General features: G+C 44.5%; 6 protein-coding genes and 1 long non-coding RNA gene across 19 annotated transcripts in view; 4 read left to right on the forward strand and 3 right to left on the reverse strand.

The window, feature by feature from the left end:
* Positions 1 to 8,234, forward strand: part of LOC147006371 (uncharacterized) — a 17,782-nt gene extending 9,548 nt beyond the window's left edge. Inside the window, exons 2-3 of the mRNA XM_085868993.1 lie at positions 2,737 to 2,885; positions 6,167 to 8,234. Coding sequence (XP_085725119.1) covers positions 2,737 to 2,885; positions 6,167 to 7,880 — 1,863 coding nt within the window. The 3' untranslated portion in view covers positions 7,881 to 8,234. The remainder of the gene's footprint in view (positions 1 to 2,736; positions 2,886 to 6,166) is intronic.
* Positions 8,235 to 17,200: 8,966 nt separating this feature from the next.
* LOC147006372 (uncharacterized) lies at positions 17,201 to 25,288 on the forward strand. Its single transcript, XM_085869002.1, has 3 exons — positions 17,201 to 17,269; positions 18,837 to 18,976; positions 22,792 to 25,288. The coding sequence occupies exons 1-3, from the start codon at positions 17,201 to 17,203 to the stop codon at positions 24,503 to 24,505; spliced, it is 1,923 nt and encodes a 640-aa protein (XP_085725128.1). The 3' UTR covers positions 24,506 to 25,288.
* A 5,849-nt stretch (positions 25,289 to 31,137) lies between these two features.
* LOC147006373 (uncharacterized) lies at positions 31,138 to 76,540 on the reverse strand. 12 transcript variants are annotated; one of them, XR_015054886.1, is made up of 5 exons: positions 76,421 to 76,539; positions 69,807 to 69,877; positions 59,798 to 69,496; positions 53,081 to 53,279; positions 52,164 to 52,519 (listed from the first exon to the last, which is right to left on the reverse strand). XR_015054886.1 is itself a non-coding variant. In XM_085868998.1 (4 exons), the coding sequence occupies exons 2-4, from the start codon at positions 55,539 to 55,541 to the stop codon at positions 52,410 to 52,412; spliced, it is 489 nt and encodes a 162-aa protein (XP_085725124.1). In that variant the 5' UTR covers positions 55,542 to 55,621; positions 59,798 to 68,668; the 3' UTR covers positions 52,164 to 52,409. The 12 variants fall into 12 exon arrangements, 4 of the variants coding, with proteins under 4 accessions (XP_085725127.1, XP_085725124.1, XP_085725123.1 ...); XR_015054889.1 differs by having other exon boundaries at positions 59,798 to 65,956; positions 76,421 to 76,525; XR_015054891.1 differs by lacking the exons at positions 52,164 to 52,519; positions 69,807 to 69,877; positions 76,421 to 76,539 and adding exons at positions 31,138 to 32,784; positions 33,142 to 33,320 and having other exon boundaries at positions 59,798 to 68,646.
* On the reverse strand, positions 40,977 to 45,904 carry LOC147006374 (uncharacterized). The gene is made up of 2 exons (XR_015054892.1): positions 44,528 to 45,904; positions 40,977 to 41,564 (listed from the first exon to the last, which is right to left on the reverse strand). It is a non-coding gene; the product is annotated as an uncharacterized LOC147006374 (long non-coding RNA).
* LOC147006375 (uncharacterized) lies at positions 41,754 to 44,219 on the forward strand. The gene is made up of 2 exons (XM_085868996.1): positions 41,754 to 43,698; positions 44,095 to 44,219. Exon 1 carries the CDS (start codon positions 41,776 to 41,778, stop codon positions 43,168 to 43,170), a length of 1,395 nt encoding a protein of 464 aa, XP_085725122.1. The 5' UTR covers positions 41,754 to 41,775; the 3' UTR covers positions 43,171 to 43,698; positions 44,095 to 44,219.
* An 11,913-nt stretch (positions 76,541 to 88,453) lies between the features above and the next one.
* LOC147006376 (uncharacterized) lies at positions 88,454 to 91,165 on the reverse strand. The gene has a single exon (XM_085868992.1). It carries the CDS (start codon positions 91,163 to 91,165, stop codon positions 88,454 to 88,456), a length of 2,712 nt encoding a protein of 903 aa, XP_085725118.1.
* A 1,986-nt stretch (positions 91,166 to 93,151) lies between these two features.
* LOC147006377 (uncharacterized) lies at positions 93,152 to 118,934 on the forward strand. 2 transcript variants are annotated; one of them, XM_085868995.1, is made up of 7 exons: positions 93,152 to 94,020; positions 96,499 to 96,604; positions 96,732 to 96,844; positions 101,740 to 101,888; positions 113,595 to 115,875; positions 116,281 to 116,346; positions 116,866 to 118,934. In XM_085868995.1, exons 2-5 carry the CDS (start codon positions 96,589 to 96,591, stop codon positions 115,309 to 115,311), a joined length of 1,995 nt encoding a protein of 664 aa, XP_085725121.1. In that variant the 5' UTR covers positions 93,152 to 94,020; positions 96,499 to 96,588; the 3' UTR covers positions 115,312 to 115,875; positions 116,281 to 116,346; positions 116,866 to 118,934. The 2 variants fall into 2 exon arrangements, with proteins under 2 accessions (XP_085725121.1, XP_085725120.1); XM_085868994.1 differs by lacking the exon at positions 93,152 to 94,020 and adding an exon at positions 95,441 to 96,331.
* The last annotated feature ends 14,012 nt before the right edge of the window (positions 118,935 to 132,946 follow it).

Genomic DNA, 132,946 nt, shown 5'->3' on the forward strand with positions numbered 1-132,946 from the left:
AATCCTCGATTTCCCAAGAAACCAACAACAGATGGATAGGGGTGAAAACTTCACCTTCGTCCACTTTCGGTGGAGGATGTGTTGAGAAAACGGGATGGTGGGGTGGGAATCCATTCAAAGCTATCAATTTATTACATACGCATGTTCACACACACACACACACACACACACACACACACACACACACACACACACACACACACACACACACACACACACACACACACACACACACTGTTCACAGGAATACCAATGAGATGGAGATGAATCAGGACGTGCACCATTACTCACTGAGTGAACTCCTTGATAACAAGATTTAACATTAAAACCATCAATGGAGTAAACACACGTCCGTTGTACAATGTCAGTATTATCAATATCCCAACTTATCAAACTGAACGTTTTTAAATCCTTTTCTCATTGGTGTAAAAATGATTGAAACACAAAACACGAGATGTTAATCAACTTTAGGTCATGTGGTTTTCACCGGAAGAGCTTGATCAGAACAAAAAATATATAAATAATAATATCGAGGTGAAAATATGAACAGAAACGAGGGAAAGGGGCGTGACCACACTGTGATGTCACAATGGTTGTTCGTGGTTACAATGAGAATTCCAACAACAGGGAGATCTCAACACAGAGCTGTATCGTTAAATTGTCAGTCTGTGGATTAGAGAACACCAGACATGTGGTTTCTCATCGCGGTGTTCGTGATCACCGTCCTCGGAAGTGGAGCGTCCCGAACTCCACAGCAGGTAAGTAGGGATTGTGAGAAATAATGTACTGAACTCGGGGAAGGTACACAGCACGGGGGGAGTTGTTTTTATTGTAGTTTGGGATATCAGTTGGGGTGTGAGGGAGGAGGTGGGGTGTGGGGGAGGAGGTGGGGTGTGGGGGACGAGGTGGGGATGTGGGGGAGGAGGTGTGGAACTTCAATAAGTTGGATCTCTGAGATAGAGCTTGATGACGCCGAAACATCATGCCCACTGTAGGATTGGATCATACACACAGCACACTGTACCACCATGTTTCATGTGAGCACCTAACACACCCAACACTCAACACACCCAACACACCCAACACTCAACACACTCAACACACCCCACACTCAACACACTCAACACACCCAACACATCCACACTCAACACACCCAACACACCCAACCCACTCAACACATTCAACACATTCAACACATTCCACATACTCAACACACCCAACACACTCAATACACCCAACACACTCAACATACTCAATACACCCAACACACCCCACACTCAATACACCCAACACATTCAACACACTCAACACACCCAACACACTCAATACACCCAACACATTCAACACACTCAACACACCCCACACTCAATACACCCAACACATTCAACACACTCAACACACCCAACACACTCAATACACCCAACACACTCAACATACTCAATACACCCAACACACCCCACACTCAACACACCCAACACACCCAACGCAGCCAACACACCCTACACCCAACACACCCCCTGAATAGGAGACGTTTTGGACTCAAACCCGGTGTTTTTAAAATGTGTGTATAAAATCAATGTTAAATGATGACAGAGTTTCTCATCATCACATCATACAGTTTCTCATTCAGGAAACTTTAAATGACCAGAAACCATCAAGAAACATTCCATATTCTCAACTTAAAGGTTCATCAAAAACTTCTACATCTGGAGAGTGGAATATTGAATAATGATCCCAGAATGTTTCCCCTCCATGTCCTTGGAATGTCCTCTCTCATCATAACCCAGTTCAATGTTCATTGAACACCTGAACCCCATATTCACCAAGGCAGGTCCATCCTTACAATGGTATCTCATCAGGTCCCACTGCTTCACCATTTTTCATTCCTCTTAAGTCGGCTGTCTTGTCTGACGACTCTTTTTTGTGGAAATCAAAGATTCCAGGAGTCGCCTTGAACAAGGAGCAGGTCAGTGAGTGTTGGGACACAGTTGAAATCCCATATTTAATCTTCCTTGTTTGTCCTTTAAAATGTTGTGATCCATCTTTACCGTGACGATGTGATGAGGAACATAAAGAGAGTTTATCTTTGGTTGGAAACTGCAGGTGAACTTTCCGCACCAAGTAAACTTGGAATTTGTCCCTTCAAGGTAAAATCTCCTTCATGTTCGTGTCGATGGAGGAATCTTCACGGTATACCTTGAGTGTATCTCGTACCACACATTGCACTCCGTGTGCAGTGGAAATTGATCCCGAGAATATCCATCTCAGGGTTGGTGGAGTTTCACAGTTTACACATTCACCTCTGACCCTGGGTTCAAATCTCGATCCCTCCATAAACTACCACCCTGGTGTTTCACATGTAATGTGTGTTCCAACCATTGGAGGAACATTAAACATGAAGGATTCATCCGCCAACACTCATTTATATTGGATGTTAAAGATCCCACGGTGTTTTTTGTAAATGGTCGGCGAGCTATCGCCAGCATTCTGAACAAATGACAAATTACTTCCCAAACCCTCTTACAAACCTGTCCTTAACAAGCGTGGTACAAAAGGTAAACTCTCGAACATTCCATAAACCATTGTGTTTGTTCTCTAAAATTGTTAAGAACATGTTATTTTGTCACGAACTTTTTGATTTTGTAAAATAACAGTATAAACATTGTTTAGTTTAATTATAAATGAAATAAACATGTTTCCTACCCCTGGCCTTGTCTATTTCCCCAACTTTTCCAGAACGATGCTGTTGAGGATGGAGGGATGTCCCTGGGTCGTGATGTCGTGTTCGTCGTGATTGCCTCCCTTTTGTTTGTCGGTGTGATTATGTTTAATCCATCTCGTTGGTTCAACAAGACGAGGTTCAGGAGAAAGCGCTGCATTCACTGGTAAAGAACACAAATAACTTTTCATCAATATTTATACCTTCATCCAAGGGGACACGATAAAGGCTGTGGATGTCGTATGAAGTCCATTTTGGTGGGAACACCCACACTTGTTACGCCAAAGAGTTTAAAAAATCCACAATTTTAATTTTGTGGAAGTTGGTGATGGTGACCATCTTGGATTTCAAAATGGCTGCCATGAAGAAGTCCACTGATGCTGTGTAAAATCAAAGTTAAATTTGGTGTAAATACCAACATTTGTACTGATTGAGGTTCAAAATATAAATGTAGATTTACTAGCAGAAAAGATTTGTAATCACTTTCGACTTCAAAATGGCTGTCATAGTTAGATCTTGTGGAACAATACTCATTTTAAAGGGAGGGGACACCTTCGGTGAGCTGTCACTTTGGTGAGCTGTTTTCAATTATACTTGTGTATTAAATAACCTGAGTATCAAAAAAAACCTGTGAAAGTTTCAGCTCAGTCTGTCTTGTAATTCATGAAAACACAGTTGAAGGCAAACACAATATGAAACAAGGACACTTGGTAGAGCGTATACCTCCAACATGATGGCATTCAACATACAGTGGTCCCCTGAGAGTTATTACATTAATATACGTTCAGATAGTCCCTTCCTTCTTGTCTCATGGGTCAAACGGGACAGTGCGTTGTGTGAATCTCATGATTCGGTCTGATAAAATCACTGAACTCATTCTGATTCTTTTTCGCCATTTCCGACGTAAATCCAAGCAAGGGGTCCTCATGGGGCCAGCGGGCACTACCCTTGGACACCCGCCTGTAGAAAACCACGGCCAAATCCTTCGCTGTGAGAATGGGTCCTCACAAAGGCCAATCAGGGAAAAACAACACACAAAATGATAACTTACAGCACGCACGTGGGGCACTCTTTTCAACCCATTTCTGAGTCTAATAATTATATATGTCCTCTTTTCAATCCAAATCTACATTAAATAATTATATCTGTCCTCTTTTCAATCCAAATCTACATTAAATAATGATATCTGTCCTCTTTTCAATCCAAATCTCCATTTAATAATTGTATATGTTCTCTTTTCAATCCAAGTCTCCATCTAATAATTATATTTGTTTTTTTTTTAAATATATTTTCAATCCAAGTCTGCATCTAATTATTATATCCAACCTTTTCCTTCGATTCATGACACAGATCAGGGCCGGCATCACGCACACCACCGCTTTTGATAAATGACCACATGCTCAATGGCGGCGGTCCCACGTGCAGTCCCGGGGTAATTTATGATCGCACACAGAGCAGGGCACGAATGGCACACATCTTGTTCGGGTCTGTGCATGTGTTTACCATAGCATCTTACCATCGGTCTTCACTGACCACCACGGCCCCAGGTGTCTCCCGCGGATGACAAACGTCCACTCGCCTCTCCGCCCGGCGAGGCTGCAGCCAGGCAGGGGCGCGCTGTACGGCTCGGGCTGCATGGCTTACAGACAGGCAGTGCATTGACCGGCGCTGACTGCGGGTCGCCGTGGACGGCCTGAGTGTCTGGTGCAGGCCATCACAGCCAGCCTCTGTGCTGTCCGGGGCCCAACCAGAGCGCCCGATTTGGGTAACGACACGTCGTTTTGGATCATCACCCTTGCCCGCACGACAACGTCTAAAACAGTACGGTTAGCGGGGCTTTCGGTCGTCGTGTTTCCTGCTCAGCGTTCCTCGTCTACTAATTCCGCCTTCAACACCAATTCACCTGCTGACTCCGCCTTCTTCACCGCCTCGTCCTTGACTACACTCACCCACCTGATCCTGTCTGCCTTTCTCCACCCACTGCTCCGGACTCTGCCTTCTTCCACCCACTGGCTTCTGTCTCCGCCGAAAGTCTTTCCTTCATGCCTGACGGTTGCGCCCCATTCTCTGGATCGATGCTTTGCTGCTCGAAGTACAACGAAGCGGGAGATGACGCGCCAGCTGTCAGGGAGGTATCACCAAGCGGAGCATCCCCCCAAAACATACTGATAGCACGGTCGGTCAATCTTGTAAGAAATTGAGAGACCGTTAGCCTCATTTCCTCTCCTCTTTCTTCTCATTAACCCTTCTTCATCTGGATGTGTGTGTGTGTGTGTGTGTGTGTGTGTGTGTGTGTTTGTGTGTGTGTGTCTGTGTGTGTCTGTGCCTGTCCTCGCTTAACCTAAGAGTGTGCAAGAATTATATCGGGATAAATCTGCGATGTGTCTGCTTTTGTAAGTTTCTTGTATTATTGGCACACCACACTTTTCTTCCTGTCCCTGCTTACACACAACAATAAAAACTACTCATCGCTTAGCGAGTGCGTGCCCCCCGGTAATTAGATCACATGATTATTTTTCCTGGGAACCGGATAAACCAGACAGAGGACCTGAGGTCACGTGGTTGAGTTATTGGTGTTCACGGTCCATTAGCGACCCGCCGCGTCACGGAATTATCGGTGTGCGACGGCCTGCAATTCGGGCGAGTCTGGTGGGAAACCGAGATAGCTTCCCCCCCCCCCGGGTGGTCTTCTCACGCAACCCCCAGTCCACAACAATATTATCATCAATCTTTCTATTTACTCTGTTACAGTTTTTCTTTGAGCTCTTTCTTTTATAATTCGATCGATGTTGAGTATTCCAAAAAGTCCACATCCCATTATCTTCATCTGTGATGTATAAATGAGGTTATTTAATTATTTGTATGCAGTTCGTGATATGAACAATGTCCCACCCACGTGACACAAGTTTAAACCTCTGATTGCAAGTTTTTATTCACACAAAGTAACAATGATGTCTTTAGGAAGATTTTAAAAGGTTTATTATTGAACACTTGTTGTGAATAAAAAGTAAAACTCACTTATATAGTGTTGATTTCCAAGGAATAAGTTGGTTGTTCTTCTGAGATGGCGGATATTTTTAAATGAAAGATGTAATGGCCGCCAAATAACATCATGAAAAAATGTAACAATGGAATTCCAGTGAAGTGAGAGATAATTTACAAAAAGTTACATGATTTCCTTCTTCATCAAAAACAAACACAAAGGTTCACAACATCCTCCACCATTACATTAAATTATTTAAATAATCAAGTGTGATTCATCGTTCCACACTGATCATTTGGACCTTGTTTAAGTTACATCTGCATTCTCGATATTCCGTATCCTGTAGCATTGTAACACTCGTGGAACATGTTTGTTTATGTTTTATAAAACCATGTATTCAACACTTTACAGGTGATGGAATACTTCATTTTACCTTGAACTGAGAATGTTTGTTTCTCTTGCAGTGTGAAATGTGGATGTAAAATCAAAAGGAGACAACTGAAAGATGAGCCACCATTGGTAAATGATGTTCAGGAAAACAAACTCCTTGAAATGCAGAAACTGGAGGGAACTGAGGTTCATGATGTGAAGGAAAAAATGGAGTTCACAGTGAAACAGAACTTCGGAAATGAAGAACAAGAGGAAGAACATTATCAAGAGGAGCAAAATAAAGTTTTACAAGCACAGAAAGAACAACTTCAGGAAAAAGAAAAGATGTTGCTCCAAAAAAAAGGAGATCTCATCCAAAGAGAGAAGTTTGTTCAGGACAGAGAACGTGAGTTCATGGAAATGGAAGCGCAAAGGAAATTGAACAAAGAATTGTGGTTAAAGGAGGAAGATGTACGGAGGAAACGAGAGGAGGAACAGCAGAAAGAGAAGAAGGAAGCAGAGCAGAAGAAAATAAATGAACAGGAGAGGAAGAAACAAGAAGAGTTAAAGATAAGGGAGCAGGAAGAATCCAGACGATCAAATTGGGAAAAGGATTTTGAGGATGAGAAATTTGAAGTTTGGATCTGGGAAAAGCGTAAAAACACAGAACGTAAGAAGAAAATGGTTGAAGTAGAAAAGAGAATGTTAGAAGTTAAAAAGTGGAAGCAAGATGTTCAGCAAAGAGAGAAAGAATTGCCGATATATCAGGAACAGGAGCTGGAACGACAGGGCGTGTTTGATGCCTTCATGAACGGGAAAGATGAAGAGCTAAAGAAACAGCAGCTCCATATCCACCAAAAGGGAGAGAAGCTTCATAATCGACAATGTAATCTGAATAAATCGGAGGGAGAGTCTCGTCTGAGAGAGAAAAAGGAACAAGAACACAGAGAGCAATGTGAAGTTGCCTGGAAAACAAGAGAGTTGATTCTCATGGAAAGAGAACAACAGATAAGAGAGAAGAAACGTCATGTGGAGTTGAGGGAGCAACAGGTCCTGGAGAGAGAAACCAAATTGCAAAAAGCAGGAAAACTTGCTGAGGAAGGAGTTGATGAAGTAGTGCTTCTCATAACTGATGATGGGCGACAGAAGCAACAACTGAAACAGCAGGATGTTGATTTGCTCCCACCTGAACCAAAGCCTCAAAGTGATGAAGGGCGGCAGCAGCGACAACAGTACAGTGTTGTTCTTCAATGCCAACCGAAGCCTCTCTGTGAAGGCAGGAAACAACAAGTGAAACAGCATGATGTTGATCAGCTGCCGGCCGAACGTAAGCCTCACCATTCGTCTCAGTCCAAGCTTGTCAATGATGAACCAGCGGAGATAGAAAGGCGTAAAAATAACCTCATGTTCCGTGGAGTGAAGGAGGGAAAAGGGGAACATGACAAGGAGGTTGTGACAAAATTAATTAAAGCCATGAACCTGAACATAGAGCCCGTACGCACTTTCCGCGTTGGACGGTACATTGAGAACACATTCAGACCTATGAAAGTTGTGTTCAGTTGTGAGTCGGATCGGAATCTTGTTCTTACCAATAACAAGAAGGTTCGCAATTTAACTGATCCCTCTCTCTGGACAAAAAACATTTTTATCACTCCGGATTACACTCAGCTCCAAAGGGAAAAACAAGAGATGCTGCTGAGTGATCTTGAAAAAAAGAGGGAAAGTGACCCAAACGGGAGATATACCATCAAAGGAGATAAAGTAGTCCTCCTGAAGAATCCCAAGGGCAAGCCTCATCTCCAGAGATAACGACCTTCCCTCCTCATCTCCCACCTCCTATAACAGACTCCTCCGTGACACACATTTAAGGGGGAAAAAAATATTAAAGGGGGAAAAAAAAACACAAAAAAAAGCTTAAAGGGAAAAAAAACACAAAAAAACAAAAAAAAAACATTTAAGGAGAATATTCCGTTGAAACAAATTCACTTTGACGCAGGGTCTCTTTCAAACACGTGAATGTACCTGAGATCATGTTGGAGCAATCACTGAAACATCTTTTGATCGGACAGTCATGGACAGGGAGTTCACTCCTGATGGACATCTTGCATTTCATGAGGACAGGAACCTGAACTTTCACAGTGAAGGAAGGAAAGATGAGGAAAACCATGGTGGGATCTTGTTGTTGGTGAAAATCAATCTATCACCATCTTACATTGTTCATTGGCTGGCTCGCGAACGGAAGCCTCACCCTGATGATGGCAGCAACAGCAGAAGCCATATTGTATGCAGGATCTTCAACAGGTAAGCACTCTTCAATACTTTGGGGCAGGTGGGTTGAACACACAATGGGTGCAAACACAGCCAACCACAAGATCAAAACATCAAGAAAAATTTGTTTTGAGACTTCGTCTTTTACAGACATTGATGTAAATACTTCCTTCCATGAAGAAGTGTCCTTAATTGTGGAGATAATTGTAATTATTTTTGTGGGAAGGTAACTTCTTGGGGTGATCATCCCCATGCAGAATAAACAACAACAACTTTAACTCCCTTCGATTGGATGAGATCACCTGATTCACCTTGTCATCTGTTGCCTGTTCCATCTAGGCCTTTCCTTTTGTTTTCTTTTTTGAACAAGTTATCAAACTGATTGAGATATCAATGTGTCTAAGCTTTCATATTTCTATTGTTTTTCCAAAGGTCCCTCAGAAGAGGTGCTCGTTCCCTCCTCCAACCCTCACCTGAAACCTTCCTTCCGGTTGGAACGTAAGTTGACAAGATTCTTCCTTTACATTACAAATTACAATTTAACACTTTGTCTAAACTACCTGTTCTTCACCTGCATCATGTCCCATTTTGTCTGTGCCTCAGAAGTGTTGAGGACAAACACATATTTTGCTGGATTCTAAAACTTACAAGCACCAAGCAAATCTTCCCGTTGGTCGAAGTCTCGCATGAGTGTTCATGTATCTGTACAAAAGTAATTCTGCACACCTGGATGATCATTGAAATTGTTTGAAAAACTTCAGTGCAAATCCAGTGGGAGTTTGTGATGATGAAAATAAAGATGTGAAATTGAAGGCAAAAAAAAGGCAAAATTGAATTGAGATGCAGAAAACAATTGAGAGGATACAGTATTTCCAGGATTGTGTTGGAAGGATTGATAATGATGGAGGTTACGATGATGTCACTCTCCAGTTGTTTTGACTTCCTTTTGTTGATGTGTGTGCAAACGAAGAAGTTGTAGTCATGGCCGCTGGAGAAGGTGTCATGTTTGGCAGTGGATCCATCATCACTCCATCGACTCAGCGCTCCAGCAAGGTAGGATGAAACATTAGACTCTTACAGATGGTCGATCCAAGATGTTTTTTTAAAGAAACGTGAGTCTCCAGAACGACAGTTACTGAAACCTTCCATACACCTAATTTAATCACTTACACCCTTTTTACGTCCATGTTTTTCAATTTGTCATTTCCTTGTTTGTCTGTCTGTGGATAATTGTGTGTGTGTGTGTGTGTGTGTGTGTGTGTGTGTGTGTGTGTGTGTGTGTGTGTGTGTGTGTGTGTGTGTGTGTGTGTGTGTCCTCAATAACTCCAAGACCATGAAACCTCACAGCCTGAAACTTTACAAGGATGTTGAGGGAACTCCAAGGGAGTGCAAGAATGAAAACCGGTTGTTTGGCTTCATTCAAACACCCCTATTGAAGATAATTAACGGCATTATTTAATTAACCTTAAAAAAAGGCTCATCCTTCATCACTTTGTTGTCCCTCGCTGTTCGTGTTTTTTTGGGGGGTATTAATTTATTTATTTATTTTTGCATTTTTTTGGCCTGCTCAACAGTGCCTTGACTTGGAATAGGCCACAACAATTTCTTAAAGATAAAGTGGTGACAAATATTTTTTCACTTTCCTCAATCTTATCATCGAATGCCTCATCTTCATTATTCATACCTTCAAATCGCTTATAAACACCTGGAGATTCCAGTGTCCATGGCTTTGTTTCATTTCTGCACATACGATAACCTCTAGAGTCTGTTATTAATGTTAACATTTCTGTGTGATCTTTCATTATCCACTCGTCACTTCCACGTAGATACATATAAAAAATAACGTTCACATCTCACATCAACAGTCTGTGTTGGCCCTGCAGTCCCTCTGGTGTTGCCTCACCCACTGATAATGTTGTGCAATTTTCTTGAAAGGCAGAAGGACAGGAAGATAGAAGTGCACAAAGATTAACAAAATACCAGAGCGGCAGGAACTCCGTGACATCAAGAAGCAAACACAGCAACAATGACTGCATTCTACCCTCCCATATCCGCATCTCCAGTTCAAGCCAATGAAACCTTTGTTGCCCCTGTGTGAAGCGGGGCCATCGCCGTAAAATACAAAACACACAGGAAATGGCACTCTGTGTTGAGGCGCGGCGGTGAAGGTCATGTTTAACCCTCGACCTGTCAAAGATCCCCGGGGGGTTAAATATCACGGAAAGGTAAGCATTGGTCTTATTTGCTCTCTCCCAACTGTCTCCCTCTCTCTCTCCCATCACCCGCCACCCCGCTTCGTATTCCTGTCAGCGAAGTGATGGATGGTACTTGCTCGTAATATAATATGAAATGTGGAACTCCATATGAAACATATACATATTATGTCTTGTTAAAGGCCCAGTCACACCTTGACGTTTTAGCCAACGTATGCCGATTTTTGAATTTTTTTTCTAAAACGCTGGCAAACGTTGAATACGTTATGGGTAAGTTTTGATAACATTAAGAGCACGCTGGCATACGTCGTAGTACGTTGCCATAAGTCGTTGTACGTTGGCTTTAAACGTTGTACTTTTCGGTTGTCCTCAAATTTTTTCATGCTTGAAATTTCACGACGTATGTCGGCGTATGACTCACACGTTCCGCTACGCTGGCCACAAGTTGTAGGCACGGTCTGCGATCGTTGACAGACGTCAACACATGCTACTTGTAAGTTAATCATAAGTTGAGACACGCCGAGGTAATGTTTAGCGTACCCGAAACTTATTTGTAACCTATGATTAACGTGTTGTTGGCACGTTACGCGATCGTTGCCACACGTCGACAGACATTACTTTTAAGTTACTCATAGGCTGAAAGACGTCGGTATAATGGATCGTCCTTGCGTCAGCGTCCACGGCCACGGCCAGGACACTTATTTGCAGCATTCTTCAAACTTTTCTTCGGCATGACGAGGATGTTCACACTTCGATGTCGAGCTTGGCTATGATTCCAATTGTCTATCGGCAGCGTCTATTTAAAATAGTCGAGTTTGAGCGTTTTAACACGTTCAGAAGAAACGCTTCAAATTTCCAAACCCCAGCGTCAAAAAAAAACAAAAAAAAAAACAAAGGCGAGTGACAGCAATTTAAATCGTTCATTGTAAACAATGAAACTAGCTGAGTGGTACCATTTCAAAGTCGTTGAGTGTAAAAAAAATCCAATTGTTGAGCGCAAGCGTCTACTTTCAATAGTGGAGATGCAGCCATTTAAATCATTGAGTGGCATCCTATGAACCTACCCGTGGACACGCGGACGCAAGGACGATCCATCATAACCCACACCCTCCCCCTCACACCCACCTACTACTGCCAACATGAACAAACTACTACGAATACTCATACTAACACTGATACTGATACTGATACTGATACTGTTACTGCTGACATGGACATCGACTCAAAAAGGAACTCGAAAACACTGTTGGGTTCCCCTTTTATGAACACCATTTTTATATACCAATTCCCAAAACCGCTGGGAACACGTCTTTATATGGCAGTTGTAAGCGAGAAAGACATTCATTTTTTTTTTGTGTCGACCGGAAGACGTCATTGGAATACGTCTACAAACGTCGATGTGTGTTGGGACGACGTAAAGAATTGGTTCAAAGCACGTCAAACATAAGTTAGAAATAAGTTTCGCGTAAAAAAGACATTACCGCGACGTCTTTCGACTTATGAGTAGCTTATAAGTAGCGTTTGTGGACGTGTGTAAGCGTCCGCATATCGTGTGTAAAACTTATCCCCATCGCATGCGGAACGTGTGTCATACGCCGAGTACGTCGTAAATTTTGAACATGTTCAAAATTTTACGACGTACTCTACTTACTACGACTTATGAAAGCGTATTTAGCGTTGTACTCACGTATACCAAACTTACCCATACCGTATTCGACGTGCCCCAACGTTTTAGACACACTTTTTGTTACGTCGGCATATGCTGGCAAGATCGCCAAGGTGTGACCGCGATTTTGACCCTTCCATTTCTACGGCAGTTATGATTCGAATCGTTGTGCGTCAGCCTTTTAATAGGCTACGTCACGACATCGTCGGCGATGCGTGCAACGCGCTATGCCTGAGTGAGACTATCGTTGGGCATCGGTTGTGTAGGCCGACAACAGGTTCAGCATTCGTTGGTATAAGTTATCTAAAACACAACGAAACGTTCTGTGTAGTTACCAATGCGTTACACATAAGACCAAGTCGCTATGAATACGTCCGAATCTTCAAAAAAAAAACATCAAAAGTTCAACGTAAGCCAGCGTTTTACATACATTTTAACACGTTGCCATCGCTGGCTAAAACGTCAAAGTGTGACCGGGCCTTAAATCTCTCTCGCCACATCACAATAGTAAAGGAGGAGTTAGGCGTTAAACACGATGATATTTATTAAACATCGGGCAAATACCCCCTGGGCGCTCACCTGTTCGCGGCTGGATAAGATAACCAGGGAATCACTAACTGATATGGATGACCCACAAAATACAGGATCATCACACCGTTTTAAAGCCTTTTTCCCTGAGCAGGGGTCAGCTTTTTGCGGGCTCCAATCATGGTCCCCTTTCTTGTGGCAGTTTTTTTTTTACGGCTGGATGCCCTTCCTGACGCCAACCCTTTTGTCGCCTTCAACACGCAGGGATAATTACCAGAATACTGATGCTCATTTCACCGACCTCGGAAGGATGACAGGCTGAGTCAACCCCCCTGACGTTAATTCAGTGGAAAGCGGGGCTCAAACTCAGGAACCCGAGGTTCCCAAGCAACCACCCTAACCACTAAGCCAACACCAGGCCACCACCCACAAAATACATCATGGAGAAGAAAGTAAATACCCATGTGTTTTTTTTTAATGTCCTGAACAAACTTTGTGACATCATGGGTGATAAAGGTTGTGTTTCAGTTTCATCGAAATTGTCTGTGAAAGGAAATTAAAGTTCTGGGGAAGGAAGGAAATGCATATGTTGTGAGCCAACCCCCCCCCCCTCATAAACTCTGTCAGACGCCGATTTGATTTTTTTTTTTGTTTTTGTTCATGCTGTGAACAAACTTTGGTACTTCCTCCGTGATGAAGGTTGTGGTGAATGTTCATTGAAATTGTGTGTGTTGTTTTAGAGAAGAAGCTGCAAAGTGTTTGTGGATGGACAGACTGACGGACTACATGCCATCCCATAAGCTCTCCGGAACTATGTTCCAAGTGAGCTAAAAATGAGGGTGTAAGGGTGGTCAATGTTTGTCCCGGTTTGACCGCCCAACCAAATAAGGTATTTCCTTTCTTCTCCAAAACGACATAAACACACAATTTGGATGAAACTTGACCACAATCTTCATCACCCATGATGCGAAAACTTTCATCACGGCCTCCTGATATTTGGAGGGAACGATGATTTGCTTCACTTTCCTCGGTCCTGTCAGTTGCGTGGATACAGTGTAAAAACCTTTCTGGACTTTGAGCCTGTACTTGCTCTTGCCCCATGCCTGATGATCTCTGTTATCCTGCACCTCCTTCCACAACCTTTGAAGGGAGACATCTTCTTTCTGAGCTTGCTCAACCTCTTGCACAGTTACCTAAGGGATGTCAGATTGTGACACTATCAATGGTTTGGTGTCATCCTTGTTGCACGTGGTCTGTGCCCTGGTCACTCCTGCTTGTGCCAGCTGTGGAATCCAGTTTGCATCTGGATCCTTGACCTCTCGTGCTCCTGGTTTTATACCAATCACAAGATCACAAATGGGTTCATCCATGCACATGACTTCCACCTCTCTCATATTGTATGGTGTGTCCACAGGAATCTTTGCAACTGGACAGAGACGCAATGTATGTACTATCAATCAGCTTGCAGGAATAGACCTCATCAGTGATCTGCCTTGTCATCACCAGGTCTTTCTTCACAGCTGCACTCGTACATCATGAGTCTCACAATACCTTCACTTTCTGTTAACTCACAATGTTAAAAAGTTGTGGACGAGTTGTGTTGGTGACAAGAACAAGGTGATTACACTTTGCTTCACATCCGGATCCAGATCCAGCCCATCGGTGAGAAACAAAATGTAACCTGCTTTACCTGGTGGAGGTGTGCGCTCCACTGAGTGTAGTGCCAGTTATTTATGAATGAAAATGTTCGAGAATAAACGTTTCGGCCATTCATGATGTATTACATCACTCCAGAGGAGTTTCAAACGGATCATTTGGTGCGCCTTTGGTGGGGCCGCCATTTTCCCCCCATTCCATCGTTACTGATGGAGGACATTGCTCGACCACCGAACTCCCTGATACTTACGAATCTTCAATTTGACAAGTAACAAACAAACAGATAGATAAGAGTGAAAACATCACCTTCGTTCACCTTCGGTGGAGAATGTATTGAGAAAACGGGATGGTGGATGGGAATCTATTGAAGGTGCGGCCTACTTATTTGTTTATACGTCCATTTTTCCACGGATATTCACACAAAGATTCAATGTTCACACCAATACCAGAGAGATATAAACGAAGAGCAAGGTGAACCATTATTCACTGTCCAAACTCCTTTATTACAAGGTTTATCATTAATTACATCATCACACTGAATTACACAATTTGGTGTCTCTCTCTCTCTGTCTCTGTGTGTTTTTTGACCGCGATACATTCGGTTGTTATATTGAGCCTGGTGTTGGCGCAGTGGTTAGGGCAGCGGCCTGGGATCCAAAAGGTCGTGAGTTCAAGCCCCGTTGAGCCACTGAATTAATACACCAGGGGGTTGACTCAGCCTGTCATCCTTCCGAGGTCGGCGAAATGAGTACCAGTGTACTGGGCTGGTGTATACCCCGGTTAAAAATAGGTGTACCAGATCCAGGTGTCGCAAGAGGCGACCAGGGTTGCGTCAGGAAGGGCATCTGGTGTAAAAAATGTGCCAAGTCAATATGCGGATCATATGGATGATCCGCTGTGGCGACCCCTAACGGGAGCAGCCGAAAGAAGAAGAAGAAGAAGACATTCGGTTGTTATATATTTATCCAATCTCAATCAAACTTGACTGGAGGACTGAGGGTCAAACGATGGAGCTTGTGGCGATTTTATTTGATCCCCTCCACCTTGGGGGCGAGGTCCGTTTTAAGGTGTATATCCGTGGGAAAATAGCTAATTGTGACGTTTTTCCAATGCCGTTTCTCACAACAATCTGAATAACAAAAGGATAATATTAATGTTATTACAAAGAAATATTAATACGAATAATACCTCCTCCCAAAGGGGTTCTTCCTTGGACAAATGTCGTGTTGACGTGTATAAATAGCTTATCGTGGCGTTTCGTGGAAAACACAGAGCAGAAATATAAATAAATATTTATATAAAACACAAACACGGATTGATTACCTTTTTCAACAGTCGGTGCTGCTGTTTAACAGGGAAATGAGAGAAATTTGGAGGAATCCCGACATCCTTTAGGCATTCCATGCTGATCGTCTCCACCACAGAATCACGGACTGGAACCGAGATCTACTGTGATCTATATTCTACACCAGGACTCGTCATAGGATCCTCACTGCCACTCTCAAGGGAGTGGGTGCACGAGTAAATGAAATAAACACACATCTGTTGCACAGCGTCAATAATCAGTGTCCCAACTTATCAAAATGAACGTTTTAAAATCCTGTTCTCAATGATGTAAAATATTTGAAAGACAAAAGATCCGTGTTATTCATCAACGTTGGGTCACGTGGTTTTCACTGGAAGAGATTAATTTGAACAATTGTATGTAAAAAAATATCTAAATATTACATGAGATTTCAATAGAAATGATGAAAAGCGGGCGTGGCCACAGTCTATTGTGACATCACAGTGGTTGTTCATGGTTACAATAACAATTCCAACAAAAGGAAAATCTTAAGACAGAGGTGTGTCGTTAAATCGTCAGTTCGTGGACAGCCGTACACCAGACATGTCGTGGTTTGTCATCGCGGTGTTCGTGTTCACCGTCCTCGGAAGTGGAGCGTCCCGTCCACCGCAGCAGGTAAGTAGGGATTGTCAGAAATGATGATGTAGTGTACTCGGGGAAGGTAGACAACACAATTGGGAAATCAGGGAAATTTAGTTTCTTTGTGGCGCAGGGGCTGGACGAAGGGGGTCTTCACTTGGTATCCCCCCCCCCCCCCGGGCCCATTCTGGCTCTCGGCGGCCCTGAGTACTCCACCACCGAACTCCACGAAACTCACGAATCCTCGATTTCCCAAGGAACCAACAACAGATGGATAGGGGAGAAAACTTCACCTTCGTCCCCTTTCGGTGGAGGATGTGTTGAGAAAACGGGATTATGGGATGGGAATCCATTCAAGGCTATCTATTTATTACGTACGCACGTTCACACACACACACACACACACAAAAATAAATGTTCACAGGAATAATAAAGGGACGAAGATGAATCAGGACGTGCACCATTACTCACTGAGTGAATTCCTTGATAACAAGATTTAACATTAAAAACATCAATGGAGTAAACACACGTCCGTTGTACAATGTCAGTTTTATCAATATCCCAACTTATCAAACTGAACGTTTTTAAATCCTTTTCTCATTGGTGAAAAAATGATTGAAACACAAAACACGAGATGTTAATCAACCTTGGGTCACGTGGTTTTCACCGGAAGAGCTTAATCAGAACAAAAAATACGTAAATAATTATATCGAGGTGAAAATATGAACGGAAACGAGAGAAAGGGGCGTGACCACACTGTGACGTCACAGTGGTTGTTCGTTGTTACAATGAGAATTCCAACAACAGGGAGATCTCAACACATAACAGAGCTGTATCGTTAAATCGTCAGTCCGTGGATCAGTGAACACCAGACATGTCGTGGTTTCTCATCGCGGTGTTCGTGATCACCGTCCTCGGAAGTGGAGCGTCCCGACCACAGCAGGTAAGTGGGGATTGTGAGAAATAACGTACTGAACTCGGGGAAGGTTCACAGCACGGGGGGAGTTGTTTTTATTACAGTTTGGGATATCAGGCCCAGCCTGGACTTCGGATTTTCGATGGTGGGAGTGTGGGGGGAGAGGTTGGGGGAGAGGAAGGGGGTGTGGGTGAGGAGGTGTGGGATGTGGGGGAGGAGGTGTGGGGTGTGGGGGAGGAGGTGTGGAGCTTCAACAAGTTGGACCTCTGAGATAGAGCTTGATGACACCGAACCATCATGCCTGCTGTAGGATTGGATCATACACCCAAAACACCCAACACACCCAAAACACCCAACACACCCAACACACCCAACACACCCCCTGAATAGGAGACGTTTAGTACTCAAACCCGGTGTTTTTAAAATGTGTGTGTAAAATCAATGTTAAATGATGACAGAGGGTCATCATACAGTTTCTCATTCAGGAAACCTTAAATGACCAGAAACCACAAAGAAACATTCCATATTCCCAACTTCAAGGTTCATCTAAAACATCTACATCTGGAGAGTGGAATATTAAATAATGATCCCAGAATGTTTCCCCTCCATGTCCTTGGAATGTCCTCTCTCATCATAACCCAGTTCAATGGTTTATTGAACACCTGAACCCCATATTCACCAAGGTAGGTCCATCCTTACAATGGTATCTCATCAGGTCCCACTGCTTCACAATTTTTCATTCCTCTTAAGTCGGCTGTCTTGTCTTACAACACTTTTTTTATGGAAATCAAAGATTCCAGGAGTAGCCTTGAACAAGGAGTAGGTCAGTGAGTGTTGGTGCACAGTTGAAATCCCATATTTACTCTTCCTTGTTTGTCCTTTAAATTGTTGTGATCCATCTTTACCGTGACGATGTGATGAGGAACATAAAGAGAGTTTATCTTTGGTTGGAAACTGCAGGTGAACTTTCCGCACCAAGTAAACTTGGAATTTGTCCCTTCAAGGTAAAATCTCCTTCATGTTCGTGTCGATGGAGGAATCTTCACGGTATACCTTGAGTGTATCTGGTACCACACATTGCACTCCGTGTGCAGTGGAAATTGATCCCCAGGAAGATCCATCTCAGGGCTGGTGGAGTTTCACAGTTTACACATTCACCTCTGAGCCTGGGTTCAAATCTCGATCCCTCCATAAACTGCCACCCTGGTGTTTCACGTGTAATGTGTGTTACAACCATTGGAGGAACATTAAACATGAAGGATTCATCCACCAACACTCATTTATATTGGATGGTAAAGATTCTACGCTGTTTTTTGAAAATGGTCGGCGAGCTATCGCCAGCATTCTGAACAAATTAAAAATTACTTCCCAAACCCTCTTACAAACCTGTCCTTAACAAGCGTGGTACAAAAGGTAAACTCTCGAACATTCCATGAACCATTGTGTTTGTTCTCTAAAATTTTCAAGAACATGCTATTTTGTCACGAACTTTTTGATTTTGTAAAGTAATTGTAAAAACATTGTTTAGTTTAATTATAAATGAAATAAACATGTTTCCTTCCCCTGGCCTTGTCTATTTCCACAACTTTTCCAGAATGATGCTGTTGAGAATGGAGGGATGTCCCTGGGTCGTGATGTCGTGATTGCCTCCCTTTTGTTTGTCGGTGTGATTATGTTTAATCCATCTCGTTGGTTCAACAAGACGAGGTTCAGGAGAAAGCGCTGCATTCACTGGTAAAGAACACAAATGACTTTTCATCAATATTTATACCTTCATCCAAGGGGACACGATAGCTCAGGCTGTGGATGTCGTATGAAGTCCATTTTGGTGGGAACACCCACACTTGTTACGCCAAAGAGTTTAAAAAACCCACAATTTTAATTTTGTGTAAGTTGGTGATGGTGACCATCTTGGATTTCAAAATGGCTGCCATGAAGAAGTCCACTGATCCTGTATAAAATCAAAGTTAAATTTGGTGTAAATACCAACATTTGTACTGATCGAGGTTCAAAAAACAAATGTAGATTTACTTGCAGTAAAGACTTGTAATTACCTTGAACTTCAAAATGGCTGTCATAGTGAGATCTTGTGGAACAATACTCATTTTAAAGGGAGAGGACACCTTTGGTGAGCTATCACTTTGGTGAGCTGTCACTTTGGTGAGCTGTTTTCAATTGTACTTGTGTATTAAATAACCTGTGTATCAAAAAAAAACCTGTGAAAGGTTCAGCTCAGTCTGTCTTGTAATTCATGAAAACACAGTTGAAGGCAAACAAGATATTAAACGAGAACTACGTTGTCGATGGCACACCATCCCATATTCCCTCGCGCACTGCTTTGTCCCATTAACGCTCGGTGAAATTTTATCTTGCAAAATGGATTGACTATTCTTTTCTATTTGATGTGCTTTATGACCAAAGTCTTACTATGTTTACTCAATCAGAAGTCATTACAAGCATGTCAACGTTTCATGAAACATTAATTTAACACTGTCCAGCAATATAGAACTGTTTTTTTTTTAATTAAAAAATCAGTTTTAAACTGATTCTCCATTTTCTTGAAGTCAGAACCACCTGAAACCAAATTATTTTCAGGGATATGTGATATTGTTGCGGATCCAGGATCCGCATCCGTCCAACATGATGGCATCCAACATACAGTGGTCCCAAGACAGTTATTTGAGTAATATACGTCAGATAGTCCCTTCCTTCTTGTCTAATGGGTCAAACGGGACAGTGCGTTGTGTGAATCTCATGGTTCGGTCCGATTAAATCTCTGAACTCATTCTTATTCTGTTTCGCTATTCCTGAGGCGAATCCAAGCAAGGTGTCCTCACGGAAGCCAGCCATGGAAAAACAACACACCAAATGAGAACAACATACTTTTCAACCATGTAGTTCACTCTTTTCAACCCATTTCTGTGTCTCGTAATTATATCTTTGTCCTCTTTTCAATCCAAATCTCCATTAAATAATTATTTCTATCCTCTTTTCAATCCAAATCTCCATTAAATAGTTATATCTTTGTCCTCTTTTCAATCCAAATCTCCATCTAATAATTGTATCTGTCCTCTTTTCAATCCAAGTCTGCATCTAATAATTATATCCAACCTTTTCCTTCGTTTCATGACACAGATCAGGGCCGGCACTGCACACACCACTGCATTTTATAAATGACCGCATGCTCAATGGCGGCGGTCACACGCGCATCCCCGGGATAATTTATAATCGCACACATAGCAGGGGACGAATGGCACACCTTGTTCGGGTCTGTGAATGTGTTTATCAGAGCATCTTACCATCGGTCTTCGCTGACCACCGCGACCCCAGGTGTCTCTCACGGATGGCGAACATCCACTCGCCTCTCCACCCGGCGAGGCTGCAGCCAGGCAGAGGCACGCTGTACTCCTTGGGCCGCATGGCTTACAGACAGGCAGCGCATTGACCGGCGCTGATCACGAGTCGCCGTGGACGGCCCGGAAGTTTGGTGCAGGCCATCACGGCTGGACCGTGTGCTGTCCAGGGCCCTAACCAGAGCACCTGATTCAGGTGATGACACGTCGTTTCGGATCGTCACCCTCGCCCGCACTACAACGTCGAGAAAAGTATGGTTCGTGGGGCTGTCGGTCATCGTCTTTCCTGCTCAGCGTTCCTCATCTGCTTATTCCAATTTCATCACCAACTCACCTGCTGAATCCGTCTTCTTCCCCGCCTCGTCCCTGACTCCACTCACCCACATGATCCTGTTTGCCTTTCTCCATCCACTGCTCCGAACTCTGCCTTCCTCCACCCACTGGCTTCTGACTCCACCAAAAGTCCTTCTTTCACGCCTGACGGTCGTGCCCTATTCTCTGGTTCGATGTTGAGCTGCTCAAAGTGCGACGAAGCAAGAGACGACGTGCTAGCTGTCAGGGAGGTATCACCAAGCGGAGCATCCCCCCAAATCATACTGGTGGTGCAATCGGTCAATCGTGCAAGATATTGAGAGACCGTTAGCCCCATCTCCTCTCCTCTTTCTCCTCATTAACCCTTCTTCATCTGGATGTGTGTGTGTGCGTGCGTGCGTGCGTGTGTGTGTGTGTGTGTGTGTGTGTGTGTGTGTGTGTGTGTGTGTGTGTGTGTGTGCGTGTGTGTCATGTGCCTGTCCTCGCTTCAGTGAAGAGTGCACAAGAATTATATCGGGATAATTGCTATGTGTCTGCTTTTGTAAGTTTCTTGTATTATTGGAACACCACACTTTTCTTCCTGTCCCTCCTTCCACACAACAATAAAAACTACTAATCGTGCCACATATTTTTCCTCGCCTGCCTGTTAATAAATTATTCGTGGAAATGTTCCCAGCTCGTTTTTGTCTTTTCTTTCATTGATCCAGCATGGTCCGTATCCGAACCTCGCCTGGACTTTATTCCTAACGATCCGTTCCTTTTAGCCGGTATGTCATTGGCAGTATCGCTCAGCTGTATCTGATCCGGTAAGGTGATCTGATTCGGACAAGGCGTACCGAGGGCGAGTCCCCCTGTAATTAGATCACGTGGTTATTTTTCTTGGTAACCGGAAAACTATACAGAGGACCCTCGGTCACGTAGTTGAGTTATTGGCGTTCACGGTCCGTTAGTGACCCACCACATCTCGGACTTATCCGTGTGTGATGGCCTGCAATTCGGGCGAGTCTGGTGGGAAACCGAGATAGCTTCACCCCCTGGTGGTCTCACCAAACCCCCGGCCCACAACAATATTATCATCAATCTTTCTATTTACTGTGTGACAGTGAGATCTTTCTTTTCTTTGAGCTCTTTCTTTTTTAATTCGATCGATGGTGAATATTCTAAAAAGTCCATATCCCATTATTTTCGTCTGTGATGTATGAGTGAAGTAATTTAATTGTTGAAACAGTTCATGATGTGAACCATGTCCAACCCACGTGACACAAGTTTAAACCTCTGATTGGAATTTTTTTTGTTCACACAAAGTAACAATGATGTCTTTAGGAAGATTTTAAAAGGTTTATTATTGAACACTTGTTGTGAATAAAAAGTAAAACTCACTTATTAAGTGTTGATTTCCAAGGAATAAGTTGGTTGTTCTTCTGAGATGGCGGATATTTTTAAATCCAAGATGGCCACCAAATGACGTCATGAAAACATGTTTCCAATGGAATTCCAGTGAAGTGAGAGATAATTTACAAAAAGTTACATGATTTCCTTCTTCATCAAAAACAAACACAAAGGTTCACAACATCCTCCACCATTACATTAAATTATTTAAATAATCAAGTGTGATTCATCGTTCCACACCGATCATTTGGACCTTGTTTAAGTTACATCTGCAAGCTCGATATTCCGTATCCTGTAGCATTGTAACACTCGTGGAACATGTTTGTTTATGTTTTACAAAACCATGTATTCAACTCTTTACAGGTGATTGAATACTTCATTTTACCTTGAACTGAGAATGTTTGTTTATGTTTTACAAAACCATGTATTCAACTCTTTACAGGTGATGGAATACTTCATTTTACCTTGAACTGAGAATGTTTGTTTCTCTTGCAGTGTGAAATGTGGATGTAAAATCAAAAGGAGACAACTGAAAGATGAGCCACCATTGGTAAATGATGTTCAGGAAAACAAACTCCTTGAAATGCAGAAACTGGAGGGAACTGAGGTTCATGATGTGAAGGAAAAAATGGAGTTCACAGTGAAACAGAACTTCGGAAATGAAGAACAAGAGGAAGAACATTATCAAGAGGAGCAAAATAAAGTTTTACAAGCACAGAAAGAACAACTTCAGGAAAAAGAAAAGATGTTGCTCCAAAAAAAAGGAGATCTCATCAAAAGAGAGAAGTTTGTTCAGGACAGAGAACGTGAGTTCATGGAAATGGAAGCGCAAAGGAAATTGAACAAAGAATTGTGGTTAAAGGAGGAAGATGAACGGAGGAAACGAGAGGAGGAACAGCAGAAAGAGAAGAAGGAAGCAGAGCAGAAGAAAATAAATGAACAGGAGAGGAAGAAACAAGATGAGTTAAAGATAAGGGAGCAGGAAGAATCTAGACGATCTAATTGGGAAAAGGATTTTGAGGATGAGAAATTTGAAGTTTGGATCTGGGAAAAGCGTAAAAACACAGAACGTAAGAAGAAAATGGTTGAAGTAGAAAAGAGAATGTTAGAAGTTAAAAAGTGGAAGCAAGATGTTCAGCAAAGAGAGAAAGAATTGCTGATATATCAGGAACAGGAGCTGGAGCGACAGGGCGTGTTTGATGCCTTCATGAACGGGAAAGATGAAGAGCGAAAGAAACAGCAGCTCCATATCCACCAAAAGGGAGAGAAGCTTCATAATCGACAATGTAATCTGAATAAATCGGAGGGAGAGTCTCGTCTGAGAGAGAAAAAGGAACAAGAACACAGAGAGCAATGTGAAGTTGCCTGGAAAACAAGAGAGTTGATTCTCATGGAAAGAGAAGAACAGATAAGAGAGAAGAAACGTCATGTGGAGTTGAGGGAGCAACAGGTCCTGGAGAGAGAAACCAAATGGCAAAAAGCAGGAAAACTTGCTGAGGAAGGAGTCGATGAAGAAGTGCTTCTCATAACTGATGATGGGCGACAGAAGCAACAACTGAAACAGCAGGATGTTGATTTGCTCCCACCTGAACCAAAGCCACAAAGTGATGAAGGGCGGCAGCAGCGACAACAGTACAGTGTTGTTCTTCAACGCCAACCGAAGCCTCTCTGTGAAGGCAGGAAACAACAAGTGAAACAGCATGATGTTGATCAGCTGCCGGCCGAACGTAAGCCTCACCACTCGTCTCAGTCCAAGCTTGTCAATGATGAACCAGCGGAGATAGAAAGGCGTAAAAATAACCTCATGTTCCGTGGAGTGAAGGAGGGAAAAGGGGAACATGACAAGGAGGTTGTGACAAAATTAATTAAAGCCATGAACCTGAACATAGAGCCCGTACGCACTTTCCGTGTTGGACGGTACATTGAGAACAGATTCAGACCAATGAAAGTTGTGTTCAGTTGTGAGTCGGATCGGAATCTTGTTCTTACCAATAACAAGAAGGTTCGCAATTTAACTGATCCCTCTCTCTGGACAAAAAACATTTTTATCACTCCGGATTACACTCAGCTCCAAAGAGAAAAACAAGAGATGCTGCTGAGTGATCTTGAAAAAAAGAGGGAAAGTGACCCAAACGGGAGATATACCATCAAAGGAGATAAAGTAGTCCTCCTGAAGAATCCCAAGGGCAAGCCTCATCTCCAGAGATAACGACCTTCCCTCCTCATCTCCCACCTCCTATAACAGACTCCTCCGTGACACATTTAAGGGGGAAAAAAATATTAAAGGGGGAAAAAAATATTAAAGGGGGAAAAAAACACAAAAAAAAGCTTAAAGGGGAAAAAAACACAAAAAAAACAAAAAAAAAAACATTAAAGGAGGAAAAAAAAAAACAAAAAAAAAAACATTTCATGAGAATATTCCGTTGAAACAAATTCACTTTGACGCAGGGTCTCTTTCAAACACGTGAATGTACCTGAGATCATATTGGAGCAATCACTGAAACATCTTTTGATCGGACAGTCATGGACAGGGAGTTCACTCCTGATGGACATCTTGCATTTCATGAGGACAGGAACCTGAACTTTCATAGTGAAGGAAGGAAAGATGAGGAAAACCATGGTGGGATCTTGTTGATGGTGAAAATCAATCTATCACCATCTTACATTGTTCATTGGCTGGCTCGCGAACGGAAGCCTCACCCTGATGATGGCAGCAACAGCAGAAGCCATATTGTATGCAGTATCTTCAACAGGTAAGCACTCTTCAATACTTTGTGCCAGGTGGGTTGAACACACAATGGGTGCAAACACAGCCAACCACAAGATCAAAACATCAAGAAAAATTTGTTTTGAGACTTCGTCTTTTACAGACATTGATGTAAATACTTCCTTCCATGAAGAAGTGTCCTTAATTGTGGAGATAATTGTAATTATTTTTGTGGGAAGGTAACTTCTTGGGGTGATCATCCCCATGCAGAATAAACAACAACTTGAACTCCCTTCGATTGGATGAGATCACCTGATTCACCTTGTCATCTGTTGCCTGTTCCATCCAGGCCTTTCCTTTTGTTTTCTTTTTTGAACAAGTTATCAAACTGATTGAGATATCAATGTGTCTAAGCTTTCATATTTCTATTGTTTTTCCAAAGGTCCCTCAGAAGAGGTGCTCGTTCCCTCCTCCAACCCTCACCTGAAACCATCCTTCCGGTTGGAACGTAAGTTGACAAGATTCTTGCTTTACATTACAAATTACAATTTAAAACTTTGTCTAAACTACCTGTTCTTCACCTGCATCATGTCCCATTTTGTCTGTGCCTCAGAAGTGTTGAGGACAAACACATATTTTGCTGGATTCTAAAACTTACAAGCACCAAGCAAATCTTCCCGTTGGTAGAAGTCTCGCATGATTGTTAATGTATCTGTATAAAAGTCATTCTGCACACCTGGATGATCATTGAAATTGTTTGAAAAACTTCAGTGCAAATCCAGTGGGAGTTTGTGATGATGAAAATAAAGGTGTGAAATTGAAGGCAAAACAAAGGCAAAATTGAATTGAGATGCAGAAAGCAATTGAGAGGATACAGTATTTCCAGGATTGTGTTGGAAGGATTGATAATGATGGAGGTTACGATGATGTCGCTGTCCAGTTGTTTTGATTTCCTTTTGTTGATGTGTGTGCAAACGAAGAAGTTGTAGTCATGGCCACTGGAGAAGGTGTCATGTTTGGCAGTGGATCCATCATCACTCCATCTCCTAAGCGCTCCAGCAAGGTAGGATGAAACATTAGACTCTTACAGATGGTCGATCCAAGATGTTTTTTTAAAGAAACGTGAGTCTCCAGAACGACAGGTACTGAAACCTTCCATACACCTAATTTAATCACTTACACCCTTTTTACGTCCATGTTTTTCAATTTGTCATTTCCTTGTTTGTCTGTCTATGGATAATTGTGTGTGTGTGTGTGTGTGTGTGTGTGTGTGTGTGTGTGTGTGTGTGTGTGTGTGTGTGTGTGTGTGTGTGTCCTCAATAACTCCAAGACCATGAAACCTCACAGCCTGAAACTTTACAAGGATGTTGAGGGAACTCCAAGGGAGTGCAAGAATGAAAACCGGTTGTTTGGCTTCATTCAAACACCCCTATTGAAGATAATTAACGGCATTATTTAATTAACCTTAAAAAAAGGCTCATCCTTCATCACTTTGCTGTCCCTCGCTGTTCGTGTTTTTTTGGGGGGTATTAATTAATTTATTTATTTTTGCATTTTTTTGGCCTGCTCAACAGTGCCTTGACTTGGAATAGGCCACAACAATTTCTTAAAGATAAAGTGGTGACAAATATTTTTTCACTTTCCTCAATCTTATCATCGAATGCCTCATCTTCATTATTCATAAATTCAAATCGCTTATAAACACCTGGAGATGCCAGTGTCCATGGCTTTGTTTCATTTCTGCACATACGATAACTTCTAGAGTCTGTTATTAATGTTAATATTTCTGTGTGATCTTTCATTATCCACTCGTCACTTCCACGTAGATACATATAAAAAATAACGTTCACATCTCACATCAACAGTCTGTGTTGGCCCTGCAGTCCCTCTGGTGTTGCCTCACCCACTGATAATGTTTTGCAATTTTCTTGAAAGGCAGAAGGACAGGAAGATAGAAGTGCACAAAGATTAACATTATACCAGAGCGGCAGGAACTCCGTGACATCAAGAAGCAAACACAGCAACAATGACTGCATTCTACCCTCCCATATCCGCATCTCCAGTTCAAGCCAATGAAACCTTTGTTGCCCCTGTGTGAAGCGGGGCCATCGCCGTAAAATACAAAACACACAGGAAATGGCACTCTGTGTTGAGGCGCGGCGGTGAAGGTCATGTTTAACCCTCGACCTGTCAAAGATCCCCGGGGGGTTAAATATCACGGAAAGGTAAGCATTGGTCTTATTTGCTCTCTCCCAACTGTCTCCCTCTCTCTCCCATCACCCGCCACCCCGCTTCGTATTCCTGTCAGCGAAGTGATGGATGGTACTTGCTCGTAATATAATATGAAATGTGGAACTCCATATGAAACATATACATATTATGTCTTGTTAAACCTCTCTCGCCACATCACAATGGTAAAGGAGGAGTTAGGCGTTAAACACGATTATATTTTTTAAACATCGGGCAAATACCCCTGGGCGCTCACCTGTTTGCGGCTGGATAAGATAACCAAGGAATCACTAACTGATATGGATGACCCACAAAATACATGATCATCACACCGTTTTAAAGCCTTTTTCCCTGAGCAGGGGTCAGCTTTTTGCGGGCTCCAATCATGGTCCTCTTTGTTGTGGCAGTTTTTTTTTTTTTACGGCTGGATGCCCTTCCTGACGCCAACCCTTTTGTCGCCTTCAACACGCAGGGATAATTACCAGAATACTGATGCTCATTTCACCGACCTCGGAAGGATGACAGGCTGAGTCAACCCCCCTGACGTTAATTCAGTGGAAAGCGGGGCTCGAACTCAGGACCCCGAGGATCCCAAGCCACCACCCTAACCACTAAGCCAACACCAGGCCACCACCCACAAAATACATCACGGAGAAGAAAGTAAATACCCATGTGTTTTTTTTAATGTCCTGAACAAACTTTGTGAGATCATGGGTGATAAAGGTTGTGTTTAAGTTTCATCGAAATTGTCTGTGAAAGGAAATTAAAGTTCTGGGGAAGGAAGGAAATGCATATGTTGTGAGCCAACCCCCCCCCCTCATAAACTCTGTCAGACGCCCATTTGATTTTTTTTTTGTTTTTGTTCATGCCGTGAACAAACTTTGGTACTTCCTCCGTGATGAAGGTTGTGGTGAATGTTCATTGAAATTGTGTGTGTTGTTTTCGAGAAGAAGCTGCAAAGTGTTTGTGGATGGACAGACTGACGGACTACATGCCATCCCATAAGCTCTCCGGAACTATGTTCCAAGTGAGCTAAAAATGAGGGTGTAAGGGTGGTCAATGTTTGTCCCGGTTTGACCGCCCAACCAAATAAGGTATTTCCTTTCTTCTCCAAAACTACATAAACACACAATTTGGATGAAACTTGACCACAATCTTCATCACCCATGATGCGAAAACTTTCATCACGGCCTCCTGATATTTGGAGGGAACGATGATTTGCTTCACTTTCCTCGGTCCTGTCAGTTGCGTGGATACAGTGTAAAAAACCTTTCTGGACTTTGAGCCTGTACTTGCTCTTGCCCCATGCCTGATGATCTCTGTTATCCTGCACCTCCTTCCACAACCTTTGAAGGGAGACATCTTCTTTCTGAGCTTGCTCAACCTCTTGCACAGTTACCTCAGGGATGTCAGATTGTGACACTATCAATGGTTTGGTGTCATCCTTGTTGCACGTGGTCTGTGCCCTGGTCACTCCTGCTTGTGCCAGCTGTGGAATCCAGTTTGCGTCTGGATCCTTGACCTCTCGTGCTCCTGGTTTTATACCAATCACAAGATCACAAATGGGTTCATCCATGCACATGACTTCCACCTCTCTCATATTGTATGGTGTGTCCACATGGATCTTTGCAACTGGACAGAGACGCAATGTATGTACTATCAATCAGCTTGCAGGAATAGACCTCGTCAGTGATCTGCCTTGTCATCACCAGGTCTTTCTTCACCGCTGCACTCGTACATCATGAGCCTCACAATACCTTCACTTTCTGTGAACTCACAATGTTAAAAAGTTGTGGACGAGTTGTGTCGGTGACATGAACAAGGTGATTACACTTTGCTTCACATCCGGATCCAGATCCAGCCCATCGGTGAGAAACAAAATGTAACCTGCTTTACCTGGCGGAGGTGTGCGCTCCACTGAGTGTAGTTCCAGTTATTTATGAATGAAAATGTTCGAGAATAAACGTTTCAGCCATTCATGACGTATTACATCACTCCAGGCGAGTTTCCAACGGATCATTTGGTGCGCCTTTGGTGGGGCCGCCATTTTTCCCCCATTCCATCGTTACTGATGGAGGACATTGCTCGACCACCGAACTCCCTGATACTTACGAATCTTCAATTTCACAAGTAACAAACAAACAGATGGATAAGAGTGAAAACATCACCTTCGTTACCCTTCAGTGGAGAATGTATTGAGAAAACGGGATGGTGGATGGGAATCTATTGAAGGTGAGGCCTACTTATTTGTTTATACGTCCATTTTTCCACGGATATTCACACAAAGATTGAATGTTCACACCAATACCATAGAGATATAAACGAAGAGCAAGGTGAACCATTATTCACTGTCCAAACTCCTTTATTACAAGGTTTATCATTAATTACATCATCACACTGAATTACACAATTTGGTGTCTCTCTCTCTCTCTGTCTCTGTGTGTTTTTTGACCGCGATACATTCGGTTGTTATATATTTATCCAATCTCAATCAAACTTGACTGGAGGACTGAGGGTCAAACGATGGAGCTTGTGGCGATTTTATTTGATCCCCTCCACCTTGGGGGCGAGGTCCGTTTTAAGGTGTATATCCGTGGGAAAATAGCTAATTGTGACGTTTTTCCAATGCCGTTTCTCACAACAATCTGAATAACAAAAGGATAATATCAATGTTATCACAAAGAAATATTAATACGAATAATACTTCCTCCCGAAGGGGTTCTTCCTTGGACAAATGTCGTGTTGACGTGTATAAATAGCTTATCGTGGCGTTTCATGGAAAACACAGAGCAGAAATAAAAATAAATATTTATATAAAACACAAACACGGATGGATTACCTTTTTCAACAGTCGGTGCTGCTGTTTAACAGGAAAATGAGAGAAATTTGGAGGAATCCCGACATCCTTTAGGCATTCCATGCTGATCGTCTCCACCACAGAATCACGGACTGGAACCGAGATCTACTGTGATCTATATTCTACACCAGGACTCGTCATAGGATCCTCACTGCCACTTCTCAAGGGAGTGGGTGCACGAGTAAATGAAATAAACACACATCTGTTGCACAGCGTCAATAATCAGTGTCCCAACTTATCAAAATGAACGTTTTAAAATCCTGTTCTCAATGATGTAAAATATTTGAAAGACAAAAGATCCGTGTTATTCATCAACGTTGGGTCACGTGGTTTTCACTGGAAGAGATTAATTTGAACAATTGTATATAAAAAATATATAAATATTACATGAGATTTCAATAGAAATGATGAAAAGGGGGCGTGGCCACAGTCTATTGTGACATCACAGTGGTTGTTCATGGTTACAATAACAATTCCAACAACAGGAAAATCTTAAGACAGAGGTGTGTCGTTAAATCGTCAGTTCGTGGACAGCCGTACACCAGACATGTCGTGGTTTGTCATCGCGGTGTTCGTGTTCACCGTCCTCGGAAGTGGAGCGTCCCGTCCACCGCAGCAGGTAAGTAGGGATTGTCAGAAATGATGATGTAGTGTACTCGAGGAAGGTAGACAACACAATTGGGAAATCAGGGAAATTTAGTTTCTTTGTGGCGCAGGGGCTGGACGAAGGGGGTCTTCACTTGGTATCCGCCCCCCCGGGCCCATTGTGGCTCTCGGCGGCCCTGAGTACTCCACCACCGAACTCCACGAAACTCACGAATCCTCGATTTCCCAAGGAACCAACAACAGATGGATAGGGGTGAAAACTTCACCTTCGTCCACTTTCGGTGGAGGATGTGTTGAGAAAACGGGATTATGGGATGGGAATCCATTCAAGGCTATCTATTTATTACGTACGCACGTTCACACACACACACACACACACACACACACACACACACACACACACACAAAAATAAATGTTCACAGGAATAACAAAGAGACGAAGATGAATCAGGACGTGCACCATTACTCACTGAGTGAACTCCTTTATAACAAGGTTTAACATTAAAAACATCAATGGAGTAAACACACGTCCGTTGTACAATGTCAGTATTATCAATATCCCAACTTATCAAACTGAACGTTTTTAAATCCTCTTCTCATTGGTGTAAAAATGATTGAAACACAAAACACGAGATGTTAATCAACCTTGGGTCACGTGGTTTTCACCGGAAGAGCTTAATCAGAACAAAAAATACGTAAATAATTATATCGAGGTGAAAATATGAACAGAAACGAGAGAAAGGGGCGTGACCACACTGTGACGTCACAGTGGTTGTTCGTGGTTACAATGAGAATTCCAACAACAGGGAGATCTCAACACATAACAGAGCTGTATCGTTAAATCGTCAGTCCGTGGATTAGTGAACACCAGACATGTCGTGGTTTCTCATCGCGGTGTTCGTGATCACCGTCCTCGGAAGTGGAGCGTCGCGACCACAGCAGGTAAGTAGGGATTGTGAGAAATAACGTACTGAACTCGGGGAAGGTTCACAGCACGGGGGGAGTTGTTTTTAATTATAGTTTGGGATATCAGGCCCAGCCTGGACTTCGGATTTTCGATGGTGGGAGTGTGGGGGGAGAGGTTGGGGGGGGGTGTGGGTGAGGAGGTGTGGGGTGTGGGGGAGGAGGTGTGGAGCTTCAACAAGTTGGACCTCTGAGATAGAGCTTGATGACACCGAACCATCATGCCTGCTGTAGGATTGGATCATACACCCAAAACACCCAACACACCCAAAACACCCAACACACCCAACACACCCAACACACCCCCTGAATAGGAGACGTTTAGTACTCAAACCCGGTGTTTTTAAAATGTGTGTATAAAATCAATGTTAAATGATGATAGAGGGTCATCAAACAGTTTCTCATTCAGGAAACCTTAAATGACCAGAAACCATAAAGAAACATTCCATATTCCCAACTTCAAGGTTCATCTAAAACATCGACATCTGGAGAGTGGAATATTAAATAATGATCCCAGAATGTTTCCCCTCCATGTCCTTGGAATGTCCTCTCTCATCATAACCCAGTTCAATGTTCATTGAACACCTGAACCCCATATTCACCAAGGCAGGTCCATCCTTACAATGGTATCTCATCAGGTCCCACTGCTTCACCATTTTTCATTCCTCTTAAGTCGGCTGTCTTGTCTTACAACACTTTTTTTATGGAAATCAAAGATTCCAGGAGTCGCCTTGAACAAGGAGTAGGTCAGTGAGTGTTGGTGCACAGTTGAAATCCCATATTTACTCTTCCTTGTTTGTCCTTTAAATTGTTGTGATCCATCTTTACCCTGACGATGTGATGAGGAACATTAAGAGAGTTTATCTTTGGTTGGAAACTGCAGGTGAACTTTCCGCACCAAGTAAACTTGGAATTTGTCCCTTCAAGGTAAAATCTCCTTCATGTTCGTGTCGATGGAGGAATCTTCACGGTATACCTTGAGTGTATCTGGTACCACACATTGCACTCCGTGTGCAGTGGAAATTGATCCCCAGGAAGATCCATCTCAGGGCTGGTGGAGTTTCACAGTTTACACATTCACCTCTGAGCCTGGGTTCAAATCTCGATCCCTCCATAAACTGCCACCCTGGTGTTTCACATGTAATGTGTGTTACAACCATTGGAGGAACATTAAACATGAAGGATTCATCCACCAACACTCATTTATATTGGATGGTAAAGATTCCACGGTGATTTTGAAAATCGTCGGCGAACTATCGCCAGCATTCTGAACAAATTACAAATTACTTCCCAAACCCTCTTACAAACCTGTCCTTAACAAGCGTGGTACAAAAGGTAAACTCTCGAACATTCCATGAACCATTGTGTTTGTTCTCTAAAATTATCAAGAACATGCTATTTTGTCACGAACTTTTTGATTTTGTAAAGTAATTGTAAAAACATTGTTTAGTTTAATTATAAATGAAATAAACATGTTTCCTACCCCTGGCCTTGTCTATTTCCACAGCTTTTCCAGAACGATGCTGTTGAGGATGGAGGGATGTCCCTGGGTCGTGATGTCGTGTTCGTCGTGATTGCCTCCCTTTTGTTTGTCGGTGTGATTATGTTTAATCCATCTCGTTGGTTCAACAAGACGAGGTTCAGGAGAAAGCGCTGCATTCACTGGTAAAGAACACAAATGACTTTTCATCAATATTTATACCTTCATCCAAGGGGACACGATAGCTCAGGCTGTGGATGTCGTATGAAGTCCATTTTGGTGGGAACACCCACACTTGTTACGCCAAAGAGTTTAAAATATCCACAATTTTAATTTTGTGTAAGTTGGTGATGGTGACCATCTTGGATTTCAAAATGGCTGCCATGAAGAAGTCCACTGATCCTGTATAAAATCAAAGTTAAATTTGGTGTCAATACCAACATTTGTACTGATCGAGGTTCAAAAAACAAATGTAGATTTACTTGCAGTAAAGACTTGTAATTACCTTGAACTTCAAAATGGCTGTCATAGTGAGATCTTGTGGAACAATACTCATTTTAAAGGGAGGAGACACCTTTGGTGAGCTATCACTTTGGTGAGCTGTCACTTTGGTGAGCTGTTTTCAATAATACTTGTGTATTAAATAACCTGTGTATCAAAAAAAAACCTATGAAAGTTTCAGCTCAGTCTGTCTTGTAATTCATGAAAACACAGTTGAAGGCAAACAAAATATTAAACTAGAACTACGTTGTCGATAGCACACCATCCCATATTCCCTCGCGCACTGCTTTGTCCCATTAACGCTTGGTGAAATTTTATCTTGCAAAATGGATTGACTATTCTTTTCTATTTGATGTGCTTTATGACCAAAGTCTTACTATGTTGACTTAATCAGAAGTCATGACAAGCATGTCAACGTTTCATGAAACATTAATTTAACACTGTCCAGCAATATAGAACTGTTTTTTTTTAAATTCGAAAATCAGTTTTAAACTGATTCTCCATTTTCTTGAAGTCAGAACCACCTGAAACCAAATTATTTTCAGGGATATGTGATATTGTTGCAGATCCAGGATCCGCATCCGTCCAACATAATGGCATCCAACATACAGTGGTCCCAAGACAGTTATTTCAGTAATATACGTCAGATAGTCCCTTCCTTCTTGTCTAATGGGTCAAACGGGACAGTGCGTTGTGTGAATCTCATGGTTCGGTCCGATTAAATCTCTGAACTCATTCTTATTCTGTTATGCTATTCCTGAGGCTAATCCAAGCAAGGTGTCCTCACGGAAGCCAGCCATGGAAAAACAACACACCAAATGATAACAACTTACTTTTCAACCATGTAGCTCACTCTTTTCAACCCATTTCTGCGTCTAGTAATTATATCTTTGTCCTCTTTTCAATCCAAATCTCCATTAAATAATTATTTCTATCCTCTTTTCAATCCAAATCTCCATTAAATAATTATATCTTTGTCCTCTTTTCAATCCAAATCTCCATCTAATAATTGTATCTGTCCTCTTTTCAATTCAAGTCTGCATCTAATAATTATATCCAACCTTTTCCTTCGTTTCATGACACAGATCAGGGCCGGCACTGCACACACCACTGCATTTTATAAATGACCGCATGCTCAATGGCGGCGGTCACACGCGCATCCCCGGGATAATTTATAATCGCACACATAGCAGGGGACGAATGGCACACCTTGTTCGGGTCTGTGAATGTGTTTATCAGAGCATCTTATCATCGGTCTTCGCTGACCACCGCGACCCCAGGTGTCTCGCACGGATGGCGAACATCCACTCGCCTCTCCACCCGGCGAGGCTGCAGCCAGGCAGAGGCGTGCTGTACTCCTTGGGCCGCATGGCTTACAGACAGGCAGCGCATTGACCGGTGCTGACCACGGGTCGCCGTGGACGGCCCGGAAGTTTGGTGCAGGCCATCACGGCTGGACCGTGTGCTGTCCACGGCCCAACCAGAGCACCTGATTGAGGTGACGACACGTCGTTTCGGATCGTCACCCTCGCCCGCACTACAACATCGAGAAAAGTATGGTTCGTGGGGCTGTCAGTCATCGTCTTTCCTGCTCAGCGTTCCTCATCTGCTTATTCCAATTTCATCACCAACTCACCTACTGAATCTGTCTTCTTCCCCGCCTCGTCCCTGACTCCACTCACCCACATGATCCTGTTTGCCTTTCTCCACCCACTGCTGCGGACTCTGCCTTCCTCCACCCACTGGCTTCTGACTCCACCAAAAGTCCTTCTTTCACGCCTGACGGTCTTGCCCTATTCTCTGGATCGATGTTGAGCTGCTCAAAGTGCTACGAAGCAAGAGACGACGTGCGAGGTGTCAGGGAGGTATCACCAAGCGGAGCATCCCCCCAAAACATACTGGTGGTGCAATCGGTCAATCGTGCAAGATATTGAGAAACCGTTAGCCCCATCTCCTCTCCTCTTTCTTCTCATTAACCCTTCTTCATCTGGATGTGTGTGTGTGTGTGTGTGTGTGTGTGTGTGTGTGTGTGTGTGTGTGTGTGTGTGTGTGTGTGTGTGTGTGTGTGTGTGTGTGTGTGTGTGTGTGTGTGTGCGTGTGTGTCATGTGCCTGTCCTCGCTTCAGTGAAGAGTGCACAAGAATCATATCGGGATAATTGCTATGTGTCTGCTTTTGTAAGTTTCTTGTATTATTGGAACACCACACTTTTCTTCCTGTCCCTACTTCCACACAACAATAAAAACTACTAATCGTGCCACATATTTTTCCTCGCCTGCCTGTTAATAAATTATTAGTGGAAATGTTCCCAGCTCGTTTTTGTCTTTTCTTTCATTGATCCAGCATGGTCCGTATCCGAACCTCGCCTGGACTTTATTCCTAACGATCCGTTCCTTTTAGCCGGTATGTCATTGGCAATATCGCTCGGCTGTATCTGATCCGGTCAGGTGATCTGATTCGGACAAGGCGTACCGAGGGCGAGTCCCCCTGTAATTAGATCACGTGGTTATTTTTCTTGGTAACCGGAAAACTATACAGAGGACCCTCGGTCACGTAGTTGAGTTATTGGCGTTCACGGTCCGTTAGTGACCCACCACATCTCGGACTTATCCGTGTGTGATGGCCTGCAATTCGGGCGAGTCTGGTGGGAAACCGAGATAGCTTCACCCCCTGGTGGTCTCACCAAACCCCCGGCCCACAACAATATTATCATCAATCTTTCTATTTACTGTGTGACAGTGAGATCTTTCTTGGAACATGGCGAAGAGAAGATGGACATTTCAGGGACTTTCAGGAAGGAAAGCAGGAGAAATGAAGGAACTGGGCTTGGGTGGATTATCGGGGGTAGAAAAGATCGAGGATTTGGATGGGGGAAGATAAGAGGTGGTGGTGAACAGCTGTTTTGAAAGCCTGCAGGGAAGAATGGGAAAGAATAGAGTGAGGAAGTTTATTCCAAAGGCGGGAAAAAAAGAGGAATGAAAGAGTGAAGATGAGCAGTGATTCGTGATTTCGGTAGTTTTACCAGAAGGGGGTTGTTGGCGGACCTTGAGCGCCCTGTGGAAATGTGGTGGGGACAAATCGCAGAGAGAGCAGGGGGGGCAAGGCTGGAGAGGAGTCGGTAGAAGACAGAAAGACCACCGACCAACCTGCGGTGATTGAGTGAGAGGCCCAAAGACTCAGCTTCATTGCGGGAGATGCCGATGATCTTAAATGCCCTGGTTTCGACAGCGTGAAGCCGAGAAAGGTGGGAGGCAGGAGCACCAGCCCAGAGGGGAGAGCAGTACTCCATCAGGCTACGGACAAAAGCTTTGTAAGTGGTTAGGAGCTCAAGAGGGCCGAGGAAGGACTTAGCACGACGGAGGATTCCCAGTCGGCGACTGGCTTTTGAGGCGAGGTTGGAAATGTGACTTTCCCAGGAAAGGTCATGGCAGATAGTGAGACCTAGAAGCTTGAAAGAAAAGTCTTCTTCCAGAGGATTGTTGAGAAAGTGGATGGGGGGGTTTTGTAAACGGTCCTTTCGAAGAGACATAGTGAGAGTGTGAGATTTGTCTGGATTGAAAGACATGTTCCACGTGTTGGACCATTTTGTGATTTTATCCAGATCTGCAGTGAGTGAAGAAGCTGCTGCTTGCCGGTCTGAGGGATGACAGATGGTACGGCAGAGGGTGGAGTCGTCGGCAAAGAGAAATAGAGGATTTTCCAGAGAGTCCGAGAGATCATTGATGAAAACCAGAAAAAGAACAGGGCCCAGAACGCTACCTTGAGGAACTCCAGCGTGCACAGGAAGAGGGGATGAAAGAACTCCATTTAGGGCCACACGTTGACTGCGACAGGAGAGGAAGTCTGCGAGCCATGAGTGGAGATGGCCTTGAATACCATGGGAAGAGAGTTTGGTGAGTAGGGCAGGGTGCCAGACTGTGTCAAAAGCACGTGATATGTCCAGGGATACGGCTCGGATTTCCTGTCTGGCATTGAGGACCTCCATCCATTGATGAGAGAGCAGAAGCAGCATATCCAGGGTAGAGTGACCTCGTCTGAAACCAAATTGATGATTGGAAATCAAGCCATTGGAGAAGAGGAAGGATTTCATATCTGAGGCGATGATGGATTCCATCACCTTGCTGATGATTGGGAGAAGGCTGATTGGTCTGTAGTTACAGGGATCTGTTTTTGCACCTTTTTATGCAGGGCAGTGATGTTAGCAGATTTCCAAGCAGATGGCAGATGACCTTGGGCAAATGAGAGGGTGAATAGAACAGAGAGTGGGTGAGCAAGAGCAGAAGAGCAGGCTTTGAGGACACGTGGGCTGATGCCGTCTGGACCGGTTGCAGAATCTGACTCGAGGTTTGAAAGCAAGCTCTCCACCTTGTCAGGAGAAAAGGATACAGAGTCCAGGGACAGTTGGGTGCGACTGGGTAAAGTGGGTAGAGATAGTGATGGGTTTAGGACACAAGATTTAGCTGCAAACACCGAGTTTAGACATTCAGCTTTATCACGTGTGGAATCAGCAGTGCGGCCATTTGAGGTAAGGGAGGGGATGGAGGGGGAACATACACCAGAAACAGATTTGATTAAACGCCACCAGGATTTTGAGGAGGGAGAGAGGTTTGAGAGTTCAGACTTGAGATGAGAAAGATGTTGTTTTCTGGCTCTCCTGAAGGTAGATACACACTTGTTCCGAGCTTTGTGGAAAGAACTGAGATTGCCCTCAGTTGGGTTTGCTTTCCATGAGGCAAAGGCAAGTTGTTTCAGGACAACTGCCTCGCCACAAGCTTCAGTAAACCAAGGGCGGGAGGAAGGGTAAGACAACTGAACATGAGAGTGGATAAATCTGTGCATGAGGGAGAGCAAGTTTCTTTGAAAGAATTCCCAGGATGAGTTGATGTTTGAGAAAGTAGTGATAGGAGACCAGTCTGTCAGTTTGATGGCTGCTCGGAGACCCTGCCAGTCGGCTTGAGTGAAATGCCAGACTCGACGGCGGTGAGGTGGTTCTCTGATAACAGCCAGAGAGATGTCCACTTTGACAAGGACGTGGTCAGAAGAACCAATTGGAGCAAAGGAAGAGCAGCAGATATTGTCAGGGAAATTTGTCAAAATCAGATCCAGAAGAGATGGAGTACCATTGGTTGAGATCCGGGTCGGGAAGTTGACCGATTGAGTCAGTCCCAATGAGTCGCAGAAAGCTTTTGCTGAGGTGCCATGGCAGGTGAGAGAGGTACCCACACCGAGCCAACTGGCGTGATGACAATTGAAGTCACCACATAAGAGGAAGAGAGAGTTTGGATGAGAAGATAGATGGTCCATGTTTTCGGATAGAGAGGTGTAGATGGAGTCATCACTGTTCGGTGGACGGTACAGTACACATATAAACATGAGGTGGGAGTGGAGGGGAAGCCGAAGCCAGAGGTATTCCTGGGGGTGTGGGGGAGTGAGAGCAGTGCATGGAGAGTGAGGAATAGAGTCTTTGATGAAGAGAGCAACACCTCCACCAGGACGAGGCTCAGGTCTGTCATACCGTAAGAGGGAGTAGCCAGGGAGAGATACTTGGGAGTCAGACACGTCTTGGGAGAGGAAAGTTTCTGTTAGGCAGATAATGTCTGGTTTGTCAGTGGCAACCTGTATGGAAAGATCTGAAAGGTTTGAGCGAAGGCCCCGGATATTTGAGGTCCACACTTTTAATGAAGAGGAAGGGGAGGAGGCTTTGGGTGCAGGAGGTGGAGGGGGAGGGGGAGGGTAGGACAAGGGATGAGGTGGGCAGGTAAGGAGGGTTGCTGAAGGAGTGTGGGGTATTGCAGAACAGCGAGGGGAGGGGGCCGAATGAGGAGGAGAAAAGGCTCTGTGGTGCTGGGGGAGAGGGGGACAAGAGACAAGGAAGAAGGCAGTTGAGGATTTGAGGAGGTGGAGTGAAGAGATGGAGGTGAGAGGGCAGTGGAGGGAGGAAGGTTGGTGGAAGAGAGGGGGCAACTTTGAGAAGGAAGAGTGAGGGGGATGAAAGGTGGGAGAAAGGTGAGGGGGGATTTTTGAGAGAGGTGAGAGGGAGGCTTGGAGGGAGAATAGTGGGATGGTTGCTTTGAGAGTGAGAGTGAGGGGTGAGGGGGGTGAGTTGGCACTGAAGTTGGAAAAAAAGAATGTTTGATGGAAAGCGAGCATCCATGGCAAACTGTGGTTTTTAAAAGTTTTAGGTCAGAGATGCGATTTTACACAATTCTTGATGGATGCAATGAAGGCGAATTCAGAGCATGGAGAGAAGAAGCGCTGTAATAGTTGGATTTTTTCGGCAAGGAATGAAGGAGAGGTCGAAATGAGAGCAGTCTGTTAAAATAGCAGAAGAGTAGTGCATTGTGAAACAGTAAAGAGTACCACATGTGTGAGAGAGGAAGATGAAGCATTATAAGATCGTTTTTGTAGTTAAAAATAATGTATGAGAGAGTTCAACAGATTAGGTCATGGAAGTGTAAAAAAAAAATCGTGGAAGAAGACGAGGAGGAAGTTAAGAGGAAGAAGAAGAAGCAAAATCGGGAGAAGGTGAGCGTGTTGTTGTTGGGTATATATATATATTTTTTTTTTGTTGTTAATATTAATATATGAGAGAGTTCAACAGATTAGGTCATGGAAGTGTAAAAAAAAAAAGAAAAAAAAAATCGAGGAAGAAGACGAGGAGGAAGTTAAGAGGAAGAAGAAGAAGCAGAATCGGGAGAAGGTGAGCGTGTTGTTGTTGTTGTAGGGTATTTTTTTTTTGAGATAAGAAAGAGATTAGTTGGGAGAATGGGGGATGTTTGGAAAGTGGGGAGGATCAAAATTGAAGGTAATGGGGAGGATAGAAATTGAAGGTAATGGTGAGAAAAAACAAACAAACAAAAAAAAAACGATCAAACACCGAGTGGAACCGGTAGGCCTCAAGCCGAGGCCTAGGCCTGAAGCACAGGTAAGAACGTCGACAAAAATACTCACAAAATAGCACGATTTTTGAAACAAAACCGAACTCGCAACACACAGTAACATGTAGGTGAGAAAATTAAACAGTTAAAACGGGACAAATAACAACCGGAAACTTAGCTTTGAGAACGTCAACAGGGAGCCCCAAAGGAGACCTCTCGCTGCTCTAAAACCGGAACCGGAAGTGATCTTCTTTTCTTTGAGCTCTTTCTTTTTTAATTCGATCGATGGTGAATATTCTAAAAAGTCCATATCCCATTATTTTCGTCTGTGATGTATGAGTGAAGTAATTTAATTGTTGAAACAGTTCATGATGTGAACCATGTCCAACCCACGTGACACAAGTTTAAACCTCTGATTGGAATTTTTTTTGTTCACACAAAGTAACAATGATGTCTTTAGGAAGATTTTAAAAGGTTTATTATTGAACACTTGTTGTGAATAAAAAGTAAAACTCACTTATTAAGTGTTGATTTCCAAGGAATAAGTTGGTTGTTCTTCTGAGATGGCGGATATTTTAAAATCCAAGATGGCCGCCAAATGACGTCATGAAAACATGTTTCCAATGGAATTGCAGTGAAGTGAGAGATAATTTACAAAAAGTTACATGATTTCCTTCTTCATCAAAAACAAACACAAAGGTTCACAACATCCTCCACCATTACATTAAATTATTTAAATAATCAAGTGTGATTCATCGTTCCACACCGATCATTTGGACCTTGTTTAAGTTACATCTGCAAGCTCGATATTCCGTATCCTGTAGCATTGTAACACTCGTGGAACATGTTTGTTTATGTTTTATAAAACCATGTATTCAACACTTTACAGGTGATGGAATACTTCATTTTACCTTGAACTGAGAATGTTTGTTTCTCTTGCAGTGTGAAATGTGGATGTAAAATCAAAAGGAGACAACTGAAAGATGAGCCACCATTGGTAAATGATGTTCAGGAAAACAAACTCCTTGAAATGCAGAAACTGGAGGGAACTGAGGTTCATGATGTGAAGGAAAAAATGGAGTTCACAGTGAAACAGAACTTCGGAAATGAAGAACAAGAGGAAGAACATTATCAAGAGGAGCAAAATAAAGTTTTACAAGCACAGAAAGAACAACTTCAGGAAAAAGAAAAGATGTTGCTCCAAAAAAAGGAGATCTCATCCAAAGAGAGAAGTTTGTTCAGGACAGAGAACGTGAGTTCATGGAAATGGAAGCGCAAAGGAAATTGAACAAAGAATTGTGGTTAAAGGAGGAAGATGAACGGAGGAAACGAGAGGAGGAACAGCAGAAAGAGAAGAAGGAAGCAGAGCAGAAGAAAATAAATGAACAGGAGAGGAAGAAACAAGAAGAGTTAAAGATAAGGGAGCAGGAAGAATCCAGACGATCAAATTGGGAAAAGGATTTTGAGGATGAGAAATTTGAAGTTTGGATCTGGGAAAAGCGTAAAAACACAGAACGTAAGAAGAAAATGGTTGAAGTAGAAAAGAGAATGTTAGAAGTTAAAAAGTGGAAGCAAGATGTTCAGCAAAGAGAGAAAGAATTGCCGATATATCAGGAACAGGAGCTGGAGCGACAGGGCGTGTTTGATGCCTTCATGAACGGGAAAGATGAAGAGCTAAATAAACAGCAGCTCCATATCCACCAAAAGGGAGAGAAGCTTCATAATCGACAATGTAATCTGAATAAATCGGAGGGAGAGTCTCGTCTGAGAGAGAAAAAGGAACGAGAACACAGAGAGCAATGTGAAGTTGCCTGGAAAACAAGAGAGTTGATTCTCATGGAAAGAGAACAACAGATAAGAGAGAAGAAACGTCATGTGGAGTTGAGGGAGCAACAGGTCCTGGAGAGAGAAACCAAATTGCAAAAAGCAGGAAAACTTGCTGAGGAAGGAGTTGATGAAGTAGTGCTTCTCATAACTGATGATGGGCGACAGAAGCAACAACTGAAACAGCAGGATGTTGATTTGCTCCCACCTGAACCAAAGCCTCAAAGTGATGAAGGGCGGCAGCAGCGACAACAGTACAGTGTTGTTCTTCAACGCCAACCGAAGCCTCTCTGTGAAGGCAGGAAACAACAAGTGAAACAGCATGATGTTGATCAGCTGCCGGCCGAACGTAAGCCTCACCATTCGTCTCAGTCCAAGCTTGTCAATGATGAACCAGCGGAGATAGAAAGGCGTAAAAATAACCTCATGTTCCGTGGAGTGAAGGAGGGAAAAGGGGAACATGACAAGGAGGTTGTGACAAAATTAATTAAAGCCATGAACCTGAACATAGAGCCCGTACGCACTTTCCGCGTTGGACGGTACATTGAGAACAGATTCAGACCAATGAAAGTTGTGTTCAGTTGTGAGTCGGATCGGAATCTTGTTCTTACCAATAACAAGAAGGTTCGCAATTTAACTGATCCCTCTCTCTGGACAAAAAACATTTTTATCACTCCGGATTACACTCAGCTCCAAAGAGAAAAACAAGAGATGCTGCTGAGTGATCTTGAAAAAAAGAGGGAAAGTGACCCAAACGGGAGATATACCATCAAAGGAGATAAAGTAGTCCTCCTGAAGAATCCCAAGGGCAAGCCTCATCTCCAGAGATAACGACCTTCCCTCCTCATCTCCCACCTCCTATAACAGACTCCTCCGTGACACACATTTAAGGGGGAAAAAAATATTAAAGGGGGAAAAAACACAAAAAGGACATTAAAGGGGGAAAAAAAACACAAAAAAAACAAAAAAAAAAACATTTAAGGAGGAAAAAAACAAAACAAAAAAAAAACATTTCATGAGAATATTCCGTTGAAACAAATTCACTTTGACGCAGGGTCTCTTTCAAACACGTGAATGTACCTGAGATCATATTGGAGCAATCACTGAAACATCTTTTGATCGGACAGTCATGGATAGGGAGTTCACTCCTGATGGACATCTTGCATTTCATGAGGACAGGAACCTAAACTTTCATAGTGAAGGAAGGAAAGATGAGGAAAACCATGGTGGGATCTTGTTGATGGTGAAAATCAATCTATCACCATCTTACATTGTTCATTGGCTGGCTCGCGAACGGAAGCCTCACCCTGATGATGGCAGCAACAGCAGAAGCCATATTGTATGCAGGATCTTCAACAGGTAAGCACTCTTCAATACTTTGTGCCAGGTGGGTTGAACACACAATGGGTGCAAACACAGCCAACCACAAGATCAAAACATCAAGAAAAATTTGTTTTGAGACTTCGTCTTTTACAGACATTGATGTAAATACTTCCTTCCATGAAGAAGTGTCCTTAATTGTGGAGATAATTGTAATTATTTTTGTGGGAAGGTAACTTCTTGGGGTGATCATCCCCATGCAGAATAAACAACAACTTGAACTCCCTTCGATTGGATGAGATCACCTGATTCACCTTGTCATCTGTTGCCTGTTCCATCCAGGCCTTTCCTTTTGTTTTCTTTTTTGAACAAGTTATCAAACTGATTGAGATATCAATGTGTCTAAGCTTTCATATTTCTATTGTTTTTCCAAAGGTCCCTCAGAAGAGGTGCTCGTTCCCTCCTCCAACCCTCACCTGAAACCATCCTTCCGGTTGGAACGTAAGTTGACAAGATTCTTGCTTTACATTACAAATTACAATTTAAAACTTTGTCTAAACTACCTGTTCTTCACCTGCATCATGTCCCATTTTGTCTGTGCCTCAGAAGTGTTGAGGACAAACACATATTTTGCTGGATTCTTAAACTTACAAGCACCAAGCAAATATTCCCGTTGGTCGAAGTCTCGCATGATTGTTAATGTATCTGTATAAAAGTCATTCTGCACACCTGGATGATCATTGAAATTGTTTGAAAAACTTCAGTGCAAATCCAGTGGGAGTTTGTGATGATGAAAATAAAGGTGTGAAATTGAAGGCAAAACAAAGGCAAAATTGAATTGAGATGCAGAAAGCAATTGAGAGGATACAGTATTTCCAGGATTGTGTTGGAAGGATTGATAATGATGGAGGTTACGATGATGTCGCTGTCCAGTTGTTTTGATTTCCTTTTGTTGATGTGTGTGCAAACGAAGAAGTTGTAGTCATGGCCACTGGAGAAGGTGTCATGTTTGGCAGTGGATCCATCATCACTTCATCGACTAAGCGCTCCAGCAAGGTAGGATGAAACATTCGACTCTTACAGATGGTCGATCCAAGATGTTTTTTTAAAGAAACGTGAGTCTCCAGAACGACAGGTACTTAAACCTTCCATACACCTAATTTAATCACGTACACCCTTTTTACGTCCATGTTTTTCAATTTGTCATTTCCTTGTTTGTCTGTCTATGGATAATTGTGTGTGTGTGTGTGTGTGTGTGTGTGTGTGTGTGTGTGTGTGTGTGTGTGTGTGTGTGTGTGTCCTCAATAACTTGAAGACCATGAAACCTCACAGCCTGAAACTTTACAAGGATGTTGAGGGAACTCCAAGGGAGTGCAAGAATGAAAACCGGTTGTTTGGCTTCATTCAAACACCCCTATTGAAGATAATGAACGGCATTATTTAATTAACCTTTAAAAAAAGGCTCATCCTTCATCACTTTGCTGTCCCTCGCTGTTCGTGTTTTTTTGGGGGGTATTAATTAATTTATTTATTTTTGCATTTTTTTGGCCTGCTCAACAGTGCCTTGACTTGGAATAGGCCACAACAATTTCTTAAAGATAAAGTGGTGACAAATATTTTTTCACTTTCCTCAATCTTATCATCGAATGCCTCATCTTCATTATTCATAAATTCAAATCGCTTATAAACACCTGGAGATGCCAGTGTCCATGGCTTTGTTTCATTTCTGCACATACGATAACCTCTAGAGTCTGTTATTAATGTTAACATTTCTGTGTGATCTTTCATTATCCACTCGTCACTTCCACGTAGATACATATAAAAAATAACGTTCACATCTCACATCAACAGTCTGTGTTGGCCCTGCAGTCCCTCTGGTGTTGCCTCACCCACTGATAATGTTTTGCAATTTTCTTGAAAGGCAGAAGGACAGGAAGATAGAAGTGCACAAAGATTAACATAATACCAGAGCGGCAGGAACTCCGTGACATCAAGAAGCAAACACAGCAACAATGACTGCATTCTACCCTCCCATATCCGCATCTCCAGTTCAAGCCAATGAAACCTTTGTTGCCCCTGTGTGAAGCGGGGCCATCGCCGTAAAATACAAAACACACAGGAAATGGCACTCTGTGTTGAGGCGCGGCGGTGAAGGTCATGTTTAACCCTCGACCTGTCAAAGATCCCCAGGGGGTTAAATATCACGGAAAGGTAAGCGTTGGTCTTATTTGCTCTCTCCCAACTGTCTCCCTCTCTCTCTCCCTTTCCCTCTCTCCCTCCCCCCCACCCATCACCCCACTTCATATTCCTGTCAGCGAAGGGATGGATGGTACTTGCTAGTTATATCAAATGAAATGTGGAACTCCATATGAAACATATACATATTATATATTTTTAATTCTCGCTCGCCACATCACAATGGTAAAGGATGAGTTCGGCGTTAAACACCATGATATTTATTAAACATCGGGCAAATACCACTGGGCGCTCACCTGTTCGTGGCTGGATAAGATTACCAGGAAATCACGAACAGATATGGATGACCCACAAAATACATCATCATCACACCATTTCAAAGCCCTTTTCCCTGAGCAGGGGTCAGCTTTTTGCGGGCTCCAATCATGGTCCCCTTTCTTGTGGCAATGTTTTTTTTTACGGCTGGATGCCCTTCCTGACGCCAACCCTTGAGTCGCCTTAAACACGCAGGGATAATTACCAGTATATTGATGCTCATTTCACCGACCTCGGAAGGATGATAGGCTGAGTCAACCCCCTGATATTAATTTATTGGAGCGGGGCTCAAACTCAGGACTCCGAGGATCCCAAGCCGCCACCCTAACCACTGAGCCAACACCAGGCCACCACCCACAAAATACATCACGGAGAAGAAAGTAAATACCCATGGGTTTTTTTTTTAATGTCGGGAAAAAACTTTGTTACATCACGGGTGATAAAGGTTGTGTTCAAGTTTCATCGAAATTGTCTGTGAAAGGAAATTAAAGTTTTGGAGAAGAAAGGAAATGCATATGTTGCGAGCCAACCCCCCCTCCCCCCTCATAAACTCTCTCAGATGCCAATTTGATTTTTTTTGCTTTTGTGAATGCCGTGAACAAACTTTGGTACTTACTCGGTGATTAAGCTTGTGGTGAATTTTCATTGAAATTGTGTGTGTTGTTTTCGAGAAGAAGCTGCAGGTGTTTGTGGACGGATAGACTGACGGACTACGTGCCATCCCATAAGCTCTCCGGAACTATGTTCCAAGTGAGCTAAAAATGAGGGCGTAAGGGTGGTCAATGTTTGTCCCGGTTTGACCCCCTAACCAAATAAGGTATTTCCTTTCTTCTCCAAAACTACATAAACACACAATTTGGATGAAACTTGACCACAACCTTCATCACCCATGATGGGAAAACTTTCATCACGGCCTCCTGATATTTGGAGGGAACGATGATTTGCTTCACTTTCCTCGGTCCTGTCAGTTGCGTGGATACAGTGTAAAAACCTTTATGGACTTTGAGTCTGCACTTGCTCTTGCCCAATACCTGATGATCTCTGTTATGGTGCACCTCCTTCCACAACCTTTGAAGGTAGACATCTTCTTTCTGAGCTTGCTCAACCTCTTGCACAGTTACCTAAGGGATGTCAGATTGTGACACTATCAATGGTTTGATGTCATCCTTGTTGCACGTGGTCTGTGTCCTGGTCACTCCTGCTTGTGCCAGCTGTGGAATCCAGTTTGGGTCTGGATCCTTGACCTCTCGTGCTCCTATTATTATACCAATCACAAGATCACAAATGGGTTCATCCATGCACATGACTTCCACCTCTCCCATATTGTATGGTGTGTCCACATGGATCTTTTCAACTGGACAGTGACGTAATGTACGTACTATCAATCAGCTTGCAGGAATACACCTTGTCAGTCATCTGCCTTGAAGTCACCAGGTATTTCTTCACAGCTGCACTCGTACATCCTGAGTCTCACAATACCCTCACTTTCTGTGAACTCACAATGTTAAAAAGTTGTGGACGAGTTGTGTCGGTGACAAGAACAAGGTGATTACACTTTGATTCAGGTCCAGATCCAGCCCATCGGTGAGAAGCAAAACGTAACCTGCTTTACCTGGCGGAGGTTTGCGCTCCACCAAGTGCAGTTCCAGTTAAATACGAATGAAAACGTTCAAGAATAAACGTTTTGGCTGTTAATGACGTATTACCTCGCTCCATACAAGTTTTAAACGGATCATTTTGTACGCCTTTGATGGGGCCGCCATTTTTCTCCAATTCCAACGTCACTGATGGAGGACATTGCTCTACCACCGAACTCCCTGATACTTACAAATCTTCGATTTGATAAGTAACAAACAAACAGATAGATAAGAGTGAAAACGTCACCTTCGTTCACCTTCAGTGGAGAATGTATTGAGAAAACGGGATGGTGGATGGGAATCTATTGAAGGTGAGGCCCACTTATTTGTTTATATGTCCATTTTTCCATGGATATACACACAAAGATTGAATGTTCATACCAATACCAGAGAGATATAAACGAAGAGCAAGGTGAACCATTATTGACTGTGCACACTCCTTTATCACAAGGTTTATCATTAATAACATCATCACACTGAATTACACAATTTGGTGTCTATCTCTCTGTCTGTGTGTTTTTTGACCGCGATACATTCAATTGTTATACAATATTTATCCAATCTCAGTCAAACTTGACTGGAAGAATAAGGATCAAATGATGGAGCTTGTGGCGATTTCATTTGATCCCCTCCACCTTGGGGCGAGGTCAGTGTGAAGGTGTATATCTGTGGGAAAATAGCTAATTGTGACGTTTTTCCAATACCGTTTCTCAAAACAATCCGAATGACAATAGGATAATATTAATGTTATTACAAAGAAATATTAATACGAATAATACCTCCTCCCGAAGGGGTTCTTCCTTGGACAAATGCCGTGTTGACGTGTATAAATAGCTTATCGTGGCGTTTCGTGGAAAACACAGAGCAGAAATAAAAATAAATATTTATATAAAACACAAACACGCATTGATTACCTTTTTAAACAGTCGGTACTGCTGTTTAACAGGAAAATGAGAGAAATTTGGAGGAATCCCGACATCCTTGAGGCCAGCGGTCCCCTAACTGGTGTGCATGAAACCCCACGGGGTGTGTGAATCGATCCCAGGGGGTTCGTGAGACGTTTCTGAAAGTCAAAACTAGAGTACAAACAATGCTACTTTATCTAAATTTCACACACGTGACACGAGACCACGTTCAATAAGCTATAATTGGTAGCGCTTGTACGTCAGACTCGAGCACTAAGCGTACTCTGACCCTTTCTCGGAATTAAGCGCGTACGCGTATTTGACAGACGCCATTTTCCAGTTATGGCGCCATTTTCAAAAGATAGAAATTGCAATCGGAAGCCCTAATACTGGCAAATATTTTTATATAAAATGTATCTTATATCATATAATTTATATAAAATGTATCTTATATCATATAATTTCTATCAACATCATTTTTTTTTCAGACCGCAATCCATAATGTCTCAGAAGCACAAATACGATGATTCGTACATCAAGTGGGGTTTTTTTTTCATTACAATATTACACTATGAACTTGATATTTTACGAAGCACTGTTATGAGTATTATAGTACATTAATAACTCAGATCGTGTCTCAAAAAGTTGGGGGTTCGTGGACACCTCTGACATCCACAAGGGGTTCGTGGGGGGATAAAGTGAGGGAACCGCTGGATTGCAGGATGCAAGGGGTAATTTTGGAGCGTGTCACACAGGAGAAGGATCTGGGGGTGGTAATAGATAAGGGAGGTAAGCAGGCAGCACAGTGCCATGCAGCTATAGGTAAAGCAAATAGGGTTTTAGGCTGTATAAGGAGGGGGATCAATTATAAATCAAAAGAAGTGGTGTTAACATTGTACAGGAATTTAGTGAGGCCACATCTGGAATATTGTGTGCAGTTTTGGTCACCACAGTTCCGGAAGGCTATAGAGGCCATAGAGAAGGTTCAGTGTAGGACTACTAGATTGATTCCGGGCCGAGCGAGACTCAGCTATGAGGAGCGGTTGAAGGAGACACGGCTATATTCACGAGAAAGGAGGTGGTTGCGAGGAGATATGACAGATATTTAAGATAATGAAAGGTATCGATAAAATAAATGCAGATAAATTATTCAACAGAGTGGACAGTGACAGAACCAGGGGCCATAATCTGAGAGTAAAGAAGGGGAGATTCAAGACGGTAGTAAGGCAGGGGACATTCACTCAGAGAGTAGTTAATGCATGGAATGGTCTCCCTGGAAAGGTGGTGGCAGCAGAAAAAGTAGATAAGTTTAAATTAGAATTAGAAAGGTACCTGGAAGTTCTGGAGATAGAGGGGTATGGTATGGGGATGTTGGTAAGACTTTTAGGTAGTTTGAGTATTGATGGGTGATTGTGTACAGAGTGCTGTTGGTGGGGGTCTTGTTAAGGGGGGTTGTGTGGTTGATGTGTGTCTTTTACCAAGCCCATGCCCCCTCTCCGAGGGGAAGAAAAGGAAATAAAAAAAATTACAACAAGAAAACGACAAAAAAAATCCTCTTTTTTCTTTCTTTCATTCATTAAAATGATCTTGGGTTGGTGTGATGTTCATGCAGGAATGATGGGCTGAATCGCCTCCACCTGTGTTGGATTTCCTTGTTGTTGCATACTGAAGGTTGTTTTATAAATAAATAGATATCGTATGTTAGTTAACTATGTCACAATATAATCTTACATCTTTCACTTGGTTAGCAAATTAGGGAGAACTACTTTTTTGGCGCCGGAGAGTCAATCCCCAAAGGCATTCGTCTCATTAACTCTGGCCTCCCATTGAATTGCAAAGTTGTACAAACACCAACTCTGTCTTCCCATTGTCCTCTTACCAAACAGGAGTCTCATCGTACTGCATAGGTCATGGACCTCTGATTGTTCTGCAAAAGCTGTGCAAACCATATGCTCCATCTGCATGCTGAGATAAATGCTTATCATTGCCGAAAGTAAATGAAGGTTTTCTGTGCATACACAGAAAGGACCTCGTGTGCAAACAAAACTTTCTTGTAGTCTGGTATCGATTGGCCAAGTGCCCTGTGACATTCTGACTCCTCCCGATTTTCCAATTGTATAAAAGGCCATGTATTCTGGCTCAGAGGCAGAGATCTGCTTGGACTCTTGAGACAAGCTCTTCTTTCCACATATATGTGTTTTTGTGTAATAAACGATCTGTTAAATTATAAAGGGTTCCCTTTTTTGGTTGGAAATCTCCATCACAATTCGAAAGGTAAGCATTGTATCATGCATTTGGTGTATGTCCAATTCCTTTACGCTCAAATGTGCTGAGGACGGTACTCTCATTGGCCGTCCCATTAAAATATCATGGGGTGAAAGTCCTGTCTTCCTACTTTAGGTTGAGCGCATTGCATTCAGTGCCAAAGGTATAGCCTCTGGCCACTTAATATTGGTCTGTTCACAAATTTTGGCCAGTTTGTTATTCAAAATTCTATTGTGGCATTGTACCACTCCTACAGATTGGGGGTGGTATGGGCAGTGCAGATGTTGGTGAATGTGCAATGCCTTGCACAATTGTTTAACCACTTCACCAATAAAGTGCGGCCCCATGTCACTCAAAATTTTGCACGGAATTCCAAACCGACATGAAATCCCTCGTGAAGAGTTTCACCACCGTGATCGCATCTGCATTCCTGCATGGGTAAGCCTTGAGCTATTTTGTGAACATATCGACTATGACCAGCACATGTTCGTACCCATTACACTTGTTCATGCTGATAAAATCCATCTCAATGCACCACCGTGATCGCATCTGCCTTCTTGCGTGGGTAATCCTTGAGCCATTTTGTGAACATATCGACTCGGACCAGCACATGTTCGTACCCATTACACTTGTTCATGCTGATAAAATCCATCTCAATGCATACAAATGGCCCTTATGGTGGTGGATATGCTCCTTGAGCAGCCTGACGCCCTTTACCTGGGTTATGCTTTTGGCAAATCAAACATGTCTGACAATATTGTTCTGCTAACGCCGTGAATCCAGGAGCATAGCAGGTTTTACAAATGATATTCCACATTTCCCTTTGCTCAGATGGCCAATCCCATGTGCCGTATGAACAATCCATGGTGGCATTAGTTTTGGTGCCACCACTCGCTTCTCTTTTGTCCACAAGCCTGAGTCGTTGTCGATCTCGCATCCTGCATCATGCCAAGATTGTCTATCGGACTCGTCCACTGCACTCTGCAAGGCAAGTATATCCTTAATAGATGGAATTCTCCAAAGTCTTAACTACAAGCTGGGATGTGACCATGGCTGTTGATGATCTTGCAGCTATTTTTGTGGTGTTATCTGCTATGGCGTTTCCCTTAGCAATGCAATCACTCCCCCTCCTGTGTGCTTTACAATTAATAACTGCAATAACGGAGGACAAAAGAAACACTTCAAGTATGTTCAAAATAATTCCCCCATTTTTAATGGGAGCACCGAATGATGTCATGTACCTCTTTCTTTCCAGTGTCCCAAAGTTATGAACAACACCATAAGCATGCATTGAAATCAGTGTAAATTGTAACAGATTGATTATGAACACGACAAGTTCTGCCTGCTATGTGGAATGTTTTTGGCAATTTTCCACTCTCTACCACTTCTGAATCTGTGCAGATAGCATATCCTGAGAGCAGAGAACCATCATTTACACATCAGCATTTCCGGGTTTTCCAAAGCGACATCTGTGAAGTCTGGTCGCAGCATGAGCATGTGTCACCACCTCCTCACACTTACTGTATGGGGCTCCACTTCGTCCTGTGTCAGCAACAGATGCAAGATTGAGTGGAGCACACTTTTGGATAACTATATTAGCTGCAGCTATCAGCACAAAGTCATAAGTTGTTGCTCTAGAGGGAGACAAATGTTGAGTTTTTGGTTGTAAAAGGACCAAACTAACAAAGTGTGATACACGCAAAACCAAATCTGCACCTAACACAATGTCCTCAATTTTTTGTACCACATAAGATGCGGCTGCCACAGCCCACAAACAAGGTGCGAACGCCAATGCCACAGCATCCAATTTGGTGCTGCAATATGCTATCGGGCACATTTTTTCCACATGTGGTTTGGTGAGCACTGCTTTAGCAAATCTTCCTTTTCATGAGAGTAAAGATAAAATGTTTTGTGATAATTTGGCAATCCCAGTGCCGTTGCAGATGATAAAGCCACTTTGAGCACCATAAAGGCTTTGTCTGCTTCATTGCAAAGGTTCCGGGGCACTATGTTGACCAATATCCAACAATGGTCTGCTCAGGATAGCATAATCAAATATCCACTGTCTACAGTATCCTACCATCCCAAGAAACGATGTCATACCTTATTTTGTTGTCAGTTTTGGAAGCTCCAAAACAAACTTTATTCTGTCGGATGACAAGCAGCGGGTATTTCACTCCAAAATGTGCCCGAGATATCTGACCGTCTCTTGACAGAATTGCAGCTTGTCTTTCGATGCTGTGTTTCTCCTTTTGTGCCAATGCAGTGAAGAACACAAGGGTGTCCTGTTGACACGCTTCCTCTGTTATGGAACAAACCAGCAAATCATCAATGTACAGTCCAAGCACAGAATCTCCAGGGAATCTTATGTCATTCAAATTTTCCTCTAATGCTCGGGAGAACAGCGGTTGGGCTCTCTGTGTAACCTTGCGGGAGCTGTCTCTAATAAGCTGTCCAAGTATATTGCTGTCTCTGATAAGTGAACGCAAACAGAAACTGTAAGTCTGGGTGAATTGGTATCGAGAAGAACACTGAACTAAAATTGACGACGAGTAATATCTTGCATTACTCAGAATGCTCAATAGAATAGTAGCAGGATTTGGGACAAGAGGGTACGCCAGCAGTATGCACTTATTTATTGCCCATAAATCTTGGACCAATTTCCAAATCGCCTTCCCGGTGTAGAAGAAAAATAATTATATTCATGTACTCTCAATTGTCATTGTTGCTGGTGCTTTATAAGTTTAATTTTTATGCTACAGGCTGTCAGTTATGTTTCCCTTTGCCCAAGAGTCTTTTGACCTAAATATTGATAAAAGGAATGTCTTACTATGAAACAGGGTGACATGGTTGATAACACTGCAACCTTTGCCATATTTATGTCATTCTCTCTTTCACCCAGTGGACACGTATTGCAGTTTGAGTTGTTTTGCCCAATGCTTATCAGCTAACCCTGGAGTTGAGTTGCCAAATGTCTCCCCTCCCATTCTTTGGAATGTCAAGTTGTGTATATGAAGAATTGCTTCAGGGTTACGTTTCAGTGAAGTCCATTCGAATGTTTCAGTCAAGCATTCAATGTTCTTCCTCCGTAGATACGAAATTAAAGATTCTCCTTTGGTATGATGATCCAACTTGTGGAAATTGAGTTATTTTCCACCATACCGGTTTTTTAACGGGAAAGATAGGTGTTTTACACCTGCTGACAGTTGGAATAATGATTCTCTGCTTCAACGACGATTGTATTACCGGAGCGATATCCCCTTCAGCTTCCGGTCGCAACAAATATTGTGGTTTCATAGGCAATGGTTTCGACGGATCAAATCTTTTTCCCGACTGCACCCTTTTAATTCATCTGACGTCATGCAACACCTTGAGAGAGACATTCGCCACTCCCGTAGGTGGCATGATGATTCGTTCAAAAACGCAATGAGGCCTTTGCAGAGTAACCTTCCCACATGAATCCTTCCACATCCAATCGCCACAGCTGCGTTCCACAATAATTCCCAATCAATTGTCAACTCTTTGATTATAATGCAGTAATCATTGGCCCTATGTCCTTTCCCGTTGACATCACCAGGATTAGATGTGGTGGTACATTTAGGGGCTGGTTCCACATCGCGCTTTGTTCGTTAGATAATTCCACCTCTGCTCCCAGCCACTCTATCCCCAACCATACAGATTATATTTTCACGTCAAGCTGGTCCACCTAACTGCGTCAAACTGGTCACCCCACTGTTATGATACCGTTTCTCTTAAGACTAATTCTCTCCGGTATCATCATGTGCTATGCAATGCAACGGTTCCTTCCATCGGGATGCATCAATTCCATGCTTTCCAATCCAACTTGCGATTTACTCCACGCAGCAAGCTTGTGCACAAAAGTCCTCGTTCAATTTAAATGACGCAGCTGGATCGTTTAATCCCCAGCAAAAAACAAACAAACCACAAACTGCAGGTTAACGTTCCCCACCAAGCAAACTTAGAATTTGTCCCTTCATGAATCTTCATGGTATACTTTTAGTGTAACTCGTACCGCACATTGCACTCGTTGTGCAGTGGAAATTGATACCAAGAAAATACATCTCAGGGCTGGAAGAGCTTTGCAGTTTGCACATTCACCTCTGACCTGTCTTGCCTGGGTTTGAATCTCGATCCCTCTATAAATTGCCATCCTGGTGTTTCACGTACAATATGTGGAACAACCATTGGAGGAACATTAAGCATGAAGGACTCTATCAGCACTCATTTATATTGGACGTTAAAGATCCCACGGTGTTTTTGGAAAAGGGCAGGCGAGCTATCGCCAGCATTCTGAACAAATCACAAATTACTTCCCCAACCCTCTTGCAAACCTGTCCTTGACAAGAGTGGTACAAATGATAAACTGTCGTACATTATATTAACTTTCTGATTTTGCAAAATAATTGCAAAAATTTAATTTTGTTTAATTTTACATTAAATAGACATGTTTCCTACCCTTGCCCTTGTCTACTTCTACAGCTTTTCCAGAACGATGCTGTTGAGAATGGAGGGATGTCCCTGGTTCGTGATGTCGCGATTGCATCACTTTTGTTTTTTGTTGTGATTATGTTTAATCCATCATTGGTTCAACAAGAAGAGGCTCAAAAGAAAGAACTGCATTCACTGGGAAAGAACACAAATGACTTTTCATCAATATTTATAATACCTTCATCCAAGGACACAAGATAGCTCAGAGATTTGAAACGAGTTTATCATGTCCCATGTTATATTAGGCCAGCGGTAAACCTCGATGAAGGGCTATATTCTAGGAGTTTAATCAACCGGTGTGACACAAAGCTACAACAGGTCTCATATGAAAGATGGTGATCTCAGTAACACATTTAGCCCTGTTGTCCTCATATTTTGGAGTGCGGTCCATGAAATATTCACATTTGATGTCAATTCTGTGAAGACAGACGAAAGAACGAGACGCCTTGCTGTTGATGGTGGATTCTGAAGCTGCCAAGTCATTGCTGGATGCCCAGTACCACAATGGACGAAATTCATGGCTCTATCATCAAACAAATCCACCTTGACACACTTCATCTGTAGTCACGTCACACAACATGCACCAGCAGCAAAAGAACTTTCAGATCACCAAGAAAAGCAGATCTATTTGGCTGGTGGCTTCTCTGATGGTTCGCTTACAGCATGCCTTTCATCTGCAGGAATGTATCATGACAGTCAACTCGCATCAATGCAGGAAGAGGCATATTCTCGGATATTTCTTCATGTGAAGCATGCCGATGATGAGTTCAGATGTAACAAAGTGCGTGGGTCCATTACAATCAGACACTGATGTGCTTGGCTTAGCATTCCACTACTCTCCACAGTTGCGGGACACTGCCGAAATATGGATAGAGAAAAGAACATCAGCAGGATGCAAGCTTATCCCGGTCCATCAGATATGTTACAGCTTGCTTCCAGAAATGTTTACCTGGCTTCCAGCATTTCATGCCCTGACAGGATGTGACTCTGTATCAGCATTCTTCGGCTATAGTAAAAAGAAAGCATGGAAAGCTATGAAGACACTGCATCCTCAGAATAATGGTCCACACCTCGAAGTCCTCGCAACTGACGATCTCCAGGAGACAGTGGCTGCTTCAAGACATTAAGTCAGTGCCATGTATGATTCTCAAGGGAAATATATGGATGCACACACAAATTTGAATGATCTTCGGGAGAAACTCACAGCGACCCAAGATGTCCCAGTGCATAACTTGCCTCCGTCCGAACCAGCATTTCTCGAACATGTGAAGAGATCCGTTCACCAAACCCGAGTATGGATGAATGCCCACCTGGCAAATCCAGAAATTCTCACACCAGAGGGTCGTGGATTGTACAGAGGAGGTGTGCTGCATCCCACATTGTGGCATCACCAGTGACAGGCAGTGTGGCATCGAACTGTCACATCGTAACCAAAATGACACGGACAGTGATGGTTGAACATATCGAGGACACTCGATCAAAATATATGTTTTAGTTCATTTCTCGTAGAACAATGTGAATTGGTGTAACATATAGTTATCACATCACTTGTGCAAACTTCAGTCACTATATCGTATAATTTGCTCGTAGAAATTTGTTTCAAAATATTCTCATTATATTGATATGGTAAACTGAACACATATAAAATAAAGAAAAAAATATGACAATTGGCAGATGTTTGTTTCTGTAGTTGATGATTTTCGAAGTTAGCTGTCCGGAAATTACGTCTTTTTCTATTAAAAGCACTCAAATGTACATATATTTATCTAGAAGTATTCCATTAAGTAACTAGTAGTATTCCCCTGTTCATTCTGCACATTTCAAAACCAATCATGTAAAAATATGGCGCATTGCTTTGTAGTTATGGCTATTTCACTGATTTTCGGAAATGGTCAAAATTTTCTAATGCGGGTATCCTTCAGGTGTGAATATTTCATGGGCCGCACACCAAAAAATGAGTACACAGGGCAAATGAGTTACTGAGATCCCCATCTTTCATATGAGACCTCTTGCAGCTTTGTGTCAAGCCGGTTGATTAAGTACCAAAAAATGTGACCTATACCGCTGGCCTATATGGGATTATAAGGATGAGCATTTTTTTTGCTAAAGATGGAAGTTGTTGTTTTATTGGCAGGAGTACATAATGAGGTGTCCAAAATGCATTGGTCACATTTTTTCATCCAATGTTTTGGTGGCCATTTTGGATTTCAAAATGGCTGCCACGAACAAGCCCACTTTTGCTGTATAAAATTAAAGTTAAATTTGGTATAAATACCATAATCTGTATTGATAGAGGTTCAATTAATAAATGTCGATTTACTAGCAGTAAAGATTTGTGGGCATCTTAGACTTCAAAATGGCTGCCCAAGTGAAATTGTGTCGAACAATGCTCATTTTAAAGGTAGGGCACACCTTTGGTAAAGGCCCTGTCACACCTTGACGTTTTAGCCAGCGTATGCCGACGTATGAAAAATTTGGCGAATACGCTGGCACACGTCAAATACGTTATGGATAAGTATGTGTAACGTATCTCCAATGCATATTGACGTATGTAGACGTATTTGACGTCTTCCGGACGACCACAGAACTTACTGAACGTGTTTCTAACTTACAGCTACCGTATAATGGCGTATTGGCAGCGTTAGGGGAATTGGTATACAAAAATGGGGTTAACACAGGAGGAACCCGTCAGTGTTTCAGACTCCATGGTGAGTAGATGTCCATGTCAGTAGTATCAGTAGTAGTCGTAGTAGGTGAGCGTGTCAGTAGTCGTCGTAGTCGTAGTAGTAGTAGTAGTAGTAGTAGTAGTAGTAGTAGTCGTAGTCATAGTAGTAGGTCCATGTCAGTAGTAGTAGGTGAGCGTGATGGGGAGGGTGTGGGTGATGATGGATCCTCCTTGTGTCCGTGTCCACGGCCACGGCAAGGAGACTTCTTTGCAGCATTCTTCGAAATTTTCTTCAGCATGACGGTGATGTTGACACTTCGATGTCTTGTGCGGTTATGATTTGAATCGTCGAGTGGCAGCCTTTTAATAGGCCACGCCACATGATCGTCGGCGATACGCTGTCGCGCTATGCATAAGTTAGACTATCGTTGGGCATAAGTTGTGAACGCTGACAACACACTAAGCATTCGTTGGTATAAGTTATCTATAGGTTATCGAAACGTTCTGTGTACATTCCTAATACGTTATGCATACGTCCAACACGTTATTATACGCCCAAAACTGAAAAAAACAACAATACTTCAGCGTACGCCAGCGTTTTAGATACATTTTGATACGTTGCCATACGCTGGCTAAATCGTCAAGGTGCGACAGGGGCTTAAGCTGTTACTTTGGTGAGCTGTTTTCCATTGTACTTGTATATTAAGTAACCTGTGCATCCAAAAACCTGTGAAAGTTTAAACTCAATCTGCCTTGCAATTCATGAAAACACTGTTCAGGGCAATCACAATATTAATGAATAAATAAATAAATTTTACCACTTCTTGAAGAACACATGGATCAAGAGCAAGTCACTCAAACCCCCTGCAGACCCTCTTGGACCCTGAATTTTTTATGCAGTGAAAAAACTTTCGTTCATCACGAGTGATGAAGGTTGTGGTCAGCTTCGTCAAAATCGTCTGTGTAGTTTTGGAGAGGAGAGCAAATGCCTATTTTTCGGGGTGTTCAAACACCCCCCACCCCCCCACAACCCCAACGAGCACAGATTTTGATGCGGTCAATAACATCTATTTTTTTTGGGGGGGAGGGTCAACCACAGCCCCCATCGTAGACCTCCCCATAATGAGCACAGATTTTGATGTGGTCGATACACTTTCGTTTGGCATCAGATATGAAGCTTGTGGCCAACTTTCATCAAAATTGTGCATTTGGTTCAAGTGATAATGATTGAAGTGTTGATGGACTGACTGACTCACTCACTGACTGAATTACCTTTGGATACCGTTCGATCGCATAAGCTCACCGGCCTAAAGTCCAGGTGAGGTAAAAACAGCTCTTTCTCCTAAACAAAGTGCACATCCTGAAACAGTCTCAAAAGGATTTTGAAACTGACACTGCATTTTCTTGAAGTCAGGGACACCTGAAACCAAATATTTTTCAGGGATATTTAATATTATCAACCTGAGTGGTAAAAAAAAGTGTTGGTTATTTAACAAAGGTGGACAAGTACCCTACCTTTAAAAGGATTGGGGTTCATGAAACTTAAAGTATCATCACTGTCTTCTGTAATAGAAATGGGGTTTGTGTTGTAACAGTTATCATCTGCCACACATTTGTACAATTCTGTGCATGGAAGAGAGTTTTACCTGCAGGTACATCGTTTGGAGCAGAAGCTTGCACCACAGGATGCGCTTTGGAAGTTCTCCTTCGTCTCAGGTGCAGCTGGGTCTGCCGACAGAATACGAAGCAGTCTGGTGTCATCATTCTTGCTCCAAACTTGGGTCTGGTATTCCTGGATCCAATATGTTGTCCTGAGCCTAAAGACGTGCCTGCATACGAGCTCTGTAGATATGCTGAACCCAAGCTCCAGCTGTAGGTGGCAGCATGCTGGCACTTTGGTTTTGGGAAATCGTTTGGAATTTCTTCCACGGAAGTGTAGCATGATCCTGAACATAACTGTTATTTATGCTGACCAGCATACAAAGAAAATTGTCACAGCCTGCAATAACATTTGCAGATGGCGTTTCATCGTTGGCCGAGCTTTGTGAGAGCTGATACGATATGAGACAGAGACTTCATCAAGACTTTCAAAGCACATTTCTTACCTATGCCCCAAATTTTGCCTGTGGTGTTGAATTCAGTAATTGCATGAAAGCCAGGTAAAGCAGAGGCTATTTGTGAAACCAAATCATAATATATTGGTTGAAGTTGTCCCCTTCTGCAGTTCGTACTTGTACCTGTGACAATTCCTGTGTTGAAACCCAACTCAGCAAGTCTTTGAAGAATGATTACCCACCAGTCGGTATCCTGGGTGAAAATTCAACTTGATTTTCAGAATCAGCCTTGATACTTCCCAAAGCATGGTCCATCATCAAGGTGTCTCTCTCTTGAGGTGCGCTCACGCCGGTGGTGGTGCTGGTACTTTGCGGTGTTTGATTGTACATTATTTTGTGATACTGTCACAACTGCCTTCAAACAAATATTTATTAGTTTGTCTGCAAGAAACAGTGCGAGTCCATATTTTGTCTTTTTCTTGGACAGGAATGTTTTGGTGTCTTTGATTGGTGTTGAATCATCAACAATGAAGTCCTCAGACTAGGAAGAAGAACACCTTATATCATCGACAGCACGGGTGTCGTAACTTCCAGATATTACGTGATTGACGCTGTTACAAGGCTGTACAGATCAGAGGTTACTCAGGCTTCATCTTGACCCCTGTGCTCAACAGTCTGACCAAAGCACCTGACTTTACACAAGCTGATGTGAAAAGCACCAAGTGAAACCATGACAGGACGAGGTTTGTCCGGGTGTGTGGTGGCATTGAGCAGGTACAAGTTTTCACGGACTGTTAATGGCGTCGACCACTCATGTGCTGGACTGTTGACAATGGGCAAGGTGTGAATGTTGTCAATCGGTTGTTCCCTTGACTCGATCAGGTGAACTTGAGAGTTGTATGTATGCCACACTGGAAGGGGTTGTGTTGAAGGCTGAGAATCGGCTTGTATTTCATCATTCACAGAAAGTAAGCATGTGGAACCAATCTCAGAGGAATCTAGATTTTGATGTGCATTTGTTTGGGAGATGCTTTCAGATGTTTGATCAGCAAGTTGCAGACAACCGGGTTGGATTTGTGCGTTGATATCGCAAGAGCAACCACAGTAGGTTTTGCTGATGTGCACGGTCAACCTCATGTTGATCTTTTCACAGCTTGTGGTGTTTGTCGTGAGGTCTTCTGGATGTTCTCGAGTGGGGGTTCCCGGACTGGTGGTACATGTACCACCAGTGGCACATTTCAAGTTTTCAGGAGGTACATGGAGACCTTGGAAATCCACCTCTGGGATTGTATGACCTTGGTGTGAGTGTTTTTTTTTTCGCATTTTTTTCTGTGGTGGGAAGCGACTTCTGCCGCCGCTCACTATTTTCCGACCATGTATGGCAGTGGACAAATTTGTTGTGTGTTTGATTTTTCGATGTGTTGTGCGGTTTTCTGCCACTATCATACAGTACGGGAAATCTAACAACCTCATTCTTTGCGTGGGTGTGTTCTGGCTGGTGTGCATAATGGTTGTGTGTGTAATTGTGCTGCGGGTTTTTTCTGTGATAACAGGTGATTTTTTGTTTTTTGGCACCTGTTCATTTTATTTTTCGAACGTAATATGTATCTATCGTGCATTACCGTTACCATTGACAGTCCGGTAACAAAGAAATTTTTCTTCATTTTTGTGTGAGACGTTGACACTTTTTCTGTTATTTCACTTATTTATTCCTTTTTCATTATATATTTATTCCTGTCATTTCAACTTTCAGATCACAGTCATGAGCATCATGACCAAGCCCAAACCCAAGTATTCATAGGATTACTTGAAATTTGGTTTCACTTCAATTCTCAACGACATTGAAGTTCCGCAATGTGTGCTTTGCCTAAAGACACTTGGCAACAACTCAATGAAGTCAAGCCTAGTCTCCCGGCATCTGGAGAAAGCTCACCCCGGTGATAAGAACAGAGATCTTGAATTTTTCAAGTGGAAAGAGACATCCCTCAACAAACAGACTCTATTCAGGTGGGAGCTTTCACCAGCAATCCAAAGCAGCAGTGAAGGCTTCATACAAGGTCACACTCATGATTGCCAAGCAGAAGAAACCATACACTAATGGAGAAGATCTCATCCTCCTGGCAGCCAAAGAAATGGTGCATTCTGTCATTGGAAATTATGCTGCAAAGAAACTGAACCAAATTTCGCTCTCCAACAACACAGCGCAGCGCTGAATTGAAGAAATGTCCTTGGATATTTCGGAGCAGGTAGTCAGTGAGATTCGCGAATCACCAGTTGGATTCGCCATACAACTTTATGAGTTCACAAATGTGGTGAATTGTACACAACTTGTTGTATTTGTTCAGTATGTCAGAAAGGAGGGCTTGAAAGACGAATTATTGTTCAATGCTGCGTTGAAAACCACCACCAAAGCCAATGATGTCTTCCATGTCATGTATTCATTTTTCAAGAAGTATGGCTTGAAATGGACTGACTTGAAAGGCTGTACCACAGACGGTGTACCAGCAATGTTGAGATGGAAATCCGGTTTTCAATCTCACGTCAAGGAAGTGGCTCCGCACGCTGTATGTATGCACTGTATCATTCATCGGTTTGCTCTGTCATGTAAGGTTTTTTCCGAAGGCAATGGGAAGCGTGCCGTCGTTCGTGGTCAAAATGATCAACAACGTGAAATCAAGTGCCCTCAGTACTCAGCTGTCCAAATTGCTGTGTGAGGATTTGAAAGCTGAGCACAGCGTACTCCTCTTCCATACAGAAGTGTGCTGGCTCTCCCGTGGAAACGTTACGAAATGCATCTTCGAGCTGCGAGACGAGCTACTGGAGTTATTCAATCGTAGCTGCAAGTGTAAAGATTTCGTTTCTGCTCTGAAAGATCATTCCTTCATTCTCCATCTCGCCCTCAACGGGTTCAACTGGAGTCTTCAAGGGACCGAGGCGACGGTTTGCAAATTTATGTCAAAGCTCAGAGCTCTCTGTCAAAGCTCTCAGGAAACCTTGATTGTGGAGAGCCAACATTTTGGCTGGTGTGTTCGCCATGTTTGCAACTGTCAGAGGTTCTGGAATTGAACAGTACATCCTCTGGGAACTTTAGGGCTCTGGCCTGTGAGCATCTTGGCAACCTGGAGGTGGAATTCAAAGGATACTTCCTGAACCTCAAGGAGGAGGACCTTCATTTCCTGAGCAATCCATTTAGGGCCTCACTGAAGAGTTACCGGCAGGAAATGGAATGCAGGAGGTCCTGATTGACCTCCAACATGATTTAACTGCATGGGAGGCATACCGTGAGAAGACTTTGTGTAACTTTTGGTTCTGCATGCTGAAGTCTGACAAGAGTCACAGAACCTGCTGTTCGAGCGCTGCTGTTATTGCCAACAACGTAGTTATGTGAATCAATGCTTTCATTGTTGTTGGGCATCAAAACAAAACACAGATCGAGGCTGAGGAGCCCAGAACATGATCCGAGATGTGCTGCCACAAAATAAATAAATAAATAAATAAATAATCACCTCATGCATTGATGATCTTGTTTGCAATAAACAAGCTCAAATTTCCGATGAGCTGTGTTGTGAAGTTTGGCGAGTGTTTTGAGTATTTTTCATTCCAAATGACTGGTTTAAAATAAATTAATTAATCAATAATTTCAACTTTTCATGAATTTCTAACCCTTCGTTGATTGGTGGTACAGCCACAACACGAGAAGGCCCAAGTGGAACGCGCAGCCAAAACAGTTGAGATCCTCTGGTCTCGGGCTTCAACGGATTTTGCATGGAAGCATCTCAACAAGTCTGTGGATTCATCACACGATACAAGTGGTTCAGAGACGGTCACACATCCAGATACAAAGTGAGATGGTAAATGCTGATAAACAGATACTGCAGTTCCATGGAATGTGTCTTGACCATCTGGTGTGTCGACCTTGATATCCACATCATGAGCTGAACTTACACAGGTATGACCTTGCAGACTACAGGTGGGATGTAGATACCATTGTGATGCCTCATTGTGTAAAATGCATTATTTGTTTTCTGAGTGGTGATTGCATTGACAGAGTGCAATGGTATTCTAACAGTTTCTGCACTCAGTATATTAACATCATTTCTGCTACGATTCACGTGATGACTGTGAAGAGAGAGTCCAACTGCTGATGGTGTCTCATTTTTATTGTGAAAGGATTCCGTTGAGGAAACTGGCTTGTATGCTAGTTTGTGGTCAGACTTTCAATTGTGAATAATTTGCTGACAAGTTAGGTTGATAGACCGTCTGTTATCTTCTGCTCGTTGGTCTGTCTCTACATGTCTTGAACCCTATAAGACCCAAATGATGAAGAAAAGTAATTCATGAGGAACACCATCTTCAACAATATCTTTCAGTGAAACTTTGAATATCCAAGGACCTCTCATGAACTTTTGTCTGTATGAGAGATACCTGCAGACATGGGTAAGCTTCTCAGACTTGCATGTGTACCCACACTTTGAGTATGAGATACAGCACTGATTCCAGCCTTCTGAGCATCTGAAGAGTGTTCCTGAGATGGCTTGTGGCCATATGAAGGGGTTACAACATTTTGACCATATTTCAAAATCTTATCTTTAAAGATTCCTCATGTATTCTTGAAATCATTGATGCCAAAATTTTGCAAAGTTTGACGATAGCACTTCAGCAGTTCAGCAATGTCAATATACTGCCCCTCATCTACTTGGTCTTGCAGAACACTGAAGAACATGACATCTGTGGCACTAAATGCCACACTCACTGCAGGCGAACCTGGTGTTGGCTTAGTGGTTAGGGTGGCAGCCTGGGATCCTAGGGTCCTGAGTTCAAGCCCCGTTGGGCCGCTGAATTAATACACCAGGAGGTTGACTCAGCCTGTCATCCTTCCGAGGTTGGCAAAATGAGTACCAGTGTACTGGTAAGGGGGACACTGCATCAGCGGCATAGCCGCGTCCCAACCAATGATGCAACCAGCAGCCACAGGCTGCACTCGATAGGGGGAGACTGCAGGCAGGATGATTGGTATCCTGTTTTAAAGTGATTTAGTAGCTTCAATACAACATGGATGCTGAATATACTTTACCCAGTTTTCCGTGAAGCAAGTACGTGCAGAATGTCACGAGGCAGTTAATCTTCAGAAGACGGCCCGTCAGCAAGCCTAACTTTCCAGGCATCATTTCCACTGATGTTTACAATTTTTGAATTTTTCCCGCATTTTAGCAGGAATTGGCACTTCAGGAGTTTTTCATGAACTTTTGGTCATTTGCTGTGGTTGGTTGACAAAATACACATTTTGATTTGTCAAACACTGTACTGCTCAAACGAGTAAGCTTCATAGATTCTGAAACACGAAGAGAAGAAACACTGGGTCGTCTTGTTTGTCAGGAAAATTGTGTCTTGTGAAGTAACAGCAAGTTTGCTTCTTCTTTCATCTCCAGCCAGGTGACACGGTTCTATCCAGGTGACTCAGTTTGTTAACGTCAATCTCTTTGCCAAATAGCTTTCTTCGCTTTAAGCTCATCTGCTGTAATTCCGAGAAGCCTTTGTCCAACTCACACAAATTATGGATTGTAATAATCTGCCTTTTCTGTGAACAGTTCAGAAAAGTTTCAAATGCCGATTCCTTGAAGGTTCTGTATTAAGGATCAACAAGCTTTTCACCAGTATCTGTTTGGCGATACAAGCAGAGCTTAAAATCTGTTGTTGGTTTGTTCGACGTTTGCTCTTTGGGAGATGCCATCATGTATCCCATAGCACAATCTGAAACAAGAGAAGTTGATAATTATTCAAGTGAAAGAACAACCAGCTTATTCTTTCTGTTTAAACAATACAGCTGAACTAATGAAGGATGAAAACAGGGATGCATTTCACATTGCGTTTTCCATTCTATTCAGATTAATTTCGTTTTTGAACATATATACAGGTCGTGGACAAAACAATGGAAACTTCTGGGTACATGAAGGACACACAACCAAGAAACGGCTTCCACACAGGTGTGGCCCATGTGTTAACAAAGCAATAACATCCCACCATGCTTCGGGTCGAACATGTTTAAAAATGCTGCACAGGCCTGATTGCCTATAATTATGACGAGAGTGGCTGCAAGAGGAGAACCCCCACCCCCCACTGCCCACAGCAACAGAGCATGTGTGATCACACAATGGTTTGATGAGCATAACACTGATATTATCCAGATGTCATGGCCTTCTCCTTCACCAGATCTGAACCCAATTGAGCATTTATGGGATATTCTGGAATGATGCCTGAGGCAGCGCTTTGCACCGCCATCAAACAGCTCGGTGAGCGTATGTGATCGAACAAAGTCTGTAGGTAGATCAGTCACTCAGTGAGTGGGGAAACGCTTCAGTCATTATCTCTTGAATCAAATGCATGATTTTGATGGAACTCGGCCACAAGCTTCACACCTGATGCCTAATAAAGGTGTATTGACCACATCAAAATTTGCGCTCAATAGCAGGTTGAAATCGGGCCTAAAACGCTGAAAATTCCTGCCCTAACCTGCAGTGGCCATGCCTTCAGCCAAAAACATGAGCTGTGTCCTGAAAAATATGACCAAAAACATGCATCACTGAAATCAGTATCGAGAGGACTTCCGTTCAAACAATCACGTGACCACATTCTGCGTATGAGCAAAATTCCGATATTTATGTTGGCATTGACTGTTGCTCCTGATCCAGGTGAACTTGGGCACCCATGTCACTATTTTTCATTTGCTTATTTATTTTTTTGTCCACGACCTGTACATTTTCCAATTCAGCAAATGCATGTTCTTTACTGGCCTCTGTCAGTTTTTGTTTGAGCTCTTTCTTTAATAAAATGATCTCTGGTAAGTATTTCAAAAAGTCCATGTACCATTATTTTCATCTGTGAAATACAAGTGAAGTAATTACATTTTTTATATACTGCACATGACATGAACAATGCCTCCCCACGTGAAACAAGTAGAAACCTCTAACTGGATTTTTTTTGTTAACACAAAGTGACGATGATGTCTTTAGGAAGATTTTTAAAGGTTACTTATTGAACACTTGTTGTGAATATAAAGTAAATCTCACCGATTAAGTGTTGATTTCCAAGGAATAGTTGGTTGTTCTTCTGAGATGGTGGCTATTTTTAAATCCAACATGGCCACCAAATAACGTCATGAAAAAATGTTACCAATGGAATTCCAGAGAAGTGAGACACAATTTACAAAAAGTCACTCGATTTCCATCTTTTTCAAAAACAAATCCAAAAGTTCGCAACATCCTCCACAATGACATTAAAATATCTAAATAATCAAGTGTGATTCATTGTACCACACTGATCATTTGGACCTTGATTAAGTTAGATCTGCATGCTGGATATTCAGTATCGTGCAGCATGAAAACGCTCGTGGAACATGTTTGTTTATGTTTCACAAAACCATGCATTCAACACTTTACATGTTAAGTTATACTTCATTGGAGCTTGAACTGAGAATGTTTCCTTTTCGTGCCGTTTAAAATGTGGATGTAAAGTCTAACGGAGACAACAATTGAAAGGCGATCCACCATTGGGAAACGATGTTCGGGAAAGCAAACTCCTTGAAATGCAGAAAGTGGAAGGAACGGAGGTTCATGATATGAAGGAAAAAATGGCGTTCACAATGAACCAGAACTTTGGTAATATAGAACAAGAGGAAGAACAATATCAAGAAGAACAAAAGAAGGATTTACAAGCAAAGGAAGAACTTCAGGAAAAAAGAGGAGATGTTGCTCCAAAAAGAAGATCTCATACAATGAGAGAAGACGTTCAGGGCAGAGAACGTGAGTTAACGGAAATGGGAAATGGACACACAACGGAAATTGAACAAAGAATTGCAGTAAAAGGAGGAAGATGAACGGAGGAAACGAGAGGAGGAACAGCAGAAAGAGAAAAAGGAAGCAGAGTAGAGGAAAATAAATGAACAGGAGAGGAAGAAAGAAGAAGAGTTAAAGATAAGGGAGAAGGAAGAATGCAGACGAGAAAACTGGGAGGGGATTTTCAGGATGAGAAATTTGAAGTTTGTATCTGTGAAAAGCGCAAAAACACAGAACGTAGGAGGAAAATGGTTGAAGTAGAAAAGAAAATGTTAGAACATAAAAACTTGAAGCAAGATGTGCAGCAACGGGAGCAAGAATTGCAGATATATCAGGAACAGGAGCTGGAGCAGCAAGGGGTGTTTGAAGCCTTTATGAATGGGAAAGATGAAGAGATAAAGAAACAGCAGCTACATCTCCCCCAAAAAGGGGAGGAGCTTAATCATCGAGAATGTAATGTGAATAAATCGGAGGTAGAGACTCGTCTGAGAGAGAAAAAGGAAGAACACAAGAGAGCAATGCGAAGTTGTGTGGAAAACAAGAGTTCATTTTAATGGAAAGAGAATATGGGATAAGAGAGAGGAAAGGTCATGCGGAGTTTAGGGAGCAAGAGATCTTGGAGAGAGAGAGAGAGAGAGAGAGAGAGAGAGAGAGAGAGAGAGAGAGAGAGAGAGAGAGACCAAAGTGCAAAAAGCAGCAAAGCTTGCTGAGGAAAGAGTTGAGAAAGACGTGCTTGTATAAATGATGACGGGGTGAAGCAACAACATAAGAAACAGCAGGATGTTGATTGGCAACCACCTGAACCAAAGCCTCACCAGGATGAAGGGCTGCAGCAGCAACAACAGTACAGTGTTGTTCTCAAGTGCCAACCGAAGCCTCACTGTGAAGGCAGGACACAACAACTGAAATGGCATGATGTTGATCAGCTGCCGGCCAGACTGAAGCCTCACCATTCATCTCAATCCAAGCTTCTCAGTGATGAACCAGTGGAGATAGAAAGGCGAAAAAATAATCTCATGTTCCGTGGAGTAAAGGAAGGAGAAGGTGAACATGACAGGGAGGTTTTGGCAAAATTGATTGAAGCCATGAACCAGAACATAGAGCCTGTACGGACTTTCCGCGTTGTCGCTACATTGAGAATAGATTCAGACCTATGAAAGTTGTGTTCAGTTGTGAGTCCGTTCGGAACCTGGTTCTTACCAAGAACAAGAAGGAACGGAATTTGAATGATCCCTCTCTCTGCACAAAAAACAATTTCATCACTCCAGATTACACTCCTCTCCAAAGAGAAAAAACAAGAGATGCTGCAGAGTGATCTTGATAAAAAGAGGGAAAGTGACCAACATGGGAAATACACCATCAAAGGACACAAAGTAGTCCTCCTGAAGAAGCTCAGCGGCAAGCCTCATCTCCATAGATGACGACGTTCCCTCCTCATCTCCCATAATAGTCCCCTCACCTGACACACATTCAAGGAAAAACAGATAATATTCCGTTGAAAACAATTTACTTTGTCACACGGTCTCTTTCAAATAAGTGAATGCTTCTGAGATCACATTGGAGCCATCACTGAAACATTTTGTGATTGTACAATTATGGACAGGGAGTTCACTCCTGATGGATATACTGTATTGCATAAATATAGGAAGCTGAACTTTTTTAGCGAAGGAACGAAAGCTGAGGAAAAACATGGTGGGATCTAATTGTTGGTGAAATGCAATTGATCACCTTGCATTGTTCATGAGCTACATCGTGAACGGAAGCCTCACCTTGATGACGGACAGCAACAGCAGAAGGCATGTTTTGTGCAGGACCTTCAACAGGTAAGCACTCTTCAATACTTTGGGGCAGGGTGGGTGAACACACGATGGGTGCAAACACAGCCAACAACAAGATCAAAACATAAAGAAAAATACATCTTGTCACTGTCTTTCACAGACATTGCTGTTAATTCTTCCTTCGATGAAGAAGAATATCCTTAATTGTGGAGATAATTGTAATTATAATTTCTGTGGGAAGGTTACTCCTTGCCATGGTCACCCTCAAGCAGAAAAAACAACAAGTACTTTTACTCCCTTCGACTGGATGAGATCACCCGATTGACCTTTTCCTCACTTATCTGTTCCATCTGAGCATTTCGTTCTGGGTCATTTTCTGAACAAGTTATTAAACTGATTAAGATATCAATGCACTTCATCTTTCATACTTCTATTGTTTTATCAATGGCCCCTCAGAAGAGGTGCTCATTCCCTCCTCTACCCACTCACCTGAAACCATTGTACCGATTAGAATGTAAATTGCTAAGATTCATGGTTTACATGACAAATTATTCCAAACTTTGGCAAAACTTCCTGTTCTTCACCTGCATCATGTTCCATTTTGTCTGTGCCTCAGAAGTGTTGAGGACAAAGAAATATTTTCCTGAACTTTAATCCAGACAAGCACCAAGGAAATATTCCAGTTGGTAGAAGTCTGGCATGAGTGTTAATGTGTCCGTATCAAAGTCATTGTGTACACCTGGATGATCATTAAAAGTAATTGTTTGAAAAACTTTTGTGCAAATCCAATGTTAGTTTGTGATGAATAAAATAAAGGTGTGAAATCGAAGGCAAAAGAAGAGAAAAATTGAATTGAGATGGAGAAAACAATGAAGAGAATATAGTATTTCCAGGATTGCGTTGGAAGGCATGATAATGATGTAGATTATGACGACAATGTCATTGAGTGATTTTGACTTCATTTTGATGATCTGTGTGCAGAGGAAGAAGTTATAGTAATGGCCGCTGGAGAAGAAGATGTGATGTTTGGCAGTGAATACATCATCACCCCGGCTTCGAAATGATCTTGCAAGGTAAGACGAAACATCAGACTCTTACAGGTGGCTAATCCAAGATTTCTTTAAGAAACGTTGGTCTCGAGAACTACAGGTACGAAAACCTTCCATCGACATTACTTCATCTCTTGCACCATTTCATGTCCATGTTTTTAGTCATTTCCTTGCTTGTCTATTTATCAACATAAATGTGTGCATGCGTGTGTGTGTTTGTGTGTGTGTGTTCAACATAACTCCAAGACCATGAAACCAACACCCCATTAAAAGAAAATTAAAAGACTTTTGTAATTATTTCCTTTATGAGGCACCTCCTCAGCCACTTCATTCTCCCTCAAAGAGCATCCTCGGTTACTTTGCTGGGGTCTTAATTTGTCATTTTTTTGGCGTGCTCAAACATGCCTTGACTTGAACAGGCCACAATGGTTTCTTCACAACAAAATTCTTTTCCTCTCTTCATTTTCCTCACTATCATCGAATGCTTGATCATCATCCCTATGAATCGCCAGATACATTGCAATGCTTATAAACGTCCAGACACCAGCGTTCGTGGTTTCGTTTCATTTTCGCACATGCCACAACATCGAGAATCTCTTAAACTCAGTGAAATCACAAAACTTAAGCTCCCGAATTGAACTGCAAAAAAGCAGTTTGTCTAATTTGGACATAGTTTGATATTTCTGGCGTCTCCGGGAGGTGTGTGTTTAATACGATTGTCGGCGATCACCAATCGCTTTCCAAACCAGCCGTTACGAATCAACCATTTCATTGGAACAGGAAAGATGGAGAGATAAAGAAACAGCAGCTTCATGCCCAGCAAAAAGAGGAGGAGCTTCAGATTTGGGAATGTAATCTGCATAAATCGGAGGAAGAGACTCGTCTTCGAGAGAGAAAGGAACGGGTTTTACAAAACCATGTATTCAACACTTTACATGTTATGTTATACTTCATTGTAACTTGAACTGAGAATGTTTGCTTTGTCCGAGAATGTCCACCATTGGGAAACGATGTTCGGGAAAACAATCTCCTTGAAATGCAGAAAGTGGAAGGAATGGAAGTTCATGACGTGAAGGAAAAAAATGGCGTTCACAGTGACCCAGAACAAGAGGAAGAACAATATCAAGAAGAGCAAAAGAAGGATTTACAAGCAAAAGAAGAACTTCAGGAAAAAGAGGAGATGTTGCTCCAAAAAGAAGATCTCATACAATGAGAGAAGTTCGTTCAGGAAAGAGAACGCGAGTTAACGGAAATGGGAAATGGACATGCAATGGAAATTGAACAAAGAATTGCAGTGAAAGGAGGAAGATGAAAGGAGGAAACGAGAGGAGGAACAGCAGAAAGAGAAAAAGGAAGCAGAGCAGAGGAAAATAAATGAACAGGAGAGGAAGAAACAGGTAAAGTTAAAGATAAGGGAGAAGGAAGAATGCAGACGAGCAATCTGGGAAAAGGATTTTCAGGATGAGAAATTTGAAGTTTGGATCTGGGAAAAGTGCAAAAACACAAAACGTGAGAAGAAAATGGTTGAAGTGGAAAAGAGAATGTTAGAAGTTAAAAACTGGAAGCAAGATGTGCAGCAACGGGAGCAAGAATTGCAGATATATCAGGAACAGGATCTGGAGCAACAGGGGGGTGTTTGAAGCCTTTATGAACGGGAAAGATGAAGAGATAAAGAAACATCAGCTCCATCTCCACCAAAAAGGGGAGGAGCTTAATAATCGAGAATGTAATCTATCTATAACTCCAGCAGTGTGTGTGTGTGTGTGTGTGTGTGTGTGTGTGTGTGTGTGTGTGTGTGTGTGTGTGTGTGTGTGTCCGCTGTTTCTCGACAACCGCTGGTCCGATCTAATTGAAACTTGCCAGATATATTGCTGCGGACCTGAGGATGTGCCTTTTCAAGGTTTGATATTAATTGGACAAGTGCTTCTCAAGTTATGGCCATTTATTTACCAACCAATGACAAGAACGGTTGCTGCGACCATTTTTTATCAACCAATTACAGGATGCGTTGCTGCGTAGCCGTGGTCGATGGGGAAGAGAAACTCAGCCGCGTTCGCCATTACGGGTTTTCTCTCTTCTCTTCTCTTTGTGTTTTTACTTGCGAAAAGGCAAAATATGTTGATGCTAATTGAATAATTGGCCATTAAAAGCCTCTGTATTCTTGCCCTGGATGAGGAAACAAAGAAGCGCCGTTTCCTCAGTGATGTTGTTTATGAAGAGGTGCTAATGAGATAAAGGTGTGTACAATGTTCATGGAGACGATTTTTATTATTATTTATTAATTGAAGAAAAATTGTTCCGAAAATAATTTATCAAAATAAGTGCACAACTTTTTTTGGATTCCAATTGTCAAAACGCTGTGGCGTTTGGAAGTGTTTAGGAATGCAGCTCTACTCAACATGCTTGCCAACGAAATACATCTCGATTTGGTGGTAAAAACGATTCACAACGACAGGTTTCCTTTCTCATTGCTCTGCAGTCTGCATTTAACCCCTTAATTTGTCATCTCATTGACCTCATTTCATCAATCTATAATTCCAGCAATCTCTGTGTGTGTGTGTCTGTGTGTGTGTGTGTGTGTGTGTGTGTGTGTGTGTGTGTGTGTGTCTATGTGTGAGTTTGTGTCTGTGTGTCTGTGTGTGTGTGTGTCTGTGACCGCTGTTTCCAGACAACCACTGGTCCGATCTAATTGAAACTTGCCAGCTATATTGCTGGGGACCTGAGGATGTGCCTTTTCAAGATTTGATATTAATCGGACAAGTGATTCCCAAGTTATGGCCATTTATTTACCAACCAATGACAGGACATGTGCCGCGTAGGCGAAGCCGATGCGCCATTTAGTTACCAATCACAGGACACGTTGATGCGTGGGCGTGGTTGCGTAGGCCGGTCGGTACAGGGCTGGCCGATGATGACGTCACGTGCCGTGCTGGTTACGATGGGGATCGATCAGTACCTTAGTTACCGTGGGGTAGGAGTGCCAATGGTAAATGGCAGCAAATGCCATGGCAAGCAAAGACAGGGAGGTAAATTTGATTTTAATTAACTCTGTGTGTAAGTATCACAGCAGTTGTTACTTCAATGGAAGCGATAATTCGTGGAATGATGTGAACATTCCGCACGGGCACGCACTACTTTTGGATAGTGATGACTTACTGTATTCTAATAATTTCTCGATTTCTTATCCGCATTAAAGATAAACACAATGACCAATCCAGTCGTCATTTATGAGAGCGAAGGAATGGCCTGTGTGGTTGTTTGAAAGTTTTTTTTTTTTTGCATGTACGGCCACGCACATATGGCACGCGAGAGCGAAGAAATGGCCTGTGTGGTTGTTGTTTCTGGCACGCGGTTTGAAAGTTATTTTTATTTTTGTATGTACGGCCACTCACGTACGGCCACGGGAGAGCGAAGGAACGGCCTGTGTGGTTGTTTCTGGCAAGCGGTTTTAAAGTCTATATATATATATATATATATATATATATATATATATATATATATATTTTTTTTGCACGTACAGCCACGCACGTACGGGCACGTGAAAGCGAAGGAACGGCTTGTGTGGTTGTTGTTTATGGCACGCGGTTTGAGTTTTTTGTGGGGGGGGAGAGGGTTTGCACATACGGCCACGCATCTACGGGCATGCACTAGTATATCTATAATTCCAGCAATCTCTGTATGTGTGTCTGTGTGTGTGTCTGTGTGTGTGTCTGTGACCGCTGTTTCTCGACAACCGCTGGTCCGATCTAATTGAAATTTGCCAGATATATTGCTGGGGACCTGAGGATGTGCCTTTTCAAGGTTTGATATTAATCGAACAAGTGCTTCCCAAGTTATGGCCATTTATTTAACAAACCAATGACAAGACATGTTGTTGCATGGGCGTGGCCGATGGGGAAGGGAAGCTCAGCCGCGTGAGCCATTACGGGTTACAACGTACGGACTTCCGGATAGTGATGACTTCGTGTATTCTAATAATTTCTCGATTTCTTATGCGCATTTATAGATAAACACAATGCCCCAAGTTATGGTCGTTTTCATATTAGACGGTGTATAAATTTCGGTAACATCAGAGTGTTGGTATGCTCCGAACCAGGAAGTAAATTTTTTTCTCTCTCTTCTATTCTCTTTTTGTTTTTCCTTGCCACGACATTGCGAAAAGGTAAAATTTGTTGGCGCTAATTGAATATTTGGGCATTAAAACTAAATTGCGAATAATCATAACTGCGAATAATATGCGAACTTCCAGCCCATGCACGTACGGGCAGGCGAGAGCGAAGAAACGGCCTGTGTGGTTGTTGTTTGTTGCTCGCGGTTTGAATTTTTTTTTTTTTTAACGGGCACGTACTCGTGTGAATAAATCAGAGGTAGAGACTCGTCTGAGTGAGAAAAAGGAAGAACACAAGAGAGCAATGCGAAGATGTGTGGAAAACAAGGGAGTTCATTTTACTGGAAAGAGAATATGGGATAAGAGACAGGAAACGTCATGCGGAGTTCAGGGAGCTGAGAAAGACGTGCTTGTAATAAATGATGATGGGCTGAAGTAGCAACAAAAAAACAGCAGGATGTTGATTGGCTACCACCTGAACCAAAGCCTCACCATGATGAAGGGCTGCAGCAGCAACAACATTACAGTGTTCTTAAGTGCCAACCGAAGACTCACTGTGAATGCAGGATACAACAACTGAAACAGCATGATGTTGATCAGCTGCCGGCCACACTGAAGCCTCACCATTCATCTCAATCCAAGCTTCTCAGTGATGAACCAGTGGAGATAGAAAGGCGAAAAAATAACCTCATGTTCCGTGGAATAAAGGAAGGAAGGAAGGAGAAGGTGAACTTGACAGGAAGGTTGTGGCAAAATTGATTGAAGCCATGAACCAGAATATAGAACCCGTACGCACTTTCCGCGAGGGATGCTACGTTGAGAACAGATTCAGACCGATCAAAGTTGTGTTCAGTTGTGAATCCAATCGGAATCTGGTTCGTACCAATAACAAGAAGGTACGTATTTTGAATGATCCCTCTCTCTGCACAAAAAACAATTTTATCACTCCAGGTTACACTCCTCTCCAAAGAGAAAAACAAGAGATGCTGCTGAGTGATCTTGATAAAAAGAGGGAAAGTGACCGACACGGGCAATCCACCATTAAAGGACACAAAGTAGTCCTGAAGAAGCTCAGCGGCAAGCCTCATCTCCAGAGATGACGACGTTCCCTCCTCATCTCCCATAATAGTCCCCTCACCTGACACACATTCAAGGAAAAACGGAGTATATTCCGCTGAAAACAATTTACTTTGTCGCACGGTCTCTTTCAAACAAGTGAATGTTCCTGAGATCACATTGGAGCCATCACTGAAACATTTTGTGATGGTACAATCATGGACAGGGAGTTCACTCCTGATGGATATACGGTATTTCATAAAGATAGGAAGCTGAACTTTTATAGTTAAGGAACGAAAGCTGAGGAAAAACATGGTGGGATCTTATTGTTGGTGAAATGCAATTGATCACCTTGCATTGTTCATAAACTACATCATGAACGGAAGCCTCACCTTGATGACGGACAGCAACAGCAGAAGCCATGTTTCGTGCAGGACCTTCAATTGGTAAGCACTCTTCAATACTTTGGGGCAGGTTGGGTGAACACACGATGGGTGCAAACACAGCCAACAACAAATCAAAATACAAAGAAAAATACATTTTGTCACTTTGTCTTTTACAGACAATGCTGTTAATACTTCCTTCCTTGAAGAAGAATATCCTTAATTGTGGAGATAATTGTAATTATAACTTCTGTGGGAAGATAACTCCTTGGCATGGTCACCCTCAAGCAGAAAAAACAACAAGTACTTTTACTCCCTTCGACTGGATGAAATCACCCAATTGACCTTTTCCTCACTTATCTGTTCCATCTGAGCATTTCGTTCTGGGTCATTTTCTGAACAAGTTATTCAACTGATTAAGATATCAATGCACTTAATCTTTCATACTTCTATTGTTTTATCAAAGGCCCCTCAGAAGAGGTGCTCATTCCCTCCTCTACCCACTCACCTGAAACCATTGTACCGATTAGAATGTAAATTGCTAAGATTCATGGTTTACATGACAAATTATTCCAAACTTTGGCAAAACTTCCTGTTCTTCACCTGCATCATGTTCCATTTTGTCTGTGCCTCAGAAGTGTTGAGGACAAAGAAATATTTTCCTGAACTTTAATCCAAACAAGCACCAAGGAAATATTCCAGTTGGTAGAAGTCTGGCATGAGTGTTAATGTGTCCATATCAAAGTCATTGTGTACACCTGGATGATCACAATTGTACCTTGGAGCCATCCCTGGACCGTGGTGGAGTTGAACCTCACCTGGAGAGTGCAAAACACTTGGCTGCTGTCCTCATAAAATATCACCTGATTGATGCATGGAGATTGCAGCATCCTCAGGTTAAGCAATTTTCATGGTGTCAAGCCTCTCCGAACAGAGTATCCTTTGCATGTTTCGATAAATTTTATGTTAACAATGGTTTCCGGAATTTTATTTTGTCAAAGGCGATTTTGCCCTCTGGTTTTTCAGATCATCATCTGGTATCTTTAAAATTGTTTTTTCCTAATACTCCACGTTTGAGTGCTTATTGGTTCCTTCATGTTGGTTTGTTAAAAGAGATGCATTTTTGGAATTCATTTGGAGCCTTCTGGTGTTCTCTTCTGGCCAGAAAAATACTTTTCAGAGTAAAGGCTTGGTCACAACGAACCCACGACGCATTTGTGCCACTACACGACAGAAAATTTGGGCAAATCGTGGGTCGTCGGGGGTCGTCGCAAGACAGTCCTACGAAATTTTGAGCATCGTGGCATCGACTTGCCATCGTGAGGCAAAATTGCACATGCACCTTTTTTACTCGACGATTTTTTGTGGTATCTATGTCTTGCGACTGTCGTGCGTTAAATATCTTGTTGTGGGTACCAGAAGAAAAATTTTTACTCAAACAATCTTACGACTGTCTCACGCGCATCCCACGAGTGAACCACGACCTGATCACATGAAAAACAGCCCCCCGACAACTCACGATGGTCCCACGACTGTTGCACGACTGACTTGTGACACACCCACGACATAACGAAGACATCTTTTTTTTTTCTGTTGCGTCCCCATCGCCAAACCATCTTTAATGTGTCGTAGCCCTTGTGACCACTCAAAATAGATTTCAGGCATGTTGCAAGATTTGGCCACGACAAATATTTTATAGGTCTACCACGACAAAATTTCGTACGATCCATTGCGCCTCGGGACTAAGAGGCAATGGTGGGACAGAGCAAAAAACCACATCAAAGTGTTTTGCCAACAATATAATGTGTATTATTCAAAGGACAATTTTTTTTAAAGATCTCCCAACTGGAAAAGGAGATTCTGGAACTACAATCAAAACCTACTACATTGATTGGTTGGTAGTTCGTAGTTTTTGGTGAATATTTGGTGAATAATTTTTTGATTCGATTTTGGTGAAGATCCAAATCCGGATCTGGATTCGAGAATTATTTAATTTTTCAAGTGACTCTTCACCATTAAGAGAGAGGTCTAAAAACGATATAAAACATGATATCTGAAAAATGTATTGGGCCTGATATGTTCTTGCGGATCATGCATTGCGTGGCAAAACAACAACTACCAATCAAAACCTACACAACAGAACACAAAGACTATACAAGTAAGAAAGAGTTGCTTTGTCACCTTGCAGAGGAACGTTCAAAAGGGGCTTTCGTGTGGCTTAGAAATAAAAACTTGAATCTTCTTGACTCTCCTTCTTAGTACTTCTTCTCCTTGGAGAATAAAACAAAAGCACAATTGATAGCAAATGCTATCTTTGCAATCACCTTATGGTGGGATTGCAAGTGAACCCAAGGTGATTAGGAAGTTCGTAAATTATTGTTTTTCCTCTCTGCTTTGTGCTAAAAAATTTGATTTGAATGTTGTAAATACTTTTATGGAGTCTTTGCCGAAGTTGTCTGAGTCACAACGGGTCTCGATGGAGAACCCAATCACCCCGGAAGAATTGAGACTTGCGCTTTCCGGTATGGCATCTGGGAAAGCTCCAGGACTGGACGGCATTCCTCGTGAATTCTACGAAACATTTTGGGACATTATTGGTCCTGAGCTTCTGGAAATATTCCAAGAAAGTCTTCAGGTTTGCGAGCTTCCCCTAAGTCGTAGATGAGCCGTTGTCTCCTTGCAACCGAAAAAAGGAGACACCCAGCTACTCCGTAATTGGCGTCCAATTTCTCTTTAATCTACCGACTATAAATTCCTAGGTTCTTGCCTCTTGCTTGAGATCAGTTGTTAACTCTATAGTCCACACTGATCAAACTTGCTTTGTGCCTGGACGATCAATATATGATAACATCGGTGTCGTTCGTGATATTTCTGATGTGTGTGACATTTTGCATAAAAGCATAGATGTATTTTTTAGAGATCAAGAACATGCCTTCGATTGCAGAGATCACAAATATCTATTTGCAGTTTTGATGGGTTTTGGATTTGGTGCTACATTTATATCGTACATTGAGTTATTGTACCAAAATATATACATGTACAGTGTTTTCCATCCATATGGCTCACTTGGGTGGCTGCCTAAGTCAATTTCTGGCCGCCCAACTGCTTAAACACCCATTTCTGGCCGCCCAAATGACTTAACATTGTCCACATGTAGATACTGTTACGGTTGTGGAAATTCACAGATCACCATTCAGGTTCCCCGAAGATCAGTTATGTCGATAAGTGTGTGTTCCAGGTTAGATTTCCCCACCAATGTATAACGGGAATTATTTGTGTGCTGGGCTGTGCATCTTCAGTTAGCCATTATTCTGTCTCTCTCTTTTATTTTAACAACAGCAACGACAAAAACAACAACCAGAGCAATTCATCGACCACATTCGCCTTCGATCGGGGCGGATCCTGCCTGAATGAGGGTTCAAAGGGGAAGAGAAGGAGGGCGCTGATTTTGGGTGGAAAAAGCCCACCGCGACCCCTCCCCTTGGGGGCGATAAAAAAGCCACGTTCACTCGCCGGAAGATGGTGAGTGAGAGAGAGAGAGCCGGTTGAGAGTTGGAGGAAGTGGAGTGTCGTCGTGGGGTTGGTGGGTCGAGATCGCTGGAGCAGTAGCTCGTGGGAGAAGCCTTGGAGCGCAGCCAGGCGGCAGTGGAGAGTCGGGCGCGTCGCAAGGCCCTTGACCCACCAAGCCGTCATTCGAAGCCGCTGCAGTGTTGGCAACGAGCCAGCGAGACGGACACACCAAGGGTCGCCAACCCGAACCAGGACCCAGCGAGTCACCACGAGGGTGGCCAGGTAGCCCGCTCGGTCTCTCGGAGCCCCTTCGGTCATCCCGGCTCTGAACAATAATAAAGGCTTACGAGCCTGTTCTTTCTTTCTTGGGTTTTTGTATGAAAGTCTGTGGCGCCTTGTCTCTAAATAGAATTGTGAGCAAGTACGTGCTTGTACATAATAAGTATACATCGGCTGTAGGCTTTTTGATCGTGTCCTGCCCCATTCCCCCATTGACTGCTTACGTGTCTGTACGAATAAATGTCCCCATTTTTAAATGTCACCTGCTCGTTGCATCCCTTCCTACATTGACTGCCATAATTGCGTTCGGGATATTCGCTGGCTGATTATAAGCCGATAAAACGTACATCTGGTCCGACGGGACTTGGCTATATAAAACCGCTCGGCAATCGCGTAAGCAGCTCGTTTTCGTGCAGGTCCCGTCGAGGTATAAACTCCCGGCATTTCTGTCCGCGCGAATATTTAGGTACATCGACAATTTGGCGATCAACCCTGTAGCGCGTGGACAGAAGAGTTGGCTGGTTTATGGTGTGTTAAAAACACCCGTAGCTGGGTTTCGGCGTTGATCCGGAAGCTGCAACAAGATTTCCACGTTTGGTGGGAGCGCGCAACCGCAATTGGGCTGAAGACGGTCGTCCGCACGCTGAACGGACGAAAATCTACAACAATACAACCGTCTATCAACACAAACCTTGATTTCCAGTGATGATGGGTGTGGGGGAAGTGGTGGGTGGTGATGGTGGAGGTTGATGGTGGGGGTAGTGATGGAGAGGGAGAGGTGGTGGTGATGGGTGTGGGGGAAGTGATGGGTGGTAGTGGTGGTGGTGTGGTGATGGGAAAGGAGGGATGGTGATAGTGGAGGTGGTGGTGATGGTTGAACTAATGGTGCTAGTGGAATATTTACCCATTTATTCACTCATCTATCGTAACTTGTCGTAACACTGTTTGCAGTGAACCACCATGCACCTGATTGCGAGGGAGTGGAAGCGTATCCTTCCGGTAGTCCGGGACTTTGTAGCATTCAGACTTTTTGACCTGATAAGCTGCACTCCTCAATTAGGACCCCACAAACCTACGTATGTTGCACCAGGGTCCATCTGTGGCAGAGACGAGGTAACGGTTTCTTGCACATGACTTGTTGGAGGGTGTTTGGATATGGACACCCAGCAGGATTAAAAACAAAACCTGTCAAAGGGCGGAGGAGCTCCTTGTGAGCCAACGGCCATCCATATCTAGTGCCCAACTGTGTCTGCGGACGTCCTCCTGCAGTTGGGTTACTTCTTATTAGGAGGTTGGTGGCAGGATTTGCACTCCAGCCACCGTAAAACGCTTCATTCCGCAAAACGCAAAAACGCAAAAAAATCTGAAAACCCACTCCGTGGGAGTACCTCCTGTGCAGCTTCCCTTCGCAGGGCAGCTCACCGGATGATGGGATTGGGGCAAAGCCTTCGGGACCCCCAATCTTTGATAGGAGGGAAACCACGGGGTAACATCCCTGGGTCAGATTGCGGGAGAGTGTGTCGGAGTGGTGCTGAGGTGTCGTCCACCAGACGGCGGTCTCCTTGGGTTAACCTGAGGCGGTCCCTTCGGGTGGGTGCCTGGAATGTCCTATCCCTAAGAGAGGATGATCACCTGTCTCTGTTATCATCTGAGCTCAAGCGTTTGGACATCGGGATTGCAGCTCTCTCTGAGGTTCGGAGACCGGATTGCGGCGAGATAATGGTGGGTGGTTACACCTACTATTGGTCTGGTCGCTCTGATGGTTACCATACCCAAGGAGTTGCTGTAGCTGTGTCCAATAAGCTGACCCCAATGATAATTGAGGTAACACCGGTCAACGAGCGTATTATGAGATTAAGGATTCGTCACTCCTTAGGTGTCATTTCCCTGGTCTCTATTTATGCTCCGACTGAGGCGAGTGATCTTACCGTGAAGGATGCATTCTACGCCACACTCGAGTCTGTGGTTGATCAGTGCCCCAGACGAGATACACTTCTAGTCTTGGGGGATTTCAATGCATCGACTGGAACTGATAGGGATGGTTATGAGGTGTGTGTTGGTCCCCATGGGTCAGGAACTATGAACCAGAATAGCACTAAGTTCCTTGACTTTGCAAGAAGTCATGGACTTAGGGTGGCTGGTTCATGGTTTCAGTGCCCACAAGCTCATCGCTGGACTTGGTATTCCAACGCTGGCGGTGTGGCAAAGGAGATTGACCATGTCCTCATTGACGGTCGTTGGAGGATGATCCAGAACTGCAGGGTCTACCGGAGTGCTCAGTTCCTCAATACTGACCACAGGCTTGTTGTAGCAACTCTAAAGCTGCACCTTAAATCCTGGAGAATGGTACCATCCCAGCCTAGGCTGGATGTTGCCAAGCTCAGGGATGAGAGAGTAGCTGAGGAGTTTGCGAACAGGCTGAGTGGACACTTCGGGGTCTGGGTGCTTTGGGGGTCCTGAAGAGTTGTGGAGCACCTTCAAGACCACCGTCCTTGATGTTGCCGGTGGATGCCTTGGAGTTCACCGCAGGGCAAAGAAGAATTTTGTCTCTCAAGGGACACTGGATACCATTGACCAGAGTCGCAGGGCCAGGCTGAATGGCAGAGCTGAGCTGTTCAGGGAGCTGAGGCGTAAAACTGTACGTGCACTGAGGGTGGACAAGGAGGGCTATGTGCGAGGAATCTGTGAGGGGGTAGAGCATCACCTGTGGACAGGTGATTCTCGTCCCGCTTACAGGGGAATTCGCGCATTACGTTCATCCAAGCCCATCCCTCGGAGCACTGCAGTTCGAGCAGAGAGTGGGAGGCTCTTGACAGAGGAGTCTGAAGTGAAGGCCCGCTGGGCCGGTTACTTTGAGCGGTTGTACCAGGCTGATCCCCCAGCTGTCGAGTTGGACGTCAAGGGTGTTACAATCCCTGTTGCTGACCCTCGAATCAACTGTGGTCCACCATCGCTTGTGGAAACACGGGCTGCGGTGAACCAGTTGAAACGGGGCAAAGCTCCAGGGATCTGTGGCATCCATGCCGAACTTCTCAAGGCTGGTGGAAATGCTGCACTCGCGTCGTTGCATGCAGTTTTGTGCTCTGCCTGGAACACAGGCATCATCCCAACTGACTGGAAGAGGGGCCTTGTTGTCCCTCTCTGGAAAGGGAAGGGTGATCGCCAAGACTGCAACAACTACCGAGGGGTGACGCTGCTCTCAGTGCCGGGCAAGGTCTTTGCTCGGATAATTCTTGATAGGGTTCGCCACCATCTGCTTGAGCACCAGCGTCCAGAGCAGTCAGGCTTTACACCAAAGAGGTCAACGATTGACCGTATCCTTGCACTTCGTGTCCTCACCGAACGCAGACGAGAGTTTCGGCAGGGGCTGCTTGCAGCCTATGTTGATCTCTGTAAAGCGTTCGATTCAGTGAATCGGGATGTCCTCTGGAGGATTCTTGGTCTTCGTGGGGTGCCACCAAAACTGATCGATCTGATGTCTGAACTCTACTCTGGTACTGAGAGTGCTGTGAAGTGTGGTGGTACCATCTCTGACTTATTTCCAGTTGTTACTGGAGTTTGTCAGGGGTGTGTACTTGCCCCCACACTTTTCAGCACTTGTATGGACTGGATTTTTGGGAGGATGTCGGAGAGATCAAGTTGCGGTGCATCGTTTGGCAATGTCAAGATCTCGGACCTTGATTTTGCAGATGATGCAGTCATCTTTGCGGAGACTTTAGACATCCTCTTGGGGGCCCTCGAGGTGCTGAATGAGGAGTCGGAGCCGTTGGGATTACGGATTTCTTGGGTCAAAACAAAGATCCAGGCTTTCGGTGACATCTTGGATGCTGCTGTCCTGTCTGTGTCTGTTTGTGGTGAGGATGTTGAGGTCGTGGATAGATTCACTTACCTTGGCAGTGATATTCATGTCTCCGCAGGTTGTGAGCCGGAGGTCAATAGACGTCTGGGTCGGGCCTGGGGAGTCATGGATTCACTGGATCATGGGGTGTGGCGCTGCCGGTACCTGTGCGGGAGGACGAAAGTCCGAGTCTTCAGGTCCTTGGTACTTCCAGTCTTGCTCTATGGGTGCGAGACTTGGACTTTGACCAAGGATCTGAGACGGAGACTTAATTCCTTTGGTACCAGGTCTCTTCGGAGAATCCTTGGCTATCGCTGGTCGGATTTTGTGTCCAACGAGCGGTTGCTGAGAGAGACTCGGATGAGATTTGTTACCTGCATAGTCCGTGAGCGTCAGCTGCGGCTGTATGGACATGTGGCTCGTTTTCCTGACGCTGATCCTGCTCACCAGATTCTCTCAGCGAGGGAGTCTCATGAGTGGAGGAGGCCAGTGGGCCGACCACGTGCCTCATGGTTGCAGCAGGTTGACCATCATCTCAAGGAGATGGGGATGGGCCTGGCATCTGCCTGGGGGATGGCCAGACGGAGGGCCCTGGAGTACCGGCGGAAAGTGGACGCAGCGACGCGCTGTTCTGGCACATGCTCCCATACCTGACCTGACCTGTTGCGGTCGGAGTACAAATGAACCGAATCGCCGACTTCCACTGACACATTGGCCTCGAAAGACCCCATGGGTGCCTTCGACTTCTCACTATGGGGGTGGTTTATGGAGTGAAGGAGGTGTTGAGCTTGTATCATTTGTAGGTCCGAGAAAGGGATTTGCAGATTGTTGAACTGATCCCGCTGGCACCACATCTCTCGGACTGAGAGGCCCCGTGCACAAATTCGTGAATTCATACTGGCAGTGGCCAGTGGGGTTACTGGTCCTCCTGTAGGCGCCTGTCGTAGGAGAGTGATGTGTTGTTCGTTCTCCACAATACAGGATGTAGTGTAGAAGTGGTACATTCTCACAATATAAGAATTAGCCGGTGATTGTGTTTGATGATATCTGTTGCGAAAGATACACCAACAGCACCGGGGGGGGTGGGGGGGTGGATCTCCAGTGGACTGCTTGATAATGGTGTGGGGTGCGCTGCACAATGCAGCACACTGGTGACACCTCGAGGTTACTTGGTCGATTGATCTGTCCAAGCCAGGAGCGTAAAAATGGCGGTGAATCACGGATCTGAGTTGATGGCGACTTGGATGATCCAGTTGAATGTGTGATGCTGTAAGTAAGCCATTGACCACCTGACGTGGGACAATGATGCACTCACATGCCGAGGACAAGGTGTGGTCCCGACGGACTACAACTAGACCATCATTGGAAACTGAAGTGACCTGGAGGTATCGCTTGATGTCCTTCGTGTTGGTTGCTTTGATGGGCGGGTGCCCTGAACCAAGTGGGCATGAGTCCGCTTTCGGTCTGCGCACTCTGCCTGGACTGCCTTGCAAGCAGTTATGTTGGTAAAGGGCAGTTTGGTACGGCCGGAAATGATGTCTTTGGCTGACACGCGCAGAACTACAACGCAGAACTACAACGCACGTTGTACGTGAGCTCGGCGAACTGCATGATGATCAAGGCTCCTTCCTTGAGACCCGTACACGTACGTGGTGCCATCACCCAGGATAACTTGGTGCTTCGCAGGGCGGATTGAGATGTCGTTGGAATCCATGAAAGGCGCTCCCATCAGTACCTCCACGTCAAGATTTTAGACGACCAGGCCCTCAAACTGAAATTCTCTTCCATCACGTGTCGATGTCAGTCTGGTCTCACCAACAATTTGAAGAGGCGACGATCCATCAGCCTGAAGAGCGAACTGCGCACTCTTCTGAATCTTGGCTCCTAAATTTCTTACAGTTGTCTCACAAATCAGGTTTCCCGTGGCACCGCTGTCAATGGTGACTCGGGTTGTGTGGTGACCGTGGAAGGTGTCGAGACATTGAGACTGGCGAATCTGGACACGTGGGGTAGTGGCCAGTTCTGTAAAATCTGTGTTACTAACTACCTTGTCCCCATGGGCACATGTTATGCCTCCAGGCTCGTCGTCTGACTCTTCAGTTATGTCAGCCGGCTTGGCGTGCTCTTGGAATGTAGTGACGATCTCGTTCGGGGAGGAAAGGACATTCACTGAGGAAATGACTGTAATCAGTACGACGTACTTGTTTGCAGAGGGGACAGGACTTCGTAAGGTTGTTGGAACGAGTCCCCGAAAGGACTTGACGGGGTTTTGACGATGGGAATGATGCCGGGCGGGAGGCTTGTAATCGAGACGTTATAGTACGCAATGACATTGCATCTTCAGCAGTGTGGAGCTCATCCAATAGTGAGTCAAGCGCCTGGAATATCTCCGGCTTTATGGAGGCGAAGGTGCGGGGCCTGAGGTCGGTTCCATAGCGTTGTTTGACGAATCCGGGGAGTCCACTGTGAACAAGACGAAGCCATTTGAGCACAACAAAGTTCTCCAGCGAGGGGGATAACTCCTCATCTTCAGTGATCACCTGGTTGTGGTGGGAGATTCCACCATCTCGGCGAAGCAAGGTATCTTCCACAAACGCCATCAGGCGTTGGTACAAGTCTTCATGGTGCTCGTCAGGGTTATGGCGTATCGCTGCAAAGTCAATGAAGTGTGCACCCGTCGACTGGAATCCAAAATGTTGTCGAATCGACTGCCATATGTTGGCTACGGAAGTGGAGTTTCGGACTATGGTGTTATGGGATATCACAGGACAGTAGTTTGCAACCTGACCCAGCATAAGTTCCAGTGCGGTGACTTTCTGTTGGGCAGTGCGACGCCGCTCAAAGGGGATGCTCTCACCATCATCCAAAAGTCCATGAAGAGGGAACGCTCTGCTCTTCTTCTCCCAGGTGATGCCCTCGGTGAGGAAGGGAGCAACGTTGGGATCGAGCGATAAAATATGAAGGAAATTGTGTCTCCAACATTCAAATGAGTTCACCGTTTCACTCTTGCTGAGTGACCACTGCTTTGGTGCACGGTGTGTGATTTTGGAATGGGGGAAGATATGAGATGGTGGTGAACAGCTGTTTCGAAGAGCTGGAGGAAAGAGTGGGATTGAAGAGAGTGTGGGAGTTTGTTCCAGAGGCTGGAAAAATAAGGAATGAAAGAGTGAAGGTGAGTAGTGATTCTTCATTCAGAAGGGGGTTCCTGGCGGGGCTTGGGCACCCTGAGGAAATATCAGGGGGACAGATCGCAGACAGAGCAAGGGGGAGGGGGGGCAAGGACTAAGAGGAGACGGTCGAAGACAGAAAGACCACCAACCTGCTTCCAGTGAGAGAGTGAGAGACCCAAAGACTGAGCTTCATCACGGGAGATACCAATGATCCAAAAAGCCTTGGTTTCCACAGTGTGAAGTCGAGCGAGGTGTTAGACACGAGTCCCACCCCAGATGGGAGAGCAGCATTCAATCACACTGTGGATGAAATCTTTGTCGGTGGTTAGAAGCTCAGATGTACCAAGGAAGGAGTTTACACGACGTCGGATGCCCCTTGGACGACTGGCTTTGGAGCCCAGCTTGGAGATGTGACTGGAGGAGGAGATTGGGACCATACTCCGTGCAGAGCGTTGGTGCTTAAGCAGTCTCCTTGGCTATTGGGTACAATCTTGGACGGGTCGCCACTCCGACACAGTATAAAAGCATGCTGGTACTCATTTCGCCGACCTCGGAAGGATGACAGGCTGAGTCAACCCCCTGATGTTAATTCAGTGGTTAGCGGGGCTCGAACTCAGGACCCCGAGGATCCCAAACCACCACCTTCACCACAACGCCAACACCAGGCAAAGATTCTAACCAAAGAAAAACTCTCTTTCTGTTCCTCATCACATCCTCACAGCAAAGATGGATCATAACAATTTAAAGGGCAAAGAAAGAAGATTAAATATGGGATTTCAACTGTGTACCAAAAGTCCAACACTCACTGACCTACTCCTTGTTCAAGGCTCCTCCAGGAATCTTTGATTTCTCCAAAAAAGTGTCGTCAGACAAGACAGTCGACTTAAGAGGAATGAAAAATGGTGAAGCAGTGGGACCTGATGAGATACCATTGTAAGATGGACCTACCTTGGTGAATATGGGGTTCAGGTGTTCAATAAACCATTGAACTGGGTTATGATGAGAGAGGACATTCCAAGGACATGGAGGGGAAACATTCTGGGATCATTATTTAATATTCCACTCTCCAGATGTAGATGTTTTAGATGAACCTTGAAGTTGGGAATATGGAATGTTTCTTTATGGTTTCTGGTCATTTAAGGTTTCCTGAATGAGAAACTGTATGATGACCCTCTGTCATCATTTAACATTGATTTTATACACACATTTTAAAAACACCGGGTTTGAGTACTAAACGTCTCCTATTCAGGGGGTGTATTGGGTGTGTTGCGTGTGTTGAGTGTGTTGGGTGTGTTGCGTGTGTTGCGTGTGTTGGGTGTGTTGCGTGTGTTGGGTGTGTTGGGTGTGTTGGGTGTGTTGGGAGTGTTGCGTGTGTTGGGTGTGTTGGGTGTGTTGCGTGTGTTGCGTGTGTTGGGTGTGTTGCGTGTGTTGGGTGTGTTGGGTGTGTTGGGTGTGTTGGGAGTGTTGCGTGTGTTGGGTGTGTTGGGTGTGTTGCGTGTGTTGGGTGTGTTGCGTGTGTTGCGTCTGTTGTGTGTTGCGTGTGTTGGGTATGTTGGGGTGTTGCGTGTGTTGGGTGTGTTGAGTGTGTTGGGTGTGTTGAGTGTGTTGGGTGTATTGCGTGTGTTGAGTGTGTTGGGTGTGTTGGGTGTTTTGCGTGTGTTGAGTGTGTTGGGTGTGTTGGGTGTGTTGGGTGTGTTGAGTGTGTTGGGTGTGTTGGGTGTATTGCGTGTGTTGGGTGTGTTGGGTGTGTTGGGTGTGTTGGGTGTGTTGGGTGTGTTGGGCGTTTTGCGTGTGTTGAGTGTGTTGGGTGTGTTGGGTGTTTTGCGTGTGTTGAGTGTGTTGGGTGTGTTGGGTGTGTTGGGTGTGTTGAGTGTGTTGGGTGTGTTGGGTGTGTTGGGTGTGTTGAGTGTGTTGAGTGTGTTGCGTGTGTTGAGTGTGTTGGGTGTGTTGGGTGTGTTGCGTGTGTTGGGTGTGTTGCGTGTGTTGCGTGTGTTGGGTGTGTTGGGTGTGTTGGGTGTGTTGGGTGTGTTGGGTGTGTTGGGTGTGTTGCGTGTGTTGGGTGTGTTGCGTGTGTTGCGTGTGTTGGGTGTGTTGGGTGTGTTGGGTGTGTTGGGTGTGTTGGGTGTGTTGGGTGTGTTGAGTGTGTTGGGTGTGTTGGGTGTATTGCGTGTGTTGGGTGTGTTGGGTGTTTTGCGTGTGTTGGGTGTGTTGGGTGTTTTGCGTGTGTTGGGTTTGTTGGGTGTTTTGCGTGTGTTGGGTGTGTTGAGTGTGTTGGGTGTGTTGGGTGTGTTGGGTGTGTTGGGTGTGTTGGGTGTGTTGGGTGTGTTGGGTGTTTTGCGTGTGTTGAGTGTGTTGGGTGTGTTGGGTGTTTTGCGTGTGTTGAGTGTGTTGGGTGTGTTGGGTGTTTTGCGTGTGTTGAGTGTGTTGGGTGTGTTGGGTGTGTTGGGTGTGTTGGGTGTTTTGCGTGTGTTGAGTGTGTTGAGTGTGTTGCGTGTGTTGGGTGTGTTGGGTGTGTTGGCTGTGTTGGGTGTGTTGCGCGTGTCGAGTGTGTTGCGTGTGTTGTGTGCGTTGGGTGTGTTGCGTGTGTTGCGTGTGTTGCGTGCGTTGGGTGTGTTGCGTGTGTTGGGTGTGTTGCGTGTGTTGAGTGTGTTGCGTGTGTTGGGTGTGTTGGGTGTGTTGGGTGTGTTGGGTGTGTTGGGTGTGTTGGGTGTGTTGGGAGTGTTGCGTGTGTTGGGTGTGTTGGGTGTGTTGCGTGTGTTGGGTGTGTTGCGTGTGTTGCGTCTGTTGTGTGTTGCGTGTGTTGGGTATGTTGGGGTGTTGCGTGTGTTGGGTGTGTTGAGTGTGTTGGGTGTGTTGAGTGTGTTGGGTGTATTGCGTGTGTTGAGTGTGTTGGGTGTGTTGGGTGTTTTGCGTGTGTTGAGTGTGTTGGGTGTGTTGGGTGTGTTGGGTGTGTTGAGTGTGTTGGGTGTGTTGGGTGTATTGCGTGTGTTGGGTGTGTTGGGTGTGTTGGGTGTGTTGGGTGTGTTGGGTGTGTTGGGTGTTTTGCGTGTGTTGAGTGTGTTGGGTGTGTTGGGTGTTTTGCGTGTGTTGAGTGTGTTGGGTGTGTTGGGTGTGTTGGGTGTGTTGAGTGTGTTGGGTGTGTTGGGTGTGTTGGGTGTGCTGAGTGTGTTGAGTGTGTTGCGTGTGTTGAGTGTGTTGGGTGTGTTGGGTGTGTTGCGTGTGTTGGGTGTGTTGCGTGTGTTGCGTGTGTTGGGTGTGTTGGGTGTGTTGGGTGTGTTGGGTGTGTTGGGTGTGTTGAGTGTGTTGGGTGTGTTGGGTGTATTGCGTGTGTTGGGTGTGTTGGGTGTGTTGGGTGTTTTGCGTGTGTTGGGTGTGTTGGGTGTTTTGCGTGTGTTGGGTGTGTTGAGTGTGTTGGGTGTGTTGGGTGTGTTGGGTGTGTTGGGTGTGTTGGGTGTGTTGGGTGTGTTGGGTGTTTTGCGTGTGTTGAGTGTGTTGGGTGTGTTGGGTGTTTTGCGTGTGTTGAGTGTGTTGGGTGTGTTGGGTGTTTTGCGTGTGTTGGGTGTGTTGAGTGTGTTGAGTGTGTTGGGTGTGTTGGGTGTGTTGGGTGTGTTGGGTGTTTTGCGTGTGTTGAGTGTGTTGAGTGTGTTGCGTGTGTTGGGTGTGTTGGGTGTGTTGGGTGTGTTGGGTGTGTTGAGTGTGTTGCGTGTGTTGAGTGCGTTGGCTGTGTTGCGTGTGTTGCCTGTGTTGCGTGTGTTGGGTGTGTTGCGTGTGTTGGGTGTGGTGGGTGTGTTGGGTGTGTTGTGTGTGTTGGGAGTGTTGGGTGTGTTGGGTGTGTTGGGTGTGTTGCGTGTGTTGCGTGTGTTGGGTGTGTTGCGTGTGTTGCGTGTGTTGTGTGTGTTGGGTGTGTTGCGTGTGTTGCGTGTGTTGTGTGTGTTGGGTGTGTTGGGTGTGTTGCATGTGTTGAGTGTGTACGCTCCACACACCCCCAACATCACAAGGTTACACATTATTTAGAAACATTCTTATAAGTCACTCAGGTTAATTCAGAATAAAACAAAACGTCGAACGTAGGAATTCCTCCATCAGGTGTGACTTGTCACCTGCACAGTGAAGGGAACCTTGATATCACCTGGTCCCGTCTCCTCCTTGGTTCGTGTGTTTCACTGAACGTTTGTGTTAATTCGCCGTTCATGTAAAAACAAATCCCATTGAAGTTTTTATGCTGTGGAAATGCGTGATATCTGATGATAGCAGTGTGAAGGGTGTGGGGAATGAATCACACACGACGTGGGAATGAATCACACACGACGTGGGAATGAATCACACACGATGTGGGAATGAATCACGCACGAAGTGGGAATGAATCACACACGACGTGGTAATGAATCACACGACGTGCGAATGAATCACGCACAACGTGGGAATGAATCATGCACGACGTGGGAATGAATCACACACGACGTGGGAATGAATCATGCACGATGTGGGAATGAATCACACACGGCGTGGGAATGAATCACGCAAGACGTGGGAATGAATCACACACGACATGACAATGAATCACGCAATAAGTGGGAATGAATCACACACGACGTGCGAATGAATCACACAACACAACGACATGGGAATGAATCACGCACGACGTGGGAATGAATCACACGACGTGGGAATGAAGTATGCACGAAGTGGGAATGAATCACACACGGCGTGGGAGTGAATCATGCACGACGTGGGAATGAATAACACACGGCGTGGGAATGAATCACGCAAGACGTGGGAATGAATCACACATGACGTGACAATGAATCACGCAAGACCTGGGAATGAATCACACACGACGTGACAATGAATCACGCAAGACGTGGGAATGAATCACGCACAACGTGGGAATGAATCACACACAACATGGGAATGAACAACGCACGACGTGGAAATGAATCACACACGTGGGAATGAATCACACAACGTGCAAATGAATCACGCACGATGTGGGAATTAATCACACACGATGTGGGAATGAATCACGCACGACGTGGGAATGAATCACACACGACATGGGAATGAACAACGCACGACGTGGAAATGAATCACACACGTGGGAATGAATCACACGACGTGCAAATGAATCGCGCACGATGTGGGAATTAATCACACACGACGTGGGAATGAATCACAGACGACGTGGGAATGAATCACGCACGGTGAAAGACGAGACGACCGGCAATCCCTGCCTCGATGTATTTGTAACATTTTATCAGATCCTCGAATCATGTTGTGTGGGGCCGATGGTTACCTGTGATAATGTACTTGTTTACCTGTGATAATGTACTTGTTTACCTGTGATAATGTAGTTGTTTATCTGTGAGAATGGAGTTGTTGACCTGTGATAATGTAGTTGTTTACCTGTGATAATGCACTTGTTTACCTGTGCTAATGTAGTTGTTTACCTGTGAGAATGGAGTTGTTTACCTGTGATAATGTAGTTGTTTACCTGTGATAATGTACTTGTTTACCTGTGATAATGTAGTTGTTTGCCTGTGAGAATGGAGTTGTTTACCTGTGATAATGTAGTTGTTTACCTGTGATAATGTACTTGTTTACCTGTGATAATGTAGTTGTTTGCCTGTGAGAATGGAGTTGTTTACCTGTGATAATGTAGTTGTTTACCTGTGATAATGTACTTGTTTACCTGTGATAATGTACTTGTTTACCTGTGAGAATGTACTTGTTTACCTGTGAGAATGTAGTTGTTTACCTGTGAGAATGTACTTGTTTACCTGTGATAATGTAGTTGGTTACCTGTGAGAATGTAATTGTTTACCTGTGAGAATGTAGTTGTTTACCTTTGTGAATGTACTAGTTTAGCTGTGAGAATGTAATGTTTACCTGTGAGAATGTAATGGTTTTCCTGTGAGAATGTAATTGTTTGCCTGTGAGAATGTAGTTGTTTACCTGTGATAATGTAGTTGTTTACCTGTGAGAATGTAATTGTTTGCCTGTGAGAATGTAGTTGTTTACCTGTGATAATGTAGTTGTTTACCTGTGAGAATGTACTTGTTTACCTGTGTGAATGTAATTGTTTACCTGTGATAATGTAGTTGTTTACCTTTGAGAATGTAATTGTTTACCTGTGAGAATGTAGTTGTTTACCTGTGTGAATGTACTTGTTTACCTGTGAGAATGTACTAGTTTACCTGTGAGAATGTAGTTGTTTACCTGTGAGAATGTAATTGGTTACCTGTTCAGAATGTAATTGTTTACCTGTGAGAATGTACTTGTTTACCTGTGAGAATGTACTAGTTTACCTGTGAGAATGTAACTGTTTACCTGTGAGAATGTACTTGTTTACCTGTGAGAATGTACTAGTTTACCTGTGAGAATGTAACTGTTTACCTGTGAGAATGTACTTGTTTACCTGTGAGAATGTACTAGTTTGCCTGTGAGAATGTAGTTGTTTACCTGTGAGAATGTAGTTGTTTACCTGTGAGAATGTAGTTGTTTACCTGTGAGAATGCACTTGTTTACCTGTGCGAATGTACTTGTTTACCTGTGATAATGTACTAGTTTACCTGTGATAATGTACTAGTTTCCCTGTGATAATGTACTAGTTTACCTGTGAGAATGTCGTTGTTTACCTGTGAGAATGTACTTGTTTACCTGTGATAATGTAATTGTAAATTGTGCTTTTAATCATCTAATTTGTGTCCAATTCATTGTTTCTCGTGTTTTCTTTCCCCCCTCACGAGTATTCATCACAAACACGACGTCGAGGATTCACCTGAGTGATGAACTTACTCGTGATGTTATAAAAGGTAAAATACACTGCATGGATGTACACCTGTGTGTTCATATTTAATTTGTTCCCTTTTGTGTCACGTGGTGTTTCCTGTCACGAATCACTTGGTGAATTAAACTTGAACTTGAACTTCGATCGGTGTTCGACGACTTCAATTAATGAAATAGTATTTTATTTCCCGCCAAATGTTGATAACAAACCGACATGTCGCCTGAAAACTCCTCACAGTGATAAACCATTGATCTCTCTCTCTGTTCATCGATCCTTTCACTCTCAGAGGTAAAGTGATGCGGAATCCCGTCCCACAACAGGTATGATGGTACGACGCCATCTTGTTCACAGCGATCCAGCTTGGTGAAGATTCGACGCCATCTTGTTCACAGTGATCCAGCTTCGTCAAGATTCGACGCCATCTTGTTCACAGTGATCCAGCTTGGTGAAGATTCGACGCCATCTTGTTCACAGTGATCCAGCTTCGTCAAGATTCGACGCCATCTTGTTCACATCGATCCAGCTTGGTGAAGATTCGACGCCATCTTGTTCACAGCGATCCAGCTTGGTGAAGATTCGACGCCATCTTGTTCACAGCGATCCAGCTTGGTGAATATTCGACGCCATCTTGTTCACAGCGATCCAGCTTGGTGAAGATTCGACGCCATCTTGTTCACAGCGATCCAGCTTGGTGAATATTCGACGCCATCTTGTTCACAGCGATCCAGCTTGGTGAAGATTCGACGCCATCTTGTTCACAGCGATCCAGCTTGGTGAAGATTCGACGCCATCTTGTTCACAGTGATCCAGCTTGGTGAAGATTCGACGCCATCTTGTTCACAGTGATCCAGCTTGGTGAAGATTCGACGCCATCTTATTCACAGCGATCCAGCTTGGTGAATATTCGATGCCATCATGTTCACAGTGATCCAGCTTGGTGAAGATTCGACGCCATCTTATTCACAGCGATCCAGCTTGGTGAAGATTCGAAGCCATCTTGTTCACAGTGATCCAGCTTGGTGAAGATTCGACGCCATCTTGTTCACAGTGATCCAGCTTGGTGAAGATTCGACGCCATCTTGTTCACAGCGATCCAGCTTGGTGAATATTCGACGCCATCTTGTTCACAGCGATCCAGCTTGGTGAAGATTCGACGCCATCTTGTTCACAGTGATCCAGCTTGGTGAAGATTCGACGCCATCTTGTTCACAGTGATCCAGCTTGGTGAAGATTCGACGCCATCTTATTCACAGCGATCCAGCTTGGTGAATATTCGACGCCATCTTGTTCACATCGATCCAGCTTGGTGAAGATTCGACGCCATCTTATTCACAGCGATCCAGCTTGGTGAAGATTCGACGCCATCTTGTTCACAGTGATCCAGCTTGGTGAAGCTCTGCCCCCAATCCCCCCTGCCCCCATCAAAACCCTCTGTACGGCTCGGGCCTAATATCCCAATAGTGTTGTCTACCTTCCCCAAGTACACAACGTCATCATTTCTGACAATCCCTGCTTACCTGCTGCGGTGGACGGGACGCTCCACTTCCGAGGACGGTGAGCACGAACACCGCGATGACAAACCACGACATGTCTGGTGTTCTCTAATCCACGAACTGACGATTTAACGACACACCTCCGTGTTAAGATCTTCGTGTTGTTGGAATTCTCATTGTAATCACGAACAACCACTGTGACGTCATACTGGACTGTGGCCACGCCCCCTTTGCATCGTTTCTATTCATATCTCAACCTTTATTTTATAATTTTTTGTTCAAATTAATCTCTCACGGTGAAAACCACGTGACCCAACGTTGATGACGAACTCGTATGTTTTGTCTTTCAAATCTTTTTCCACCATTGAGAACCAGGATTTTAAAACGTTAATTTTGATAAGTTGAAACACTGATTACTGACGCTGTACAACAGACGTGTGTTCGTTTCATTTCCTCGTCCACCCACTCCCTGAAGAAGCGGCAGTGAGGATCTTATTTCGCGCATCGGTGCGTTATATAGATCACGGTAGATCGACGCTCCAGTCCGTTATTCTGTGGTGGACACGACAAGCACAGAACACTTCAATGATGTCGGCATTTCTCATAATTTCTTTCAGATTCGTGTTTAACAGTAGTACCGATTTTGCATGACATCACACAATTATATTTGCCGTTCGTAGTCGTTAAAAATAGTTTCATTATGTGATATATTTTCGTTTTCTTTGCGCTGTTACTGGTAATGTTCAATTTAATCAAGTGGGGATCTTGATTTACATCTGACGTACTTCCGGTCACGCGGTGCAGTGTCGTTGGCGAGGACCGCATCGCAACTCATAAGTTTGTGTACGTGCCTAATCAGGAAATAGTGCCTTACATTACCACTGATTTGTATCGATATACTTTCGTCTGAACACCATGTTACCACAAGATATGTTTGTCAAGCCCACAGTGATGCATTTGAATACCTTGTAATGTATTTGTGTGATTATTTGGACCTTGTTCGAAAATAGGTCCAACGGCTTTTATTCATTCGCCAAACGTCCTCCAACGGAAGAACAGCCGCATAATCTCAACACGACAAACTCCCCTTGGAACCGATCATGAAGAGGCAGCAAGGTATTTCTTCATTATAATTCATTGCACAAATATGTCGGGCATCGATGGAACAAAGTATTATGTGGTTTTAAAGGTCTTTTTTTTAATGTCGACCTTTGGTATTGTTTCGTTTCGGTTCTCTCCTCAGCCCTCGTGTTTCTGTGCCCAAGCTTTGTGTTTCTGAGTTCATGTATCATCCTTCATATCTCCATCAATTGGACACCGACTATGCTCAGCTATCGACACCGACTGTTTCAAAAGGTAATCGTACGTGTTTGTGGTTTACATAAATATTTTTACTTCTGTTTGGTGTTTTCCATGAAACGCCACGATAAGCTATTTGTGCACGTTAACACAGCATTTGTCCAAGGAAAAAACCCCCTCGGGAATCCCACTGGATGCGCTCGCTGTATCTGGATCCACACCTGAACCAAAGTCGAATCGGCTTGTTCTTGGCACCGACACAACACGTCCACAACTTTGTGTTCCACATCGTTTTTAACCCAACCTCTCAAAGGTGAAAAATCATTTTAAAAACTCGAGTATCTGGATCCAGATCTTCACCAAAATCGAATCATTTAATCCTTGTCACAAACACACCAAGCCTGTCTCCCAAGTTGTGGCCGAATCCTTCCACAACTTCTTGAGATATCCTGCTCACAGGCAAACAGCCAGAGAGAGTGAGCCACAGAGAGAGAGTGAGCCACAGAGAGAGAGTGAGCCACAGAGAGAGAGTGAGCCACAGAGAGAGAGTGAGCCAGAGAGAGTGAGCCAGAGAGAGAGAGAGAGAGAGAGAGAGAGAGAGAGAGAGAGAGAGAGAGACACGGTGAGGTGAGAGAGAGAGAGAGACACGGTGAGAGAGAGAGCCAGAGAGAGAGAGAGAGAGAGAGACACGGTGAGAGAGAGAGACACGGTGAGAGAGAGAGAGAGAGACACGGTGAGAGAGAGAGAGAGAGAGAGAGAGAGAGAGAGACACGGTGAGAGAGAGAGAGAGACACGGTGAGAGAGAGAGACACGGTGAGAGAGAGAGACACGGTGAGAGAGAGAGAGACACGTTGAGAGAGAGAGAGAGACACGTGGAGAGAGAGAGAGAGACACGTTGAGAGAGAGAGACACGGTGAGAGAGAGAGACACGGTGAGAGAGAGAGACACGGTGAGAGAGAGAGACACGGTGAGAGAGAGAGACACGGTGAGAGAGAGAGACACGGTGAGAGAGAGAGACACGTTGAGAGAGAGAGAGAGAGACACGGTGAGAGAGAGAGACACGGTGAGAGAAAGAGACACGGTGAGAGAGAGAGACACGGTGAGAGAGAGAGAGACACGGTGAGAGAGAGAGAGACACGGTGAGAGAGAGAGACACGGTGAGAGAGAGAGACACGGTGAGAGAGAGAGAGACACGTTGAGAGAGAGAGAGACACGCTGAGAGAGAGACAGAGACACGGTGAGAGAGAGAGACACGGGGAGAGAGAGAGAGAGAGAGAGAGACACGGTGAGAGAGAGAGAGACACGGTGAGAGAGAGAGAGAGAGACACGGTGAGAGAGAGACAGAGACACGGTGAGAGAGAGACAGAGACACGGTGAGAGAGAGACAGAGACACGGTGAGAAAAAAATTGCTTGTCTGATTTGTTAGATTGTCTGTTTCCAAGAAATAAATTTGTATTGCATATACTCTGTACTTGTGTGAGGCACTCAGTGTACCAATCTACAATATAACTCTTCTTCTTCTTCTTCATCTTCTACCAATCTACAATATAACTATGACATGGATATTCTAAGTTGACAACAAACGCTGGTGTACAGTGTGTATTCAGTTTATTTACATCTCTCCAGCCTGAGGTTGACTCCCCAAAGGTGACTCTGCCTTTAACAGTTATCAAAAGGGATCACACTTTCAGCATTATAAATCAAATTGCATGTTCAACAGAAAAGTAGTTACCAGATGAACAAAAATAGTACATCGACAAGTTACAATAGATGAGTGAATAAATGGGTAAATATTCCACTAGCACCATTAGCATACCGAGGACGTTTTCCTTCAAGCAGCAACAAAACCACCAGATCCCCATTCATCCCTATGAGTTATCTTCACCTGCCAACAGTGCTGGATCCTTGCCAATCCCTATCAGCCAAGTACTAGATCCTGGTTCTGGTACATCGCCGAAACTTAACACCCATCTACCTGATTGCTCCCAATCTATTGAGACCATCACACAACGCACCATATTGAGACTAAAAAGCGGTTACACCATTACGTTGTTCTGTCCTCCGTGTCTGTGTGGACATGGGGTGAGCGTGCAGGGGCCATTCCAGGTGAGCGTGCTGGGGCCATTCCAGGTGAGCATGGTTTTGGCCCACTCGGGCAGGTTGTGTGATGTTATAGTTGATTTCAACCTCATCAAGATTGGTGTTTTGGCCCTGGTGCTCCACTGGGGAATCCCGTTAACCTTTGCGTCGCAGGGCCCGGACGAAGGGGGTCTTCACTTGGTATGCCCCCCCTCCCACCCCCCCGGGCCCATTCTGGCTCTCGGCGGCTCTGAGTACTCCACCACCGAACTCCACAAAACTCACAAATCCTCGATTTCCCAAGAAACCAACAACAGATGGATAGGGGTGAAAACTTCACCTTCGTCCACTTTCGGTGGAGGATGTGTTGAGAAAACGGGATGGTGGGGTGGGAATCCATTCAAAGCTATCAATTTATTACATACGCATGTTCACACACACACACACACACATACACATACACATACACATACACATACACAGACACATACACATACACATACACATACACATACACATACACACTGTTCACAGGAATACCAATGAGATGGAGATGAATCAGGACGTGCACCATTACTCACTGAGTAAACTCCTTTATAACAAGGTTTAACATTAAAAACATCAATGGAGTAAACACACGTCCGTTGTACAATGTCAGTATTATCAATATCCCAACTTATCAAACTGAACATTTTAAAATCCTTTTCTCATTGGTGTAAAAGTGATTGAAACACAAAACACGAGATGTTAATCAACTTTGGGTCATGTGGTTTTCACCGGAAGAGCTTGATCAGAACAAAAAATATATAAATAATAATGTCGAGGTGAAAATATGAACAGAAACGAGGGAAAGGGGCGTGACCACACTGTGACGTCACAATGGTTGTTCGTGGTTACAATGAGAATTCCAACAACAGGGAGATCTCAACACAGAGCTGTATCGTTAAATCGTCAGTCCGTGGATTAGAGAACACCAGACATGTCGTGGTTTCTCATCGCGGTGTTCGTGATCACCGTCCTCGGAAGTGGAGCGTCCCGAACTCCACAGCAGGTAAGTAGGGATTGTGAGAAATAATGTACTGAACTCGGGGAAGGTACACAGCACGGGGGGAGTTGTTTTTATTGTAGTTTGGGATATCAGTTGGGGTGTGGGGGAGGAGGTGGGGTGTGGGGGAGGAGGTGGGGTGTGGGGGAGGAGGTGTGGAACTTCAATAAGTTGGATCTCTGAGATAGAGCTTGATGATGCCGAACCATCATGCCCACTGTAGGATTGGATCATACACACAGCACACTGTACCACCATGTTTCATGTGAGCACCTAACACACCCAACACTCAACACACCCAACACACCCCACACTCAACACACTCAACACACCCCACACTCAACACACTCAACACACCCAACACATCCACACTCAACACACCCAACACACTCAACACATCCACACCCAACACACTCAACACACCCAACACACCCAACACATTCAACACACTCAACACACCCAACACACTCAATACACCCAACACACTCAACATACTCAATACACCCAACACACCCCACACTCAACACACCCAACACACCCAACGCACCCAACACACCCAACGCAGCCAACACACCCTACACCCAACACACCCTACACCCAACACACCCCCTGAATAGGAGACGTTTTGGACTCAAACCCGGTGTTTTTAAAATGTGTGTATAAAATCAATGTTAAGTGATGACAGAGTTTCTCATCATCACATCACACAGTTTCTCATTCAGGAAACTTTAAATGACCAGAAACCATCAAGAAACATTCCATATTCCCAACTTAAAGGTTCATCAAAAACTTCTACATCTGGAGAGTGGAATATTGAATAATGATCCCAGAATGCTTCACCTCCATATCCTTGGAATGTCCTCTCTCATCATAACCCAGTTCAATGTTTATTGAACACCTGAACCCCATATTCACCAAGGTAGGTCCATCCTTACAATGGTATCTCATCAGGTCCCACTGCTTCACCATTTTTCATTCCTCTTAAGTCGGCTGTCTTGTCTGACGACTCTTTTTTGTGGAAATCAAAGATTCCAGGAGTAGCCTTGAACAAGGAGCAGGTCAGTGAGTGTTGGGACACAGTTGAAATCCCATGTTTAATCTTCCTTGTTTGTCCTTTAAATTGTTGTGATCCATCTTTACCGTGACGATGTGATGAGGAACATAAAGAGAGTTTATCTTTGGTTGGAAACTGCAGGTGAACTTTCCGCACCAAGTAAACTTGGAATTTGTCCCTTCAAGGTAAAATCTCCTTCATGTTCGTGTCGATGGAGGAATCTTCACGGTATACCTTGAGTGTATCTGGTACCACACATTGCACTCCGTGTGCAGTGGAAATTGATCCCGAGAATATCCATCTCAGGGTTGGTGGAGTTTCACAGTTTACACATTCACCTCTGAGCCTGGGTTCAAATCTCGATCCCTCCATAAACTACCACCCTGGTGTTTCACGTGTAATGTGTGTTACAACCATTGTAGGAACATTAAACATGAAGGATTCATCCACCAACACTCATTTATATTGGATGGTAAAGATTCCACGGTGTTTTTGTAAATGGTCGGCGAGCTATCGCCAGCATTCTGAACAAATGACAAATCACTTCCCAAACCCTCTCACAAACCTGTCCTTAACAAGCGTGGTACAAAAGGTAAACTCTCGAACATTCCATAAACCATTGTGTTTGTTCTCTAAAATTGTTAAGAACATGTTATTTTGTCACGAACTTTTTGATTTTGTAAAATAACAGTATAAACATTGTTTAGTTTAATTATAAATGAAATAAACATGTTTCCTACCCCTGGCCTTGTCTATTTCCACAACTTTTCCAGAACGATGCTGTTGAGGATGGAGGGATGTCCCTGGGTCGTGATGTCGTGTTCGTCGTGATTGCCTCCCTTTTGTTTGTCGGTGTGATTATGTTTAATCCATCTCGTTGGTTCAACAAGACGAGGTTCAGGAGAAAGCGCTGCATTCACTGGTAAAGAACACAAATGACTTTTCATCAATATTTATACCTTCATCCAAGGGGACACGATAGCTCAGGCTGTGGATGTCGTATGAAGTCCATTTTGGTGGGAACACCCACACTTGTTACGCCAAAGAGTTTAAAAAACCCACAATTTTAATTTTGTGTAAGTTGGTGATGGTGACCATCTTGGATTTCAAAATGGCTGCCATGAAGAAGTCCACTGATGCTGTATAAAATCAAAGTTAAATTTGGTGTAAATACCAACATTTGTACTGATTGAGGTTCAAAATATAAATGTAGATTTACTAGCAGAAAAGATTTGTAATCACCTTCGACTTCAAAATGGCTGTCATAGTTAGATCTTGTGGAACAATACTCATTTTAAAGGGAGGGGACACCTTCGGTGAGCTGTCACTTTGGTGAGCTGTTTTCAATTATACTTGTGTATTAAATAACCTGAGTATCAAAAAAACCTGTGAAAGTTTCAGCTCAGTCTGTCTTGTAATTCATGAAAACACAGTTGAAGGCAAACAAAATATTAAACTAGAACACTTGGTAGAGCGTATACCTGCAACGTGATGGGATTCAACATACAGTGGTCCCCTGAGAGTTATTACATTAATATACTGTTGTGGTTACCAGATTCGCAAACCACCATTCAGGTCCCTTAGGTGAGGTATCTCGGTAAGTGCATGTGTAGTTAGGCCCAAACCCGTTGTCTAGTGGGAATACATGTCATTTATACGTGCTGCGACTCTTCAGGATAGCCGTTTTTCTTTTACTATCTTTATTTTGGACCAATCGCCACCATCACAACCACAACAACAACCACCAACCACAACGCCGCTTCACCACAACCGCCATGACCTTTACCGTCACAACTCGCCACCATCGCATCACCGTCATCTCGCGCCACTCATGGGCACCGATGCTGGACTCGTGTAGGGCGCACGTTGAACAGCGTGTACAAAATCACGGATTTTCTGCTTCAAAAACGGATCAAAAACGACACACGCCCACTTTTTGCCGTCCAATCGGTGAGCGAGGGGCGATTTGGCCCCGCCTCCAGAACGATCGATATATGCAAATTTGTGGATCAAAAAGCCTTCACGCCCACTTTTTCTCGGGCCAATGGGGAGCGAGGTGAAAGGTCAAAGGGAGGGGGTCAAAGGCGAAGTTACGGGGGGATAAAAGGACGGTGTTCGTCAGTCAGAAGGGAGTCGCGAAGGAGTCAGAACGAGAAAAAGCGGAGAGTCGCAAACAAGAACGGGTCGGAGAGTCAAGAAGAGGAGAGTCGGAAGCAGAGGGTCAAGACTTCGCGGGCGGTGGAGCTGCTCGTCGTGTGCGTTGGAGTCGGAACGGAGGGGACGGAGCTGTGGAAAGGCGGCGACACCAGACGAGGGGGTGCTCGCGTCGTGCAGGAAGCTGCACCCGAGGGAGGCCGACAGCGCGACCTGGCCGAGGTGGAGACGCTCGTCGCATATAATAAAGATCCTCTATACCCCGAGCATCAGCAACCCCCTCCTGTTTCCCCCCGCGCTGAGATAGTGCGACCAAGGGGGCCCCGTTCCCACCCCCTGCCAGGCACTGTCCACGAGGCCCGCGGGTTGCGGGGCCATCGCCGCTCCGCGTCTCATCACCAGACGGGTAGGCCCGACCCGGTCTCGGCCTCAGGCCTACCTCATTCTTGGGGGATGTTCTTTTCCTTGGTTTTGGGTATGTGTTGTCGGCGCCGTCTGTGAAGTAGAATTGTATAAGTGTTGCCGTGTGCTCGGTAGTCGGTATTAGCTCTGCACTGTGTTTTCACTTTTATGTTTGCTTTTTGTGTAAATGGAATTGTGTTTTCTTTTTTTGTGTGCATTTGGTGGAATTGTATTTGTGTGCTTCCCGTGTGCCGAGAATAAATGTGCTTTATTGTTGAACTGTTTCCCGCTTCGCTTCGTCTTTTTCCCCCATTGAATCCCCATCTTGCTTCACGTAAAGGGTTGGTAGTGGGCTGAACACGCCCGATAATTAATCGAACCGTCGAGGTCGACGATAACACCGCTCGGTTATTCTGATAGTACGGAACGGGTCGCTTAAGTGGCCCGTGTCCGAAGTCGACCTGCGGCGAGGTGCGATCGCCCGGTCTACCCTCCGTGTGGGTACTTAGGTAGTTCGAATTTGGCGAGCAACCCTATCCCACGCGGGGGCTGATTGGCTCGATCGCGGTGAGACCGAAAGGTCCACCCGTGACTGGTTCCCGGCGTTAGTCCGAGAGGGTCACGACTGGATTGTCCGTCCGGTGGGCGACGTGCCGCGATTCGAGTTACGTGGCCGTCAGCACGCCGGCGGGCGCGAAAACCGCAACACTGGTGTCAGGAGTGGGATACAAATTCATCGCCCTCCTCGCGGCACTGGTATTGGAGAGCGGGACAACAGGCTCTCCTGTCTCCAGCGAAATTCACGGGAATCGGTCCAGGGGTGAGAGAAGCGACCCCGATTCCCTCCAAATTACGAGCGAGCAAATTAACCCTTCACGAGAAGCAAGATGGCGTCTCAAGGCGAGCGGGAGCCGGGGGTATTAGAAATGTATATGTGTAGTAATGTAGAATCCATGGTCCAGGATGGAATCCCCGAGCAGGAAATGTTGATTGTGCAGGAACACGGACTCGCCCAACTGAACCCAGGGCCCGAGGTGGGTGCGGCAGCGGCCGCGGTGTATGACCCCCCCCCCCCCTCTCCACCAAGACCCTTCCCCAACCCTTGCCGAAACGGCTCAGCTGAGTGCATCCAACATGGCCCAGCTATGCGCCATGCTGGCGGCAATGAACAAACAAATGAATGAAGTGAAAACGACGATGGATACAAATACAAATGAAATGAAAAACGAAATGAAAGACATGAACAAGCAAATGAATGAAGTGAAAACGACGATGGATACAAATACAAATGAAATGAAAAACGAAATGAAAGACATGAACAAGCAAATGAATGAAGTGAAAACGACGATGGATGCGAATACACAGCAAATGAGGGAAGAAATGAAAGAGCTGCGGGGTGAGACGCAGAACATGGGCCGATGCCTGCAGGCGGGCATGAAGGCCGTGACCAGGGAGCTGGGAATGGCGACTCCACGTGTGGGAGCAAACGAGCTGGGTGGGGGTGCAACGGCTGACAGGCCCGCGGTGGAGGCGGGTGAAAAAATAATTCGTGGAACGTGTTGGGCGAGGGTCGTGACGATGACCGAAAGGGAAAAATTAAATGGGGAGACCAAAACGTGTGAGACGAGACACGAGGTGACGACAACAGAAATAATAGTTGAGACCAGGGAGGTAAAGGGTGAAGAGTTGGCAGAGACACGGGAGATGGGAACGATAGAGGGAAGACTACACGATGAAGACGGGGTAAGTGACGCACACACACACACGGAGGTAGTGGAGGATAATGGGGGTGAGCTCGCGGAGCGTGTAGGGACCCGGTGCGAGCAGCGGGATGGCCTCCTCCAGGAACGAGGGGAGGGAGTATGCCCCCTTGAGGCGAGTCACGACCAGGTGAGTTCGGTCGTGTTTTGCGAGGTTGAGGGGACGAGTGCGGTGGACGGGTGCACGGAGAGCTTGGGGGTGTAGAGGCCCCGGAGACCCTTGTGGGGACACAAATCCCCAGTGTGGTTGTCCCTGTGTGTGTGGTGCAAGGTGTGAGTGCGGCACCGTGTGTGGAAGCGACCCCGTGTGTGAGTGGTGTGGTGGCGATGGTGCCGGAGTACGTGCTTCCCAGCACGCCGGGTGTGGATGGGGCACCGTGTGTGAGTGAGGCCGTGTGTGTGAGTGAAACGGCCAGTATGAGTGAGGCACCACGTGTGAGTGGTGTGGTGGCGATGGTGCCGGAGTACGTGCTTCCCAGCACGCCGTGTGTGGATGAGGCACGGAGTGTGAGTGAGGCACCGCGGGTTAGTGCCCCCGCGTGTGTGGGTGAGGCACCGTGTGTGGAAGAGACCGCGTGTGTGAGTGTCGCCGTGTGTATGAGTGAGGTACCGCGGGTGAGTGCCCCCGCGTGTGTAAATAGTATGGTTTGTGTGAGTAGTGAGGCACGCGTGAGTGAACGGCCGTGTGCAAGGTCGCTATGTGCCAGGGAGACCGTGTGTGTGAGAGAGCGGTATGTGAGGGAGATGTCGGTTGGCATGCGGGAGCACGCAGCCGCATCTCCCGGTGTGAATGTGATGGAGTGGACTGTGTGCGTCGTAACACGCAGGTGTGCGTGGGTTGAATGGCGACGGAGACGGCGACATGTGAGGAAAGAAAGCCGAGTAGCGGCTGTAGTTGTTTCGGGGACCGTGCCGGGTTCACCCAGCAGTGAGCACGCGGTTCGTGCTGTGCAACGCACGAGACCGCCACGTGCTCGCTTGCGAGAGTGAAGTCCCGGTCCGGAAACGCACGCGGTGGATTTGCCGATCCCGCGGACGGACAAAGTTTAGGCAGGTAAACGGATTTGGACCGGACGGGTTCTCCACGCGATCGTGTGTGTTCAGCTCCAACGGGCAAAGCACATGTGTTCGCGTGGGGAACCCCTCGAGACGTGGGGCTTGTGTTTTTTTTTGCGCACGGTGACGTCATGGCTGCACGTGTGGTTGGAATCCGGCAGGAGGGGTATCTCTGCCGGATGGTCCCGTCCAAGGAGGGACGAGGAACACGTGCAGCTGCATGACGTCACGGGCAGGTGCAAAGTGCGCGAGCTCTGAGTTGCCGCGCAGGTGCTGCGCATGGAAAAAAAAAAAAAGCAAGCCTCACTTTCGGGTGTACAGGATTCCTGGGCAAGGGGTGAAAGACCCCCTTACCTGGGCACAGGATGAAAACTAGTTAGGGGGAAGGGTTAGCTTAGCTAGACCGACTTCATGGGGCAGGGGTAAGTCCTCATGGAGTCCGTGGAATGGATTAGTTAGAGGGATTGCAGCCAGATTTAGGTGGGGAAATTGATTAAAGAGATTAGGAGACATGGACAGACTTGTGAATGTGTAGAGGGGACGTAGTTTAGCTACGTAGTGTTAAAAGGAACGTGCTACTAGTTTAAGGGACGACGTGGGAGCACGAGTTAGTTAGGGGATGTAGTTAGAAGGATGGCAGAGTTCAGCGGTGTGTGTGTTGAAGAGTTGGAGAGTTGTGAGGTGAGTACATGGTGAGTGAGTGAGGCCAGCGGGTCTGTGTGTGTGGAGTGAATGGGGAATGCATGGTGCGATGAGTGATTGGGGGGAGGAGTGACTCCCGCCCAAGGGACCCCGGGGTCAGAGTAGAGTGAGTTAGGGGGTTAGTCAAATTGAAAAATGGAGGTCGTTTTGTTGTTGGTGGGAAAGTAGGCTCGAGACCCATTTGGAGGGGTGCAGGAGCCCTGTTGACGGGCTTGGGAGCGTGGCTGCGAAAGGTGAGTATCGCTGAGTGGGTACCCCGGGCACCAGGCTAGTCGGCCGCGGTAGGCCATGGGCCCATGGGGGGCCGGGATAGCGTAGTGGGCACGGGTGCACCTGCTTGGTGTGGGGGCCCGGGGCGCCATTAGCCGCGTGGGCAGTGTTGTGGGCACGGGTGACCCTCGGAAAGGGGCCCGGGAGGCCGGCCTGCCACGTGTGCGTTTCAGGGGAGGTGCCATGGGGGGCACTCCCCGGTGTTAGGGAGCTGGTAGGCTCGGAGGCAGTGTAGTGCCCGGGGGTGCCATAGCGGGAGATTCGGCAGAGGGTCGTGCCTGCCAAAGGGAGCCACGTGTCCCAGCCAGGAGACCGTGTGAGGGCACGGAGAGAAAATTGGGGGGCGAGGCCCGAAATTGTGAGGACACCAACACAGGCGACGGGAATCTGGGTTGTTAGAACCAATAGTTTAAGCGAGAGGCGCTTGTTGAAAGCCCCGGGGTAGTTTAACAGTTAAATGGTTAGGGTAGATTAGGAGATGTACCCCTCCGCACCATCCATCCCCTCGCTGTCGTTGTGGGCCGCTGGACCCACTTGGTGTTAAGATCGCCGAACTCTGGGGAGGCCATTCTGAGGCTTCGTTGGGCCTCGACACAGGACGTTAGCTCTCCCTTATTCCCCTCCGGGAAGGGAACGTAGGGGTTGGGAGTAGGCTAGGTGACAGGATAGGTTAGCCGAACAAGGACGATAAAGGGGGTTAGGGGACGATTTATAGAGGGGAAGTAAACATAAAAATAAAAATAAAATAAGTTGGGGCTAAATTGGAGTTTGACAAATTAAGGGAGTGGGTATGTACAGTGACAGGCAAAGGCGATAGGTTGGGAGGGAGACAGGTAGGTAGGTCCGAGCCCGCCTTCCGAGTGGCCAGCACCACCGCACTCCCTCCACCAACCTCCAATGAACGGCAAAGGCTGGCCAACTTCATCGGCTGGCCGTGTTTTGCTTCAAGGCGGAGGCCGGCCAACTTCATCGGCAGCTGTGTGCTGCAAGGCCTGTGCCGGCCAGTCCATCTGCTGGCTGTTTTTCTTCGAGGCCTGTGCCGGCCAGTTCATCTGCCGGCTGTGTTTGCCTGCAGCGGCCTTCTTCTGCGGGCTGTGTTTGCCTGCTCACCTTTGCCATGCCATGCCCACTGCCCAGGTTCACCAGCCCCGTTCAATTTTTGCTTTGCCCCCCTGTTCATTTCCATGTGCGCCAGGATCAAGGCAACAGTTTGCAAGCTGCGAGAACTGCCCTGTTGGCAGCTACAACACGGGCCTGCAGTGGCAGCCCGTGCACCGTGTTTGCGTCCATCCATTCATCCATCCATTCGTTGTGCTCATTGCGTGTGCCACTTGAGCTGGCACGGGGACTGCGTTGTGCAGCCCATGCACCGTTGTGGTTCACTGCATTCAGTTCAAACCGTTCATGCATCCATTCGTTGTGTTCATTGCGTGTGCCACTTGAGCTGGCACGGAGACTGCGTTGTGCAGCCCAAGCACCGTTGTGGTTCACTGAGTTCAGTTCAAAAGGGAAGGCCTTGGACTGCGTGTGAGCAGCCAGCCACGTTCCCTGTCACCTGCATTGTTTTGAGCCAGAGACTGCATGCGGGCAGCCTGGCTCCCTGCTAACTGCTTTCTTTTTGCAGAGTTCAATGATCCTGGGCCATGGTTTAGTGTAAGATTTGTAAGTTAAGGTTAAGATGTACTGTAAATATGAGTGCGCCCCCGGCATGTATGTCTTAGCGCCGGCAATTTTATTTAAGTCGTCCGTGTGAGTGAGTTTGTTTAGGTAGTTACGCAGCCCTCAGGTTATTTATTTTGGGGACACGAATACCATGAATGTCGCACTCAGGGATCCGTAGGTAAAATGTACTAGGGGAAAACTACACATGATGGCACACGAAAATTTGACGACTCGGGACGAGTCTGTAAAAAGGGAAGGGGGTAGTGTTGTGGTTACCAGATTCGCAAACCACCATTCAGGTCCCTTAGGTGAGGTATCTCGGTAAGTGCATGTGTAGTTAGGCCCAAACCCGTTGTCTAGTGGGAATACATGTCATTTATACGTGCTGCGACTCTTCAGGATAGCCGTTTTTCTTTTACTATCTTTATTTTGGACCAATCGCCACCATCACAACCACAACAACAACCACCAACCACAACGCCGCTTCACCACAACCGCCATGACCTTTACCGTCACAACTCGCCACCATCGCATCACCGTCATCTCGCGCCACTCATGGGCACCGATGCTGGACTCGTGTAGGGCGCACGTTGAACAGCGTGTACAAAATCACGGATTTTCTGCTTCAAAAACGGATCAAAAACGACACACGCCCACTTTTTGCCGTCCAATCGGTGAGCGAGGGGCGATTTGGCCCCGCCTCCAGAACGATCGATATATGCAAATTTGTGGATCAAAAAGCCTTCACGCCCACTTTTTCTCGGGCCAATGGGGAGCGAGGTGAAAGGTCAAAGGGAGGGGGTCAAAGGCGAAGTTACGGGGGGATAAAAGGACGGTGTTCGTCAGTCAGAAGGGAGTCGCGAAGGAGTCAGAACGAGAAAAAGCGGAGAGTCGCAAACAAGAACGGGTCGGAGAGTCAAGAAGAGGAGAGTCGGAAGCAGAGGGTCAAGACTTCGCGGGCGGTGGAGCTGCTCGTCGTGTGCGTTGGAGTCGGAACGGAGGGGACGGAGCTGTGGAAAGGCGGCGACACCAGACGAGGGGGTGCTCGCGTCGTGCAGGAAGCTGCACCCGAGGGAGGCCGACAGCGCGACCTGGCCGAGGTGGAGACGCTCGTCGCATATAATAAAGATCCTCTATACCCCGAGCATCAGCAACCCCCTCCTGTTTCCCCCCGCGCTGAGATAGTGCGACCAAGGGGGCCCCGTTCCCACCCCCTGCCAGGCACTGTCCACGAGGCCCGCGGGTTGCGGGGCCATCGCCGCTCCGCGTCTCATCACCAGACGGGTAGGCCCGACCCGGTCTCGGCCTCAGGCCTACCTCATTCTTGGGGGATGTTCTTTTCCTTGGTTTTGGGTATGTGTTGTCGGCGCCGTCTGTGAAGTAGAATTGTATAAGTGTTGCCGTGTGCTCGGTAGTCGGTATTAGCTCTGCACTGTGTTTTCACTTTTATGTTTGCTTTTTGTGTAAATGGAATTGTGTTTTCTTTTTTTTGTGTGCATTTGGTGGAATTGTATTTGTGTGCTTCCCGTGTGCCGAGAATAAATGTGCTTTATTGTTGAACTGTTTCCCGCTTCGCTTCGTCTTTTTCCCCCATTGAATCCCCATCTTGCTTCACGTAAAGGGTTGGTAGTGGGCTGAACACGCCCGATAATTAATCGAACCGTCGAGGTCGACGATAACACCGCTCGGTTATTCTGATAGTACGGAACGGGTCGCTTAAGTGGCCCGTGTCCGAAGTCGACCTGCGGCGAGGTGCGATCGCCCGGTCTACCCTCCGTGTGGGTACTTAGGTAGTTCGAATTTGGCGAGCAACCCTATCCCACGCGGGGGCTGATTGGCTCGATCGCGGTGAGACCGAAAGGTCCACCCGTGACTGGTTCCCGGCGTTAGTCCGAGAGGGTCACGACTGGATTGTCCGTCCGGTGGGCGACGTGCCGCGATTCGAGTTACGTGGCCGTCAGCACGCCGGCGGGCGCGAAAACCGCAACAATACGTTCAGATAGTCCCTTCCTTCTTGTCTCATGGGTCAAACGGGACAGTGCGTTGTGTGAATCTCATGATTCGGTCTGATAAAATCACTGAACTCATTCTGATTCTTTTTCGCCATTTCCGACGTAAATCCAAGCAAGGGGTCCTCATGGGGCCAGCGGGCACTACCCTTGGACACCCACCTGTAGAAAACCACGGCCAAATCCTTCGCTGTGAGAATGGGTCCTCACAAAGGCCAATCAGGGAAAAACAACACACAAAATGATAACTTACAGCACGCACGTGGGGCACTCTTTTCAACCCATTTCTGAGTCTAATAATTATATATGTCCTCTTTTCAATCCAAATCTACATTAAATAATTATATCTGTCCTCTTTTCAATCCAAATCTACATTAAATAATGATATCTGTCCTCTTTTCAATCCAAATCTCCATTTAATAATTGTATATGTTCTCTTTTCAATCCAAGTCTCCATCTAATAATTATATTTGTCCTCTTTTCAATCCAAGTCTGCATCTAATTATTATATCCAACCTTTTCCTTCGATTCATGACACAGATCAGGGCCGGCATCACGCACACCACCGCTTTTGATAAATGACCACATGCTCAATGGCGGCGGTCCCACGTGCAGTCCCGGGGTAATTTATGATCGCACACAGAGCAGGGCACGAATGGCACACATCTTGTTCGGGTCTGTGCATGTGTTTACCATAGCATCTTACCATCGGTCTTCACTGACCACCACGGCCCCAGGTGTCTCCCGCGGATGACAAACGTCCACTCGCCTCTCCGCCCGGCGAGGCTGCATCCAGGCAGGGGCGCGCTGTACGGCTCGGGCTGCATGGCTTACAGACAGGCAGTGCATTGACCGGCGCTGACTGCGGGTCGCCGTGGACGGCCTGAGTGTCTGGTGCAGGCCATCACAGCCAGCCCCTGTGCTGTCCGGGGCCCAACCAGAGCGCCCGATTTGGGTAACGACACGTCGTTTTGGATCATCATCCTTGCCCGCACGACAACGTCTGAAACGGTTAGCGGGGCTTTCGGTCGTCGTGTTTCCTGCTCAGCGTTCCTCGTCTACTAATTCCGCCTTCAACACCAATTCACCTGCTGACTCCGCCTTCTTCACCGCCTCGTCCTTGACTACACTCACCCACCTGATCCTGTCTGCCTTTCTCCACCCACTGCTCCGGACTCTGCCTTCTTCCACCCACTGGCTTCTGTCTCTGCCGAAAGTCTTTCCTTCATGCCTGACGGTTGCGCCCCATTCTCTGGATCGATGCTTTGCTGCTCGAAGTACAACGAAGCGGGAGATGACGCGCCAGCTGTCAGGGAGGTATCACCAAGCGGAGCATCCCCCCAAAACACACTGATAGCACGGTCGGTCAATCTTGTAAGAAATTGAGAGACCGTTAGCCTCATTTCCTCTCCTCTTTCTTCTCATTAACCCTTCTTCATCTGGATGTGTGTGTGTGTGTGTGTGTGTTTGTGTGTGTGTGTCTGTGTGTGTCTGTGCCTGTCCTCGCTTAACCTAAGAGTGTGCAAGAATTATATCGGGATAAATCTGCGATGTGTCTGCTTTTGTAAGTTTCTTGTATTATTGGCACACCACACTTTTCTTCCTGTCCCTGCTTACACACAACAATAAAAACTACTCATCGCTTAGCGAGTGCGTTCCCCCCGGTAATTAGATCACATGATTATTTTTCTTGGGAACCGGATAAACCAGACAGAGGACCTGAGGTCACGTGGTTGAGTTATTGGTGTTCACGGTCCATTAGCGACCCGCCGCGTCACGGAATTTTCGGTGTGCGACGGCCTGCAATTCGGGCGAGTCTGGTGGGAAACCGAGATAGCTTCCCCCCCCCCCGGGTGGTCTTCTTACGCAACCCCCAGTCCACAACAATATTATCATCAATCTTTCTATTTACTCTTTTACAGTTTTTCTTTGAGCTCTTTCTTTTATAATTCGATCGATGTTGAGTATTCCAAAAAGTCCACATCCCATTATCTTCATCTGTGATGTATAAATGAGGTTATTTAATTATTTGTATGCAGTTCGTGATATGAACAATGTCCCACCCACGTGACACAAGTTTAAACCTCTGATTGTAAGTTTTTATTCACACAAAGTAACAATGATGTCTTTAGGAAGATTTTAAAAGCTTTATTATTGAACACTTGTTGTGAATAAAAAGTAAAACTCACTTATTTAGTGTTGATTTCCAAGGAATAAGTTGGTTGTTCTTCTGAGATGGCGGATATTTTTCAATGCAAGATGGCCGCCAAATAACATCATGAAAAAATGTAACCAATGGAATTCCAGTGAAGTGAGAGATAATTTACAAAAAGTCACATGATTTCCTTCTTCATCAAAACAAACACAAAGGTTCACAACATCCTCCACCATTACATTAAATTATTTAAATAATCAAGTGTGATTCATCGGTCCACACCGATCATTTGGACCTTGTTTAAGTTACATCTGCATTCTCGATATTCCGTATCCTGTAGCATTGTAACACTCGTGGAACATGTTTGTTTATGTTTTACAAAACCATGTGTTCAACACTTTACAGGTGATGGAATACTTCATTTTACCTTGAACTGAGAATGTTTGTTTCTCTTGCAGTGTGAAATGTGGATGTAAAATCAAAAGGAGACAACAACTGAAAGATGAGCCACCATTGGTAAATGATGTTCAGGAAAACAAACTCCTTGAAATGCAGAAAGTGGAGGGAACTGCGGATCATGACATGAAGGAAAAAATGTTGGTCACAGTGAAACAGAATTTCGGAAATGAAGAACAAGAGGAAGAACATTATCAAGAGGAGCAAAATAAAGTTTTACAAGCACAGAAAAAACAACTTCAGGAAAAAGAAAAGATGTTGCTCCAAAAAAAAGGAGATCTCATCCATACAGAGAAGTTTGTTCAGGACAGAGAACGTGAGTTAATGGAAATGGACGCGCAAAGGAAATTGAACAAAGAATTGTGGTTAAAGGAGCAAGATGTATGGAGGAAACGAGAGGAGGAACAGCAGAGAGAGAAGAAGGAAGCAGAGCAGAAGAAAATGAATGAACAGGAGAGGAAGAAACAAGAAGAGTTAAAGATAAGGGAGCAGGAAGAATCCAGACGAACAAACTGGGAAAAGGATTTTCAGGATGAGAAATTTGAAGTTTGGATCTGGGAAAAGCGTAAAAATACAGAACGTAAGAAGAAAATGGTTGAAGTTGAAAAGAGAATGTTAGAAGTTAAAAAGTGGAAGCAAGATGTTCAGCAAAGAGAGAAAGAATTGCCGATATATCAGGAACAGGAGCTGGAGCGACAGGGGATGTTTGATGCCTTCATGAACGAGAAAGATGAAGAGCTAAAGAAACAGCAGCTCCATATCCACCAAAAGGGAGAGGAGCTTCATACTCGACAATGTAATCTGAATAAATCGGAGGTAGAGTCTCGTCTGAGAGAGAAAAAGGAACGAGAACACAGAGAGCAATGTGAAGTTGCCTGGAAAACAAGAGAGTTGATTCTCATGGAAAGAGAAGAACAGATAAGAGAGAAGAAACGTCATGTGGAGTTGAGGGAGCAAGAGGTCTTGGAGAGAGAAACCAAATTGCAAAAAGCAGGAAAACTTGCTGAGGAAAGAGTTGATGAAGAAGTGCTTCCGATAACTGATGATGGGCTACAGAAGCAACAACTGAAACAGCAGGATGTTGATTTGCTCCCACCTGAACCAAAGCCTCAAAGTGATGAAGGGTGGCAGCAGCGACAACAGTACAGTGTTGTTCTTCAACGCCAACCGAAGCCTCTCTGTGAAGGCAGGAAACAACAAGTGAAACAGCATGATATTGATCAACTGCCGGCCGAACGTAAGCCTCACCATTCGTCTCAGTCCAAGCTTGTCAATGATCATCCAGCGGAGATAAAAAGGCGTAAAAATAACCTCATGTTCCGTGGAGTGAAGGAGGGAGAAGGGGAACATGACAAGGAGGTTGTGACAAAATTAATTAAAGCCATGAACCTGAACATAGAGCCCGTACGCACTTTCCGCATTGGACGGTACATTGAGAACAGATTCAGACCAATGAAAGTTGTGTTCAGTTGTGAGTCGGATCGGAATCTTGTTCTTACCAATAACAAGAAGGTTCGCAATTTAACTGATCCCTCTCTCTGGACAAAAAACATTTTTATCACTCCGGATTACACTCAACTCCAAAGAGAAAAACAAGAGATGCTGCTGAGTGATCTTGATAAAAAGAGGGAAAGTGACCCAAACAGGAGATATACCATCAAAGGAGACAAAGTAGTCCTCCTGAAGAATCCCAAGGGCAAGCCTCATCTCCAGAGATAACGACCTTCCCTCCTCATCTCCCATAAGTAGTCCTCCTGAAGAATCCCAAGGGCAAGCCTCATCTCCATAGATAACGACCTTCCCTCCTCATCTCCCATCTCCTCTAACAGACTCCTCCGTGACACATAATTAAGGGGGAAAAAAACATTAAAGGGGGGAAACAAAAAAACAAAAAAAAAACATTTAAGGAGGAAAGAAAAAAACAAAAAAAAAACATTTCATGAGAATATTCCCTTGAAACAAATTCACTTTGATGCAGGGTCTCTTTCAAACACATGAATGTACCTGAGATCATGTTGGAGCAATCGCTGAAACATCTTTTGATCGTACAGTCATGGACAGGGAGTTCACTCCTGATGGACATCTTGCATTTCATGAGGACAGGAACCTGAACTTTCATAGTGAAGGAATGAAAGCTGAGCAAAACCATGGTGGGATCTTGTTGTTGGTGAAAATCAATCTATCACCATCTTACATTGTTCATTGGCTGGCTCGCGAACGGAAGCCTCACCCTGATGATGGCAGCAACAGCAGAAGCCAGATTGTATGCAGGATCTTTAACAGGTAAGCACTCTTCAATACTTTGGGGCAGGTGGGTTGAACACACAATGGGTGCAAACACAGCTCACCACAAGATCAAAACATCAAGAAAAATAAGTTTTGAGACTTCGTCTTTTACAGACATTGCTGTAAATACTTCCTTCCATGAAGAAGAGTGTCCTTAATTGTGGAGATAATTGTAATTATTTTTGTGGGAAGGTAACTTCTTGGGGTGATCATCCCCATGCAGAATAAACAACAACAACAACTTTAACTCCCTTCGATTGGATGAGATCACCTGATTCACCTTGTCATCTGTTGCCTGTTCCATCCAGGCCTTTCCTTTTGTTTTATTTTTTTGAACAAGTTATCAAACTGATTGAGATATCAATGTGTGTAATCTTTCATATTTCTATTGTTTTTCCAAAGTTCCCTCAGAAGAGGTGCTCATTCCCTCCTCCAACCCTCACCTGAAACCATCCTTCAGGTTGGAACGTAAGTTGACAAGATTCTTCCTTTACATTACAAATTACAATTTAAAACTTTGGCTAAACTACCTGTTCTTCACCTGCATCATGTCCCATTTTGTCTGTGCCTCAGAAGTGTTGAGGACAAACATGTATTTTGCTGGATTCTAAAACTTACAAGCACCAAGCAAATCTTCCCTTTGGTAGAAGTCTCGCATGAGTGTTAATATATCTGTACAAAAGTCATTCTGCACACCTGGATGATCATTGAATTTAGTTGTTTGAAAAAATTCAGTGCAAATCCAGTGGGAGTTTGAGATGATGAAAATAAAGATGTGAAATTGAAGGCAAAACAAAGGAAAAATTGAATTGAGATGCAGAAAGCAATTGAGAGGATACAGTATTTCCAGGATTGTGTTGGAAGGATTGATAATGATGGAGGTTACGATGAAGTCGCTCTCCAGTTGTTTTGACTTCCTTTTGTTGATGTGTGTGCAAACGAAGAAGTTGTAGTTATGGCCGCTGGAGAAGGTGTCATGTTTGGCAGGGGATCCATCATCACTCCATCGACTAAGCGCTCCAGCAAGGTGGGATGAAACATTAGACTCTTACAGATGGTCGATCCAAGATGTTTTTTTAAAGAAACGTGAGTCTCCAGAACGACAGGTACTGAAACCTTCCATACACCTTATTTAATCACTTGCACCCTTTTTACGTCCATGTTTTTCAATTTGTCATTTCCTTGTTTGTCTGTCTATCTGTGTGTGTGTGTGTGTGTGTGTGTGTGTGTGTGTGTGTGTGTGTGTGTGTGTGTGTGTGTGTGTGTGTGTGTGTGTGTGTGTGTGTGTGTGTGTGTGTGTGTGTGTGTGTGTGTGTGTGTGTGTGTGTGTCCTCAATAACTCCAAGACCATGAAACCTCACAGCCTGAAACTTTACAAGGATGCTGAGGGAACTCCAAGGGAGTGCATGAATGAAACCCGGTTGTTTGGCTTTATTCAAACACCCCTATTGAAGATAATTAACGGCATTATTTAATTATCCTTAAAAAAGGCTCATCCTTCATCACTTTGCTGTTCCTCGCTGTTCGTGTTTTTTGGGGGGGTATTAATTAATTAATTTATTTTTGCATTTTTTTGGCCTGCTCAACAGTGCCTTCACTTGGAATAGGCCACAACAATTTCTTAAAGATAAAGTGGTGACAAATATTTTTTCACTTTCCTCAATCTTCTCATCGAATGCCTCATCTTCATTATTCATACCTTCAAATCGCTTATAAACACCTGGAGATGCCAGTGTCCATGGCTTTGTTTCATTTCTGCAAATACGATAACCTCCAGAGTCTGTTATTAATGTTAACATTTCTGTGTGATCTTCTTTCATTATCCACTCATCACTTCCACATAGAGACATATAAAAAATAACGTTCACATCTCACATCAACAGTCTGTGTTGGCCCTGCAGTCCCTCTGGTGTTGCCTCACCCACTGATAATGTTGTGTAATTTTCTTGAAAGGCAGAAGGACAGGAAGATAGAAGTACACAAAGACTAACAAAATACCAGAGCGGCAGGAACTCCGTGACATCAAGAAGCAAACACAGCAGCAATGACTGCATTCTACCCTCCCATATCCGCATCTCCAGTTCAAGCCAATGAAACCTTTGTTGCCCCTGTGTGAAGCGGGGCCATCGCCGTAAAATACAAAACACACAGGAAATGGCACTCTGTGTTGAGGCGCGGCGGTGAAGGTCATGTTTAACCCTCGACCTGTCAAAGATCCCCGGGGGGTTAAATATCACGGAAAGGTAAGCATTGGTCTTACTTGCTCTCTCCCAACTGTCTCCCCCTCTCTCTCCCTCCCTTCCTTTCTCTTTCTCTCTACCTTTCCCTCTCTCTCTCCCATCACCCGCCACCCCGCTTCGTATTCCTGTCAGCGAAGTGATGGATGGTAGTTGCTCGTAATATAATATGAAATGTGGAACTCCATATGAAACATATACATATTATGTATTGTTAAATCTCGCTCGCCACATCACAATGGTAAAGGAGGAGTTAGGCGTTAAACACGATTATATTTTTTAAACATCGGGCAAATATCCCAGGGCGCTCACCTGTTCGCGGCTGGATAAGATAACCAAGGAATCACTAACTGATATGGATGACCCACAAAATACAGGATCATCACACCGTTTTAAAGCCTTTTTCCCTGAGCAGGGGTCAGCTTTTTGCGGGCTCCAATCATGGTCCCCTTTCTTGTGGAAGTTTTTTACGGCTGGATGCCCTTTCTGACGCCAACCCTTTAGTCGCCTTCAACACGCAGGGATAATTACCAGTATACTGATGCTCATTTCACCGACCTCGGAAGGATGACAGGCTGAGTCAACCCCCATGACTTTAATTCAGTGGAAAGCGGGCCTCGAACTCAGGACCCCGAGGATCCCAAGCCACCACCCTAACCACGAAGTCAACACCTGACCACCACCCACAAAATACATCACGAAGAAAAAAGTAAATACCCATGTGTTTTTTTTAATGTCCTGAACAAACTTTGTGACATCATGGGTGATAAAGGTTGTGTTCAAGTTTCATCGAAATTGTCTGTGAAAGGAAATTAAAGTTCTGGGGAAGGAAGGAAATGCATATGTTGTGAGCCAACCCCCCCCCCCCACCTCATAAACTCTCTCAGACGACAATTTGATTTTTTTTTTGTTTTTATTCATGCCGTGAACAAACTTTGGTAATTCCTCCATGATGAAGGTTGTGGTGAATTTTCATTGAAATTGTGTGTGTTGTTTTCGAGAAGAAGCTGCAAAGTGTTTGTGGACGGACAGACTGACGGACTACATGCCATCCCATAAGCTCTCCGGAACTATGTTCCAAGTGAGCTAAAAATGAGGGTGTAAGGGTGGTCAATGTTTGTCCCGGTTTGACCCCCCAACCAAATAAGGTATTTCCTTTCTTCTCCAAAACTACATAAACACACAATTTAGATGAAACTTTACCACAATCTTCATCACCCATGATGCGAAAACTTTCATCACGGCCTCCTGATATTTGGAGGGAACGATGATTTGCTTCACTTTCCTCGGTCCTGTCAGTTGCGTGGATACAGTGTAAAAAACCTTTCTGGACTTTGAGCCTGTACTTGCTCTTGCCCCACGACTGATGATCTCTGTGATACTGCACCTCCTTCCACAAGCTTTGAAGTGAGACATAATCGTTCTGAGCTTGCTCAACTTCTTGCACAGTTACCGAAGGGATGTCAGATTGTGACACTATAAATGGTTTGGTGTCATCCTTGTTGCGCATGGTCTGTGCACTGGTCACTCCTGCTTGTGCCAGCTGTGGAATCCAGTTTGTGTCTGGATCCTTGACCTCTCGTGCTCCTGGTATTATACCAATCACAAGATCACAAATGGGTTCATCCATGCACATGACTTCCACCTCTCTCATATTGTATGGTGTGTCCACATGGATCTTTGCAACTGGACAGAGACGCAATGTATGTACTATCAATCAGCTTGCAGGAATAGACCTCGTCAGTGATCTGCCTTGTCGTCACCAGGTCTTTCTTCACAGCTGCACTCGTACATCCTGAGTCTCACAATACCTTCACTTTCTGTGAACTCACAATGTTAAAAAGTTGTGGACGAGTTGTGTCGGTGACAAGAACAAGGTGATTACACTTTGCTTCACGTCCGGATCCAGATCCAGCCCATCGGTGAGAAACAAAATGTAACCTGCTTTACCTGGCAGAGGTGTGCGCTCCACTGAGTGTAGTTCCAGTTATTTATGAATGAAAATGTTCGAGAATAAACGTTTCGGCCATTCATGACGTATTACATCACTCAAGACGAGTTTCAAACGGATCATTTGGTGCGCCTTTGGTGGGGCCGCCATTTTCCACCCATTCCATCGTTACTGATGGAGGACATTGCTCGACCTCCGAACTCCCTGATACTTACGAATCTTCAATTTGACAAGTAACAAACAAACAGATAGATAAGAGTGAAAACATCACCTTCGTTCACCTTCGGTGGAGAATGTATTGAGAAAACGGGATGGTGGATGGGAATCTATTGAAAGTGAGGCCTACTTATTTGTTTATACGTCCATTTTTCCACGGATATTCACACAAAGATTGAATGTTCACACGAATACCAGAGAGATATAAACGACGAGCAAGGTGAACCATTATTTACTGTCCAAACTCCTTTATCACAAGGTTTATCATTAATTACATCATCACACTGAATTACACAATTTGGTGTCTCTCTCTCTCTCTCTCTCTCTCTCTCTCTCTCTCTCTCTCTCTCTCTCTGTCTCTGTCTCTGTCTCTGTCTCTGTCTCTGTCTCTGTCTCTGTCTCTGTCTCTGTCTCTGTCGCTGTCTCTCTCTGTCTCTGTGTGTTTTTTGACCGCGATACATTCGGTTGTTATATATTTATCCAATCTCAATCAAACTTGACTGGAGGAATAAGGATCAAACGATGGAGCTTGTGGCGATTTTATTTGATCCCTCCACCTTGGGGGCGAGGTCCGTTTTAAGGTTTATATCCGTGGGAAAATAGCTAATTGTGACGTTTTTCCAATGCCGTTCCTCACAACAATCTGAATAACAAAAGGATAATATTAATGTTATTACAAAGAAATATTAATTCGAATAATACCTCCTCCCGAAGGGGTTCTTCCTTGGACAAATGTCGTGTTGACGTGAAAAATAGCTTATCGTGGCCTTTCATGGAAAACACAGAGCAAAAATATAAATAAATATTTATATAAAACACAAACACGGATTGATTACCTTTTTCAACAGTCGGTGCTGCTGTATAACAGGAAAATGAGAGAAATTTGGTGTCCCAAATAATCAGTGTCAATAATCAGTGTCCCAACTTATCAAAATGAACGTTTTAAAATCCTGTTCTCAATGATGTAAAATATTTGAAAGACAAAAGATCCGTGTTATTCATTAACGTTGGGTCACGTGGTTTTCACTGGAAGAGATTAATTTGAACAATTGTATATAAAAAATATATAAATATTACATGAGATTTCAATAGAAATGATGAAAAGGGGGCGTGGCCACAGTCTATTGTGACATCACAGTGGTTGTTCATGGTTACAAAAACAATTCCAACAACAGGAAAATCTTAAGACAGAGGTGTGTCGTAAAATCGTCAGTTCGTGGACAGCCGTACACCAGACATGTCGTGGTTTGTCATCGCGGTGTTCGTGTTCACCGTCCTCGGAAGTGGAGCGTCCCGACCACAGCAGATAAGTGGGGATTGTCAGAAATGATGATGTAGTGTACTCGGGGAAGGTAGACAACACAATTGGGAAATCAGGGAAATTTAGTTTCTTTGTGGCGCAGGGGCCGGAAGAAGGGGCTCTTCACTTGGTATCCCCCACGGGCCCATTGTGGCTTTCGGCGGCCCTGAGTACTCCACCACCGAACTCCACGAAACTCACGAATCCTCGATTTCCCAAGGAACCAACAACAGATGGATAGGGGTGAAAACTTCACCTTCGTCCACTTTCGGTGGAGGATGTGTTGAGAAAACGGGATTATGGGATGGGAATCCATTCAAGGCTATCTATTTATTACGTACGCACGTTCACACACACACACACACACACACAAAAATAAATGTTCACAGGAATAACAAAGAGACGAAGATGAATCAGGACGTGCACCATTACTCACTGAGTGAACTCCTTTATAACAAGGTTTAACATTAAAACCATCAATGGAGTAAACACACGTCCGTTGTACAATGTCAGTTTTATCAATATCCCAACTTATCAAACTGAGCGTTTTCAAATCCTCTTCTCATTGGTGTAAAAATGATTGAAACACAAAACACGAGATGTTAATCAACCTTGGGTCACGTGGTTTTCACCGGAAGAGCTTAATCAGAACAAAAAATACGTAAATAATTATATCGAGGTGAAAATATGAACAGAAACGAGAGAAAGGGGCGTGACCACACTGTGACGTCACAGTGGTTGTTCGTGGTTTCAATGAGAATTCCAACAACAGGGAGATCTCAACACATAACAGAGCTGTATCGTAAAATCGTCAGTCCGTGCATTAGTGAACACCAGACATGTCGTGGTTTCTCATCGCGGTGTTCGTGATCACCGTCCTCGGAAGTGGAGCGTCCCGACCACAGCAGGTAAGTAGGGATTGTGAGAAATAACGTACTGAACTCGGGGAAGGTACACAGCACGGGGGGAGTTGTTTTTATTATAGTTTGGGATATCAGGCCCAGCCTGGACTTCGGATTTTCGATGGTGGGAGTGTGGGGGGAGAGGTTGGGGGAGAGGTTGGGGGTGTGGGTGAGGAGGTGTGGGGTGTGGGGAGGAGGTGTGGAGCTTCAACAAGTTGGACCTCTGAGATAGAGCTTGATGACACCGAACCATCATGCCTGCTGTAGGATTGGATCATACACCCAAAACACCCAACACACCCAACACACCCAACACACCCAACACACCCCACACACCCCCTGAATAGGAGACGTTTAGTACTCAAACCCGGTGTTTTTAAAATGTGTGTATAAAATCAATGTTAAATGATGACAGAGGGTCATCATACAGTTTCTCATTCAGGAAACCTTAAATGACCAGAAACCATAAAGAAACATTCCATATTCCCAACTTCAAGGTTCATCTAAAACATCGACATCTGGAGAGTGGAATATTAAATAATGATCCCAGAATGTTTCCTCCATGTCCTTGGAATGTCCTCTCTCATCATAACCCAGTTCAATGGTTTATTGAACACCTGAACCCCATATTCACCAATGTCGGTCCATCCTTACAATGGTATCTCATCAGGTCCCACTGCTTCACCATTTTTCATTCCTCTTAAGTCGGCTGTCTTGTCTTACAACACTTTTTAATGGAAATCAAAGATTCCAGGAGTCGCCTTGAACAAGGAGTAGGTCAGTGAGTGTTGGTGCACAGTTGAAATCCCATATTTACTCTTCCTTGTTTGTCCTTTAAATTGTTGTGATCCATCTTTACCGTGACGATGTGATGAGGAACATAAAGAGAGTTTATCTTTGGTTGGAAACTGCAGGTGAACTTTCCGCACCAAGTAAACTTGGAATTTGTCCCTTCAAGGTAAAATCTCCTTCATGTTCGTGTCGATGGAGGAATCTTCACGGTATACCTTGAGTGTATCTGGTACCACACATTGCACTCCGTGTGCAGTGGAAATTGATCCCCAGGAAGATCCATCTCAGGGCTGGTGGAGTTTCACAGTTTACACATTCACCTCTGAGCCTGGGTTCAAATCTCGATCCCTCCATAAACTACCACCCTGGTGTTTCACGTGTAATGTGTGTTACAACCATTGGAGGAACATTAAACATGAAGGATTCATCCACCAACACTCATTTATATTGGATGGTAAAGATTCCACGGTGTGTTTTGAAAATGGTCGGCGAGCTATCGCCAGCATTCTGAACAAATTATAAATTACTTCCCAAACCCTCTTACAAACCTCTCCTTAACAAGCGTGGTACAAAAGGTAAACTCTCGAACATTCCATAAACCATTGTGTTTGTTCTCTAAAATTATCAAGAACATGCTATTTTGTCACGAACTTTTTGATTTTGTAAAGTTATTGTAAAAACATTGTTTAGTTTAATTATAAATGAAATAAACATGTTTCCTACCCCTGGCCTTGTCTATTTCCACAGCTTTTCCAGAACGATGCTGTTGAGGATGGAGGGATGTCCCTGGGTCGTGATGTCGTGTTCGTCGTGATTGCCTCCCTTTTGTTTGTCGGTGTGATTATGTTTAATCCATCTCGTTGGTTCAACAAGACGAGGTTCAGGAGAAAGCGCTGCATTCACTGGTAAAGAACACAAATGACTTTTCATCAATATTTATACCTTCATCCAAGGGGACACGATAGCTCAGGCTGTGGATGTCGTATGAAGTCCATTTTGGTGGGAACACCCACACTTGTTACGCCAAAGAGTTGAAAAACCCACAATTTTAATTTTGTGTAAGTTGGTGATGGTGACCATCTTGGATTTCAAAATGGCTGCCATGAAGAAGTCCACTGATCCTGTATAAAATCAAAGTTAAATTTGGTGTAAATACCAACATTTGTACTGATCGAGGTTCAAAAAACAAATGTAGATTTGCTTGCAGTAAAGACTTGTAATTACCTTGAACTTCAAAATGGCTGTCATAGTGAGATCTTGTGGAACAATACTCATTTTAAAGGGAGGGGACACCTTTGGTGAGCTCTCACTTTGGTGAGCTGTCACTTTAGTGAGCTGTTTTCAATTATACTTGTGTATTAAATAACCTGTGTATCAAAAAAAAACCTGTGAAAGTTTCAGCTCAGTCTGTCTTGTAATTCCTGAAAACACAGTTGAAGGCAAACAAAATATTAAACTAGAACTTCGTTGTCGATGGCACACCATCCCATATTCCCTCGCGCACTGCTTTGTCCCATTAACGCTTGGTGAAATTTTATCTTGCAAAATGGATTGACTATTCTTTTCTATTTGATGTGCTTTATGACCAAAGTCTTACTATGTTTACTCAATTAGAAGTCATTACAAGCATGTCAACGTTTCATGAAACATTAATTTAACACTGTCCAGCAATATAGAACTGTTTTTTAATTCGAAAATCAGTTTTAAACTGATTCTCCATTTTCTTGAAGTCAGAACCACCTGAAACCAAATTATTTTCAGGGATATGTGATATTGTTGCGGATCCAGGATCTGCATCCGTCCAACATAATGGCATCCAACATACAGTGGTCCCAAGACAGTTATTTCAGTAATATACGTCAGATAGTCCCTTCCTTCTTGTCTAATGGGTCAAACGGGACAGTGCGTTGTGTGAATCTCATGGTTCGGTCCGATTAAATCTCTGAACTCATTCTTATTCTGTTATGCTATTCCTGAGGCTAATCCAAGCAAGGTGTCCTCACGGAAGCCAGCCATGGAAAAACAACACACCAAATGATAACAACTTACTTTTCAACCATGTAGCTCACTCTTTTCAACCCATTTCTGCGTCTAGTAATTATATCTTTGTCCTCTTTTCAATCCAAATCTCAATTAAATAATTATTTCTATCCTCTATTCAATCCAAATCTCCATTAAATAATTATATCTTTGTCCTCTTTTCAATCAAAGTCTGCATCTAATAATTATATCCAACCTTTTCCTTCATTTCATGACACAGATCAGGGCCGGCACTGCACACACCACTGCATTTTATAAATGACCGCATGCTCAATGGCGGCGGTCACACGCGCATCCCCGGGATAATTTATAATCGCACACATAGCAGGGGACGAATGGCACACCTTGTTCGGGTCTGTGAATGTGTTTATCAGAGCATCTTACCATCGGTCTTCGCTGACCACCGCGACCCCAGGTGTCTCGCACGGATGGCGAACATCCACTCGCCTCTCCACCTGGCGAGGCTGCAGCCAGGCAGAGGCGCGCTGTACTCCTTGGGCCGCATGGCTTACAGACAGGCAGCACATTGACCGGCGCTGACCACGGGTCGCCGTGGACGGCCCGGAAGTTTGGTGCAGGCCATCACGGCTGGACCGTGTGCTGTCCACGGCCCAACCAGAGCACCTGATTCAGGTGACGACACGTCGTTTCGGATCGTCACCCTCGCCCGCACGACAACGTCGAGAAAAGTATGGTTCGTGGGGCTGTCGGTCATCGTTTTTCCTGCTCAGCGTTCCTCATCTGCTTATTCCAATTTCATCACCAACTTACCTGCTGAATCTGTCTTCTTTCCCGCCTCGTCCCTGACTCCACTCACCCACATGATCCTGTTTGCCTTTCTCCACCCACTGCTCCGGACTCTGCCTTCCTCCACCCACTGACTTCTGACTCCACCAAAGTCCTTCTTTCACGCCTGACGGTCGTGCCCTATTCTCTGGATCGATGTTGAGCTGCTCAAAGTGCTACGAATCAATAGACGACGTGCTAGGTGTCAGGGAGGTATCACCAAGTGGAGCATCCCTCGAAAACATACTGGTGGTGCAATCGGTCAATCGTGCAAGATATTGAGAAACCGTTAGCCCCATCTCCTCTCCTCTTTCTTCTCATTAACCCTTCTTCATCTGGATGTGTGTGTGTGCGTGCGTGCGTGCGTGCGTGCATGCGCGCGTCATGTGCCTGTCCTCGCTTCAGTGAAGAGTGCACAAGAATTATATCGGGATAATTGCTATGTGTCTGCTTTTGTAAGTTTCTTGTATTATTGGAACACCACACTTTTCTTCCTGTCCCTCCTTCCACACAACAATAAAAACTACTAATCATGCCACATATTTTTTCCTCACCTGCCTGTTAATAAATTATTAGTGGAAATGTTCCCAGCTCGTTTTTGTCTTTTCTTTCATTGATCCAGCATGGTCCATATCCGAACCTCGCCTGGACTTTATTCCTAACGATCCGTTCCTTTTAGCCGGTATGTCATTGGCAGTATCGCTCGGCTGTATCTGATCCGGTAAGGTGATCTGATTCGGACATGGCGTACCGAGGGCGAGTCCCCCTGTAATTAGATCACGTGGTTATTTTTCTTGGTAACCGGAAAACTATACAGAGGACCCTCGGTCACGTAGTTGAGTTATTGGCGTTCACGGTCCGTTAGTGACCCACCACATCTCGGACTTATCCGTGTGTGATGGCCTGCAATTCGGGCGAGTCTGGTGGGAAACCGAGATAGCTTCACCTCCTGGTGGTCTCACCAAACCCCCGGCCCACAACAATATTATCATCAATCTTTCTATTTACTGTGTGACAGTGAGATCTTTCTTGGAACATGGCGAAGAGAAGATGGACATTTCAGGGACTTTCAGGAAGGAAATCAGGAGAAATGAAGGAAGTGGGCTTGGGTGGATTATCGGGGGTAGAAAAGATCGAGGATTTGGATGGGGGAATATTAACATTATGGGAATTAACATAATACCAGAGCGGCAGGAACTCCGTGACATCAAGAAGCAAACACAGCAACAATGACTGCATTCTACCCTCCCATATCCGCATCTCCAGTTCAAGCCAATGAAACCTTTGTTGCCCCTGTGTGAAGCGGGGCCATCGCCGTAAAATACAAAACACACAGGAAATGGCACTCTGTGTTGAGGCGCGGCGGTGAAGGTCATGTTTAACCCTCGACCTGTCAAAGATCCCCGGGGGGTTAAATATCACGGAAAGGTAAGCATTGGTCTTATTTGCTCTCTCCCAACTGTCTCCCTCTCTCTCCCATCACCCGCCACCCCACTTCGTATTCCTGTCAGTGAAGTGATGGATGGTACTTGCTCGTAATATAATATGAAATGTGGAACTCCATATGAAACATATACATATTATGTCTTGTTAAACCTCTCTCGCCACATCACAATGGTAAAGGAGGAGTTAGGCGTTAAACACGATGATATTTATTAAACATCGGGCAAATACCCTGGGCGCTCACCTGTTCGCGGCTGGATAAGATAACCAGGGAATCACTAACTGATATGGATGACCCACAAAATACAGGATCATCACACCTTTAAAGCCTTTTTCCCTGAGCAAGGGTCAGCTATTTGCGGGCTCCAATCATGGTCCCCTTTGTTGTGGCAGTTTTTTTTTTACGGCTGGATGCCCTTCCTGACGCCAACCCTTTTGACGCCTTCAACACGCAGGGATAATTACCAGAATACTGATGCTCATTTCACCGACCTCGGAAGGATGACAGGCTGAGTCAACCCCCCTGACGTTAATTCAGTGGAAAGCGGGGCTCGAACTCAGGACCCCGAGGATCCCAAGCCACCACCCTAACCACTAAGCCAACACCAGGCCACCACCCACAAAATACATCACGGAGAAGAAAGTAAATACCCATGTGTTTTTTTTTAATGTCCTGAACAAACTTTGTGACATAATGGGTGATAAAGGTTGTGTTTAAGTTTCATCGAAATTGTCTGTGAAAGGAAATTAAAGTTCTGGGGAAGGAAGGAAATGCATATGTTGTGAGCCAACCCCCCCCCCTCATAAACTCTGTCAGACGCCGATTTGATTTTTTTTTTGTTTCTGTTCATGCCGTGAACAAACATTGGTACTTCCTCCGTGATGAAGGTTGTGGTGAATGTTCATTGAAATTGTGTGTTTTGTTTTCGAGAAGAAGCTGCAAAGTGTTTGTGGATGGACAGACTGACGGACTACATGCCATCCCATAAGCTCTCCGGAACTATGTTCGAAGTGAGCTAAAAATGAGGGTGTAAGGGTGGTCAATGTTTGTCCCGGTTTGACCCCCCAACCAAATAAGGTATTTCCTTTCTTCTCCAAAACTACATAAACACACAATTTGGATGAAACTTGACCACAATCTTCATCACCCATGATGCGAAAACTTTCATCACGGCCTCCTGATATTTGGAGGGAACGATGATTTGCTTCACTTTCCTCGGTCCTGTCAGTTGCGTGGATACAGTGTAAAAAACCTTTCTGGACTTTGAGCCTGTACTTGCTCTTGCCCCATGCCTGATGATCTCTGTTATCCTGCACCTCCTTCCACAACCTTTGAAGGGAGACATCTTCTTTCTGAGCTTGCTCAACCTCTTGCACAGTTACCTAAGGGATGTCTTATTGTGACACTATCAATGGTTTGGTGTCATCCTTGTTGCACGTGGTCTGTGCCCTGGTCACTCCTGCTTGTGGCAGCTGTGGAATCCAGTTTGCGTCTGGATCCTTGACCTCTCGTGCTCCTGGTTTTATAACAATCACAAGATCACAAATGGGTTCATCCATGCACATGACTTCCACCTCTCTCATATTGTATGGTGTGTCCACATGGATCTTTGCAACTGGACAGAGATGCAAAGTATGTACTATCAATCAGCTTGCAGGAATAGACCTCGTCAGTGATCTGCCTTGTCATCACCAGGTCTTTCTTCACAGCTGCACTCGTACATCATGAGTCTCAAATTACCTTCACTTTCTGTGAACTCACAATGTTAAAAAGTTGTGGACGAGTTGTGTCGGTGACAAGAACAAGGTGATTACACTTTGCTTCACATCCGGATCCAGATCCAGCCCATCGGTGAGAAACAAAATGTAACCTGCTTTACCTGGTGGAGGTGTGCGCTCCACTGGAGTGTAGTTCCAGTTATTTATGAATGAAAATGTTCGAGAATAAACGTTTCGGCCATTCATGACGGATTACATCACTCCAGACGAGTTTCAAACGGATCATTTGGTGTGCCTTTGGTGGGGCCGCCATTTTTCCCCCATTCCATCGTTACAGATGGAGGACATTGCTCGACCACCGAACTCCCTGATACTTACGAATCTTCAATTTCACAAGTAGCAAACAAACAGATAGATAAGAGTGACAACATCACCTTCGTTCCCCTTCAGTGGAGAATGTATTGAGAAAACGGGATGGTGGATGGGAATCTATTGAAGGTGAGGCCTACTTATTTGTTTATACGTCCATTTTTCCACGGATATTCACACAAAGATTGAATGTTCACACCAATACCATAGAGATATAAACGAAGAGCAAGGTGAACCATTATTCACTGTCCAAACTCCTTTATTACAAGGTTTATCATTAATTACATCATCACACTGAATTACACAATTTGGTGTCTCTCTCTCTCTCTCTCTCTGTCTCTGTGTGTTTTTTGACCGCGATACATTCGGTTGTTATATATTTATCCAATCTCAATCAAACTTGACTGGAGGACTGAGGGTCAAACGATGGAGCTTGTGGCGATTTTATTTGATCCCCTCCACCTTGGGGGCGAGGTCCGTTTTAAGGTGTATATCCGTGGGAAAATAGCTAATTGTGACGTTTTTCCAATGCCGTTTCTCACAACAATCTGAATAACAAAAGGATAATATCAATGTTATTACAAAGAAATATTAATACGAATAATACTTCCTCCCGAAGGGGTTCTTCCTTGGACAAATGTCGTGTTGACGTGTATAAATAGCTTATCGTGGCGTTTATTGGAAAACACAGAGCAGAAATAAAAATAAATATTTATATAAAACACAAACACGGATGGATTACCTTTTTCAACAGTCGGTGCTGCTGTTTAACAGGAAAATGAGAGAAATTTGGAGGAATCCCGACATCCTTTAGGCATTCCATGCTGATCGTCTCCACCACAGAATCACGGACTGGAACCGAGATCTACTGTGATCTATATTCTACACCAGGACTCGTCATAGGATCCTCACTGCCACTTCTCAAGGGAGTGGGTGCACGAGTAAATGAAATAAACACACATCTGTTGTGCAGCGTCAATAATCAGTGTCCCAACTTATCAAAATGAACGTTTTAAAATCCTGTTCTCAATGATGTAAAATATTTGAAAGACAAAAGATCCGTGTTATTCATTAACGTTGGGTCACGTGGTTTTCACTGGAAGAGATTAATTTGAACAATTGTATATAAAAAAATATATAAATATTACATGAGATTTCAATAGAAATGATGAAAAGGGGGCGTGGCCACAGTCTATTGTGACATCACAGTGGTTGTTCATGGTTACAATAACAATTCCAACAACAGGAAAATCTTAAGACAGAGGTGTGTCGTTAAATCGTCAGTTCGTGGACAGCCGTACACCAGACATGTCGTGGTTTGTCATCGCGGTGTTCGTGTTCACCGTCCTCGGAAGTGGAGCGTCCCGTCCACCGCAGCAGGTAAGTAGGGATTGTCAGAAATGATGATGTAGTGTACTCGGGGAAGGTAGACAACACAATTGGGAAATCAGGGAAATTTAGTTTCTTTGTGGCGCAGGGGCTGGACGAAGGGGGTCTTCACTTGGTATCCGCCCCCCCCCCCCGGGCCCATTGTGGCTCTCGGCGGCCCTGAGTACTCCACCACCGAACTCCACGAAACTCACGAATCCTCGATTTCCCAAGCAACCAACAACAGATGGATTGGGGTGAAAACTTCACCTTCGTCCACTTTCGGTGGAGGATGTGTTGAGAAAACGGGATTATGGGATGGGAATCCATTCAAGGCTATCTATTTATTACGTACGCACGTTCACACACACACACACACACACACACACACAAACACACAAAAAATAAATGTTCACAGGAATAACAAAGAGACGAAGATGAATCAGGACGTGCACCATTACTCACTGAGTGAACTCCTTTATAACAATGTTTCACATTAAAACCATCCAATGGAGTAAACACACGTCCCGTTGCTTACAATGTCAGTTTTATCAATGTATCCCAACTTATCAAATACTGAACGTTTTTAAATCACTCTTTACTCATTGGTGTAAAAATGATTAGAACACAAAACACAGAGATGTTAATCGAACTACTTGGGTCACGTGGTTTTCACCGGAAGAGCTTAATCAGAGAACAAAAAATACGTAAAATAATTATATCAGAGGTGAAAAATATGAACAGAAACATGAGAGAAAGGGGCGTGACACATATGCCCACTGTGACGTCCACAGTGGTTGTTCAGTGGTTAGCCACAATCGAGAATTCCAACAACAGGAGATCTCAACACATAACAGAGCTGTATCGTTAGCCAATCGTCGGGGGTCCGTGGATTAGAGAACACCAGACATGTAAATGTGGTTTCTCATCGCTGGTGTTCGTGATCACCGTCACTCGGAAGTGGAGCATCCCGACCACAGCAGGTGAAAGTAGTGATTTTGAGAGATAAACGTACTAGAACTCGCGGGGAAGGTACACACAGCACGGGGGAGTTGTTTTTATTATAGTTTGGGATATCAGGCCCAGCCTGGACTTCCTGGATTTTCGATAAGGTGCTGGAGTGTGGGGGAGAGGTTGGGGGTGTGGGGGAGGAGGTGTGGGGAGCTTCAACAAGTTGGGACCTCTGAGATAGAGCTTCGATGACACCGAACCATCATGCCTGCTGTAGGATTGGATCCATACACCCAAAACACCCAACACACCCAAAACACCCAAAACACACCCCCTGGAATAGGAGACGTTTTAGTACTCAAACCCGGTGTGCTTTAAAAATGTGTGCTTATAAAATCAATGTTAAATGATGACAGAGTGGTCATCATACAGTTTCTCATTCAGGAAACCTTAAATGACCAGAAACCATAAAGAAACATTCCCATATTCCCAACTTCAAGGTTCATCTAAAACATCGATGACATCTGGAGAGTGGAATATTAAATAATGATCCCAGAATGTTTCCCCTCCATGTCCTTGGAATGTCCTCTCCTCATCATAACCCAGTTCAATGGTTTATTGAACACCTGAACCCCATATTCACCAAGGCAGGTCCATCCTTACAATGGTATCTCATCAGGTCCCACTGCTTCACCATTTTTTTCCTTCCTCTTAAGTCGGCTGTCTTGTCTTACAACACTTTTTTATGGAAATCAAAGATTCCAGGAGTCGCCTTGAACAAGGGAGTCGGTCAGTGAGTGTTGGTGCATGCATTTGAAATCCCATATTTACTCTTCCTTGTTTGTCCTTTAAATTGTTGTGATCCATCTTTACCGTGGCTTGATGTGGATGAGGAACATAAAGAGAGTTTATCTTTGGTTGGAAACTGCAGGTGTGAACTTTCCTTTCCATCTGCTAAACTTGGAATTTGTCCCTTCAAGGTAAAATCTCCTTC

Source organism: Eptatretus burgeri, unplaced genomic scaffold (genome assembly GCF_056783735.1).
Source record: "Eptatretus burgeri isolate ZD-2024b unplaced genomic scaffold, Ebu_testis_v1 Ebu_testis_scaffold_3183, whole genome shotgun sequence".
Lineage (NCBI taxonomy): Eukaryota > Metazoa > Chordata > Myxini > Myxiniformes > Myxinidae > Eptatretus > Eptatretus burgeri.

What these genes read in the sequence shown, in the direction of transcription:
- LOC147006377 (XM_085868995.1), top strand. An exon ending in GACACCGACTGTTTCAAAAG is followed by an intron (nt 96,845 to 101,739) that starts GTAATCGTACGT and finishes CAACTTTTCCAG; the next exon opens with AACGATGCTGTTGAGGATGG. An exon ending in AGAAAGCGCTGCATTCACTG is followed by an intron (nt 101,889 to 113,594) that starts GTAAAGAACACA and finishes TTTCTCTTGCAG; the next exon opens with TGTGAAATGTGGATGTAAAA.
- LOC147006373 (XM_085868997.1), bottom strand. Translation starts at nt 59,915, where the DNA reads ATGATGACACCAGACTGCTTCGTATTCTGTCGGCAGACCCAGCTGCAC. An exon ending in TCCAAACGATGTACCTGCAG is followed by an intron (nt 53,280 to 59,797) that starts GTAAAACTCTCT and finishes GTTCCATAACAG; the next exon opens with AGGAAGCGTGTCAACAGGAC. An exon ending in AAAACTGACAACAAAATAAG is followed by an intron (nt 52,612 to 53,080) that starts GTATGACATCGT and finishes GTCTCCCTCTAG; the next exon opens with AGCAACAACTTATGACTTTG.
- LOC147006372 (XM_085869002.1), top strand. Translation starts at nt 17,201, where the DNA reads ATGTCGTGGTTTCTCATCGCGGTGTTCGTGATCACCGTCCTCGGAAGT. An exon ending in GAGCGTCCCGACCACAGCAG is followed by an intron (nt 17,270 to 18,836) that starts GTAAGTGGGGAT and finishes CAACTTTTCCAG; the next exon opens with AATGATGCTGTTGAGAATGG. An exon ending in AGAAAGCGCTGCATTCACTG is followed by an intron (nt 18,977 to 22,791) that starts GTAAAGAACACA and finishes TTTCTCTTGCAG; the next exon opens with TGTGAAATGTGGATGTAAAA.
- LOC147006375 (XM_085868996.1), top strand. Translation starts at nt 41,776, where the DNA reads ATGGAAATGGAAGCGCAAAGGAAATTGAACAAAGAATTGTGGTTAAAG.
- LOC147006376 (XM_085868992.1), bottom strand. Translation starts at nt 91,165, where the DNA reads ATGCAACACACCCAACACACCCAACACACACAACACACGCAACACACG.